Source organism: Brassica napus, chromosome C6, assembly GCF_020379485.1.
Source record: "Brassica napus cultivar Da-Ae chromosome C6, Da-Ae, whole genome shotgun sequence".
Classification (NCBI taxonomy): domain Eukaryota; kingdom Viridiplantae; phylum Streptophyta; class Magnoliopsida; order Brassicales; family Brassicaceae; genus Brassica; species Brassica napus.
The window spans coordinates 3,216,794-3,360,972 of NC_063449.1; the positions used below are offsets into that span (position 1 = coordinate 3,216,794).

The window sequence follows — 144,179 nt, forward strand, 5'->3', positions numbered from 1 at the left end:
TAGTTGCAATCAAAACTGCAAAAACAGCTTCTAACTTCCTCACACCATAATTCTCTAGAAACAAAAATAAAAAACTGTTTGCAAAGAATCCATTAGCCAAGCTTTCAAGAAAGACAAGCCAAAGGAAAAGCAAATGTTCCTAATTTCAGATTAAAGCAAAGTTTTCTACAGATTAATATGTGAGTTTCAAACTCAGTTAGCTCTCAAAAGGGAAAAGCAAACTTAAAGTTTATTGATATCTCTAAACAGATTCTAAGGAAGACTCACCAATCCGACGCCGTAATGACAACACCGGCCCAGAGAGGCAAGACGCCACGGCTAAGAATCTGAATCGCTATCGCACTACCGATAACCTCTTGAATATCAGCTCCGATCAGAGCGAGCTCGGCCATAGACCAAAGCAAATACCTCGCCCAAGTCGGATACTCGTCGCGGCAGAGCTCAGCCAGATGTCGACCGGTGGCGACACCGACTCTAGCGGAGAGCATCTGAATCAGTAACCCCATAGCGGTGGCCCACATTAGGAGCCATAGGAGAGAATAGCCAGCGATGGCACCAGCTTGTAGATCTCCTTCTAGATTCCCTGGATCTAAGAAGGCTATGCTCATCAGGAAACCTGGACCCGTGAACAGCCACAGTTTCCGCCACGAGAAAGGAGGTACTGCCGCGGGATCGCCGGCTGATTCGAAATCGACGATCACGATCTTGTCACGAGATTCGAACGCGGCCTCTGCTTCGGATTCGGATTCGGGTTCTTCCTCGTCGGAATTAGAGGGAAGAGACTGGGGAGGAAGAAGGCGGTCAGCTTCCTCCACTTTCTCCGCGACCTTGACGTCATTTTCCATACCCTAATAATACTAAGCACGAGAAGGGGAATATTCCGTGAGAATATACTCCCGCCGGCGGAGAGAAAGGGGAGCGCAAGTGGAGGTGACGTCGTTTTGTCCGACTTGGATGAATGGGAGGGAGGGAGGGAGGTTGCAGTTCACCACTTGAGCATCTTTACTTTTCCTTATGGTTATGTTTTATGGCACACTTTTAGAAATTAAAAAGCATTTCTTTCTTCTGTTCTCATCTTTTTTTATACCAAATCCCATGTATATTAATAAAAAAACATTTAAAAAATTATAACTTTAGTCTGTATTAATTAAAAAAATATCATTGTAACGTAATTAGAATGCTAATTTTGCTTACGTGGCGGCTTGAGAATCAATTGAAAATTTTGTTAGTCCAAAATTAAATTGTTAGAAAATATTATATTATATATTATGTTCATTATGGACCATTCATTTATCAAATTGAATTATTTCCTTAAATAAAACCTACGAAATTACCTAATGTGATTAAGATATATATGACAATTAATAATTTTAAATAATAAAAATTTGCTAACAATCTGTATACTTTCTATCATTTTTGTTTATTTATTTATTATTAAAATAAATTACATAATTACTAAAACTGTTAAAATTCTCACATAATATATTGCTAAATAGTTAAGAGTTTAAGTATTACAAAATATATTTTAATATTGAAATCATAGTCGAAATTCTGAAATTTGGATCAACATGATAGTATGAATAAAAAAGCAAAGCCGATAAATTTGAACTAAAGTTTAGCTCAAAGATTATGTGGATAAACACTTTTGTAATGCAACCAATCGAAAAGCCCAGTCCGAGCGAAATATCTCCTCTCATGCCCCCAAATGTGAAAGAGCAATCTCTCAATAACTCAGTCTATTTTTAATATTATTTTGATTTATTTCTAATTCGAAAATTAAGTCATTTACACATCTACCCTTTACCCTAATTCTAAAAAGAAACGCCGGCAGTTTATTTTATTCTCAGTCTCTTATTTTTCTTCTTCTCTCTCTTTATTCTCTCTCTCTCTCTCTCTCTCTCTCTCTCTCTCTCTCTCTCTCTCTCTCTCTCTCCCTCCTTGTTCTCTAAGATTTGTTGCAGGCGATTGAAGCTCTGCCGGTGATAGAAATCGTCATCAACAACTCCGCAAGTGATGGAAACGAAGGTGATGAAAACGGCAGCAATGGTGATTTTTCTTCTCGCGATTCAGATCTGTTCAAAACGACAGCGACTCTACCGAATTTGATGAGGAATTCTGGGTGTTTACTTTGATTTAGTTTTTTTAAATATTCTGGATGATTTTCGATTTAAGATTTTGAAGAAAGTTATATAATTTAGGGTTCTTATTGTTCTTATTCTTCTTTTTGGAGTATTTTTAGTGTTTTGATTTATTTCATCTCAAGATCTGGATTCAGTATAACTTGGTGTTACTAACTCACTCGCTCGGTACAACTAACTCAGTAGCACTTAGTATTACGTAGTATAACCAGTAGAACTCAGTATAACTCGGTAGTACTCAGTATTACGCAGTATAACTCAGTATGTATAAATTAATAATACTTATGAATACTCAGTATAACTAGTATAACCAGTATAACCAATATAACCAATATAACTCAGTATAACTAAGTATAACCAGTATAACGAGTAAAACAAAGTATAACTTAACACCATTATTATCCAGTACAACGAAGTATAACTCGGTACAACTAAGTATAAATATACGGTATAATGCAATATTCGAAATTTGAAATTCGAAAATTTGGAATTTTGAAAATTTTGAAAATTTAAAATTTGAATTTTGAATTTTTTTTTATTCAAAATAATAATTTCGAAAATACAAAAAGGTAAAATCAAATATTCATGTTTCATTAAAGTAATAGGCGTATAAGAGATTTGAGAGGCCCATAAGAGATTGGCTCACCACAAATAGGGGTATGGGAGGACCCTTCTCATCAAAAGACCATTATCTTCAAGGACCATTATCTTCAAGTAACAATCTCGCCTATCCCTCTCTCTAATCGCCTATACTCCTTTTTTTTAAATGAAATTTGAATATCCGATTTTACACTTTTGTATTTTTCGAAATTATTATTTTTTTAAATAAATTCAAAAATTCAAAAATTTCAAATTTTTAAAATTTCAAATTTCAAAATTTCAAAACTTTAGTTATCGTTGCACAGCTGGTAAAATTACCTAATACTGAGATAGTTTTACTTAGTTGTATTGAGTTATACTTCGTTATATTGAGTACTATTTAGTTATAGTTAGTTCTACTGGTATTACTGAATTATACTGGAATTACCGAGTTATACACGTATTACTCGTATTACTGAGGATTAATGAATTCTACTAAGTTCTACTAGTATTATTGAACTATATTGGTATTACTGAGCTATACTAGTTATAACAAGTTATACTGAATTATACTAGTACTACCAAGTTATACTGAGTTAACAATTCTTAAATCAACAAACCCAGAAGAAAACCTAAATCATAGTATACCCAAATTTCTCTGTAACAATTCCAAATCAGAAAAATCTAGAACAAAAACGAATCACAAATTGAAGAACAACCCGGTATTCCTCATCAACATCAATAGTTACAGAAGCAGAATCCTAATCCATAAAAACAGATATAAAACAAAACCCTAATCTAAAAATGTAGATCCACAATTCGTCATCTTGTTGACCGTTTTCGCAGGCTGAACCATGGCGGATCCAAGCTATTTCAGTGTTACTTCAGGCTGAACCGCCGCAAATATGTTTGGTCATATCTTTTAAATCTACGAAGAAAGAAGAAGAAAAAAGAAGAGAGATAAAAAAGATTGATAAAAGAAACCGGAGAAGAACATGTTGTAACAATTGTGAGAAGGAACAGATGCGGAAACAGATGAATAAAAGCGATGTAACAACGACACAGAGATTTAACGTGGTTCACCAACTTGGCTACGTCCACGGGCAAAGAGAGATCTTATTATTGGAGGCGATATTGAGTTTACAGAGTGCAAGTTTAGAGTTACTTCGAATACAAGATATATATAGTAACATCTCGCATCTAAAACCCTAGACTAAACGGACTCATGGGCTTAAGCCCACGATCAGATGTAACATCCATAATAACTTGATGCAACGCTCTTGATGCAACCGAGTCGGTATGATGTACATGATGTAACATCCATCGCCTAGATGTAACATCCAGATTCAAGGCATATCAACAATTCTCCACCTTGACTTGAATCCTCTCAATAACAGATGTACCAGATGCACCTTCAAGTGCCAAATGTACCAGATGCGCTTCTCTGCGCTAGATGTACCATCGCTCTCTTTGCCTCAGATGTCCCTTCGGACCAGATGTGCTGCTTAGACGAACCAGACGCCATTTAACGGCCAGATGCTCAACTAGAGCCAGACGTTCGTTATCAGCCAGATGTCCCAATAGACTAGACGTCCTTACGGACCAGATGTCCTTACAGACCAGATGCCCCGACGGGTCAGATGCCCCAACGGGCCAGATGCCCCAACGGGCCAGATGCCCCAACGGGCCAGATGCCCCAACGGGCCAGATGTCCTTGCGGACCAGATGTCCTTGCGGACCAGATGTCCTTGCGGACCAGATGTCCTTGCGGACCAGATGTCCTTGCGGACCAGATGTCCTTGCGGACCAGATGTCCTTGCGGACCAGATGCCCCTTCGGGCCATATGCCCCTTAGGGCCATACTAACAGTTTGAGATGTTTAGCAAGTCTAAGCAATGCTTAAACTTGCTGTGAGGAACCGGCTTTGTGAACATGTCAGCAGGATTATCTGCAGTTCCTACTTTCTTCACTTCAATTCGCTTCTCATCTCTCAAGAAGTGATACCTCACATCAATATGCTTCGTTCTCTCATGATGAACCTGATCCTTGGCTAAGCATATAGCGCTCAAACTGTCACAATACACAGTAGCCTGATCTTGATGCAAACCGAGATCATTAACCAATCCTCTAAGCCATATTCCTTCCTTCGCAGCTTCTGTTAGCGCCATATACTCTGCCTCAGTAGTAGACAATGTCACTGTAGACTGTAAAGTCGCCTTCCAGCTAACCACAGAGCCGCCCAAGGTGAACACATAACCGGTCATAGATCTTCTGCTGTCCACATCTCCAGCATAATCAGAATCAGAAAAGCCTGTTACCAATCGCGGATTGTCGCATCCATAGATGAGACCAACATCAGATGTACCCTTCAGATACCGGAAAATCCGCTTCACAGCTGCCCAATGCTCCTTCCCAGGTTGTCCCATAAACCTGCTAACCACACTGACTGCATGTGCCAGATCTGGTCTTGTGCAGACCATTGCATACATCAAGCTTCCTACAGCGCTAGCATAAGGAACTCGAGACATATACTCTGTCTCTTCTTCAGACTGAACCTCATACATGGTAAGATGAAGATTTGATGCACACGGAGTACTAATAGGTTTACATGAAGACATTTCGAACCTTGTCAACACCTTATTAATGTAGGTCTTCTGTGACAAGAACAACTTCTTCTTCTCCCTATCTCTAAAGATCTCCATCCCTAGAATCTTCTTTGCTGCACCCAAATCCTTCATCTCAAATTCAGAACTCAGAAGCTCCTTCAGCTTCTTGATGTCACACATCTTCTCTGCAGCTATCAGCATGTCATCCACATAGAGCACCAAATAGATGAATGTGTCATCTTTCAATTTTCTCATGTAGACACAACAATCATAAGGACTTTTGATGTAGCCCAACTTGATCATATAGCTGTCGAATCTCTTGTACCATTGTCTGGGAGACTGCTTAAGTCCATAAAGGGACTTCCGAAGCTTACACACATAGTCTTCTTTTCCAGGAACTCGGAAACCATCCGGCTGAGTCATGTATATCTCCTCCTCAAGCTCTCCATGAAGAAACGCAGTCTTCACATCGAGTTGCTCAAGCTCCAAGTCCTGATGTGCTACCAGCGCTAGCAACACTCTGATGGAAGTATGTCTGACCACTGGTGAAAATATCTCATTGTAGTCTACTCCCTCTCTCTGACTAAAACCTCTTGCAACAACCCGAGATTTATACTTAACTCCTTCTGTCGGCGATGCTCCATCCTTAATCTTGTAGATCCACTTGCATGTAACAACTCTTCTCCCTGGTGGTAATGTGACCAAATCCCATGTATGATTCGTCTCATGAGACTCCATTTCGTCTCCCATTGCTGCATGCCATTTCTCATACTCGGGACAAGAAACAGCTTCCATGTAAGTGGATGGTTCATACGTATCCACTTCCTCTGCAACCTGAAGTGCATAACCCACCATATCATCAAAACGATATCTTTCTGGTGGCCTGACATCAACCCTTCTTGGTCGATCCTTCGCGATGCTACGCTTCGTAGCATCAGGCGGTTGAGTCTCCGTAGACTCCAACTGAACTTCTTCTACACGCTCCTCTTGATTTTCTGTGTGTTCATGCACATTGATCACGTCATGATCATCTCGCAGCTCCACCTGTTTATCAGTGCTACCTTTCTCTGCTTCAGAACTGGACCATGAGCTTCTAACCATAGATGCTTCATCGAAAACAACATTCCTGCTTAGAATCACTCGGTTTTCTGATGGAGACCAGACCCTGTATCCCTTGACTCCATCGCCGTAGCCCATAAAAACTCCCTTCCTTGCTCTCGGCTCTAGTTTACCTTCACTTACATGATAGTAAACAGTGCAACCGAACACTCTTAGAAGTGAATAATCAGCAGATCTACCTGACCACACTTCAGAAGGTATCCTGCACTCGATGCCTGTGTGGGGACCGAGATTTATCAAGTAACAAGCCGTGTTGACTGCTTCAGCCCAAAACCGCTTCTCCAGACCAGCATTCGAGAGCATGCACCTTGCTCCCTCTAGCAATGTCTGGTTCATTCGTTCTGCTACACCATTTTGTTGTGGTGTTTCTCTGACTGTAAGATGCCTTGCAATCCCCGCATCCTTACAAAACTGATTGAACTCTGCTGAGCAGAATTCCAGACCGTTATCAGTACGAAGTCGCTTCACCTTCTTCTCTGTTTGATTCTCCACCAATATTTTCCACTCCTTGAAGCTACTGAAAGCTTCACTTTTGTGCTTCATAAAAATTATCCAAGTCTTCCTCGAATAATCATCAATCATAGACACAAAATATCTGTGACCTTTCAGTGACTCTACTCTGGATGGACCCACACAGTCTGAATGGATGTAATCAAGTGTGCCTTTTGTTCTATGAATTGCCTTGCGAAAGCTCTTTCGATGCAGCTTCCCAAATACGCAGTGCTCACAGAACTCTAGACTCTTGGTCTTGTGACCACAGAGAAGACCTTGCTTCGACAGAAGTTGCATCCCACGTTCACCCATATGTCCAAGCCTCATATGCCACAACTTAGTCATATCTTCCTCTGAGATCTCTGGTGATGCAACATATGCTGAACCTGTAACGGTAGTACCCTTCAGCAAATATAGAGTACCTTTCATGAAACCCTTCAGAACCACATCAGAACCCTTGCAGACATTCAGAACTCCATCACCACCCAAATATTTGAACCCTCTACTGTCCAGAAGACTCATGGATATCAAATTCTTCGTCATTGATGGAACATGCCTAACCTCGTTCAATGTGCAGAATCTACCATCATGTGTCCTGAGCTTGATTGAGCCGATCCCAGCAATCTTGCACACAAAATCATTTGCCATCTTAATCTTGCCGTCAAGTACCTCTGTGTACTTCGAAAACCACTCTCTCCTTGGTGTCATATGGTAGGATGCTCCTGTATCCAGAACCCACACATCAGAAGAGTGTGTGTGTCCGTGCACAACAAGAGCGATGTCACTATCAGACTTGGCTTCATCCTCAGCTACTGCAGAAGATCCAGACTGTTGCTCCTTCTTCTTCTTGGGACAGTCTGACTTCCAATGTCCCTTCTCTTTGCAATAGTTGCAAGTATCAGTTGGCTTAGGACCTCTTGGAAACGATTTTCTGTCTTTCGACTTCCTTTTGTTCCCATGTCCCTTCACACCACCGACAAACAATCCCGAAGCTTGATTGTCTGTCCCTGAGCTGGATGCCCTATGGCGTAATTCCCGACTGTGAAGCGCCGACCTAACTTCTTCCAGTCTCACTGTATCTTTGCCAACAATGAACGATTGCACGAAGTTCTCGAAAGAGTTCGGCAAAGATACCAACAGGATTAGAGCAGCGTCTTCATCCTCCACCTTAACATCGATGTTACGCAGCTCCAGTAATATCGAATTTAACTTGTCAAGATGGTCGCGAAGCTCAATACCTTCTTGCATACGCAAGGCAAAGAGGCGTTGCTTCAGAAGTAGCTTGTTCGTTAGAGATTTTGTCATGTACAAGCTCTCCAACTTCTGCCACAAACTAGCAGCAGTTTTCTCATCCGACACTTCGATGATGATCTCGTCTGCTAGACACAACAAAATTGTTGAGAACGCCTTCTCTTCTAGAGTCTCCAAATCAGCTGCTTCAGATTTCTTCTCTGACAATGGTCCCCAAATGCCTTGTTGCTTCAACAACGCCTGCATCTTAATCTGCCAAAGACTGAAGCTATTTCTCCCATCAAACTTGTCGATCTTCGCTCTTATTCCAGACATCTTCTCACTAGATCACAACCCGAAGCTCTGATACCAGTTTGTTGTAACAATTGTGAGAAGGAACAGATGCGGAAACAGATGAATAAAAGCGATGTAACAACGACACAGAGATTTAACGTGGTTCACCAACTTGGCTACGTCCACGGGCAAAGAGAGATCTTATTATTGGAGGCGATATTGAGTTTACAGAGTGCAAGTTTAGAGTTACTTCGAATACAAGATATATATAGTAACATCTCGCATCTAAAACCCTAGACTAAACGGACTCATGGGCTTAAGCCCACGATCAGATGTAACATCCATAATAACTTGATGCAACACTCTTGATGCAACCGAGTCGGTATGATGTACATGATGTAACATCCATCGCCTAGATGTAACATCCAGATTCAAGGCATATCAACAGAACAGATCGCAGAGAAAGATAGGAGAGAAGAAGAAAGAGAAGAAGAAAATGAAAAGGAAGAATAATGATCGACGGCTGCTTTGACACATAATATTAGGATTGTTAAAGTAAATGGTAAATACGTAATTTGATTAATTAATAAATTAAAAATAATTCATTTTGAAATTTATAAGGAAGACAATGTTCCGATCTTCAAAGTCGATGACCATATCGGTGTAACCATCGCTGGTCTCACCGCCGATGGACGTGTATTCTCTCGTTACATGAGATCTGAATCCGTCAATCACTCTTTCACCTATGAGCCTCCTCTTCCCGTTGGCCGTCTCGTCGTCAAGGTCCATTTAGTGTTTTCTCATGTTTTCTTCAGAGTGGCAAAGGTGAGGATCACCCAACGCTTCCACATTTACTGTTTACTAGGTTAGCTCACGTTAGTCTGGTCAAGGTCTTGCATGTTCCGAGTTGAGCTATATTGACTCAATCAGGTGTCTATTTGCTTATATATGTTATCGATGTACACGTATATGCGAGTCTTTTTCTTATTGGTAGCTATTGCGAGCATAGGTAGTTACGATATTGTTTGACTGAACATAGTAACCATATGCTTAATAATGAATAGGACTAAACATGTATTGTTTGAGAATTGCGGAAGATTAATAATTTCATGTAAATGAATGAGATGACATTTATATATAGTAATATTTGTGGTGAGGCAGACTCAGCAGGGCAGAGGTGAGTTCCTGCACGTTGGAGTCTTGCCTATGGCTTAGCGAGGCAGAGGTGAGTTCCTGCACGTTAGAGTTTTGGTGGGGGTATGGCGGCTGAGTCGATCCATGTCGTATCCCAGCGATCGACAAGCATCTACGGGCGGTGACTATAGGCACTTACCTTATAGAACTAGGCTCAACGAGGCAGAGGTGAGTTCCTGCACGTTTGAGTCTGACCTATGGTGCAGCGGGGCAGAGGTGAGTTCCTGCACATTGTGCCTGGCCAGAGCTTGGCGGGTACATAGCTGGTCTATTGTATTCTGAGTCATTTCTTGTTTCTTAGAGATGTCGTGTTTATGGCTTGTCTAGGCCTAGATTTACGAGGCTGGGTCAGTATTCAGTCGAGTTGAGGTTTTGGTCTGGTCTTCGCTGAGCGGCTTGTTTGAAAAGTCGTTCACTCCTCTTTTCTTTTTCTTTTCCTTTGATTTTTGTTAAGCAGGTTCCAGCTCCGAAGCAGTTGGTTTGAGTTAAAGTTGGCGGTTTTTTCTAAAGACGGTTTGTCCATATCAGGTTTAGCTAAACCTGGAGCCCTCTGGAACCGGGTGTCACAAAAACTATATATAAATAAAATATTGTTAATGACAGTATAAATAAATAATATATTGCTAAATAGTTAAGAGATTAAGTATTACAAAATATATTTTAACATTGAAATCATAGTCGAAATTCTGAAATTTGGATCAACATGATGTTATGAATAAAAAAGCAAATCCGATAAATTTGAACTAAAGTTCATCTCAAAGATTATGCGGATCAACACTTTTGTAATGCAACCAATTACAAAATGAAACATAGACATGTAGTTCTTACCATGTCCTGATTTTCCTTCTTCTCATAGTTTGTAATATATAGGCTATGACAAAAAATGATACAATGAAACTAGTTTGTAATATATTCTCTTTATTAAATTCTGTTATATTTTAAATCAATCAAAATTTTGATAAATTTATCATAATTATTTAATATTTACTGTTTTACACATTTAACACTTTCCATGACAGATTCTACTTTTCCGCGTAACTCAAGTTTAGATTTATATAAGCCGATTTAGTTCTGCTAATTGCGCATTTACATCTTCAAAGAGAAACCAAACCAATCCGTAGCTTGAACCAAACGAAAAGTCCAGTCCGGGCTCTCTTCTCATCAAAGGAAGATCTTGAAAGTCGATAACCATATCGGTGTAGCCATCGCTGGTCTCACCGCCGATGGACGTGTATTCTCTCGTTACATGAGATCTGAATCAATCAATCACTCTTTTCTATTGTTTCAATCTCAATGTATGAACTCAAGATCAATAAGAATAACTCAACTCTTATTATTAGCTTAAGAAAACTCTTTCAAAAACTTAAGCTCTCACAAAGATCTCTCCAAAACTCGTAAGTGGTATCACAACCCAATATCTCCTTATATAGATCTAAAACTTCCTAAACTCTTTTAACTTAACATATTTCATATTTCTTTTTCTCCTAATCCTAACTCTCATAGAATTAGTATTTCTTGGTCTCCAAGTTAACATCAAGTTTACTTCCAACATTCTCTCTTTTAAACTTGAAGTTAACTTCACTAAAATCTTGAACTCCAACAAGCTCTCTCATTTCTTTTGAATTTGATTTTTCCAAGTGCCTTGGTTAGAATATCAGCTCGCTGTTTGTTTCCTGGAATATGTTGAACATCTACTTGCTCGTTTTCAACGCATTCTCGAATGAAGTGGTAGCGTTTATGTATATGCTTACTCCGTCCATGATGCACATGATTTTTTTTGTGAGTGCTATTGCAGATTTATTGTCTATATGAATCACAACTCGTTGACAAGGCTTCTCGGTTACTTCTGCAACCAGATTGCTTGTTTAGCAGCTTCAGTAGCGGCCATAAACTCGGCTTCACATGAGGATAGAGACACGATCTCCTGTTTCATTGAGCACCAAGATATAGGGCACTCATTTAAGTAGAAAACGTGATCAGTAGTACTCCTACCATCATCTTCATCGATATTATGACTTGAGTCGCTATATCCGACCAGCTCCATTGTATTTACACGCTTGAACCTGAGCCCGAGAGATGTTGTACCTTTGAGATATCGTAACACATGTTTTAATGCAGCTGCGTGCGACGTCCTTGGCTTATGCATATATCTGCTAAGCAGTGATCTCACTCAAATTACCCTAAGGATTGAATTACTCTCTCAAATAAGAGGTTCAGTTGTAGTATTTAAGGATCAAATTCACAGGGAGCTAGAGAACCAAATAAATCTAATAAATCTAATCAGAGTGATTAAGCTAGGTTGATTATGATTAAATGTAAATAACAGGTTTGTGAGCAAGGCAGTTGCTCGATTGATTTGATTGGGGTTTTGGTACTTAGATGAAATAGGTAGACTTAGGGTTTCTATTAAGGTATTCAGGATTATAATCCTACATATGCCTAAGAAGTTGTATGCATGATATTATAGAGCTCAACACTTATAAACAAACCGATCGGCTCTCGCTTTCTAGGTTTGTCCATTGACCAGATATAAGTGTTGATCGATGATTCTATAGGAATATCGATCGATACACTTGTTGAACCGTCGATCGATTATTCAATTGGAATATCGATCGACGTGTTTAGTCAAGATTTACGCGCGGGTTGAATTGTGCTCACTAGGCTTCCTAGATCAGCTCTCGCCTTACTCTAGCAATCCTAGCTCAATTAGGATGGATTCAGGGCGAGATGCAAGTGATGACTTGAGTCTACAACTCCTAGATCAAGTTCTAGCTAGCTAAACTAAAAAAAAAAGATTTAATGACAATCCTAATGATGAATATCACAACTTATCAATCTATAGTTGGGGCTAATCCCTCATAACCTATTTAAACCCTAAAACTAACAAGAGAACTATTCAGACATGGCTAAGCAATTCATAACAGCAATTAGGTATAAAAACTGCATAGATAAATAGATAGATATCAATGGAGTTCCAATCACAAATTTCTTTGGATCTTCTCTCCAATCTACTAAAATTCCTAGAAAACCTTTGCTGTGAAAATAAGAAAACAAGAAAGCACACTTTGCCTCTAACATGTTGGCAAGCTATATATAATTAGGTTAAAACTCGTCAGGGGTAATCTTGTAAATTGGTGAAGTCTTGGGCTCTAAGTCGGCTGGAACCAAACGGGCTTCTACGCGCTTCGCCGTCGATCGATATCACAGGGTGTGCATGCATCGATCAATTATTGTCTCTGAATGTCGACCAATGGTTTTGCTCGATGGTCAGCTCGGATGCTTTCTCCAAATATCTCCAAAATGCTCTAAAATCATCACTTTCTTCCAAATCACTCATGATCCTATAAATATACTAAATATACTCTTGAATATGATAATTAGTTGTTAAAACACTTACAAACCATGGCTAAAAGTGGGTAAAATTCATGGCCTGTCAAGCAGTCCCACACTAAACGAAAGATCCGGCAGTGTGTGCAATAGATACCTCAGGCACCCAATATTGCGCCTTTACTCGCTCTCATCAACGCTATGTTCCTCTTGCGCCTTTGATAACTTCAGACCAAACTCCAAGGGAGTGTGTGTTGCATTACATCCTTCCATGTCCGTGTCACTTAGAATTTTCTTTGCATATATGTCTTGCTTTAGTGTGATTCTATCCTCTCGTTGATCGACTTCAATGCCCAAGTAATATGTTAATAAACCAAGATCACTCATATCAAAGTTGGCTGATTTCTCTATCTTGAAATCACTCATCTTTTGACAGGACCCGGCCACTAGGAGATCGTCGACGTATACAAAGATAAACTGATTGCTTGTTTTCTTGAGATACAAGGATGGCTCCTTTGAGCATTTAGTGAACACTTTATTTAGTTTTTCATTCCAAGCTCTGGGCGCTTGCCTCAGTCCGTACAACGCCTTCTTTAATTTATACAACTTGGCTTCTTTGCCTTCGATTTTGAACCCTTTTGGTTGACTAACATAAACATCTTCCTTTAGGTCTCCGTTGAGGAACGCAGTTTTCACATCAGGATGATGAATCTGCCATCCATTATAAATCTGTCAGTCTCGATTCTAGCAACAGGGGCAAAAACTTCTTCAAAATCGATGCCATGGCGTGGTATGTTATCCTTTAGCTACCAATCTCGACTTGTATTTATTTGTAATTCCATCTGCGTTTCTCTTGATCTTGAATATCCATTTAAGACCTATAGCCTTAGCACCATGCGGTAAGTCGACAAGATCCCATGTATTATTCTTCACAATCGATTCTATCTCATCTTGACACGCATCTTTCCAAACTTGCTCTTCCTTAGCCTCATTGTAACTCCATGGTTCTTCATTTAGAAGTAATAGCAGACACTCTGCTTCAACTTCTGCAAGCAATATGTAGTCGTCTAAATAAGAAGGCTTCTTAGTCGTTCTTGATGATCTCCTAGGTTGCACTTTGTCCTTGGTGTTGTCGTCTATCACGTTATCAGCCAATTCTTCTTCATGAATCTCGTTCTCTTCTTCATCCATGGCATCGACAAGATCTTCTCCAGCCTCCTCTGTTCTTATCCCTTGGTTTCCAAACTTACCAAGAGTAAGTTCTAACCTTCATGGTTCCTCGTCAATCTTGTCGTTGCTCCACTTCCAACTTTTATTTTCATAAAAAATAACATCTCTGCTCACTACTATCTTTCTGCTTGTTGGATCAAACATTCTATAAGCCTTGGATCCTGGCTCGGTTCCAAGGTGACACAAAGTTCTTGATCGTACGTTTCCAAACTTACCTGCAAGAGTAAGTTCGAACCTTCCTGGTTCCTCGTCAATCTTGTCGTTGCTCCACTTCCAGCTTTTATTTTCACCAAAAATAACATCTCTGCTCACTACTATCTTTCTGCTTGTTGGATCAAACATTCTATAAGCCTTGGATCCTGGCTCGGTTCCAAGGTGACACAAAGTTCTTGATCATGCTGCGCATCGGTCTTCAAATATCCAATGCACCAAACACTTTTAAGTGTTTGACACTCGGCTTCCTTCCTTTAAATACTTCATCTGGTGTCTGAAAGATCAACGATCGGGTTGCGACTCTGTTAGTGAGATAACAGGCGTGTCTCACAGCTTCTCCCCACAAATAATTTGGTATGTTCATATGCTTCAGGACACTCTGAGTCATCTCCATTAAGGTCCTATTATGCCTCTCCACCAGTCCGTTTTTGCTGCGGCGTATAAAGAGCGGTTAGATGTCTTTCAATTCCTGAAGTTTCACAGAACCTACTGAACTCCGTCGATGTGAATTCTTCTTTACTGTCTCTCCTAACCGTCTTTATAGATGTTTTTGTTTCATGTTCGACAATACTTTTGAAAGATTTAAACTTCTCAAAAGCTTCACCTTTTTCTTTCAGTAGTATTGTCCACATGTAACAAGAGTGGTCGTCTATAAGGACAAATATATATCTGTTCTTTGCTGCAGTAGGTGGTGTGATCGGTTCACAGAGGTCTCCATGTATGAGTTCGAGTCTCTCAGTTGCTCTATACGTGGTTGCTTGTGGAAAAGGTTGCTTTGCTTTTTTCCAAGCATACATGCTTCGCAAGTCTCCTTCTTGATATCGAGTTTTGGTATCCGTAATACCAATTCCTTCTGCATCATTAGTTTCATCGAGTCGATTCCGATGTGGCCAAGTCGCGCATGCCACCGTGCCCCATCGGTTTTAACTTTCGTCTGCATCAACCATATCCATAGAAACCTTTTATAACCGATTTGGTGATCTTCTTGCACTCGTGATGAGATTTCCATCTCTATCAAGTAGGGTTAGGACATCTTCTTTCATTTTTGCTTCACACCCGGATTTGGTAGCTTGGCCAAGGCTGATGATGTTACTCTTCAGCTCTGGTATAATTTACACGTCGACAAGAATTTTCTTCTCACCGTCTTGGCTCACAAACAAGATAGAACCCTTTCCCTTGATGTCTATCTTAGAATCATCGCCAAATCTTACCTTCCCCGTAATGGTCTTGTCAATGTTTCTAAAGTAGTTCTTATTCCCAGTCATATGGTTGCTAGCCCCATTGTCTAGGTACCATATTCTGTCTCCATCCATGCTAGTCTCGAACTCTTTAGGTTTTATACTTTTCTCGTTTAAGTATACTTCCTCATGCATTAACAGAGAATCCGCTTTGTGTGTCTCATCTTCTTTAGTTTCATACACCTCCTGTAGTTTGAGTAGTCTATCAGGGCACGCAGCCGCAAAGTCCCCATTCTTGTCGCATCGAAAACAAGTTATTTTTGACATATCAAACTCTCGGTACGATCTTCCTTGTCCTCGTCCTCTACCATAAAATATTCCTCCACGACCCCTACTTCGATAGGCCCCATTGTATTCATGCTGTGAATGGCCTTGTGGTTGATCCATATTGGCATACATCAGCTTACTTTGACTCTCTTGGGCTTCTTCTTCTTCATCCGCAACTCTTTCTTCATAGGCTTTTAGGCGTCCAATGATGTCTTCGAAGCTTGTGGTTTTAAGATCTAAGACTTGTTCTAATGAGGCCACCACCATATGAATGTATTTTTTTTTCGAGGGAGAAAACATGAGAAATTTCTTGACGAGCTTTGGTTCTTCTATGATTTCTCCTAACGCCGTAAACTTTGATGATAGTTCGGATAGCTTGCCCACAAAGCTATCAATTGTGTCATTATCCTTCATATTAAGTCTCTCGAATTCTGACATTAGGGTTTGCAACCTAGCTTCTTTTACTCTATCCGCTCCCATGTGTCTTGATTTAATAGCCTCCCATACTTTCTTTGCATTGTCTAGGTCTCCAACTTGAAGGACAAGTGCTTCGGGTATGGACTGAAAAATAAGTGGGATTGCTATGTCATTCTTCTCTGCTTCGTTTGACTCTGTTTCTATCACCTCCCACGCCTTGTGTACCTTAAGAAGAAGCTTCATCCGAATGGCCCATACTGTGTAGTTAAATGATGTAAGTATCGGACAACGATCCTCCGCCATTTTTCAATCTTGCACCAGCAGCCGAAGTTGTCATAATATCACCCATGTATTTGCTCTAATACTAAATATTGTTTCAATCTCAATGTATGAACTCAAGATCAATAAAAATAACTCAACGCTTATTATTAGCTTAAGAAAACTCTCTCAAAAATTTAAACTCTGACAGAGATCTCTCCAAAACTCATAAGTGATATCACAACCCAATATCTCCTTATATAGATCTAAAACTTCCTAAACTCTCTTAATTTAACATATTACATATTTCATTTTTTTCTAATCCTAACTCTCATAGAATTAGTATTTTTTTGTCTCCAAATTAACATCAAGTTTACTTCCAACACTTTCACCTATGAGTCTCCTCTTCTTGTTGGCCGTCTCGTTGTTCGTCTTGCTGGTAAGGTTCAGGTTTACTCTTGAACTGAGCTCCAAGCTTTCTGAAATTGGAGTGAAGTTTATAGTTTTTTTTTTTGGCCAAGGAGTGTGGTTAATGTGTCTGTGCTATGCAAGTAGTGATATAAAAAATCCGAGCCTTATGAAATTGGAGTAAAGTTTATGTTTTTGCTAAGCAATGTGGTCCAATATTATCTGTAAGTCATAATGATTTTGAATGAGTGCTTCTTGAATTGTTTTGTTTTGCTATTCTTGAATTATAAGAATATAAAAATTTAGCCTTTAGGAAGAGGATGACTTCAATGTTATCAACTTGGGCCATAGAACTGTATAGGAGCAGTGATGGTTTTTTTTTTTTTTTTTTTTTTTTGCAGCAAACGGCTATTTTATTACTCAAGCTTGAGGTTGTCTGGGAAGACAGACCGGGATAGAACAACCAATAAAACGTAAGGGTCTATGAAAAGAGCGTGCATCCCTAGCTAACGAATCTGCAAATTCATTTTGCGTCCTTGGAAAGTAGCTGATCTTGAAGTCTGAAAAACACAACCGAAGAGTTTGAATTGTTTCCAGTTCAGTTGAGAAGTTGGGCCTAGCTTGTGGTTGTTCTATCGTTGCAATCAGATCCTTGCAGTCCGTCTCAAACCTCTGACAGATCGAGTGTTGTAGCATACTCTCCATTGCCCACTGTAGCGCTTCCAGTTCCGAATGTAAAGCTGTTTGCCTCCTCCTCAGGTTTCTTGACCCCATAAGTTGAATCTTACCCATGGTATCCTTCCAAACCCATCCCATCCCACTAAACTGAGCTGTAGAGGTCCATGAACCATCCACCATACAAATATTACACAAGCTTAAGGCTTGTGTTTCTTCAGTAGTTTGTACATGTGTCGGAATCGGCACAGAGTCTCGCGCATTGTACCAAGCTTGACACTCACTCTCTGCATACCTGACTAGTTCCAAAGGGTCCTTGTCTATGCCTCTAAACAACTTATCATTCCTAGCTTTCCAGATGTACCAAATTATCCAAGGATAGGGCATGATGGCTTTAAGAGCATGATTATTGGGAGGTTCTTAGGGTGAGGTTCTTAGCGGAATATAAGAATCCGTCTCATAACTTTTAACTAAAAAAACTAAGAACCGTCTCTTAGAACTCTTATTTAAGAGTCGGTTCTTAGTTTTTTTAGTTAAAAGTTAAGATACAGTTTCTTATATTCCGCTAAGAACTCCACCTTAAGAACCCTCCAATAATTATGCTCTAAGGGTGTGCCATTTTAACTATTTTTTTTGAAAACTTGTAAAATAGGTCCAAATTTTCACAAAAAATAGTTTAAACACCATACTTTGTTTCAATCTTATTTTTCATTGCACAAGGCCCAAACAAAGTTGGTGCCACCACGGGAAAGAGAAAATGGCCGCCATTGTAGGAGATGGATTACATCCCTCCACAAGGCCCATCAAATAACAGGCCCTAATCCAGCAAGTTGGATTAGTTTAGTCGGCTCGGCGGCTAAAGACGTCAGCTCGACTTTAGAGTACTTTTAGCCGGTCGACTAAGCCGACCCGATGTACCCGACTTGGAGAGAACTTTGCCCAGGCCCGTATACTCGTCCTCTCACATCAAGGCCCAAAGAGGTACGAAATAAGAGCATCAAGGACAGGAGACCTATAAAAGGGGAAGAGGAAGCAACAAGAAAGAGGACTTTTGGATTTTACACAGTGAGCGGCTAGATCTAGGGATTTAGTCATCTCTTTGATCTTGTGGCTTTGAGCTTTCTGGGTTGTCTTTCTCACTTTCATGTCACTCTTGTAACCCTTTGGTTCGAATCTAATAAAACGTCTTTAGTCATCCCATTTCCGAGTTCTTTCAACCTAGTCGACTGAATTACGTTCAAACAATTGGCGCACACCGTGAGACTGACTAAAGTAACGTTCTAGATCTACATGGCTCAAGACGACGCCACCTTCGGTGCTCCGGGCGGAGAACCAACCCCTATGCCTGAAGCCGCGCCACCCATCACCACAGATTTCATGAGCTCTATCATGGCTCGACTCGCTCATCAAGACGAAGTCCAAAAAACGACCAACGACCAACTAGCTGCTTTGGTCGCGGCACTCACAGCTCCTGATAGCCAAACGAGCCGTCCCCAGCAGATACGCCGTCGCTTCTTCAACACAAACCCAACGGCAACCGGAGGCGACCACGTCTCAAACGACTCGGAGCCTAACGAAACCCTTCTCGCCGATACCCCCCCCCCCCACCAGTAGGCTCAGATCTCGCAACCACACGCGAGATCGCCGAGCTCAAACACAGCTTCCAACAAATGAGCGAGAAGATCCATCAGGCAACCAGCGCGGCCCTGTAAATCGAGAGCATAATCGCCGCAACCTCGCGCACCCCTTTCACTAACGCGTTGACTAGTGTGCAACTCGGAAAGATAGAGAAGCTGCGCCTACCCGAGTACAAACCCGGCGGAGACCCGGTGGAACATATGACAGCTTTCAACATCGCGATGGCGCGGGCTCGACTCTCCGACGAAGAAAGGGACGCAGGCTACTGCCAACTGTTCGTCGAGACTCTCCACGAGCAAGCCCTAACCTGGTTCTCCCAATTAGAGGAAAACTCAATCGGAAGCTTCTGTGACTTGTCAGCAGCTTTTCTCAAGACATACATTATGTTCACAAAGCGCAGCGTTACCGCCTCTAGCTTGTGGAACCTGAACCAAACCAAAGACCAGAGCCTCCGAGACTACATGGAGAAGTTCAAAGCCGTAGTCTCGAGGATTGAAATCCCAGACAGTATCGCCATCGACGCCCTACAGAACACGTTGTGGGTTCGCTCTAAGTTCCGAGAAGACTTATACCAAAACCCAACTACGTCACTCCAAGACGCTATCGCGCGCTCTGATAACTTCATCCGAATGGAAGAAGATACTTATGCAATTCTCAGCAAGATGAACGCACCCAAAGCTTCAGCGGCTAAAAACGCCAACACGCGACAAGAACCGCGCCAGCATGCCCCAAGCGACAAAAATGGCCGCAAAGACGGATACATGTATGTCGTCAACGAGAACAACATGCCGGTTTCAACTCTCGTAGTCCGCGGAGAAGGTTGGAACAAGTGGGTAAGGGAGCTCGATTCGTCCGACAAACCAGTCGACGCTGTTTGCGCGACCCAACCTACAATTACAACAGGTTCAGCGGCAGGCCCTTCCAGAACAGTCGATCTCACCAAGCACACAAATATCACAACGTCAAAGGGCACGATACGACAGAGTGCAAGTCACTCTATGCGCACTACCTCTCATCTCTCGCAAGTAGCGACTTTAAGTTCGAATCCCTAAAAGCTAAGCCGAAGAACGGCAAGAGCTGGAGCAAGAATAAAGAAAGGAGGGCCCAACGCAAAGCTACAGGCAAATGTCGACAAAGCGAAACTCAACAACGAGACGATGAGGAGGCCACTCCGAGGGGTAACAGCAAGGGAGACTCCTCAGCCGACGAAGAGAAACCAGCTAATCGCAAGCGCATTGTGGTTATACTCTCTCAGCAAACCTTATCGTCGGACGACGAGAATGACGACACGCTTGTACTCGAAGATTTGAGAGACGTTCTGAAACGAAAGTTCGATTCCGAAGATAGCAACAACTCCAAGCACAATGATCACCGAAAAACGCTGGATGCACGGAAGTCCCGGCGTATCTCGACAGGTGACCTTCGAGAGAAACTCAACGCTGGCGCATGCGATCTTCGCATCCGTCTCATTCGTTCGAAATCCACGAACCTCCGAAGACGTTTGGAGCAAACTAAGACGTCAAGCAACGACACTCCGTCGTCGAAAAACGACAATAATGTATCAACCGATTTACGCGCCTTCTTAGACTCCAATCGAGTAAAAACGAGACAGCAGCTAAACGTCATTATGGGCGGTTCTCCTCCTTGCGGAAATTCTGTTCGCTCCGTCAAGGATTACCGTCGACAGGTCGCGACTTTGCAGAGGTGGCCGACTAGGCCGCCAAGTCACCTCTCCCCACCATCGAACTTTTAGTCGAGTCCACAGCTGGAAACGAGATGCTCACCTTCATGGACGCTTTCTCCGGGTACAACCAAATCAAGGTGCACCCCGACGATCGCGAGAAGACGGCCTTTATCACAGATAGAGGAACCTACTGCTATAAGGTCATGCCATTCGGCTTGAAGAACGCAAGAGCAACCTACCAACGGCTTGTGAACAAAATGTTCGCAGATAAGCTGGGAGTCACCATGGAAGTATAAATCTATGACGTGCTTGTCAAGTCGCTACACGCCGCTGATCACCTCCGTCATTTGCAATATTGCTTCGAAACTCTCAACAAATACAGCATGAAACTGAACCCGACAAAGTGCACGTTCGGGGTTTCTTCAGGCGAGTTCCTTGGTTACATAGTCACACAGCGGGGAATCAAAGCCAACCTGAAGCAGATCTCCGCGGTCCTAAACCTCCCAAGCCCAAAAAACAGTAGAGAAGTACAACGGCTTACGGGTAGGATAGCTGCACTCAATCGGTTCATCTCCAGATCCACCGACAAATGCTTGCGTTCTACGATCTCCTACGAGGTAACAAGAGGTTTATCTGGGATGAGAAATGCGAGGAGGCATTTACTCAACTCAAGTATTATTTGACAACACCACCCGTAATCGCCAAGCCAGATGTCGGCGACGTTCTATCTCTTTATGTCGCAGTGTCGCAAGCAGCAGTCAGCAGCGTTCTGATAAAAGAGGACCGTGGTGAGCAAAAGCCAATCTTCTACACAAGCAGGCGTATGACCGGACCAGAAACGCGATACCCAACTCTGGAGAAGTTGGCGCTAGCAGTCGTCGAAGCGGCGAGAAAGCTTCGCCCGTACTTTCAGTCACATTCAGTGGAAGTATTAACCGACCAGCCCCTCCGAACGATACTCCAAGATACCAACAGGTCCGGAAGACTAACGAAGTGGGCTATCGAACTCGGTGAGCTTGATATCACGTACAAGAACTGAACCGCGGAAAAATCTCAGGTTCTTGCGGATTTCTTAGTCGAATTGGCCCCGGAATTGGAGCAAGACCTCACACTCCCAAACCCAAACTGGACACTGCATGTCGACGGATCTTCGACTAACAAGGGCGCAGGTGCCGGAGTCCAACTACAGTCCCTGACCGGAGAACTGATCAGATAGTCTTTTAGCTTTGGCTTTCCAGCTTCAAACAACGAAGCAGAATACGAATCTTTGATCGCTGGACTCCGCTTAGCAAATGCTGTCAAGGCTAAACGCCTAAGCGCCAACTGCCACTCGCAGTTAGTCGCCAGTCAGTTTAGCGGTGACTACGATGCCCACAAAGATTGGATGGATGCCTACCTCAAGATAGTACAAGGCTTAGTCGCAGAGTTCGAGTTTTTTGAACTCGTCAAAGTTCCCAGAGGAGAAAACGTCTGTGCCGACGCCCTCGTAGCCCTTGGAAGCAAGCTCCGGGATCAAGTTAAACGAACCATCCCAATACACCGCATTGAGAAGCCGAGCATCGATATCTCGACCGACCAAACCGTCATCATAGCCCCAGTCACCGAAACCGACACGCCCGATACTGATGGATTCGGCCCTGACTGGAGAACTGAGTTCATTGACTATCTCTCAAAGGGAGAACTTCCAACCGAGAAATGGGCAGCCCGCCGACTAAAAACACGCAGTGCCCATTATGTCTTCCTAGACGACGAACTCCTTCGATGGACTGCGAGTAAAGTACTCCTCAAATGTATCCATGGTGATGAGACAGTAAGGGTTATGGCCGAAACGCATGAAGGCGCTGGAGGAAACCATTCGGGCGGATGAGCATTAGCGATCAAAGTGAGAAGCCTAGGCTTCTTCTGGCCGACGATGAACGCAGATTGCGAGTCCTACGCTAGAAGCTGCGACAAATGCCAACGGCACGCACCAAGCATCCATTGTCCAACTGAAATGTTATGAACGACGACCGCGCCGTACCCGTTTATGCGATGGGCAATGGATATCATAGGACCCCTTCCCTGCTCCCGCTAGCGATGTTTCATTCTCGTCCTCACTGTTTACTTCACCAAATGGATTGAAGCTGAAGCCTACGCTCAAGTCACAAACAAAGAAGTCCGTGGTTTCGTCTGGAAAAACATTATCTGCCGCCACGGTCTACCTTATGAAATCGTTACTGATAATGGATCACAGTTCATGTCAGGCAACTTCAAGGAGTTCTACAGCAAGTGGAACATTTGATTAAGGCCTTCCACCCCTCGTTACCCGCAAGGAAACGGCCAAGCGGAATCTTCCAACAAGCTCATCATCGACGGCATTAAGAAACGTTTAGACCTGAAAAAAGGTCATTGGGCCGACGAATTCGACGGAGTCCTATGGAGCCACCGCACAACACCAAGAGGATCGACTAAATTGACACCTTTCTCTCTTGCATACGGTACCGAGGCTATGGCTCCCGCAGAAGTTAACGTTTCAAGCCTCCGACGTTCAAAAATGCCCCAGTACGTCGAACTCAACAAGGAGATGCTGCTTGATGCCCTCGACGAGATTGAACAATGACGGGACCAAGCTCATTGAACAATGACGGGACCAAGCTCTGCTACGAATCCAAAACTATCAACATCAGATAGAGAGTTACTACAACAAAAAGGTCCGGGACCGACCCCTTGAACTCGGTGACCTTGTCATGCGCAAAGTGTTCGAGAACACTAAGGAGCTGAACGCCGGTAAACTCGACGCTAGGTGGGAAGGACCTTACAAAATCATCAAACTTGTCAAACCAGGCGTCTACCGACTTCAAACGTCACGCGGAGAAGAAGTGCCTCGAGCATGGAACTCAATGCATCTACGACGTTTCTACTCGTAGGGACATCATCATCTTCAAGAGAAAAAAAAACCGAGTAGATGCACCTCCGCGGTCACTTCTACTCGATCGAGTAAATGCGCTTCTAACGGCCACTTTTACTCGGGAAAAACGAACTACGAATGGCTTGATCCTCTACCGAGGTACGCAGGCAGCCTTAACCGGTCCAGCTGTAACAAAACCATAGTCAAAATCTTGTCATTTGTTTCGACCTCAATCGAGAAAATACCGAGTATCAAACCCAACGGCTCCCGTATCTCCAGCAGGAGGTATGCGGATACTCACGTTCCATTGCCTAGCTATGTCCTGATCAGACACTTAGCCTAAGGACCCAACGGTCACGAGTTACCTATGCCCAAAGAGCATTGACCGACCAAACAGAGTGAATCTTTACCTTTTCTCGACTAGCGCGTAACGGATTAGCTACCCAATTACTCGATTGTCATTGAGAAAACGGACGAAAGAACCTTCCACTCTTAGATTCAGTTTCTTGTTTTCGAAATAGAATGACGCGCCTAGACGTTATCTCAATCGAAATACGACAAGAGCTGAACAAAGTCCCTTAGCGGGTTGTTTCGTTATCTATTTGCAAAAGCTAAAGGTCAGGAATCTATTGTTTCTAAGCGAGTATATCGCGAGACTCTAAAGATAACTGAAATTTACTTAGAAAAATCGCAAGTACAGATAAGGACTACAACAACACACAAATTTAAAGTCCTCTTAAAAGAGCGACTTACCGACAAAATGAAAGTATGTCTAGTCGTACAACAGCAGGGTCTATCAAGACCACAAACACAAAAAGCACAAAGAAAAGGAGAAAAAGCAAAGCGTCAAGGCACAGAATCTTGATCGTCCTCCTCCGGCGTTCCAAGAGTAGCAGGACCGACTGGGTCTTCAGTAGCGGCAGCAGCCGGGTCTTCCACTCGAGTAGGAACAGGGACAAGGGAGTCCACAGTTGGAGGAGGGGGGTTTGGAACGTCTCTATCCCTGACTTCGTTGGTCGTCTCTTCCTCGACAGGCTGCGGCGGCGACGTCTCCTCGGCTCTATCATCTTCCTCCTCTTCCTGTTCTCGTCCTTCGGAGGAAGAATCCGAGACGAGGACAGGATCCTCGATGCCCACGTTCTCGGTCTCTTCCTCTCGAACCGGAGTGTCGCCTATCTCGAGGTTGTCCTTTTCAGGGACCTCCTCCAGGTTCTCATTCTCTGGACGTTCCTCAAGACTACCTCCCTCTGGGACCTCGACGTGCTCAGCGGGGAACGACGTGACATCAACCAATGGCTCTTCTGATGGCTCCTCGGTAATCTTGAGCGAGGTAATGAGCTGAGAAGCCGTCTCCGGTCTGATCAAATTTACGTTCGATCCATAAGGATCAAACGATGCTCTAAACCTGTCCTCGACAAAGCGAGAAGGAAGAACCAGCAGAGAAAGAGTGAGGTCGCTATCAGATAGCGGACCTACACAAAGTTTCGTAGCCTCCGCCTCATGGATTTTCTCCTGCTCAGCAAATACGTCGATCATTTCTTGTGGGATCTCCGTCCCTTTGGCCTTTATCATCTCAAGGCACTTCTTCGTCTCCGAAGCTTGACCGTACAGGTTCTTCGCTTTCCCAAAGGCATCCAAGCGAGTAAAATGGTCGCATACGCGACCAAAACAACGATTTTCCTTCTCGAGCATAGCAACTTCAACCCTTTCCCTCTCACGAGTAACCTCCAACCACCGGGAGTCCTTCAAGCATTGCCTCTCTCTGATCAATTTCTCCACTGCAGCGTCCCTTTCTTCGAGTAGCTCAGCCTTCTCCTTCTCAAGGGTCGCAGCAGCTTGCTCCAAACGAGTGTTCTATCGAGCAAGCTCTTTCTTCGCCACTCTGTCGGATTTGAGCTTACCCTCCAGATCTTCGAATTTCACTCGAAGAATTTCCTTCTCCTTCTCAGCCTTCTCTTTAGCCTTCTTATACTCTGCCCTTACTCTCTCGATGGCCTTCAACCTCACCTGAGCAAGCTTCTCTGAAGATCCCAACTGGATCATCGTCTGCTTCAGAGCACTGTCGTACTTCTCGACAAGGAAGTTCATGCTCCCGTCACTCTGCAGAACGATAAACACGGACTACGTGAGATGGATGAACCCAATAAATCAACAACGAGATAAAAGATGAAAGGTAGCGTAGTTACCCGCGCTCTCGAAGAAGCAGCGTCAGTGTATTCATTCCTGAAGTAAAGACCTCCAGTTGCGGCATCTCCTTCGTCCCACCACGAATTTGGCGCGTCAGTTCCGCGCATCTAAGGGGATTAAGGATTAGGGGAGTTGTCTCATCATAAGAAAACTCGACGCGATCAGGGAATTCGATCCTCCTTCTCTTTGCTAGAGAACCTTCAGATCGAGAAATTTTTCTCGCAGAAGAGTCGGGAGCAGACCTCTCGTTTGCAACGGGCTCATCACCAAAACCCCCTTCTCGCGAGCTGGTTTTCCTCCTCTCCTCCGACAGGTTTTCAGGAGTGTCGCTGTCCTCCCCAACAACGTCGACTAAGGTCACATCAGCCGCATTCGTGTCGGAAGTAGAAGGACGGGGCTATGCCTCGACAGACCTCTTAGCTCTCTTCTTTGGGCGACCATCTGGCGCCGCTCCGACTAAAGCACCCTCTCGCCCTTCTGCTAGGCCCTCATCTCTATCAACAAAGGAAGCTGCCCCGCAACGAGACCTTTTTTCCCGTCCTTCTTCTTTTTTGCCTTCGAACCCTCGGAAGTCGCATCGAGGGAAGCAGACTCTTCGGGATAAACCTCGTCGGTCGCTCCCCCTTTAGTCTTTTTGTTCTTTTTCTTCTTCTTGGGACCTGAAGCAGAAGCCTCCGCTCCGACCCCTTCATCGACTACAATAGGGGCCCCCTCTCTGGAGGCTCCTTCTTTGGAGGCCCCTTCTCTGGAGGTTCCACCACCTTCAGAAGCACCGTCGCCTCCGAAGTTAGACGGTCGCTGAGGATCGACTGTAGTCGATTTCTTCGAGAGCAATTGCAACTTCCCTTTCAACAGGGCGCTTAGATCCGGGACTCCATCCATTTCTCTAGCTTTGTCGAGAAGTCTCTGTTGTTTGCGAGTAAACAAAGGAAGGCGCGATTTACAGGGACCGAGAACACAAGGAAGCCTCGACTCCCAATCAACTACAGAAGCAGAGAATCGACGTGAAAATCTCAAAAAAACAAACCTCGAATAGTCCATAAAAGCAACCAGGAGGCTTACCTCTAGCGATCCTAGCTTGCTGGCGACGTATCCACTCTCGACTGAGATCCGGCCAACGAAGATGACTGTGCGCCGCGATCGCTTGAGCACTCTCAATGAACTTCTCAGGGTAGGCGATCGTATTCGGGTGACGAACTGCAAATACAGGGATAAGAAGGGCTAGAGCTAACGACTAAAAAAAAACTCCAATTGACGAGCCTCTACCGAGTTGCTGGTTCCACAAAACGCGGTAGTCGTCCCCCGGCGGCTCTTCGAAAGCATGTTCATCAGATTTCACGAAAAAGTACGCGCGTTGCCAATCCTGCGTCTTATTTGGATGACCGGTCAAGACGTTGTAGTTCGAACGCATTTTCACCGAGAAAATCCCGTTTGGCTCCGCCTTCGTGAAAGTCAGCTCCTCGAAGACCCTCACGCTCATCGAGATGTCCATCTCAGCTGCCATTACCATCAACATGACGGCTATTCGCAGCGACCCGTTCAAAAGTTGAGAGATGGCAATGTCTCGGCGGAATTCGTAAGACGTCACCAACCGAGGGATCGGAAACCATAGCTTCGTATGCTCCCCGAAGTAGGACTCATACACGCACTGGTAACCAACCGGAGGCGACCAAGGACGCTGCTCAGGAGAAGTGATGATGTAGGTAACGCCAGCACCGCCGTTCGCCATTAACAGATCCTTTACAGTATGGTGAGAAGCACAGGATCCAAACACATTCCCCCACGACTGAGCCCGCGGGTCGCGCAGTAGCCCAACGCGCAGCAGTCCAGGCGGCAGCGGAAGAAGCTCCTCGAAGATCCCACCAGGATGATAAATAGTTGGACGACAGTCTATCTGGTCGAAACGAACTCTCTTGCGAACCCGCCTCGAAGGCGTCGGGGACCGACCAGACGCATCAGCGTCGCCACGTTCGGAACCAGCTGCAGTATCGCTTTGGCCTCCCCCTCTGTTCTCACTTCCGCTCAAGTCGCTGCTCCCGACTTCAACGCGATCCGCGCCTTCATCACGAATCAGCCTATGGGCATCAGCGACCAAAAGACGCTGAGATAGAGTCATGTTTTCTCAGTCCCGGAGAGCATCGCGATGAATCAAGTCGAAATCCTCCAGTGGGCTGCCGGTCGCTGACGCATCTCTGGTCGGACTCGGAGAATCTGCGATGTCCTTCTCTTTTTCCTCTCGCGACAATCGACTTCTCGGAGGCATTTTCCTTAATTCAGGAGACGACTAAAACCGCCAAACGATACCAACGAGTCTATACGAAGAAAAACTTATCTAGAGAGAGAAAGTAAAAGTAGAGATAAGGGAGAGAAAACAGAATACCTAAATCTGCAGAGAAGAATGACGAAAGCAAAGGAGAGAAACTTATTTATAGCAAAAACGAAGGCACGTTTTTCGAGCGCAATCATTAGGTCTACGAAGGCCTAAATGGGCCTCAAAGGCTGCCTAAATGCCCAGAAACTTACTCGCGACAGTTCAGTTTCTCGCTTGAACCGGTTTCCAATCAAGTAGTCAGACCGGAATCAATTCCTGGTCTCGATTTAAACCGGTCCCCGGCTAACCAACAAAACCGATCCCCGTCGTTTTATCTGAAATAATCTATCACCCGAGTAAACTGTATCTCATCATAAAGACAGAGAGGCAAGTAGGCGAGTCATGACAAGCGCTACTCGGAGCGACCAGCGACACCTACAGAACATCATGCGACTAAAAGCACATACCGATGACTTTACGGGAAGGATTATCCCTTGCATTAGAGCTTGCTATCCGAATAAACCTGACCCACAAATTCACTGAGACCGCCACGTCTCTCACAAGTGAACTGGGGGGGGGGGACTTATTGTAGGAGATGGATTACATCCCTCCACAGGGCCCATCGAATAACATGCCCTAATCCAGCAAGTTGGATTAGTTTAGTCGGCTCGGTGGCTAAAGACGTTAGCTCGACCTTAGAGTACTTTTAGCCGGTCGACTAAGCCGACCCGAAGTACCCGGCTTGGAGAGAACTTTGCCCAGGCCCGTATACTCTTCCTCTCACATCAAGACCCAAAGAGGTACGAAATTAGGGCATCAAAGACAAGAGACCTATAAAAGGGGAAGAGGAAACAACAAGAAAGAGAACTTTTGGATTTTACACACTGAGCGGCTAGATCTAGGGTTTTAGTCATCTCTTTGATCTTGTGGCTTTGAGCTTTCTAGGTTGTCTTTCTCACTTTCCTGTCACTCTTATAACCCTTTGGTTCGAATCTAATAAAACGTCTTTAGTCATCTCATTTCCGAGTTCTTTCAACCTAGTCGACTGAATCCCTTCAAACAGCCATGGAACCACCGCCTAGATCTGCACGACGAACATGCCACCGAGAGAAACGCAGAGGACACCACAAGCCAAGCACTACAAGAGGAAGTTCACTTTAAGGAGCATAATAGCAGAGGTTGGAGAGTGAGAACAGATCGGTCCTAAGACCTTAGCCTGAGAGCAGCCACCACCAGCCCTCCGTTCAAGTACCCCCCTCGTCCTCCAAAACGGGGTCTTACTAGACGAGCCGGCGGGTCTAGTAAACTCCACCCCAAAGAACTCCACCACCACCTCCACACCGGCGCTGAGACCGTAGAGAGAACTGTAGGAGATGGATTACATCCCTCCACAAGGCCCACCGAATAACTGGCCCTAATCCGGCAAGTCGGATCGATTTGGTCGGCTCGGTGGCTAAACCTATTGGCTTGACCTTAGAGTACTTTTAGCCGGTCGAGTAAGTCGGCTAAAAGTGCCCGGCTTAGAGGGAGCCTCGTTCAGCCCGTATACTCGGCCTCTCGCATCAAGGCCCAAAGGGGCACAAAATTAGGGCATCTGGGGCAGGAGTCCTATAAGAAGGGAAAAGGAAGCAACAAGAAGAGCACTTTTGGACCATTGAACACACTGAGCGGCTAGATCTAGGGTTTTAGGTTATCTCTTTGATCTTGCTACTCTTCGATCTTGTTGCTCTTGAATCTTCTTGTCACTCTTGTAACCCTTCAAACCAGATCTAAATAAAACGTCTTTAGCCATCCCTTTTCTGACTTCTTCCATCTTAGTCGACTGAATCCCGTTCAAACAATTGGCGCCCACCGTGGGGCTGACTAAAGTAACGTTCTAGATCTACATGGTTCAAGACGACGCCACCTTCGGCGCTTCGGGCGGTGAACCGACCCCAACGCCCGAAGCCGCGCCACCCATCGCCGTAGATTTCATGAGCTCTATCATGGCTCGACTTGCTCGTCAAGAGGAAGTCCAAAAGACGACCAACGACCATTTAGCTGCTCTGGTTGCGGCCCTCACAGCTCCCGATGGCCAAACAAGCCGTCCCCAGCAGATACGCCGTCGCCTCTTTAACACCAACCCGACGGCGACCGGAGGCGACCATATCTCAGACGACTCCGAGCCTAACGAAACCCTTCTCGCCGACCACCACCCAGTAGGTTCTGATCTCGCGACGATACGCGAGCTCGCCGAGCTCAAACTCAGCTTCCAACAAATGAGCGAGAAGATCCATCAAGTAACCAGCGCAGCCCCGCAAATCGAGAGCGTCCTCGCCGCAACATCACGCACTCCGTTTACTAGCGCTCTGACCAGTGTGCAACTCGGAACACATGACGGCTTTCAACATTGCAATGGCACGGGCTCGACTCCCAGACGAAGAAAGGGATGCAGGCTACTGCCAACTGTTCGTCGAAACTCTCCATGAGCAAGCCCTAACCTGGTTTTCCCAGTTAGAAGAAAACTCCATCGGAAGCTTCCGCGACTTGTCAGCAGCTTTGCTCAAGACTTACATTATGTTCACCAAGCGCAGTGCTACTGCCTCTAGCTTGTGGAACCTCAACCCAACCGAAGACCAGAGCCTCCGCGACTACATGGAGAAGTTCAAAGCTGTAGTCTCGAGGATTGAAATTCCAGACGGTATTGCCATCGACGCCTTGCGGAACACGTTGTGGGTTCGTTCTAAATTTTGAGAGGATTTATACCAAAACCCAACAACGTCGCTCCAGGACGCTATCGCACGATTTGACAATTTCATCCGAATGGAAGAAGATACTAATGCCATTCTCAGCAAGATGAACGCACCCAAAGCTCCAGCGGCTAAAAACGCCAACACGCGATAAGAACCGCGCCAGCATGCTCCAACCGACAAAAACGGCCGCAAAGACGGATACATGTATGTCGTCAACGAGAACAACGTGCCGGTTTCAACTCTCGTAGTCCGTGGAGAGGGATGGAACAAGTGGATAAGGGAGCTCGATTCGTCTGACAAACCAGTCGACGCCGTTTGCTCGACCCAGACTATAACAGCAGCAGGTTCAGCGGCAGGACCTTCCAGAACCGTTGATCTCACCAAACACTGTAAGTATCACGACCTCAAAGGGCACGATACGACAGAGTGCAAGTCACTCTATGCGCACTACCTCTCCTCCTTAGCAAGTGGCGACTTCAAGTTCAAACCACTAAAGGCTAAGCCGAAGAACGGCAAGAGCTGGAGCAAGAATAAAGAAAGGAGAGCCCAGCGCAAAGCTACAGGCAAAAGTCGACATAGCGAAACTCAACAACGTGATGACGAGGAGGACGCCCCGAAGAGTAATGGCGAGGCAGACTCCTCGGCTGACGAAGAGTAACCAGCTAACCGCAGACGCATTGAGGTCATACTTTCCCAACAAAACTTGTCGTCGGACGATGAGAACGATGACACCTGTACTCGAAGATTTGAGAGATGTTTTGAAACGGAAGTTTGAATCCGAAAACAGCAACAGCTCCACGCGCAATGATCTCTGAACAACGCTGAATGCACGAAAGTCGCGGCGTATCTCGGAAGTTGACCCTGATCCCAAAGAACGCCCGAACGGCGACCTTAGGGATAAACTCAACGCAGGAGCATGCGATCTCCGAATCCGCCTCAATCGTTCTAAGCCCACTGACCTCCGGAGGCGTTTTGAGCAAACTAAGATGTCAAGCAACGACACTCCATCATAAAAAAATGACAGCAACGTACCAACTGATTTACGCGCCTTCTTAGACTCCAAGCAGGTCCAAACGCGACGTCAACAAAATGTCATCATGGGCGGTTCTTCTCCTTGCGGCAACTCTGTTCGCTCCGTCAAGGATTACCGTCGGCATGTTGCGACTTCGCAGAGATGGCCGACTAGGCCGCCAAATCACCCTCCGATAACCTTTTCACCGGATGATGCTGAGGGGATTCACGTACCCCACCATGATCCTCTTCTTGTAGTTCTTGGAATTGGGGAGTACGACGACACCAAGGTCCTCATCGATACAGGAAGTTCTGTCGACCTCATTTTCCGAGGAATCCTGCAGAAGATGGGAGTCGATCTTGACGACATCAAACCATCCTCCAGAACATTAACTGGCTTCAACTGATCCTCCGAAACAATACTGGGAACAATCCGCCTTCCGGTACGCGCATGTGGAGTCACTCGGACTGTCAAGTTTGCCGTCGTAAGCATGAAGGCCCCTTACCACGCCATACTCGGAACCCCCTGGATACACTCAATGTAGGCCATTCCATCTACTTATCACCAGTGCGTCAAGTTCCCCGGTACGGACGGCAAAATCAAAACACTGCGAGGAGATCAAAAGGCCGCTAGGGAACTCCTAGTCGCCACAGTTAAACTCGAACGATCGTCTTTATCGGTTAACTCCGTCACTCCTCCAACCTATAAAGTCTGCTCCCAGGAAGGCAAAATTCTCGAGTTACCTATTGACGTACCTGTCTGAAGAAATGCAGCGCTCAGCCGGACCGCAAGGGTTGGTGCGTACCTGTCTGAAGAAATGCAGCGGTCAGTTCTCGACTTTCTCAAGGCAAATGTGTCCACATTCGCGTGGTCCATGTCAGACATGAAAGGAATTGATCCGGCCATAACAACTCACGAACTAAACGTCGATCCGACAGTCAAACCTATCTGACAGAAGCGACGCAAGCTCGGTCCAGATAGGTCAAAGGCTGTAAACGAAGAGGTCGACCAGTTGCTCGGCGCTGGTTCAATTGCTGAGGTGCGCTACCCTGAGTGGTTAGCAAATCTAGTAGTCGTCAAAAAGAAGAACGGGAAGTGGCGCGTCTGCGTCGACTTCACAGACTTGAATAAAGCCTGCCCAAAGGACAGCTATCCTCTTCCCAACATCGACCGTTTAGTCGAGTCCACGGCTGGAAACGAGATGCTCACCTTCATGGACGCTTTCTCTGGGTACAACCAAATTATGATGCACCCCGACGATCGCGAAAAAATGGCATTTATCACGGATAGAGGAACCTACTGCTATAAGGTCATGCCATTCGGTTTGAAGAACGCGGGAGCAACCTACCAATGGCTTGTGAACAAAATGTTCGCAGACAAGCTGGGCGTCACCATGGAAGTATACATCGACGATATGCCTGTCAAGTCGCTACACGCTGCTGATCACCTCTGTCACTTGAGAGATTGCTTCGAAACTCTCAACAAATACGGCATGAAACTGAACCCAGTAAAATGCACGTTTGGGGTTTCCTCAGGCGAGTTCCTTGGATACATAGTCACGCAGCGGGGAATCGAAGCCAACCCGAAGCAGATCTCCGCGGTCTTGAACCTTTCGAGCCCAAAAAACAGTAGAGAAGTGCAACGGCTTACGGGTAGGATAGCTGCACTCAACCGGTTCATCTCCTGATCCACCGACAAATGCTTGCCATTCTACGACCTCCTCCGAGGTAACAAAAGGTTTATCTGGGACGAGAAATGCGAGGAGGCATTTATCCAACTCAAGCATTATCTGACAACTCCACACGTTCTCGCCAAACCAGACGTCGGCGACGTTCTATCTCTTTACGTCGCAGTATCACAAGCGGCAGTCAGTAGCGTTCTAATAAAAGAGGATCGCGGTGAGCAAAAGCCAATCTTCTACACGAGTAGGCGCATGAACGGACCAGAAACGCGATACCCAACTCTGGAGAAGATGGCACTGGCAGTCGTCGAAGCGGCGAGAAAGCTTCGCCCCTACTTTCAGTCACATTCGGTTGAAGTATTAACCGATCAGCCCCTCCGAACGATACTTCAAAATACGAACAGGTCCGGAAGACTAACGGAGGGGCTATCGAACTCGGTGAGCTTGATATCACTTACAAGAACAGAACTGCAGCGAAATCTCAGGTCCTCGCAGACTTCTTAATCGAATTGGCCCCGGAGTTAGAGCAAGATCTCACGCTCCCAAACCCAAACTGGACACTGCGTGTCGACGGATCTTCGACTAACAAGGGCGCAGGTGCTGGAGTTCAACTGCAATCCCCGACCGGCGAACTGATCAGGTAGTCTTTTAGCTTCGGCTTTCCAGCCTCGAACAACGAAGCTGAATACGAATCTTGGATCGCTGGACTCCGCTTAGCAAAAGCTGTCAAGGCCAAACATTTAAGCGCCTACTGTGACTCGCAGTTAGTCGCCAGTCAGTTTAGCGGCGACTATGACGCCCGCAATGATCGGATGGATGCCTACCTCAAGATAGTACATGGATTAGCCGCAGAGTTCGAATTCTTCAAACTCGTCAAAGTTCCCAGAGGAGAAAACGTCTGCGCCGACGCCCTTGCAGCCCATGGAAGCAAGCTTCATGACCATGTTAAACGAACTATTCCAATACACCGCATTGAGAAGCCGAGCATCGATATCTCGACGGACCAAACCGCCATCATAGCTCCAGTCACCGAAACCGACACTCTCGTTACTGATGAGTTCGGCCCCGACTGGCGAACTGAGTTTATCGACTACCTCTCAAAGGGGGAACTACCAACCGAGAAATGGGCAGCCCGCCGACTAAAAATGCACAGTGCCCATTATGTCGTCCTAGACAACGAACTCCATCGATGGACTGCGAGTAAAGTACTACTCAAATGTATCCACGGCGAAGAAACGGTCAGGGTTATGGCCGAAACACACGAAGGCGCTGGAGGTAACCATTCGGGCGGACGCGCATTAGCAATCAAAGTGAGAAGCCTGGGCTTCTTCTGGCCGACGATGAACGCAGATTGCGAGTCCTACGCCAAAAGCTGCGACAAGTGTCAACGGCACGCACCAAGCATCCATTGTCCAACTGAAATGTTATGAACAACAGTCGCACCGTACCCGTTCATGCGATGGGCAATGGATATCATAGGACCTCTTCCATGCTCCCGCCAGCGGCGTTTCATTCTCGTCCTCACTGATTACTTCACCAAATGGATCGAAGCTGAAGCCTACACTCAAGTCACCGACAAAGAAGTCCGCGGGTTTGTATGGAAAAACATCATCTGCGCCACGGTCTACCGTACGAAATCGTTACCGATAATGGATCACAGTTCATGTCGGGCAACTTCAAGGAGTTTTGCACCAGAAGGAACATTCGTTTGAGCCCCTCTACCCCTCGTTACCCACAGGGAAATGGCCAAGCGGAGTCCTCCAACAAGCTCATCATCGACGGCATTAAGAAACGATTAGACCTAAAAAAAGGTCATTGGGCCGACGAACTCGACGGAGTTCTATGGAGCCACCGCACAACACCACGAGGGTCGACCAAATCGACACCTTTCTCTCTCGCATACGGTGTCGAGGCTATGGCTCCCGCAGAAGTTAACGTTTCAAGCCTCCGACGCTCGAAAATACCCCAGTATGTCGAACTCAACAAGGAGATGCTGCTTGATGCCCTCGATGAAATTGAAGAACGACGGGACCAAGCTTTGCTGCGAATCCAAAATTATCAACATCAGATAGAGAGTTACTACAACAAAAAGGTCCGAGCCAGACACCTTGAACTCGGCGACTTCGTCATGCGCAAAGTGTTCGAGAACACTAAGGAGCTGAACGCCGACAAGCTCGGCGCTAGGTGGTAAGGACCTTACAAAATCATCAAAGTGGTGAAACCAGGAGTCTACCGACTTCAAGCGGAGAAAAAGTGCCCAGAGCATGGAACTCAATGCATCTAAGACGCTTCTACCCCTAAAAAAAAAAAAAAAAAAAAACCGAGTAGATGCACCTCCGCGGTCACTTCTACTCGACCGAGTAAATGCGCTTTCAACGGCCACTTTCACTCGGGAAAAACGCACTACGAATGGCTTGATCCTCAACCGAGGTACGTAGGCAGCCTTAACCGGTCCAGCTGTAACAAAACCAAAGTCAAAATCTTGTTCTTTGTCTCAACTTCTACTGAGTAGATACCTGTTATCAAACCCAACGGCTCCCGTGTCTCTAGCAGGAGATACGCGGACACTATCGTTCCATTTCCTAGCTATGTCCTGATCAGACACTTAGCCTGAGGACCCAACAATCGCTAGTCACCTATGCCCAAGGAGCATTGACCGACTAAACGGAGTGAATCTTTAACCTTTCCTCGACTAAACGCGTAACGGACTAGCTACCCGATTACTCGATTGTCAATGAGGAAACGGACGAAAGAACCTTCCACTCTTAGATTCAGTCCCTTTTTTCGAGATAGAACGATGCGCCTAGACGTCGTCTCGATCAAAACATGACAAGAGCTGAATAAAGTCCCCTAGCGGTTCGTTTCCTTATCTATTTGCAGAAGCCAAAGGGCAGGAATCTAATGTTTCTAAGCGAACACATTGCGAGACTCTAAAGATACTGACATTTACTTTAACAAGTTTGCAAGTACAGATAAGAAACACAACAACCCACAAATTTAAAGTCCGCTTAAAACAGCGACTTGCCGATAAAATTAAAGTATGTCTAATCGTACAACAACAGGGTCTATCAAGACCACAAACAAAAAAGAACAGGAGAAAAGGACATAAGTGAAACATCAAGGCACAGAATCTTGATCGTCAGGACCCTTGGTAGCGGCAGCAGTCGGGTCTTCCTCCTCAGCGGAACGCGGCAGCGACGTCTCCTCGATTCCATCGTCTTCCTTCTCTTCATCCTCTTGTCCTTCGGAGGAAGAATCCGAGACAAGCACAAGATCCTCGATGCCCACGTTCTCGGTCTCTTCCTGTCGAACCAGAGTGTCGCCCATCTCGAGGTCGTCCTTTCCAGGGAACCCCTCCAGATTCTCATTCTCTGGGCGCTCGTCAAGACCACTTCCCAACGGGGACTTGACATGTTCAGTGGGGATAGACGTGACGTCAACCAGTGGCTCCTCTGATGGCTCCTCAACAACTTCGAGCGAGGTAACGAGCCGAGAGGCCGTCTCTGGCCCAATCAAATTTACGTTCGACCCATGGGGATCGAATGACGTTCTGAACCGGTCCGCGACGAAACGAGAAGGAAGGACCAGCGGAGAAAGAGTAAGGTCGCTATCAGACAGCGGCTCTACTCGGAGTTTCATAACCTCCACCTCGTAAAGTTTCTCCTGCTCAGCGAAGACATCGATCATTTCTTGGGGAATCTCCGTTCCACTCGCCTTTATAACCTCGAGGCACTTCTTCGTTCCCGAAGCTTGACCATACAGGTTCTTCGCCTTCTCAAAAGCCTCCAGACGAGTAAAATGGTCGCGCACGCGATCAAAACGGCGACTTGCCTTCTCAGCCATAGCAGCCTCGACTCTTTCCCTCTCACGAGTAACCTCCAAACCCCGGGAGTCCCTCAAGCATTGCCTCTCTCTGATTACTTTGTCTACCGCGGCATCTCTCTCTTCGACTAGCTCGGTCTTCTCCTTCTCCAGGTTCGCAGCCGTTTGCTCCAAATGACTTTTCTCTCGGACGAGCTCTTTCCTCGCCGCGCTGGAAGATTTAAGCTTGCCCTCCAGCTCTTCGAACTTCACTCGAAGAATCTCTTTCTCGTCCGCGGCCTTCTCGTTGGCCTTCTTATGCTCCGCCCTTACTCTCTCGATGACCTTCAACCTCGTCTGGGCAAGCTTCTCCGAAGATCCCAACTGGATCATCGTCTGTTTCAGAGTACTGTCGTATTTCTCAACGAGAAAGTTCATACTCCCGTCACTCTGCAGAAATGACAAACACAGACCACGTGAGACGAATGAACCCGACAAATCAAATAACGAGATAAAGTGTGAAGGGTAGCGCAGTTACCCGAGCTCTCAAGGAAGCAGCGTCTATGTATTCAGTCTTGAAGTAAAGGTCGTCCAATTGTGGCATCTCCTTCGTCCCACCACGAATTTGGCGGGTCAGCTCCGCGCACCTAAGAGGATTAAGGATTAGGGGAGTCGTCTCGTTGTAGGAAAACTCGACGCGATCGGGGAACTCGATCTTCCTCCTCCTCACAGTAGAACCTTCTGAACGAGACCCTTTCCTCGCAGACGGATCAGGAACAGATCTCTCGCTCGCAACAGGATCACTGCCCCGCGCTGAGACCTCTCTCTCCTCAGGAGGGGTTTCAAGAGAAATGTCGCCTCCCGCGACAACCTCGACCAGGCCTGTCTCCACATCAGAAGGACGCGGCTCCGCCTCGATGGACCCCTTCTTCTTCTTCTTTCTGGGACGATCTTCAGTCGCCGCTTCGGAACGGTCCGACTCGACGGAACCCCCTATAGCGCCTTCTCGCCCTACTGCCGACGCCTCTCCGTGATCAATGGAGGAAGTAGCCCCTTCGTAAGGTCTCTTCCTTCCTCTCTCTTCCTTCCTTGCTTCCAAACCCTCAGAGGTTTCGTCGAGAGAAGCGATCTCTTCAAGAGGATTCTCTTCGGTCCTTTCCTCCTGGATTTCTTGCTCTTCTTCTTCTTTTTAGGACTCGAGGCAGGAGGCTCCGCCCCAACGTCTTTGTCGACCAAACCAGGAGCTCCTTCCTTGGAAGCTCGGCCTGCGTCAGAACTGGTCGACCCTTGCACATCGGCAGGAATTGACTTCTTTGAGAGCAATTGCAGCTTCCCCTTCAACAACCCACTCAAATCCGGCACTCCGTCCATCTTTCTAGCTTCGTCTAGAAGCTTCTGCTGTTTCCGAGTAAAAAGGGACAGACGCGACTTACGGGGCCCGAGTACAACAGGAAGTCTCGACTCCCAATCAACTGTATAAAAAAGAGAGACTAAGTTGTTGATAGAACTTCTTGGAGAAAGACCGATGAACTCACCTCTAGCAATCCGAGCTTCTTGACGTCTTATCCACTCTCGACTAAGATGGCTGTGAGCTGCGATCGCCTGAGCACTCTCGAAGAATTTCTCCGGGTATGCGATCGTATTCGTGTTGCGAACTGCAAAAATAAGAAACACGCTGTTAGAATACTCGAATAAGGCATGATGACAACAAACACAATCTACCAAGCGTTTTGTTCCATAGAAGGCGGTAGTCGTCCCCAGGTGGCTCCGAGAAGGCATGCTCGTCAGACTTGATATAGAAATATGAGCGCTTCCAGTCCTTCGTCTTGTTCGGATGTCCAGCCAAGACGTTGTAGCTCGAGCGCATCTTCACTGAAAATATTCCATGTGGCTCCGACTTAGTAAAAGTTAACTCTTCGAATACTCTCACACTCATCGAAACGTCTATCTCCGCTGCCATCACCATCAGCATAACCGCGATGCGCAGCGACCCGTTAAGCAACTGACAGATTGCGATGTCCCGATGAAATGCGTACGACGTGATCAGTCGGGGAATTGGAAACCAGAGCTTCGTATGGTCTCCAAAATAGGACTCGTAGACACACTGATAGCCAATCGGAGGCGACCAAGGACGCTGTCCCTTGGAAGGAATGATGTATGTAACGCCGGCACCTCCACTTCGCCTCAATAAATCCCTCACCGTCTTGTGAGAGGAGCAAGAATCGAAGACATTACCCCATGACTGAGCCCGCGGGTCACGAAGCAATTCAGACGGGAGTGGACAGAGTTCTTCGAAGATCCCGCCAGGATGATAGATTGTGGGACGGCAGTCTTTCTGGTCGAAAGGAACCTCCCGACTAGCTCGTCTCAAAGGTCTTGAGGCTTGGCTGGACGCTTCAGAGCCGTTACCGCTCACGTCACTGCTCCTGACTTCAACGCGATCCGCGCATTCATCACGGATCATCTTATGAGCATCAACGACCAAAAGGCGTTGAGATATGGTCATATTATCTGAATCCCGAAGAGCGTCGCGATGAATCGAGTCAAAATCATCCGGTGGACTGTTGGTTACCCGTGCATCTCTGATCGGACTCGGAGAATCTGCGACGCCCTTCCCTTTTTCTTCTCGCGACAATCGACTTCTCAGAGGCATGATCCTGGATCTAGGGGACGACTACAACCGCCAGACGATACCGACGAGCCTATGTAAGGAGAAACCTATCTAGAGAGAGAAAGTAAAAGTAGAGAGAAGGGAGAGAAAACGGATACCTGAATCTGCAGAAAGGAATGACGAAGGCAAGGGATAGAGACCTATTTATAGCAAAGACGAGGGCACGTTTTTCCGAGTGCAATCATTAGGTCTATGAAGGCCTAAATGGGCCTCAAAGGCCGCCTGAATGCCCAAAAACTTACTCGCGACGGTTCGGCTTCTCGCTGAAACCGGTCTTCGACCGGGTCATCAGAACGGCATCAATTCTTGATCTTCGTTCAAACCGGTCTCCGGTTAACCAACAAAACCGACCTCTGCCTTCTCACCAAAAAAACAATGTGCCGCCCGAGTAAACTGCATCTCATCGTAAAAGATTGAGAAGTGAAAGCACGCATCAACGACTCAACATTATTCGAAGCGACTAGAGACGCTCACAGGACGTCATGCGACTAAAAGCACATACTGACGACTAAACGGGAAGGGTTATCCTTTGTATTAGAGCTTGTTATCCGAATAAACCTGACCCACAAATTCACTGAGACCGCCATGTCGCTCACAAGTGAACTGGGGGGGGGGGACTTATTGTAGGAGATGGATTACATCCCTCCACAAGGCCCACCGAATAACAGGCCCTAATCCAGCAAGTCGGATCGATTTGGTCGGCTCGGTGGCTAAACCTATCGGCTTGACCTTAGAGTACTTTTAGCCGGTCGAGTAAGTCGGCTAAAAGTGTCCGGCTTAGAGGGAGCCTCGTTCAGGCCCGTATACTCGGCCTCTCGCATCAAGGTCCAAATGGGCACGAAATTAGGGCATCTGGGACAGGAGTCCTATAAGAAGGGAAAAGGAAGCAACACGAAGAGCACTTTTGGACCATGAACACACTGAGCGGCTAGATCTAGGGTTTTAGGTTATCTCTTTGATCTTGCTACTCTTCGATCTTGTTGCTCTTGAATCTTCTTGTCACTCTTGTAACCCTTCAAACCAGATCTAAATAAAACGTCTTTAGCCATCCCATTTCTGACTTCTTCCATCTTAGTCGACTGAATCCCTTTCAAACAAGAACCGCCTCACTTAACCTGCAACAAATACAACGACAACCACAGAGAGTCGGAGAACAGCCGAGAAAACGGAAAGCCCCCGAGGAAGCGGAAACCCGGACCCGTCCTCATAGATCTGGAACCGCAGAAGAACCCCCGTCTCTGGAAGACGCCAAACTGAAACATGCACGCCGGAAGACGTAAAATCGCCACCAGTTTTGCTCATATCTGAATAGTAACCGCGAGGTGAAAACATGGGGGAAAAATAAAAACGAAAAGTAAACGATGAGGCACCCCTTGCCGTCAACCGACCATAGAAGCCAGCGAAGGGAGGGGTGGAGACTTGATCGAAGAAAGTTGTGCTCTAGAAAAAAGGGGGAGAGAATAGAGAGAATAAAATCAAAACTCATTCCCCGCCCACAAAAAATAGTTTATAGACCTTACTTTGTTTCAATCTTATTTTTCATTGCACAGCGCCCAAACAATTTCTGATCCGGGCCTGTATAGGAGGATACTGCTTTTTTACCTTTTAGTTTGTATTTGTATCGGTTTGGATCGTCTATTCTCTGTAGTTGATAAAGAAAGTTGTTTTATTAAAAAATTAAAATAGATATACAGTCTTCTTGGTTTTGTGTTACTTTGCATTTGTTCAGTTACGTGTTGTGTATCCTCACGCTCTCTTGTTTAGATAGATGTTGTTTTACAGTTGTCATGGAACTTTGTGCTACATGTTCACTAGTTTTGTCGTCTACTGTTATAGTTCTTAGGTAATGTATTCACAACTTCAGAAGGTTTAGTTAGCTGTTGTATCAACCCTCTTACAACAATCATGTTCAAGAACAAGACTCTTTGCTTGTCTCTTATTTACCCTCTTCATAAGGTATGCACCCAGCGGTCATGGAAACGGCCTTATGGTGTGGGTTTGCTGGTAGGTGGACTGGACGAGTCAGGAGCCCACCTCTACTACAACTGCCCCAGTGGAAACTATTTTAAGTATCAAGTTTTTGCTATAGGGTCTCTCTCACAAGCTGCCAAGACTTATCTAGAACGAAGATTTGAGCTTCAAAGAGTCATCAAGAGAAGATCTGATAAAAGATGCTATCTTGGCCATAAGGGAATCTTTGCAAGGAGAAAACACTCAAGAGCTCCCTCTGCACGGTTTCTGTTCTAGGAGTCGATGAACCATTCCATTTATTGGACCAGGAAAGCATACAGAATGTAATTGACACGTTTGAGAAGGTTCCCGAAGAAGAGGAGGATGCTGGTGAGGGTGAGGCCGACCCTGAAGCTGCTGCTGCATATAAACAAAACGTGTTGGGTTATAACCTTTTTCGTGTTTAGCTGTTATAGTGTCAAGATGTTCAAGGTGGTTCAGGTGATCAAGATGTTGCACCAATGGAAACGTGAGCAAGTGAGTATGATTTACATGATACTGGAATATAAACAAAACGTGTTTGGTTAAAATTTTTTCGTGTTTAGCTGTTATAGTGTCAAGTGTCAACTTTCCAAAGTATTCATCTTTGAGTTTAAAAGTCGGTATGTAGTTCAAACGACAGCAAACTAAGTCAGGTTTGGTTTGTTTAGAATTTGTGTAAATAACATACTACTAGATTTACAGACCCGTAAATCCTTGAGAAACCACTCTATGAGTAAGTGTAAACCATGTCACAATTCTATAGCTAGGTCTTAACACGAAACAAAAGCTAAGGTTACAAACTCGTGCCTCCAAGTCTATAGAACCAAAATAGAATGCATGTTTGAGGTATCTACTTCACACAAGACCAGACTTGTGTTACGCAGTGGGTCTTCTAAGTAGATAAATGCACAATTCAAAAGATTCTCATGGACAAGCCATCAAGCACATACTACGGTACGTAAGAGGAACAACAAATTTTAGTCTATTCTTCAAGAGAGATGGGCCAAGGAGTGTCACTAGTTATAGTGACAGCAATCATAATATTGATGTTGATAACGGGAGGAGCAGGTCAGAACATGCATTCTATTTTGGCGCATCATTAATTACTTGAATGTCGCAGAAGCAGCCGTTGGTCGTACAGTCATCACTGTCATAATGCGAAGCAGAGTTCATGGCGGCAACCGAACTAGTGAAGCAAAGTATATGGATCAAGGAATTTATGTGTGAGATACTAAGTGAACAAGGAGAGAAGGTCGTACTTAGAACCGTCAACAAGTCAGCTATTGCTCAAACTAAGAATTTGGTTTTAAATGGAAGAAGTAAACACATACTTTCAACATATCATATCATTTCATTTGTGAGTGTGTGGAGAATGGGTAAATCGAAGTGGAGCATGTGACGGGTGTTGAGCAGAAGGCCGACATTCTTAATAAGCCATTAGCAAAGATTAAGTTCAAGAAAAGAGGAGATGAGTTCAAAAAATTGATCTCCCTTATTCAAGTAGGATTAATTAAGAGGGTGAATGTTGGATAAATCCAATACTTGTAGAGTAAGTTTACTTATTAATAAGTGTTTGATAAGCTAAATACACAAAAAAAAATCTAGAATAAAAAAGGAAATTTACTATTTAGATTAGGTTTTTGTTTTCGTATTCTACGTATAAAAGAAAATTGTCTTTCACTATAAATATAAGTTTCATAGAGAGTTGTTCCATAAGATCAAAGAGAAATGTCGAGAACTTTAGTTTTGAGAAGTTTCTAAAGGTATAAAAAAAGTTGTTTTAAAGTTTTTTTGTTTTTAGAGATTTGAGGATTTGACTGTGGTGGAAGATGTTGCTACTTGTGAGAGTCATGTTAGTTTCTACCTAAATATTTCAGGTATGCAACTATGGTAAAGTTTGTTTAGAATTTTGGGGCGGTGTTAGTGTGGATGGATTAATAGAATCATCATCAAATTTAAGGTTAGCATATGAATGACAAGAATTAATGAAATCTTTGTTTTCTTTTTAGCTTGACGCGTCTTGGTATTTGGATGAATATTTAATGTTTCGAAAGATTTGTACGAAGTCCAAAGAATGAAGACGATGAATATTAGATGTGTCAGTGTCACATGTTGGAACTCAATCTTAATACATATTTTAAAATTGAAGTTTGTTTGAATGAGAAATGTTTGTCCTATGATTATTGTTTCAATAGCACAAAATAGACATTGTGGAGAAGTTTAACAAGGTTGATAACCTTAGACAATTATAGAGAATGCGAATTTATACCAAACCAAGCGTCGGCTTAGATAATGGTTCGGGTACATGGATCATGATCCAACAACCTATATTTTTACATCAAAGTTTTATTTTATGTAATTGATCATTACATAAATAAAAATTTGGTTAGAAAAATAAACAAGTCTTTTAGAGAATAAAACTTGGTAAAAAATCATCAATTCTTGTTAAGAATTTGTCTTGGTTACCAAGGTAAAATGTTTCTTTAATTTTGTGATTAATTTTGTTGTTAATACCAAAAAGTAATGCAATATTTATCTCCACTAAGACCAAAAATGCTTTTGGCTTTTTCCTAAGCTATATAATGCCCCTCTCATTCCACCAAAGAGGATGTGAACAACAACAATCTCTTCCACTTCTTCTCTTTATTTATTTTTCTTTTTTCAACGAGAGTACACATAGAATGAAGGTTTGCTAGACTTCTTATTCAAGTGATGTGAATAGAAGAAATATGCAGTTGTATCCTGAGATTTTAATCGCCATACAACCGTCACACTACGGGACGTTTTTTGAGTTAAGGAAAGTGATTTCTAAGTCTCGACTCTGCAAAAACTCGTTGTCCATTTCGTTTGATTCATGGTATTTCTGTATTTATTAAATGTTCTTTATAATCTATCTTACAATTATTCAGATTGTGCCCCTTTGTAAATTAAGGTCATACATCACAGAAATGACTAGATGTGTCATGTCCTTTTGAGAACTTCTATATTCGATGTTCTCAAATATGTGTGGTGTTAAAAGATCACTGCAAATATTTATTCATTCTTACCACGTTTAGCTTTCACCATGATATATTATAAAGGTAAAAATTATTCTATTAATTCTTAAAACCCTTATTTAATGTTTTTATGATCATACAAAGTAAAAAATACTCTGAAAGACATTTAGTTGTTGAAATTAACGGATTGCCCAAATATTTGGTTCTTTGGTGGTCTGCAGCAACAACCAGTCTTGTCTCTAAAAGATCCACAAAACGATTCTTTATAACCTTTCGACTTGCAAATATGTTCACAAGCGTCAGTGCAGGGTCCAAAACAATCACCAATAATTGTGAATGCGTTCACTTGTTCTGCAAAATACCAAAGATTAGTTAGAAATATATAATGAATAAAACCCTCAAAACAAAACAATCTAGATATAGTTCTAAGCAATGTTAAAGTTAATAAAAAAAATATGAAGGACTCTTCACCATAGACAAATATATGTGAAAAATCATTAAAATGGTAAACTGGAAAAATGTTATAAAATTAAGATTCACATTAATGAAATGACTATGAAAATAAGAAAATATTTACATTTTTTTTTAATTTGTGATAGATTTAAAAAGTATGTTAAAACTATATTCATAACAACGCAAGCAGATATTATTAATCCAAAATAAAATAAAATAAAATATATCATTTATAATGATCATTAAAAACATCATCAACGCTCTCATGCAAATGATTAGGATCATATTTGTATATAAAAATGCGGCAAGATATTATAATAGTTGTACTATAGATTTAAAAAAAACATCTTGATAATATTATTTGAGAAGTCAGTTTCCTATGTGTCACAAAACTCTAACGATGGTTAATTACATAGATCTCTTAATGAATTAAAATATTACATGTAATTACCATTATTAAAATCTATTACATCTTTAATAATTTTTGTTGATTGAATTTTAATTTAATTGAATTTTTATATTTTTAATATAAAATATATTAGAAAAAGAAATATTTATAAATATTAAAAAACTTATAAAAAAGGAAAATATATTTGTATATAATATGATTTCAGAAAAAAGAAAAGTTAAAAAAAATACTTGAAAAAAATAATATGCCATTTAAAACATAATCTTAACTATTAAACAACCTTAAATATATTTTCAAAGTACTAAACCGAGATAACTATACTTGACTAAAAATATTTTGTTGAGATTTTTTATTCATATTTGCTTATTATTTAGTTTAATAAAATATTATATGATAAAAATATCTACAAAAATGTTTTACTTAAAATAATCTTTATTCTACTTAATATTTAATTTCCTTTTTAATTTTATTATTATATTATATTTATACCATCCAATGACATAATAAAAGTACATAATAAAATCTGAATTATTATGTTTAAGATGATTTAAATAATTTTCAGTGTACCTTTTATAAATCTAAGGTGTAAAGTTACTTAGAATTTACAAATATTTTTATTATTTTAAATATTGATATGCATTCAATAGCTTTGAAAATTTTGCCAGTTATTTTTCCATATGCAACTTCCTACTATAATCGCTTTATCTTTTTTTTTTAAATTATTTTTGGAAAATTACATATATCAAATTACATGTAAATACAAAAATATTTACACATCTAAGATGAAAAACTAAACTAATACGATAAATAAAATCAATATGATTTGTCTTAATAAGAATCAAACATAACTATATCCAATTTGATGGAATATATGTAAGTTTAATAAACCCATGAAATGAGTAAGTAGATTAATCCAATTTCTTATATCCAAAATTAAATTGAAAGTCTACTTCAAAAATAAAACAATATTATTTTTATAGTAATAGTTTATTTATTTTTATACATTTACGGAATGCCTCAAAACATATTAATAAATAATATTAAATAATTTTTTAAAAATTAATTCTTTTGTAAAATATGATATGAATATGATTATAAAATATTATTTTATATTTATTTATGTAGTTCATAAAAAAAAAATATCTAAGAGAACACCAACCTAAATGAAAATAACAAAATTAATCAAAAATTAAATCTATTTAGAACAAAAATAGTATTATGATTATATTAGAAGAATTAGATGTAATTTAATATATCCAAGTGATAACTAAACTGACTAAATATTATATATCAAAAATCACATGTCTAATTAAAAAAGTTTTATTAATATAAATTACATGTAATTTAAAACTAAAAATAAAATATTAATTAATTATTATAATATATTTATTTTATAAATATTTATAGCCGTGCGTCAGCACAGAAGAATCACCTGGTATTAAGTATTTACAAAACAAAATATACATGTTAGCCATGCTTTTTCTTAGTAAGAATAGTATTTATAAATTTGAGAATAGTATTTGTTCTAAAAAGAAATTGAGAATAGTAATGAAGTGCTTGATTAACCTGTAGCGACCAATAAGAAAATTATTGCAATGGTACTAACAACAACGGAACATCTGATGCTCTTCATGTTTCAGAAGCAGTTTTTTTTTTGGGGGGGGGGGGGGGGGGGGGGGGGGGGGGGGGGGGACGATGTTTGGTTTTTGATGAGTTGGAGGTTTTATATAGTTGATTGGTGATATAAATTTGGAACAAGAAGTCAATGATTTTATTTAATATTGGATTATACATTCCCTATCTAATAAAGTTAAGGAGCAAAAGGAAGCTAATATCAGAATATAAAGGTATAATATAATTTTTTTTTTTCAAAATCTTGACTAGAAATTTATCATTGACTAGATTTGTATGAAAATTAAATTTAGGATAAGAAAAACTTATTACAATATTGTTGACATATTAATTCTAGTTTTAATGTTAAATTCAATGTAAATCTAATCTATTAAAACAAAGACTTTTTATTAACAGGTATTTGGATTATCAAAAAAAATTATAACAGGCCAACTAAAATTGACCTCATTAATAATATGTTTAAATATATAAGAATAATAACCAATAAAAAAAATCAGTTTTAAACTAATATTAAATTGTTTTGATTCTTATTAAACCATTCTAAATTTTATCAAACCAAATAAGAAAATAATATTTATATATTAAAAACATATTTTTAAAGTATACATATCTAAATTAAGTCTCTATATATAATTATAAGTTTTATAACAAATCAATCAGATTTACTAAACCATATCAAATGAATGTGTAATAACATATATTTAAATATTCTAGATTTCTACATTTCATTAAAATAAGAATATCTTTATACCAAAAAATCATATTTTAGAAATATATATTTAATTTAAATATTTAATTATTTATCATATATATTTATAATTTATGTAAGAAAGAAACAAGATTTTCTTAAACTAGATGAATTATACATGTAACAATTTATATATTATAATCTAAAATAAAAACCAAAATTAATGATTTTTTTTTATGTATTGTTATATAAAATTTTCGAAATTAAATATGTATACTTTTAAGATAAAAAAAATACTATAATATACTTCTATCACAAATTTTGTAAACTATCAAATTAAGTTTTACAAAATTTTCTATATAAATTTATAGCAAAAATGATTATAAATAAAATTTTCAACATTTAAATTTTGTAAAAAAATATAAATTTTAATGTGATCTATAAACTATGATTTTTCTTTTTCAATCCCAACCCATCAATTAAGTTTTAAATGTTCTTAAAACACTAAATTTATTCCAATATCAAAGAAAATGGTGAGAACTTTTCAAATAGTCATTCAAAAAGAATAATATATATCAGAAGTCTAAAAGTATGTCAAAAAATGCAAGTTTAAATATTTCATTCATATGAATAGTATATAACTCTCGGTAAAAATGTTCAAAACTAATAATAGAAAATGAAATGAAAATTTATATTCAACTCAATTCAAATTTAAAGATGGTCTACCAATTTTATAAACTTAAATAATCAATTTTCTTGATATTCTAAAAAAATAATACCCATGTTGAATTAAAATAATTTATTTTCTCAAATTTGTTTAAAAAAACATAACTGCGTTGAATTTAAATTCTAGATAGAAGTGGAAACACTTTGGAAGTGAAATACGAAAATTAGACAGTAGGCGAGAATCTAAAAGACAAATCTAAGTAGTCTTAGGTTTGACAGTAGATGGATCATTTTATTGCGTAAAAATAGGCGAGGAACGGGAGTGAAGTCCTTTCATCAGTGGCGAAGCTAAAATGATAACATTATTTTATAAGACGAAATGAGGAAAAGGTGCTGGATAAAATAGAAAACCAGTTTAACTAAACCATTAATTCACTCACGGGCAGATCCACATGCAACAAGGGGGCAACTGCCCCCAGTAAAATTATTAAATATGTTTATTGAAGAGTTCTTAGGGTGGAGTTCTTAGTGTAATATAAGAACCGTCTCTTAACTTTTAACTAAGAAAAATTAAGAACCGGTTCTTAAATAAGAGTTTTAAGAAACAATTCTTAGTTTTTCTTAGTTAAAATTAAGAAACTGTTCTTATATTACGCTAAAAACTTCATCCTTAGAACCCTGCAATAAACATGGCCCTAGGTTTCTAATTAAGGCCCCCATGCTAATTTTCAGGTTTGCCCCCATTCAACTTTAACTTTATTCGTGCGTGCTTTTCACTCTTCATTTTCTTATAACTAGGTGGTAGCCCGCAATTTTGCGGATACAAATATTTTATAAAAACATAATATATTATATTTTCATGAAACTATATATATTTTTATATTTAAAAATTTAATGTTAATTTTGTTTGAGACTATAATGTTAAGTGTAAACATATGAAATTTTTAATTAACAAAAATTCATTTTTATTCAGATTAACATTGTTTGTATTCTTTATATATGAAAATAATTTATAATCTTATGGTTTTGAATGATTATTATTATTTTTGCTAAACTTTCTAGGACTTTTGCAGTTAGTTTTTATAAATAATTATGTCTGATATTATTTGGATCACTTGGAAAAATATTCTAATTGGTTCTAAAATTACCTCTTTATAATTTAATTAAAATAAATTAAAAATTATCAATCAATCAAAATATGATAAATTTTAAGGTTTAAACTATGAATGATATCTAAACAAAACACGATTAAGTGATTTCCATTTAATTTATATAGCAGAGTTGTTTACATCCAAATATAGTAGCTGGAAAATAAAAATAAGAAAAAGTGTAAAGTATATATAATAATATTTTGATTCATGCATAAAAAAATCAAGTTTTACAACAATTTTCCCAAAATCAGTGTTTTTTATCCATGCATAAAAACAGTGACCATGATCACCCCCCACATACAACAATTTAAGATAAAAGTATTGCAATTTAAAGTAGGCCTGGGTATTTTAACCTGGACCCGAAAACCCGAACCCAAACCGACCAAAAAACTACCAGACCCGGAACCAAACCGAAAATTTACAAGTACCTTTTGGGTCTAAATTTTTTTTACCCGAAAGAACCGGAACCGAAAGGAACCGACCCGAATAGACCCGAACCCAAAATGAACCAACCCGATAAGAACCGATTTGTACCCGATTTAAAAACATGTATATCTAAAACTTTGATTTTTTTTGTTATTATTTTGTAACATTTTTTAAGTAATATGAAGCTTTAAAATATAAAATTTAGAGTTTCAAAATGTTTTATTTTAAGAGATTATCCTGCCTTAGTACATAATAAAATAATAATTTTTTTTTCTTTGGTTATGTTAATTAGAATTTTAATATTTGAAACATTATATCAACTGTATCTACTAGACATATCTACGATATTACATATTATTGGTTCAGTTGTGAATAACCACAGATTATTTCGATACAATTGTTATTTCTTAACAAGTATTTTGGTGCAATCGGAATTAATAGGTATTATTGCGAATAAACTGGACAATATAAATAAATTCAAAATATTTATCTAAAATGATTTTCAACAAAAAGAATGTCGAAAATATTTAGAAATCCTATTTAATACATTGCATTGTCATATATATATATATATATATATATATATATATATTGACATCAAACGATCATTCCATCACTAAAACTTGAGGTGGTTTGGTTACAACAACCAACAACAAAGATATCTATTGATATGTTCAAATTACCCTAGAGCAACACTCTCAAATAAGAGATCGATTGCAGTACTTATGGATCAAATCCACAGAGACTAAACTTTCACACAATAGACTTTGATTTCAGATTAAGCTATGTCAAATAATAAAGAGCAAAAAATAAAACAGTAAATAAAAGAGAGTTTTAAACTATGGAAGACAGGTGCTAGACTTACGGTTTCATTCAGGTTATCAGAACTCAAATCTATAGATGTTAATGCTTTGATCCTAGAACTCGAATGCAATAGTAAGATATCCAGCTCTCACTGCTAATCTAATCAAATGCCTAAATCCTTATTCCAGCTCTCACATGCTAACTATGAAAGAGTGTCGATCGATACTACAAAGTGTCGATCAATACTTTTTTAGACAATCAATAACGCTCAGATCTATAAGTTCACTAGATTAAATAAACCAGCTCTTGCATGCGCTTAGCAACCTAGCTCAGCAGGATTCAGTTTAGGAAACTGACCATCTCTCGCATGCGCCTAACTATCCTATGATCAAGTTTCTAGTTAGTTACTTAGAAACAAGCAATAAGAAAAATCACGTTGAAGGATACAATAAATCACCGCTGCAATTCTATATTTCAGAAGTTCATCAAAACCCTAAGAAATCCCTAAGTATAACAGGTGATCTAATCAGACATGATTAGAGATGACATAATCAAAGAAAGAATACATATCATAAAGAAACCAATAACAAAACCATAGGAGTTTCAGTTAATCTCTGAAGAAAAATTGATCTTCTCTCCAAACCTTAAAGAAAGTCTGAGAATAATAATAAATTATGAGCCTAAACAATGGTTTAGAAAACATATATATATATGTATATGTTTAAAAATCGGCCATGGGTCTTTTGTAAATATGAAAAACTTGGGGAAATTTGAAATTCTTGAGACTTCATTAAAATACGTCGTTTTGCTGATTTTGAGGAGTGTCGATCGCCACCAAGGTGGTGGCGGTCGACGCTAGTTCACATCTTCGACAATATCCTCTCGCAAGTCAGACAGATTACTCTTCAGTAAAATGAGCATAACTTTTAATCTAGGATCCTGATTGACCTCAAACTGGTGTCATTGGAAAGCTAACTCAAAGATCTATCTTGTTTCAAAATATTAGTGTCAAAATATGAGCTCAATTGCACCGTTGGAAGTTTTCTATCTATATCTAAACTTATGACGCCTCTGCACAGTTCTGCGCCTCAAATAACTCGAGAATCTCCAAAGTTCCCCAAAACATACCTAAACCTGAAAATACTCTAAAACAGACTCCAAATGGGAATTATACCATGGTCTAAAAGTGGTAAAAACCATGGTATATCACCTATGAAAATCCATTGAAGTCCTAGCTAAGTAATCAGCAATAACGATTTGTCCTCTGGGAATGTATGAAATCCTAAAGCTCTGGAATATTCGTTGTTGCGCCTCTATCTCCTTTAGCTCCGTTGAAAAGTTTGGCCATGATTTAGGCTCTCTGACCATGGCATTCGAATCCTTGAAGTATGTTCCAAAATTTTACATTGTAGAATTCCGAAGTATGTTTTCATTGCCCAAGCAAGTGCTTCGAGCTCCGAGTGCAAAGATGACTCTCTTCTTATCAGATTTCTTGTGCCAATTAGTTGGATTTGTCCTGAAATATCTTTCCTAACCCATCCACATACGCCATCAACTAAACATATGTCTTGCAAGCATATGGCTTGGGAAGCAATACGTTGTGGATGCTGAGTTTCAGTAGATACTTCATTCACAGCATACCAAGCCGGCACTGTCATGTATTAAAAACATAAAAAATTCATATTGTATAATATTTTTTAGTAATACGTAGATTCACATAGTTGTATTTGAATTTTTTATGATACCATATTTAAATTTAATTTTTATACTTGTGAATATGATATTAGATAATTAAAATACATGTACATTCTTTCATATAATAACATGTTTAAAATACAATTCTCCGATTCTCTTCTTGCAATATTTACGCATGGAATCATCGACTATGCTTGCATTTGCGAGCAACATATGTTGAGATTACTTCTTATGTCTAGACGAGTTTGATGGTTGCTAGAACTTTATTGACCTTGCGGATCAGACAGAAGGTGCAATCAAGTTTTCAGATACGAGTATGGGAAGATCCTAGGATCCCTCCTATCTCTTCTTGACTAGCTCATCCTAGTGCACCAGTAGTTAATCTGTGTATAACAGGGAATGAGTTTATCCATGGTTCACCAAAAGAGTGGAATCTAGAAATGCCAGAAAACTCGGTTGCTCAAGATGGTATACCACTCATTCAGAGTTTGACAGTATGCCAATCCAATAGAGATGAAAATATAGCTGGAGCTATAATAAAAGTGGAACATATACGGTTAAATCAGGATATTCGGTTGTAAGAAATATTCTCAGTCATGAAACTGAAGCAATGGTATCAAAGCCCAGTAGCACAAAGCTCCAAGACTTTGCTTGGAAAATCAGTGCTCCACAAAAATTGCATCATCTAATATGGCAGATGGTATCTGGATACTTAGCAGTCACAAGGAATTTAACATGTCTTCATATGTGATGTGATAATTATTGCCCTAGATGTGGAGAACCTGACCAATAAGTCAACCATACGATTTTTGAATGTCCACGTGCCTTACAAACTCGCTTCGACACGATCCTGTCCAAGCATTTTTCCAATGTTTATTCCAATTTGGATTATTTGCTCTGGAGGTTGAATGAAATATAAGACCCGAAGTTAGATAGAGATCCTTATTCATGGATAATTTGGTATCTCTGAAAAGCTCGTAATGATAAATTGTTTAGAGAAATAACAAGAGATCTGCTGGAGCTAGTAAGGCATGCTCAAACTAAATGTCATGGATGTTTTGATCCGAACTCAAAGCACTCAGAATACTCACATCCACAATACCAGACACTGAATACACAAGCATTATGCTTGCACCTAATTGTTTGGTAGATGAATCGTGGACATCTGATTCCCAGTACAGTGGATTCGGTTAGATGAGTCTGGAGATGAAAATCTCCTAGGTTTGAGAAATAAAGAGAGACGCTTGTCACCTTTGCATTCAGAATTGGATGCACTTATTTGGTCTATGGAGAAAATGCTTTAACACACGATATGTCAACACTTTGGGACGAATTGCAAGGATGTCATTTCAATAATTCAAAATCCGACAGCATGGCCAAGTTTGTCAGCATAATTATTGGAGATAGCATCTCTACAAGGAAGATTCTATGATTTCAAGATCACCCACATACCAAGAGCGCAAAACCGGACAGCAGACTCGTTAGCCAAGACTGCACGAGCTTTTCATAAAAGTTTAGTTTTTGTTGGTTGTTCTATTCCAGTTTAGATTCTCAGACCACCTATAATTTGAGTAATAAAATAGTCTTCTCGGTAAAAAACCATAACAGTGTAAGTTAATATTTATTTATAGGGTAAACGACCTATTTTCACACCAGAAGTATCATATAACAACAATTGCATACAATCCTTCAACCTCGTCCTAATTCCATATATTAGAAGTATTAAAACCTCTTTCTCCCCAATCCGAAAGATCAAAACCCGTATCTCCATAATGTATTAAGTATGAACTAAAACTCACACAATCCGATTTAGATCTGTTCACTGCTCCCGAATTTTGAAACATAACCAATGGCTAACCTAATTGAATCGACACAATCAAATTTTGAATTTACAAAAGTTTGATTTAGAGGTTGGTTATTATGCTCTATTATTTGTTTGGTTTGCCATCATATTATAAAGTTAGTCTATTATATCGGTTTCAAAATCTTATTTTGAATCATATTATTGTAAAGTTTGTTGTTTCTACAAGACCATGGGGTTTATGTTTGCATAAATCATTTAAAAACCATATCCAAATCAATTTATATTGTATGGTTTAAGTTGCATATGTGGGTTCGAAACAAAAATTAGATTGGTGCCATTAATTTGGGATTCCACATGAAAGGTGATATGTATTATGATTTATGGTTTAGGGTTTCTGTTTGCATACATGTATGGTTTATGGTATATGTTTCAAGACAAAAATAACATATAGACTATATATATTATGATATGTGATATATTTTAATAGTATGAAATTGATTGCTTGATAACCATGTAAAATGCGAAATTCAGTTTGATATTTTTTTTTTCCAAAAACTACACTTCTGATATTTTCTGATCAACTACACTTCTGATATTTTCTGATCACCGAAATTCTTTCAATCATACGAGTAAATCTTCTTTATAAAATAGAATATGCCAAATATGGTTCTCTTATTAACTATTTATATTGGATCTATTTAAAGAATGCTACATATAAATGTTTGTTTCATCGTCTCTCATCTCCATCCAAATAATCCATTTATATGATTCATCCAAATGATCCATCCAGACATTAATGGAACTGTTCGTTTACCCATCCAGATGGATCATCTAGATAAATCATCTAGATGAATCATCTAAATAGACTTATGTTCGTCTGTTTATCTCTATTTCTATCTAGATGAGTTTAGTAAACAAATTACTAATATACCATTTTTGGATTTAATCATACTTTTTTTTCACTATATTATTTTCTATTAATTATTTTAACATACGGTTTTGGCGAGAAATATAATTTTGAGGTTTAATGGAAAATACATATTCACAATTAAATTTGAGAAAATTTTATGCCGCGATTTTAACGAGAAAAAGTAATTTTGTGTTTTGACGGGAAAATGCGGTTTTGGCGAAAAATAAGATTTTTGTGGTTTTAGCTTGAAAATATTTTTGCAGTTTTGGCGGGAAAATACGGGTTTTTTGTCCGAAAAATGGTTTATTTCATTTTAGGCGGAAAATTGCACTGAGGTTTTGGCGGGACAATACGTTTTTGCAGTTTTAGCAGGAAAATGCATTTTTTCCGTTTTGGCTGGAAATTGTTTTTTGTGGTTTTGCGGAAAATGTGTTTTCGCGGATTTGACGAGAGATTTGTTTTGTGTTTTTTTTTGTGGAAAAAATTCGTTTTGTGGTTTAGATAGAAAAATGCGTTTTTTGCGGTTTTGGCAGGAAAATGCGTTTTTGTAGTTTTGGTGGAAAATTTTGTTTTTGCGGTTTTGGCGGAAAAATTCCTTTTTGCAGTTTTGTTGGGAAAATGCAATATTACGGGGAAGTAGATTTTTTTCGGTTTTGGCGGGAAATGCATTTTTATGATTTTGGTAGGAAAGAGTGTGCTTATGATTTTGGCGGGAAAATCGTTTTTGTGGTTTTTCTGAGAAAATGCATTTTGGGGTTTTGGAAAGGAAATGCATTTTTACGATTTTGGCGTTAAAATGCTTCTTTTTGCAGTTTTGGTGGGGAAATGCGTATTGGCGGTAAAGTGCGATTTTACGGGAAATTTTTTTTTTTTGTGTTTTCGGCCGGAAAATTTATATTTACGTTTTTGGCCGGAAAGTGTATTTTTGTGGTTTTGGCGGGAAAAGTCATTTTCCGTCTTAGCGGGAAAATGCGTTTTGTAGTTTTGGCGGGAAATTACGTTTTTGCGGTTTTGTCACTTTTTCTTGAGTGACAAAAAATGATATTAGATTTATGTTTATAATTTGTGAATTATATCATGGGTATAATAGACATTATATTATATCAGATGGTTCAATTTGGTTCAACTGATTGATTATAAAAATTAGGCCTAAATTAATAAAGCTCATCCAGATGAGCCACTTTGATGATTTGTATTTGAAGTCTAAACGAACAACAATCTCATCTCATATGGATGCTGCAACAAACATGCCCATAATGAATCAAAATCTCTTCCTAATGACTCAGACCTAAGAGTTTCAAACGTTTGGCTATATATTTTTTGGTTCTTCATTTCCTCAAACTAGTGACACAGAAGGATAAAAAAGCGAGAAAGCAATTTCACATGAAGTTAGCAATCTTGCATATTCAATATTTCTCTTCATTTCTTCAAATTGTTGTGTCCATTTTTTTTAATCGTTTTCGTATTTTGCATCATTAATATTTACCAGTATTGTTATTTTAATGGTATTTATTATATCATTCATATATTTATATGTTTGTTAACTAATGCATATGAATTTTAGCTACATTGAGGACCAAACAAGTCAAAAGGCAACTAAACATGAAGTGAATACTTTTACCATCAAACTAGATGACAAGCAGCGCGCATGGGGGGGGGGGTAAGTTTTTTATACTAATTTTTGTTTATTAAATAGTTTTATTATTTTGCGACACTACAAACTTTATTGATTGTAAAATGACGAATACAAATTTTTGTCTCTTAAATGTATCATCGTTGTTGAAGAGTTAACGTATTACAGCTCATTTTAATTGTTTTTAAGTCTTCATATGCACAAAAGGAAATTAAGTTTATGGCTGCACAAATCACCAAAACAAGATAGGTAACATCAGTTGTAAAATGACGAAAGGGTATTAGATTTTCTGTTCTCGATTTATTTACTATTGACTCTACATAAGTGATTTCATTTTTTACCTTTATAAAATTGTGTTTTCGTTCTCGTTTCTGTTTCACTGATATGAGTTTCGTTTCTTTTTTTTTTAACTTTTCTCTGAGTTCGGTGAATTACATAAGTGTCAATTTAAAAAGATGGACATGTGTAAAAATTAGTTCCACTCTAGATACATATCTAAGAATCAAATTTTGAAAAAAATCACCGGCAAACTCTATTCACAGATTAGTGTTCAAATCTAATATATCAAGCTATTATAGAATATAAGTGCAAACTCGAAATTTAAATGTATGTCTAGTATATATTCACGAGTTCTTACTATTATAATAGCTAGATAGGGTATTATTAGGAAGAAACAAATATTAGACGAATGATCAAATCTCTCATTCTTCAAACAAACTCAAAATGAGGTGATTGGAATATTGTCATCATATTCCATTAAAAACTTTTTAGCAATAAAAATCAAGACTAATTTATTATATTCTTAATGTGATGGTTTAATTTATTTTAATAATATAAAATTAAACAAAAAGAGAGAATACAAAAATTGTTATCAGATGTGTCTTATTCATAATCATTAATTGTCATATATATGTTAATCAAAGTAGGTAATTTCGTAGCTTTTATTTAAGGAAATAATTGAGAATATTCTTTTGTACACGACTAACCAATTTAGTTAGTTAAATAAAAGTATAATATATATTTATATGGACCAACGTTTTTTCTAAAGATTCTAAGAATCATTCTAGTGATGACACGTGACTACAAAAACATGTTGTAATGCTCCAAGATTAATATATTGGAGATATATTTCTCTTGATATCTTTCATATTGTTGTTTCCATTCTTTTATAATTGTCCTAATTTGCAGCTTTATATTTACCAATATTGTTATTTTCTATGGTTTTTATATATCAATGGTATACTCATCAAAATCAATATTAATGATATCGAGGGCCAAGCAAGTGAGAAGGCAATGAAGCATGATGTGAGGATACGAGCAGATGAAACGGAGGAAAAAAAAAAGTTAATTATGTTGAAAGGTATACAATACGCGGAAAAATGATCGGGGTCCATATGTTTTTTAAATAAATGTAGAAACCTATCACCTAATAAGTACCTACTCCATGAGTCAACTGGCGTGTGGCACCTTTGAAATCAATTTTGACTCTTTATCAAACTTGTTTAAGTTTGTGTCTCTATCTTTCTATTGCTTTGCACTTGAGTTTTTAAAAAGGATTGCACATCATATGTTTGATGTTGCCCTTATACATGTAATGATTTAAGATATGAACAAAGAATGTGTTACCAAAAAAAAAATAGATAGATGGTTACTTTTTTTTGTTGTGATGAAGAGGATATAACAGTTATTAAATCAAGTTTTGTAACTTACCTCTTTTCATGACCAAAAAATACGTGGGTTGATTTTTTGTTTTCTTGAAACACAGAAACGTGGATTGATTTTTGTCTGTTTTTTTTCTTTAAAATATATTTTTATTTATTTTTGTTAAATTTTCGCCAAGCGACTTGCGCTTTAGTATATAAAAGATTCGACCTGAACCCCTATTTTACATCTTTGATCTATGAAAAAAAACATCAATACAAACAAGGCAGTAAGGATGACGTTCTGTTCAATCTTTAAAAGCGATATCTAAGAGCCACATGCAGATTGGCGACAGGCCCCAAGGATATCATAACTCGGTGGTTCAAAACGATATCGGTATATGTCATCTAAATATTCTAAGGAAATATATGATTTTAGTATTTTGTTAATTTTGTTTTCATTAGCAAATGTATCACTAGGATTCGGGGATCATGGGGATTTTCTGTGCAATCTTAGAGAAAAGGTTAAAATCCCGAAGGACAGACTGTTAATGCAAAGAAGACACCACAATAGTACTGCAGAAAGTAAACCGAGAGACAAAACACTACAAGCAAACACTTATGTTTTATTAGAATCTTTTTTAAACAATCTATTACAAGATCTGCTAATTCAGCTTTTACACGTCTAGTGTTAACACTCTAACACACGCTATTAAAGATTCCTAAGCTACAACGCTTATGTCTCTCTTCCGTCAAGTACTTCAGCAACGGCTTCAGCACGACCAATACCACACTCAAGAGCTTTTCTCTCTCTATAAAATCATCATCTGTGTCTATGTCTTTTCCGACGACCCTCATAGCTATTTTATCATTAACTCCACGTTTTTCAATGCCTATTCTCCAAGGCATAACAAATATGGACATTTTTCATAACAATAAGTGCAACTTTCCTTTTTTTGGAATTGCACTTATTCCACTTCCTTTAAGTCATAAACTTGCTCCCCAAGTTTATTCCTATTGTCTTTTCTCCAAGATATTCTCTTACTTTCCAAGTCTCCAAGATTCCAGCTCAGCATCTTGACTCCACATGATCTACACCACTCAACATGTCATCTGCGTTAGCAACTACATCAGCGACTACTTCAGGGCAGACATCTTGCATCTTCACAAACGAAGTGGGACGGTAAAAGAAAAAGTGGCGGAAGATATTCGATGATGTGATACCACTCTGGTGTGACCCAGAGGTCTGGAGTGGTCTTATCATTTACTTGCAAGCTCGTGGCACCAAGGTCCAGAGTGCCAATAGTCAGATGGACTCATATGGACTATGTGCAATAGACATGTTGAATCGTTGAAAAAAATAAACAATGACACGGTTGAATGTATTCAACATTTTGAAACCAAAATAAATGGACCCCAAAAAATTATGTTTTTATTTTGTATTGGATGTTTGAGAATTTTTATTTTTGTATTCCACCTTAATTATTTAACATTAATTATTTTAAACAAATTAATTTATTATTTTAAGCTTTTTATATTAAAATTCAAAAATTTTATATTCTATAAATAGAAATTTGTTTCATTTGATTTGGATATACGAAAAACAAATTTCTCAAAATAATTTTCCGATAATTATGCCAATGACCTCTTATTTAAAATTTTACACATTTTAAATTATTATTTAAAATCTTTTCTAAAAAATACTTAATTCTTAGTGATTTTAATTTATTTAATTGTGAGTTAACTCTATTGTACTAATTAAGTTATGTGTTTTATTTATATAATATTAATTTAGTACTATTTCAAATAATTAGTTAATAATATAAATAAAAAATAAAATAAAAGTTATTTATAACTATCTCATTTTACCTATTTGATTTAATTATAATCAAAAAATATTATTACTAATTGTAAATTATAAAAGAAAATATGAATTAAAAATGGTGGGTAGGATGTTGAATTTTATCAAACAAAATTATTGTAAAAGTTAGAAATGAAGTAAGTGTTGAATAATTAGGTTTAAGAAATAGAAGATGATGTGGATTGTCAAGAAGAGAAAAAGAAGGTGTTGAATATGTAAACCATTGTTGATAGTCTTATATGAACATTATTGTTATTGTTTAAAAAAATGTTTCAAAAAAGTGAATTAATGGTTTTTTTGTAGGCTGAAAGAACTAATTCTTTTATTTCTGAATTTTTAGCCGTTCTCGAGGAGACAAACAAAACTCGGATGGATCTTTCGTCGACAGCCCATATCAGCATATCTACAATGATGTTAGTTCCAGGATCGAGTATATTTCTCAGCCTAATGATAATATCAAAATCACGACATCCGGCAGATTCACTCCAACATATAAGAATTTTTTTTTTTTTTTGATCCTTGGCATTCAGCCAAATGTTCTTCTAGTTCCTCCACCGTTTTGATAGTAGCCTTAGATTATGCTTGGCATTCGACTTCCACATGTTTAATAGTTTCTAAAGGTCCCTAATGAATTTCTGAAAAGTTTATCATTTAGCGATTTCCTAATATGCCATATTATCAATAGGTAAGAACTTCTTTCCATTTATGAGTCATCAATGTTGTTCTTATGACAAAAGAGATAATCCATGTTGGTATATACACTTGAAATTGGGAATATCAAAGGGGAAGAAGGTGTTTTTGCTAAGACCCAATTTTGAAGAGGTGGTGGATACTCTAAAAAAACATAGTTTATGGATTTATCCTCACATCCGTATCTAGGAAAATGATTATCACATTTCATATGTCAAAGTGTTAAATAAACCGCTAAGTGTCATGATATGACTTTCCATATACGATGAAGTATCTTCTGGGGAAAGTTAACTTTCAAAGCAAATGCTTGAAGATGTGTTAAACTAGGCTTTAAATACATAACATCAGTTTCCTTATTAAGAATGATTGTGTCCATGCCATTCTTCATATAGCTCCAACAAAAAAATATCTCGAACTCTGGATTGACTTATGGGAAAGATTGAATCAAAGGCATATCTTCTTGCACGTCAGTTTTTCCAAACATCACCACATTACATCTTTTGGATCTCCAACAATAAAATCATTCACTTTCATCATGGGATGGAAACATGTGTAATACCTCCGGCAGCTCTCGCAAAGATTTTTGGGATCCAAGTATCTTCCCAAACTTTAATCTCAAAATCTTAGTGCACCTTTTGAGTATCCTCAAGGGTTTTTTCTGCCATAATACTTGTCCAATCATAAGATGGATTGTCAGACGGGCTTGATCGCGATGGAAAATTCCATCTATAACATTTTCCTCGTTACATCCTAGCTAGCAGATAATTCATGAATTGAACCAATCTCAATAGATGTTTTCCGAATAACGTGAGATTGAGCTTGTGGATCATACAAAATCCAAGGTTTAAATTTTTTTCCCATTAAGTCGTCCAATGTATTTCTATCTTGAATGGGTTTGAACTCCCCCAAAACTATACAATGGCACAAGCTAGCTTTTAAAAAGTTTCCAGCGAAAGAAAAAATGTCGACATAACGTAAGTAGGAGAGCCAATGCGATAGACATTAGTAATACTTCCTTTCCTCCCTTTGACAACCATCTTGGAATCCATCCATTTACTTGATTATGTAATATTTCGTTAAGGAAAGCAAAGAGTTTCCATTTAGAGCCGCTAAAATCCTCTAGAATTTCCGATTAATATCCCATTCCACCTTCATTGTTTATTCATGTAGAATATTTAATCGATTCATTTACACTAGGTCATCCGTTTAAGTGTAAAGATGATTTTACAAAATTAATGCACTGGAATGAGGTTTTCCGTATGTCTGAATAGCTTTCATTACTTCATCACATTCACGGGTTCCACCTTACAAAAGACAAGGATATCATCATGGAAGAAAATGTGTGATACCATGGGGCTAGCGTTTGAAACACACATACATGTTATCTTCCCTTGTGTCTTTGCACGATTGAGAAGGGTAACAATTGCTTCCGTGCATAGAATAAAAATGAAAATCGACAAAAGATCTCCTTGAAGTAATTCCCCTTTTGTGACAATATTACCTCTTGCCTGACCATTTAGAAGGATGTGATATTTCACTGACGTTATTCACCGCATTATCCATTCAACCCATGTATCCGAAAGGCCCATCTTCCCCATGACAGCTCTGATAAAATCCCATTCCATCCAGTCATAAAATTTCATTATGTCTATCTTAATAGCCATTCGCTTGTTCCTTCAGCATGGGTTCATTCACAGCATGAAACATCTTACGTGATATGTTGTCTAGTAATAAAAGCTGGCTACGTTTCAGTTAGCCGATCTAGTAGCACCTTTTTCAATCTATAACATAAGACTTGTAAGATTATTTTATTGCTCACATTACACAGACTGATTCATCTGAATTGAGACATTTTCGTAGGCTTTTCCTTCTTTAGGATGAGATAAATGTTTGTATCATTTAATCCTTGTGCGATAATACCATTAAAAGGAATTAATTGACCAACAAGTTAAATCATCCAATTTACAATATCCCAAAACTTCTGGTAAAAAGGAGTTGTTAGACCATCTGGTCCAAAGGCTTTTTCTGGATGCATTGCAAACAAAGCAATTTTGACGTCCCATTCTGTTAGTGGGCATGTAAGATCCTTGTTTAGTCTAGCAGTGATTGTTGTACTATGATTGCCAAAGCTTCTTTCATGAGTTCTGGATTTGAGGTATCAAAAATGCTTATGAAACAGCTCATAGTAATGACTGCTTGTTCTTCCTCAGTCTCAATGAGATTACTAGATGGGTCCATCAGCCTCGTAATCTCATTTCTGGTTCGTGTTAATTTAGTAATTTCATGGAAGAACTTTAAGTTTGTATCTCCCTCTCGAAGCCAAAATACTCTGCTCTTTTGTTTCCATAACCTCTCTTTTGTTTTGCTGAATTTATCTCATTTTGCCTCTTCCATTGACCCAGAGCCTTCAGACAACTTCGTAGACACGAGAGTGTTATCGATTACCTAAACTAAATCCTACTGACCTAAATACTTATTCCCAATGAGAGTTGGTAAATGGAATTCGTGAACATATCGAGTTGGAGTTTAATGTTTGTTTTATTAAGTGAATCTGTAACGAGAAAAGGTTTTCTAGGATCTTCGCATCTGATAGTTTCTACAGCAAGATCTAGGTAACTTACTATTGAATTTGAGTTCTAGGATTGCTCTGAATAAAAACCCATAGCATCTATTGATTTCAGTTCTGAATTGCATGTTTAATTTATGTGAATCTAGCGCATTTCTAATCTGTTACACAACCGATCTATTTTATGTTTGTTTATTGGCTTTCTTATTTTTTCCCTATTTTGATCTCGAAAAAATAAGTCCATTATGTGAAAACTTGAGTCTTTGTGGATTCGATCCCCAAGTATTACATTGCACCTGTGAAATTGCAGAGTAGCTGAAAGGGTAAATTTGAGCATATCAAATTTTTTCTTTGTTGCCAAGAACTTTGTTCACCATTAGACTAGGTGTAGAATTTCGTCTTAAATTTTCTTTTAAGATTATTCAATTCTCTTTTTTATGTTTCAGGTGCATGCATTGCAGTACCAGGAACAACAAAGACTTGCATCTTTTGGACTCAAACTAGGAGCTTGTCTGAACGTACTATTCATAACTCTAAGAGGTTAGTGTGGAACGACACCCTCCAAGAAGCGATCCATATATACCGTTGAAAACATAGCATTGATCGACATCACCACCGTAACGTATCGACATCCCCTTGGTACCAGAACACGAAGAGACACAAATGAATAATTCTTGGGGAAAAGGTAGTAAGAAGAAGAGGAGAATAAAGCCTAGGAAAATTCTTGCTTGACTCTGATTCCTTATACTTATCCAAATGGTGTCATTGAGTACAAGGTGCACAAAAAAGGCTTTTCCCAGCGATTCGCAAAGGTTAGAGAAGTCTACACTTCAGCGATGATAGATAAAGGAGAGTCTGCAATGAAATTTTGATATACATTTTGATATCCATAATGTATGTATTTCTTGTAAATATTATAATACTCTCTCTTTATATATATATATATATTGATATTCACGGATGGGAGATGTGTGGATTTGTGGACGAGGTCTCGTGGACAAGGACTTGTGGACAAGATTTTCAATTTTACAAGAGGTTTGTAGACGAGGTCTCCTGGACAAGATCTTGTGGATGAGTTTTATGGGTAAGTTTCGGCATACTTTGGATGAGGTTTTGTGGACGAGGTTTTATGAAAACCAAAAATGAATTTGAACAAAAAACTTGACAAGTACTTCATACATATGTCACGTTGTCGTCAAAGATCATCAGGACAATATCCAAAGCACACAACTTTCCAAAGATTTCAAACTTACAGTAATAAACTTCTTGAGCTCATAGTCCACAAAGCGGCGGTGAGCGCAGAGAACGACAGCAGAGGATACGGATTGGACGGTGCTTGTCGGTGGCTTGGAGCTTTGATTGGGGCTGCTTCATAGCGCTGAACAGAGGAATACGGCCTGACTTGCATACACTATGGGAGAGCAGGAGCAGACGGCGACATTGTCGGTGATGGTGATTGTGGTTGTGGATAGTGTTCCAAAATTGTAATCACCACAAACCTATTTTAGAGACAACAACAACAATTTCCCATAAAGACAAAATCCACTCATCTCTTCTGAAATCACCGGCTAAGAAGATAACCCACTCATCTCTTCTAACAACTTCACCTTCTTCTGATGGAGTGAAACAAAACTCCTTCCATAGTTTGTCGCTGGAATCGCGCAGATCTACAAGAGTTTGTTGCTGGAATTACAGATCTACAAACTTTTTTTTGATCCAAATCAGCGTAGACTTTCAGATCGGAAACGAGCACCATGGTGGAATACCAACCCTTCCCTATTGGCTCTTGCCTTAGCCCAATCTATTTGTTTTGCGTATCTGATTCATCAATTGTTGTGAATAGTAGTATCTCAAATAAGGAAGCAAACGAATTTTGGAGAAGCATCACTGGTAGAATAATTTTCCTCTTAAAGCGGAGACGGAGATCAATAATGTGTTTTCAGTTTCTCACTCATGAAGATCTATCAAACAGCACTGGAGAGCAATCGATGTCGGCGGTGAAACCTGATAGCCTTCGGGTCCCTTTAGCTTATATGCAGAAGAAGAAGAAGAGAAGCAGAGGATGTAAGGCTCGTACGTTTGATAACAAAGGAAGTGGCTAAGTCGTTTAGAAAAGGCTGAGTTCATCTAGCTAAGTGGGAGAATAACTCCATATACCATCTACCCCCTAAAAAATCCCCGTTTATCCCTTTATTATAATATAATTTATTTTTCATTTTTTTTTAAATAGAAAAAGTGGCTAAAGACGGATTGTCCCTACCATAAATTAGATATTTACAAGATCCAACCGGAAAGATCCGACCCACACATAACAAACCCTAAAACCCGACCCAGCTAAACCAAAACGATATCGTTTTGAATTACTCAACTCATTCCCTTCTCCAAATGTCGATCCTTTCGTCATCTCTCCCCTCTCGACACTCTCTATTGCGAAATCGTAGATTGAAACCCTAGAGTATCCATCTTCGTTCTTCCTTGTTCATTCTCCATCTAATTCGAAAATCTATCTTCGTTCTTCCTTGTTCGTTTTTGTCTCAACTATCTCTTTGTCTCTCTTGTCCGAAACCGTAAAGTCTAGACCGCTTCATTTCTTCTTCCTTCTTTGTCGAAATCGAGGCTCCATCTTCGTTCCTTGTGGTAAGTGATTAGTTTCCCTTTATTTGGTTGTTATTTGGTCGAATTTGTATGTAGATTTGAAAACAAATTTGGGGAAAACTTTGAATGTGTCTTATGTTTAGATATTGGTTTTGAAATTGGATAAGAACTTGGTAAATCTATTGTTTAGGTATATATTACATCGAATCTGTATGTAGACTGATGCGTTTTTTGTGTGTTTCCGATTTGAGTGATAAATTGTATTTAATTTTTGTTAATAAAATTGTATTGGGGAAACTTAATTGATGTTGTGTTGTTGTTTTGCGGTTTGAATTTAGTTTCATTGAGTGTTGTAATGTCTTGTACAGGGAAGTTATGAAGGGAAATAAAAAGGGAGTCCCCAATGAAAGGCGTCGTCAATCTCTTAGAATCCGAAAACCGGACTCGATTGCAAAAAAGCCGGAACCGAGAGTTCACAAGAGCAGTAAGAAGAGTAAGAAGAGTAAGAAGAGTAAGACGAGTAGGCTAGTGAGAGAGCCAGTGAGAGCACCGAGTGTAGAATCGCTCTCAGCCTCAGATGAGTCCGAAAGGGAGGGGTCCGATAGGGAGGGGTCAGAAAGAGAGGTATATATTTTCTTTCATTGTTATTGTTAGTGAGAAATGCTGAGTAGTAATTAGTAGTACTACTAGTACTTCTTGTATTACTAGCATTACTAACATGTATATATGTATTTTGATTGCAGGAAATGCAACCAATGCAACCCTTTGAGTTCTACTTTAAAAGCAGTGAGTTCCCCAAGAGTTCCAAGATACAAACTAAGTGCTTTGTGACCAAGACAGTAAAGCTCATCAAGGGTAAGCCTGAGGCTGAATGGTTCACAAGCCATCCGCAGTTTCGACATTTCTTCCACATGCTAGACGAAGATAACCTGAAGCTCCAGGGGATGTGGATGTTACTCCTACGCACCATTTGTACTCCAGAAGATGATGTTGCATGGTTTGCGGTTAATGGTGTACCCATCTGCTATTCTATGAGGGAGCATGCCCTCATCTCTGGCTTAGACTGCGGTGATTATCCACCAAACTACGAGAAGTTGGGGGTTATAAGTTTGTGGATTATTACTTCCATGACAGAAAGAAGATCACCATCAGCGATGTGAAGCAGAAGATGTTGTCTATGCCACCGTGTCCAGATAGATTGAAGATGACTGTCTTGTTTTTTCTTGGTCGGGTTATCAGAGGAAAGCCGAAGGATGCTGGACATTTAGACCTCTTCATATTAAGGATGATGGACGATTTAGATGCTTGCAGATCATTTCCCTGGGGTCGTCTAACATTTGAGGATGCAATAAAGGAGATTAAGCATGTGATGAACTATCTGAAGGGTGAAGTGAAAGAGGCATGCGCCTTTCCTGGATTCATAATCCCTTTAGAGGTAAAGCATATAATTTTGTAAATTTTTAGTTGTTATATAATTGTAATCTGACACTGTGACAATGAATGTATTTGGTTCTGGCTTTTGAGTGTATTCCGGATTTGGGGAAAACTTTTAGAATCTATTCAGACGACGCTAGTGAAGACTGTCCAAGGATGTGCAAGAGCCGGTTTACAAAGTCCAGTCTTAAGGGTTATCCTTTGGAAGACATATATGCTGCGGTTGGAGACACAAAGGTACATGTATATAGTTATAGTAGAAGCTAGATGAACATAAAATTTAACTGATCTAACTTATTGTTTTATTTTCAGGTTATCAACAGTGTGTTAGTTCCAACTATTGGTAAGCAAATTATGCTGGCTCGTATCATTGATGAGGAGCGAGAGTATGACTGTCAGGGCAGCCCAAGTGATACTTGGAACTACTGGTTAAATGTGAAGCAGAAGAATATTTGGTGGAAAGAGCTATATGAGTTAGATCAAGCTGCACGAGGAGTGTTGCCAAAAAATAAAGACAAAGAAAAGGTGACGTTTGCAGAAGGATCATCCTCTAATTCTGGTTTAGATTCGAGGTTGCAAGGTCTGGAAGAGAGGATTTTGGAGTTCATGGGAGAAGGATTTGTTGGACTTCACGTAACAGTGGAGACAAAGCTGGAGGCTCTAGGCTCAAAGATGAATCATATTGAAAAGAACCAGCGGCTTTTGAGAAGAAGGGCTAAGAAATGGAAGACAGGCTAACTTCTATTGAGAGTAAGGTGGAGCCGAGTCATGGTGAAGACATGGATTTTCGACAGTGGGACTATGGTACATATGAAGAGAAGGAGAAAGCTAATTCTGAGAAGGACAAAGCTAATGCTGAGCAAGAGGCTGGGAAAGAGAAGGATAACATCGAGAATACTGAGCAAGAGGCTGAGAGAAAATATGATGAAGAAGAAGGGGAAGAGAAAGAGGCTGATGACAATGCTTAGCAAGAGGGTGAGAAAGAGAAGGAAAATAGTGAGGCTGATGAGCAGGACACGGAAGACAGTGAGAGTGAGAGTGAGAGTGAGAGTGAGACTGATGAGTTGAAGCAATTGAAGGAGAGAAGTAGAGCACAAGCTGATAAACTGTGGAAAGAAATTGAAGCGGATGAAGAAGAGGTTGGAGGGAAACAGGATGAAGAAGAAGGTGAAGAGAAAGAGGCTGAAACCAGTGACGGAGAGAAGGAGAACAGTGAGGATGATGAGAAAGTTGAAGAAAAAATGGTGGAATCTGAGGCTGAAGGCGAAGATGATCAAGCAGAGGTTGAAGGGAAAGAGGATCAAGAAGAAGAAGTTGTAGGGAAAGAGTCTGAAACCAGGGAGCAAGAAAAGGAGAAAAGTGAGACTGATGAGGTGGAATCTGAGGCTCGGGAGGCAGAGATAGAAAAAGGAACTCCGACACCACCACGTGGGAATCAGACAGAGGAATCTCCCAAAGATGATCACAATGAGCCTCGGGTTGAGACGAATAGAACCGATGAAACTCCAACACCACCACGTGGGAATCAGACGGAGGAAACTCCCACACCACCACGTGGTAGGACTAAGGCAATGGCTGCGAGGAGACTAGTGACAAGGCCTATGGAGGAAGAACCTGGAAAAGGTGTTGAAGTTGTTGCGGAAGAGGCTGTAGAAACAGAGGGAAAAAGCAGGAAGAAAGTTGCGGAAGAAGAGAACAAAGAGGAAGAGGCTGTGAAAGTTGTTGAAGAACAGGCTGGGGAAATTGTCTAGGAACAGGCTGGGGAAATTGTTGAGGAATATACTGAGGAAGAAAAGCAAAGGTGGATCATTGCCGTTTACAAGGAAGCACCGAGTCCTTGGATCATGCATAGGTGCAAGGAGAATGCCGCTGTTGCTGTTCCTAAGAAGAGTGGCAGACCAAAGAAGAAATCACAGTGGGTGCAGACTCCTTTCACGGAGGGGAAGAAACGTAAAACAAAGACTTATGCTTATGTATTTATTAGGAATCTATGTTTAAAACTTGTTTAAAACTTGGTAGTAGAATGTTAAGTATTTTGGATGTTTAAAACTTGGTAGTAGAATGCTTTTGAATGTTTAAATCTTGGTGTGTTGCAACAGGTTTGGAAAACTAAGTTTACAGGTGTTACCATGCCCAAAAATGAGTAAGATGGATAACTAGATTTACTGGGTTTATTACGCCCAAAAAAACACTATAAAAGATATACCAAAAATTAGTAAACACATGTAAAACACTAAAATATATATATATTATTAAAAAACGAATTAAAAAATGCATTTCACATGTAAAACGTGCAGCCGTCATAAATATTTCAATATTATTTTTAACACTTAGTAATACCTATGGCAATCTTCAAGGTAATAGTAATACCACCATACACATAGTAATACTTTGGCATTTTTTACGTTTTTGTAGTAAATCCATCTCAAAAAAGAAAGTTTGGTAGTAGAACCAATGATTTTACCCTATTATTATCGTCAAAGAAGACATTTACATAAACAATTTACGAGAAATATGTATTTTGTAAAATTCTACTTACTATATTGTTAACCATTCACATACTAACAATGAAAGTTAAGGAAGTTTTTTGGGAAACCGTTAAGATTTTCTTAAACTATTGAAAATAATTAACAAAAATAGTCTAATCTATATATTTATTATATACGTAGCCTACGAATTGAAAATAATCATATAAAGATAGTCTAAATTACACATAACGTAGTGATACATATTGGTTTCGAATTGCACATAATAATACCAGTAAAACCTAGTAATTCAAATTGCACATAATAATATCAGAAAGACCAAGTAATCCAAATTGCACATAATAATACCAGTGAAACCAAGTATTCAAAATTACACATAATAGTACCATAAATCTCTAGTAGTCCAGATTTCACATAATAAGCCCAGTAATCTCCAGTAAAACCTAGGTAGTACCTGAACCACTCCCACATTCAAAATATGATGTCATACCTTCTCCTCTGGCTCTGCCTCTTCCTCTGGCTCCTCTAGCTCCTCTTTTGCCTCTTTTTCCTCTTCCACGGGATTCTCCTACTGATGGAAATCTTGTTTGTTGTAGTTTTCCTTTCTTCTTGTCAAAATCTGGAGGAAGTACTTTTTTTGCTTTAACATCTCCTGGTATAACCCAATCAGACATATGAGGAACAAGATATATGGTCTTGTGATAAGCCAAAGCCCATTGCTCCACCAAATAGTATTTTGAACAATACTCTGATAGATGGAGTTCCCTTCCCGCTGCCTTAGACATGAATGTGGCAGCAGCCACTCCATGCACACAAGGGTATTTGTCTTTATCAAATTGCTCACAACTGCAAGTATTCTTAGCCATATCAACAGTATAAACCTTGCTGTCAGTACCATGCACACTGTACTCAAGATGGAAGCTGTTTAATTCGTCAATTGTAAGAAAACCCGCATCAACACATCTTTTAGCCATTTCAGTTTCCAAAATAGGCACAAGCTTCAGTGTGTATGGTATTTCAGCTGCCTCCTTCCTATGGTTGTTAAACCATTCAGACATTTTCGCAATAATAACATCAAACATTGGTAGTAAGGTATACTTTCTCGCTTCCTTAATAACACCATTAAAAGATTCTACTGAATTGGTGGTGTCCACATTGTACCTATCTGCTCTGAAGTAACATCTAGCCCACTTCTTCTCTTCAACACTTTTGTCAAGATACGCTGCTGCACTAGGATACTTCCGGCGAAAAGCATGATAAAGGTACTTGAACTCAGCCTCCGTATAAGCGTGTGCGCATTCTCTAAACTTGAACACACAAGTATCTTTGTTGTTATGGACGTGGGTTTTAACATTCTGAGACAAATGCCATATACAATACCCATGTTCGGCCTCAGGGAACACTAGACGTACTGACTTGATCAATCTTTTGTTTCTATCTGAAAGAAATACCAATCCCGGGACATCGGACATCACTAATTTCAACTGTTCCATAAACCATATCCAGCTTTCATCATTCTCACCATCTGTTACACCAAACGCAATTGGGTAGTGGTGATGATCAGGATCCTGAGCAGTCGCAACGAGGAGAACTCCACCATAAACATTCTTGAGGTGTGTTCCATCCACAATGAGGACTTTTCTCATCGCACTGAATCCTTCTATGCTAGCTCCCAGGGCAAAAAACAGATACTTAAATTTGTTGGCCTCATCCACTACCACACGAGTTCTTGTGCCAATATTCGTCTGCTCCAGCATGTGCATATAACAGTATAATAAAGTAAAACTCTCTTATGGACTTCCTCACACTTCATTAGCAGCTTCTCTTTTTCCTCTCCATGCTGAGGTGTATGATACTTGCACACCAACCCTTCGATGAACCAAATCAATCAGAACTTTGGGAACTGGTGTGTCAAATGTACCAGGATAATCTTGAGCCAAAACAGATGCAACGATTTGTGATGTGCCTTTCGTTCTATCAGGCAGTGTTCTTGTAGTAACAACAGAACATGTATGCTGCTTGATGTAACTTCTAACCGTCCAAAGATCTGTATTCTTTAGCTTTACAACTCGCACAAACCACTTGCAGCCGTCTTTGGCTCCTCGGCATTTAACCACAAATCTCGGAGTATCCGACTTAGTTATATCAAACTCAAAACATTTCTGATGCGAAGCCGTCTGAATATGGACTTTTTCTTCCTCCTTGGTTCTAAATTCTTGACCTACAACCAAACCTGTACCATCATCCCGTGGCTGATAGACAACTTGTGGTCTTACTTCTGTATCTCCAAACACATGCTCATCTCTTTCCGTGAAATTCTCATTCATCTCAATGTCTCCGTGAAAAGTGAGCACACCACCAGTACCTTCATCACCAGTTGCATCATTCTCAGTACCATCTTCATCACCAGCCTCTCTATCAGACAATGTTCTTGTAACGACATAACATGTATGTTGCTTGATGAAACTTCTTACTGTCCAAATATCTGAATTCTTTAACATTGCTACTCGCACAAACCACTCGCATCCATCTTTGGCTCCTAGACATTTAACCACAAATCTCTTAGTATCCGACTTAATTATATCAAATTCAAAAGATTTTTGATATGACGCCGTTTGAATAAGAACTTTTGCTGCCTCCTTGGTGATAAATTCTTGACCTATAACCAAATCCATACCATCATCCCGTATCTGATTAACACCATCATGCATCTCAATGTCTTCGTGAAAAGTGAGCACACCACCATTACCATCTTCATCACCAGCCTCTGTAGCCTCTTTATCAGATATACCGACATAGACATCAGTTTCATCATTCTCAGAACCATCCTCATCACCAGCCTCTATAGCCTCTCTATCAGATAGACCGACATTGCCGTCAGTTTTATCATCCTCTTCTGAAAGTTGCACTTCTTCATTGATGAACTCCACATGTAGAACACTTCTACACTTCTCATGATTTACTTGCAGTAGATAACCAAAAACGTCTTCATCATTCCAGATGTATGATGGCTTGTACGAATACAATACCATTAGAAAGTAACTAATCTTCACTTGCACCTTAGATTTCATCTACCCTTATCTTTCGGCAAATACGCTCAACCAAACCATAGTAAGTGATCTCCTCCATTGATTTCCTCAACACAATTGTGTAGATTTCATCTTCTCCTTTACCATCTCCCGAGATCCATTTTATTTCAGCCCCATCTTTCATATAATATCCCACATAATCAAAACAAATGATTGTGCAATACGGATTTTGCATTTTCCTGAAGTAAAATAGAATATCATTAGAATTAACATTATTAAGATGCTTAGAATTAATTCTCTTACTAATACTAATTTAATTCAGTACTATACATAGTAATACTAGAAATACTAGTAAGAAATATCAATATAGTAATCCTAGTATTTCCAGTAAAACTTTTTTACTTTAGTAATAGTTATACCAGTAATACCCAGAACTTATCATTGTACTAACTAATCCGCTTTTAGGACGATATTGTTAGGATTTTACATTACCCATGATGTATAATTCATCTTAAATGAAATTACACACAGAAAATCATCAAAACACACATAAATATACCCAAAATCTATAAACACAGTTTTCAAAATCTTTTTAAATCTCTCATAATTTTCATTGGATCTTCTTTTTTTTACACTAGCCGAGATATACACTTGTTTTAATAACATTTCAGCAAAAAATTCATCAAAAACGGACGTTGAAAGTACCCAATTGCCCTAAACACAGTTTTTGAAATCGTTTTTAATCTCTCAAATGTTCATCATATCTTACTTTTTTAACGTTACCCATCATATACACGATATTTAAATGTAATATCATAAAAAAAATCATCGAAAACAAACCTGAATTGCCTATTTTTTGAGCTTCAACTATCGCTTATGGAGGATGAGAGGAAGAGAGGTTGTACGATGAAGAATGAGACATGTGGGTGAGGAGAAATCTGATTGGTTAAGGTTGTTTTGTGGGCCATGTAGGTGGTTGAATTTTGGTTGGTTTTATTTAATTAGAGTAATAAATGAAAGGGTAGTTTGGGGAGTGCAAGGATAAAAGGGTACGAAAAATAGAGAGGGGGCAGTAAGAATTCATTTAAGGGGGTATGAGGTATATGGAGTTAATTTCCAGCTGAGTGAGATGGTTTCAATAATAATGCTTAGTGTGATGTTATGTCATTTTGATATTGTCGTTGGTGGCAATTAGTATTAAACAACTTTGGATTCTTTTTTGGAAAGTTATCAAATCAAATAACAACTTATTATCTTATCTATATCTTCTTTCTCTTCTCCTCTCGTTCTCTCTTCTGAATCTCTTGTCTTTTCTTCTGATTTCATTATCCTTTCTGTTAGAGATCTTGTAAGCCACCTTTGAGCTTATCATTTTGGTATCAGAGTCCAGTGATGGCTCCTAAACAAGATCCGACCACCCTTGCAGTCACAACCATAGGCACCCAAATGGAAGATGTTGAACAGAGATTTCGTGAGTGTTTGTGCGCAAAGGCGGAGAACGAGCAGCAGATCTCTAAGCCTCAGGGTGAGGTTCAATCGGGGCGTCATGATATGAAGATGATGAAAGGCAACATCCTATCGGAGGTTCGGATGAGGTTTCAAGAGTTTTCGAAACCTATACCACAGATCTACTCATCTGGAGGTAAAGGTGAGGCTAGTGGGGGTTAACTCGAAATCAGTGACACCGGTGTTTAAACCGGAGCAGGTGGAGACACAACCAGAAGTCATCACTACTCCACAATCCCCGAAATGTGTTGACGGCTTGCTTCCTTTTCTGTCCTTGTCGGTGACACGTCAGTCGTTTGAGGGGTTACATGCGTTGGAGAAGGGTGATTAGAAGCGGGGATTGCCTTCACAAAAGAGAGATTCGCCAGGGAAGAAGTTAGATCTACCTGTTTATGAAGGATAAAACCCTGATGATTGAATTTTTCACATTGAGAAGTATTTTGCGGTGAATCATACACCTGAAGAGGAGCAGCTCGAGTTAGCTCTTGCTAGCGTGGCGGGATGTGCAGTGACTTGGCTCTGCATAATCCAGGATCGAGAAGACTTATGTAGCTGGTTGGATTTCAAAGATAAGCTGTGGAAACGTTTCAGACCTACGTGTGGTGGGTCGATTATCGGTCAGTTTCTACGACTCCGACAGCGTGGTTCGGCTGTGGAATATCGCGAGGAATTATCGGCCGATGTTCCTCATGTTACAAATGATGTTTTGGAGGAAATGTTTCTCCAAGGGTTTGAAGAAGTATTTAAGGGAACATGTAGTTCGTTACAGACCTGAAGGTATGGATGCTATTGTCGACATTGCTAAAATGATTGAAGAACAAGAGGCAGCTAAGGCTAGTTTTCACTCGAGGTCGTTCCAACGCACGAGTTCTGCTCCGGCTTTACAGCTGACACAAAATAGCTCCTACGTTTTCTTTGTCAATAACTCATGAATAGATTGTTCCTGCTCGGCGATCTTTTAAGGGCTCCCGAGACAATCGTACGCAGTCCAACCTGAAGGATCAGCGTAGGCCATCTTACAATCCATGTCGATTCAATGGGGAACATTACTTTGCTGTCCATAAGTGTAAGAATCATCAACGGTTCAAATGTCTAGAAGTTGAGGAGGGTGACGAATCCGACATTGATGAAAATGAGGCAGAGGAAGAGATTACACCGAGTGTGGGGCGCAAAGGCGACAATGATGCTGCTTTTTTTACACTCTCTCTCTGTTATATAGTGGGAATTACTTCTGAGCGTTCCATGCGTATGAGAGGTTACATAGGGGATACATAAGTCATTGTTCTTGTTGATTCATGAGCTACTAGCAATTTCATTTCTACTATGATGGTTTGTCATTTGGGCATACTGGTTACTGAAACTGCAGGATTTGGGGTTTTTGTTGGAAATGGTCAAGTCATTACAAGCAGCGGAAAATGCACAGATGTTACCTTGAATGTGAAAAGAACTGAGATAGTCGAAGAATTCTTGTTGTTCGATTTAGGCACGACTAACGTGGTATTGGGCTATTCTTGGCTAATCACATTGGGTGAGACGAGGGTTAATTAGGACTCATCGACTTCGCTTCAAGGTCCAAGACCAATGGATCACTCTTTTGAGTGATCCCGCACTAGTTAGAGCTCAAATTTCCTTTTGCTGAAATTAGAAAGGAATAGTGATACAACTTACCGTTGTGAATTGTCTGACCTCTTCAACACCAAGGCGACAGTTTCAGATAATCTACCCCGAGACCATAAATTGCAACAATTGCTACAGGAGTATGAACGAGTATTCAACATGCCTAATTCTTTACTTATTGTTAGGTCGCGTGAGCATGCGATCACTCTTCAACCAGGTACTGCCCCTATCAATAGCGACCGTATAAACATACTTTTCTTCAAAAGAAATGAGATTGAGAAGCTTGTTGAAGAAATGCTAGAGGCATGTATTATCAAGCCCAGTGTTAGCCCTTATTCCAGCCCACTTATTTTGGTGAAAAAGAAATATGGGAGATGGCGTTTTTGTGTCGACTATAGAGCGTTGAACAAAGTGACTATTCCTGATAGATATCTGATTCCAGTGATTGAGGAGCTACTGGATGAGCTACATGGTGCAACCGATTTTCAAGCTAGATCTTAAATTGGGTTATCATCAGATATGGGTTAAGAAGTCAGATGTTGAGAAGACCGCGTTTAAGACTCACAAAGGGCACTATGAATTTCTGGTTATGCCATTCTGCTTAACCAACGCGCTTGCTACATTTCAGTCGGTTATGAATCAGTTATTTCAACTGTTTCTGAGGAAGTTCATCTTGGTGTTCTTTGATGACATATTAATCTATAGTCCTACTATGGAGGAATATGTTCATCACCTGAAGTTGGTACTACATATCTTGGAACAGAATCACTTTTATGCCAAAAAGAAAAAGTGTTCCTTTGGTCAGAAAGAAGTGGCTTACTTGGATCATATCATTTCTTCTCAAGGCGTCTCGGCGGATCCTCTCAATATTGAAGCGATGGTTAAGTGGCCTGAGACTAAGACAATCATTGAACTACGAGGGTTCTTAGGCCTCACGGGCTACTATCGCCGATTTGTGCAGGATTACGGGAGGATAGCTCGACCGTTGACAGAATTGCTTAAGATGGATGAATTCTTCTGGAATTTAGAAGGAGCTCAAGCTTTCAATCTTCTCAAACGAGCAATGACAAAATTATCGGTCCTAGTGCTCCCTAATTTCTGTCTACCGTTTGTGCTCGAGACTGATGCTTCTTGTGCTTGTATAGGAGCTGTAATATCTCAACAGAATCATCCTATTGCATTCATCAGTCAGGGAGTTTCGGCTAAAGGTCGGGCCAAATCTGTTTATGAAAGGGAACTCCTCGCGATAGTTTTTGCTGTTACTAAATGGCATCACCCCCTAACGGGTGGTAGGTTCACCATCAGAACAGATCAGAAAAGCCTCGAACACCTGCTGGATCAGAAAGCAGTGACAGCAGAACAACAAAAGTGGGCTTCAAAGTTTATTGGGGTTAGACTACACGATTGAATACAAACCATGCAAAGATAATAGAGTTGCTGACACACACTCTCGTCGACCACCTTCGACGGATATCCTACTGCTGAAATTGACAGTCCCTCTTTCCTTGGATACAGAATTGTTTAAGACTCAGATTAGTGTTGATAAGGATCTTCAGGACATCATTGATGCTTGTTTGAAGAATAATGTGTGCTATGTGAACCATAAGTTTAAGGATGGCTTGCTATATAAAGATGACAGGCTGGTGATTCCCAAGGGTTCCTCGATCATTCCTTCTCTATTGGAACAATTCCACTCGAGTATGATTGGCGGTCACGAAGGCGTTTTTAAAACTTACAAGCAGATACGCAGAGAATTGTTTTGGCCGGGTATGAAGTCTGTGATTACGGAATTTGTTAGGCAATGTACAATCTGCCAACAAAACAAGTACTCCACTTTATCTCATGTAGGTCTACTAGTGCCGCTAGCCATTCTTACAAAAATTTGGGTTGATATAAGTCTAGACTTCATTGATGGTCTACCTTTATCTAGGGGGTTCAGTGTCATTCTCGTAGTGGCAGACAGACTCAGCAAAAGTGTTAATTTCATTCCCTTGAAATATCCTTATACTGCTAAGTCTGTTGGCGATGTGTGTTGTGAGAGAGATCGTGAAGCTCCATGGATTCCCAGATTCGGTGGTATCGGACATGGATCGTGTTTTCGTGAGTCAATTTTGGAAATCTTTATTCTCTTCACAGGGAACTTTGTTGTACAAGAGCACTGCATATTATCCTCAGTCGGATGGACATACATAGGTGATCAACCGTTGTTTGGAGACTTATCTCCGCTGTTTCGCAAGCCGTAAACCAGCCTCATGGGTGTAGTGGCTCCACTGGGAGGAATACTGCTACAACACTTCCTATCACTCTGCTCTGAAGGCAACGCCGTTCAAAACTTTGTATGGTCGAGACCCTCCTAAACTGCTCTGTTATGGTGATGTTCCTACTGCAAATACAGACATGAAAATTTTACTCCAAGAACGGGGCACATTATTGCACGGCCTCAGAGAGAATTTGGACAAGGCGCAGAAACATATGCAAGCTTCAGCTAACAAGCACAGGCGTGACGTTCACTTCCCGCCTGGACAGTGGGTGTATCTCAAACTATGTCCTTACCATCAGTCGTCGTTTGCTCGGTGTCGTAATGAAAAGATAGCTCCACGCTATTTTGGACCTTATGAGATTGAAGCAAAGATTGGCAGTGTTGCTTACAAATTGAAATTACCAAAGGAGAGTGTCATCCATACAGTCTTCCATGTTTCACAACTCAAGATAGCAGCATCGGAACCTGCGAAAGTGCAGCCTATTCCATTGTTTTTATCTCCTTTGCTAGAATGGTTGGTTGAACCTGAATTGGTGCAAGATATTAGGAAAGCAGCAGATGGCAGATACTGAAGTTCTCATCAAATGGACTGGTCTTCTAGATTTTGAATCCACATGGGAACCGGTCTCTCGTCTCTTGGTGCAGTTTCCTCACTTTCACCTTGAGGACAAGGTGGTGTCTCTACGGGATAATGATAGGCTTTGGGTCCCTTACGGTTATATGCAGCAGAAGAAGAGAAGCAAAGGACGTAAGGGTCATACGTTTGATAACGAAGGAAGTGGCTAAATCGTTTAGAAAAGACTGAGTTCCTCTAGATGAGTGAGAAGGTTTCAATAATAATGCGTCGTTTTGATATTGTCGTTGGTGGCAATTAGTATTAAACAACTTTGGATTCCTTTTGTTATCAAATCAAATAATAATTGATTATCTTATCTCTACCTTCTCTCTCTTCTCCTCTCCTTCTCTCTTTTGAATCTCTTGTAATTTCTTCTGATTTCCTTATCCTTTTTGTTATAGATCCCGGTAAGCCACCTTTGAGCTTATCAAAACTCCGAGAAAAACTCAGTTCGCCGACGGTGGTGACAAGAATCGGCGACGACATGGTTAGGGTGGCAGATCTGCATCGACGAGAAAGAATGTGTCTTTAGGCTTGTTGCAGATCTTCATCAATGACAGAGCAGTAAGACTAGAATTTGCTATTTCTGAAGATCGGGAAATTTTTGTTTTATGATTTAGTTATGAAGAAAATATCTAGGAGTAAATAAAGAAAGAGAAAGTAACGATATGGTAACAAAAGAGAAAGTCTTGTTTGAGGGTACAATGGACAATCAACTCATTAAATATGTGTTTGAATGTGTCATGTGATATTAAAAAATGAGAATGTGCTTGTTGGAGTAATTGTCTCATCGTTTTTTTAGTTCATTTCCCAAGTTTAAGGATCATTTTGTTGAGTACAATTCACAAAGTTATAAATCAAATTGATCAAAAAGTCACGATCTATTTACTTTTCTAAACCCATTTTCCAATAAAAACTTAAAATAGTACATTCTTCTAATTGCAACTAAAAAGTGTCCATTTTTCAAGTTGAGCTTTTAAAACTACTACCCCCTAAAGTTAAAGCATTTAGAAATTCTAGTCGGTTAGTTTCAATATTATTAAAACATGATCATTGCTAATTTTTACCCTTATAACTACTTGGCATATTACTTATTTTGCCATTGGTTTTTTCAGAGTTAAAATTGTTATTAAGGGCATAATCATAATTTGCTTAGTGGACTAACATATTAATCTAACCACAAAAAATTGAAACCGTAACTCGCTACTTTAATAACCCTTTGATGCGTATATGTTTAATGTATCCTCCTTTTTTTTTTGTCGTCAATGTTTTATTTTAAAAACGGCCGAAGCTCATTTTCTTACACAAACCCCAACGGGCTGAACAAACATACATCTGGGCCTAAAGCCCAATACATAGTGCCGACACTGTCCAAGTCTATCAACACGTGTCTACGCACTACCTTCATCTTGTCTCACCGGTTCCGCCGGAGAAGGATCGGCGGTAACGCCGGATATTCTAACCACGGAGAGATACATCGGATAAACCGAGATCTCATCCGACTCCTTGCTAACCACCACTGGATATTTCATCCCGATACTCTAACCGCTTCTTTTCTCTCTTGACCGTCGCACCATCATCGGAGGACAACAACCATCTCCGATAACACGCCCTCACAACCACACACCAGACATGATGACGACAAACACCAAAACATAAAAAACAGAAACATAAACTAGTAAACATAACCCGCAAGATACGGGGATCCAAAACCGACAGAGCAAACCAAAGAAGGCTTCTACCCTTCGGAAACTGAAGCCGACGAAGACGGAGCTAAACGAGCCTCCGCTTCCCGGGAACTTGAGCCGGCGTCGACAGATCTGAGAAAGCCTCTGCCTCCCGGAAGAAAGCCGGCGACGAAGAAGCTAGGGTAGCCTCCATCTCCTGGAACCATAAGCTTGAACATGCAACCCGAATAAACGCACCGTGGTGAAAAAAAGAGGGATCCGGCGACGGCACGGTCGCTCACGCGCCGCCCGACCGCCGGATCAAACTTTCTCTTTCTTTGTCTCCTCAATGTATCCTCCTTTATGAACTCATTTATAACCGTTTGCTATCAATTTATTTTCTTATCAAAGAGTTTTTTTTTTTCTTGACAAAGAGTTTCTTGACAGGTTTTACACGATTCTAATAATAATAGCATTAATAATTAATATTAAAACTTATAAAGTGGGTGTATATCCTATATTACACTACTCAAATGGTATATTACATAGTATATGGTTTAAATATGTTTACGTTATTTTTTCAAAAAAAAATATATTTACATTACATGCAACAATCGTTCCAAATTAAGCTTTGTATATCTTATATTATTCTATTCTAATAGTATACTACATAGTAAATGATTTAAATATGTTTACATTACATGCAACAATCGTTACAACTTAAGCTTTGTAATCATATTTTTCATGTTTTTTTTTTTTGCAATAATATAATTGACATCCTTTTTTCTTCCCCTAAACAACCTATCTTCGGTTTCATTCCTCACTTCTAAACTTCTTTTTATAAATAAAGCGAACAAACTTCAGCTTAAGGTCGATTCCAAACTTTTGGATGTTCATTCGAGAATGCGGATCGTGTTTGGTATCAATTTTTAGATATAGCAATTTAAAATCCGTTCAAGTATATAAGTCGGATCTAATCAGGTACGGGACCTAGAATTTCGGGTAGATTCCGAATCGTTTTTTTGATCTAGATATTATTAACTAATTACGTTAATAACTTAAAATGTTAATAAATACAAGAAAATATACCATGATTTTATTCAAACCTTATTACATAATTTAAAACATATCGCCTATATATACATATTATTTCCATAGAACATTAAACATATAATAATTTGCACAAATATAATATTTCTGGTAAAACATTTAAATATAGAAACAAAATTAAAATATAAATTTATATCAAATAAAGATGGTTTGTTTCAGAAATAAACACGCGCTTTGAAAGCACGGATCAAAATATAGTATAACTTAAAAAAAAAAAAAAAATGCCAGTAAGCAAAATAGTAATCAAAAATGGAAGAGAGATAAATGCTAACTAGAGTAAATAACTAATAAATTCAATAGAAAGGAGTCGTAATGGGCCGCGCGTAGTGTTCCTTAACTTTCCATCTCCTCTTTCCTCGTCCAATTGCAGTTATCATCATCGTCCCCCTCCACACCTCGTCCGAATCGAAGCTAACGACATCGGAGGAGCGTGGTGGTGGTGGTGGTGGTGGTGGCTCTATCTACACATTCGAGGAGATTTTTTCAATTTTTTAATTCATAGGAATTCACCCAATTCTCATTCCCGATCCATCGTGCTTCCCCATGGATTTGTCGCTTCTGTTGGTACATTCATCCTCTCTCTCTCTTGTTTCTCAATATGCTTTCAATTTTTTTATTAATTAATAAATCTTTCTCGGGGCTCTCTACACGGTAATGGCGGGGAAGCCGGATCCATGCCCCTTTTCATCATTTTCATATTTGAAACTGAGACATCTTTTTTTTTATAATCTTTGTTGTTTGAAGCTCCTTCCGTAACAACATTTCTTGGGGATTTAGGGTTTTGATTTTGTGTGGCTCACCCAAAATCAAACCAAAGCAAAGCAAAGCAATGCCTTTCAAGAAGATGGTTCGTGAGCTTAGGGGTCGTAACAAAGCCGTCGGAAGGTCTCACATTGCTCCTGAAGGGTCTTCTTCTTCGTCGTCTTCTCCATCGACTGAACAGAGCATTTGGGTTGATTTGCCTCCTGAGTTGCTTCTTGACATCATCCATCGGATTGAGTCTGGACAGTCTTTGTGGCCTGGGAGGAGAGACGTCGTTGCTTGCGCCTCTGTTTGTAGGTCGTGGAGGGAGATGACTAAAGATGAAGTTGTTAAAGCTCCTCAGCTCTCTGGTCTCCTCACTTTTCCTGTTTCGCTAACACAGGTGGTTTATTAATAACTCCTAGTTTTGTGATGATCGTTGTATGACGTTATTGGGTTCTACTTGTTTCTCAGCCTGGTCCTAGAGATGCTCCGATTCAGTGCTTTATCAAACGAGAAAGAGCCACTGGGATATACCGTCTCTACCTCGGTTTAAGCCCTGGTAGTAGTTTACTCCTTTTCTTTGGATTTGGAGTCTTTGTAGAGTGTATTTATGTGAGTTTTGTTTTTGTAATTTGCAGCTCTTTCTGGCGACAAGAGTAAGCTCTTACTGTCGGCTAAGAAAGTCAGGATGGCGACCGGTATGGAGTTTGTTGTATCCTTGTCGGGAAATGACTTCTCAAGAAGTAGCACTAGTTACATAGGGAAACTTAGGTTTGTATGTGCTAAAGCTAAAGACTCAGTTTCTTCTCGCCTTGATTGTTCTTATCGTCATGCCGTTAGTAAGTTTTGTTGTTTTTGTGGATAGATCTAATTTCCTTGGAACTAAGTTCACGGTCTACGAAATCCAACCACCTCCGGTTTATTCCGAAAGATCGTCTAACCGGAAACTACCACCATCCATGCGTGTGTCTCCATGGGTATCATCTTCAACTCAGAGTTACAACATGGCGTCGATCTTGTATGAGCTGAATGTCCTCAGAACCAGAGGTCCAAGAAGAATGCAATGTATCATGAACAGCATCCCTGTTTCTTCGATTCAAGAAGGCGGACAAGTTCATTCTCCGACCGAGTTCACAAACCTAGGAAATAAGAAGAACAAGAAGAAGTCGGTGATGGATTTCTGCACAGGGAACATGGGAGGAGAATCCGTTGTAAAGGAACCATTAGTCCTGAAAAACAAGTCACCGAGATGGCACGAGCAGCTCCAGTGCTGGTGCCTAAACTTCAAAGGACGAGTCACGGTCGCCTCCGTGAAAAACTTCCAGCTAATTGCAGCTGCTGCAGAAGCGGGGAAGAACATGAACATACCAGAGGAGGAGCAAGAGAGAGTGATATTACAGTTTGGGAAGATAGGGAAAGATATTTTCACCATGGATTATCGTTACCCGATCTCCGCATTCCAAGCGTTTGCCATTTGTTTAAGCAGCTTCGACACGAAGCCTGTCTGCCAATGAAATCATTTTCTCTGTTTGCAGTTTGTTGTGTGTTTGATGAATGTTGTACATACTTTTCCTTCTTGGAACAAAAAAAAAAGTCATATCTGTTTTTTTCCAACTTCATCTACTTGAAATTATTTAACTAATGAGGAATTAACGTTTGGTTTAGGCAAGGTATGTTCTTAGTCTTTATTTGGAAGCAAAAGATTTACTACAAATCTCGAAAAAGCTTTCCTTTATTACATAACTCAACTCCTTGTTTCTCTCATTGCAAAAGATTAAAGATGAAAGCTTTTGTGAGAGGTCTAATAGCAAGAGCTAATCTTGAGATGCCAAAGATTCAGAGGAAATGGGCATGGAAGGAATCGGCCGGTTTTGGTGGCGTTACTCCGCCTCCTCCGCCGCCGGAGAAAGGGTTGGAGAATTTGACGGTGGCGGATGTCTTGTTGACAAAAGACACTGACGGCGGCGGCGGCGGCAAAGTTGACACGTTGATCTCCTGCCGTACCAACGACACCGTTTTTGACGCAGTTAAGAATGTTCGTTCACTAACTCCTTTTGTTTCCGTTACTATTAGTAGCTCAAGCCCATGCATCCACCACGTTACATACGCATTAAGTGTTAGTGCGTGTACAAGTTGGGGTGTTCTCCAACAAACAGGGGTTTCTTTCCAACTTATTTTTAATTTTAAAAAATATCTCTCTTTATGTTCTCTTTCTACCCAAACCTAAACTAAACTTGAATTAAGTTATAGAAGTTGGTCACAAATCTCAAACTAAAAGCATATGACTCCATTATTACTTAACATATATATTATTTTTACCAAAGGGTTTGCAAACTAAACTTTGTTTATTAGTGTTCGGTTTCGTTGCCTACTCCACGTTGTTCTGTGTGAATGCGTCCCACCAAATAAGACGTGGTTAAATTCTACATTCAGTGGAATATATAATACAAAGACTTTGAGTACATTACATATTTTCTTATGTCATGCATACACTTATAGGATTTTGTTTCTTTGTTTTTGAGAACAATATTTGATATATATGTTTGAATTTGGATTGCACGTAAAACAAATCACTGGAATATATTTATTTTGGTTACATTATATTTGATCGGAACAATGTTCGTATATGCATATAAGTAATGCACTCGTGCTTGTGTTTCATGTAAAAGAATAGATCGTAATATATTTTCTTATAAGCAGTAACTGTTTTTTGTTATATTAAACTAAAATCAGATGGCAAAGCATAATATTGGATCGTTGGTCGTGCTAAGACCTGGAGACCAGCAATACATTGCAGGAATTGTCACAGAGAGAGGTGAAGGCTTTCTTTTTTTTTTTAATCTTTTTTTTTTGTGCACCGGGTGAAGGCTTTCTTTAATTATGTTATTTCCGACAAAAAGAGCACTTCATATCTTGAAATTTTGCAGTTACCGGTATACAAAAAAAAATCACATTACCCCAACCCCCAGAGAATGTACTCATGTGATATGAACACATCTTATTCACTAGCATTCCATAATTTGTGATGATAAATGTGATTAATCGTATCTTCTTGATTCACGGGAAAATAGTTGTTGTATTAAGTAAAAATAGAATGGTGAATACCTATCAAATCACAGTCGGAATTTAAGTTATCTGCGTCTGACAAATTTTCCTATTTTATAATCGAAATGGACTGGTGGATTGTGAAACAGACTATATGAAAAAGATCATTGGGGCGGGAAGATCATCAAAGGTTACAAAAGTTGGAGAAGTTATGACAGATGAGGTCAAAATAAACATAACATACTATATATTTTAAGTTAATATCTCGGATTTACTTGATTTATCGAGTTAAAGTTATTAAAAAGTTTGGGAATTACTTTGGCCAGAGCAAGTTGGTCAGTGTTTCGTCGGGGACAAACATAATCAAAGCAATGCAGCTTATGTCAGGTAATTTAATTTTTTTTAAATATATATATATATATGTTGAATGTATATGTAATCCAAGATGTAAATTATGTTTTGTAAATGGTGTAGAGAATCATATAAGACATGTACCGGTGATTGACGGTAAGATAGTGGGGATGATCTCTATGGTTGATGTCGTTAGAGCAATTGTAGACCATCAAAATGGCGAGCTCAAGCGCTTGAATCAGTTCATCAAAGGAGACTATTACTAGTTCAAACTCAACAGAAGAAATCAAGTGCGCAGATTCTACAATAATATCGATATTTATGTAAATACTATCAATAATCTTTAAAACACTTACCACCCCCATGATGCAGTCCTTAATTTTCTTTTTACAAAGAAAAAAACTAACAAAACCCTATCCGATTGAAGAGCCAGCCGGCGTCATCTAAGGAGGACAAGTCGCTGACCACCGGAGCTTTACCGATTTATTCTAAATAGAAAATTGATCTGATAGTTTAACCGATATACCACCAACTATTCAAACTATTGGTTAACATGACGACATACATAAACTAACATGTGTTATGTAGTCAAGATCATAATATATTGGATTTCGGAATCCAACAACCCAATCTTCAAAATCCCATCTAAATCAAAAACTGATTAAAACCAATTTTATTGATTCTAACCAGTTAAGATTTATACGTTAAATTGAAATTTTTTTAGATGTGTGGTCCTTTATTATCATTTAATTTATTAATATTGATTTGAAACTATTACATCATAGAAGAAAATTGACATATGAAGTACAAAGAGAAATGTAATGATATTTTTTCACACTGTAAATAGCGGAAATAAATTTTGATGAGATACTAACAATACTATGACGAGTTTGTTAAAATCTAAGATAAATATCTAGACGTTCAGTACATACACTAGCAGTCATACTTATAAGACCTTTTAAGATATAACACTTTTCATAATTTAAAGAGATTTTTCTATTTGATTGATTTTGTCAATTTTGTTCATTATTAGCTTTGAGAAGCCGTGATGAATATATTGAAGCAAAACGCATGCGAAAGCCCTAAACGGATTAGTAGATAGAAACTTCAACACCAAAAACCAAGAAAAACTCGACCTAAAATTTAAGAAATAAGAACCTGGTGACTAAAAGTGAAAACCTTATGCCCAGAAACAATTGTTGCAGATTTGCATCAGATCCACCGATACCTATGAGAAGACCGAGTTCTCGCGTTCAAACACCATATCTTCTAATGAAGAAGACTCCTAGTAGATCTAGTATGAAAAACACCGAAAGGTATTGGATGCATCTGGAAACCATCAACAAATACTCACTTCTATATCTATCAAAATCAGAGTCAAATCAAGAAAAAAAGCTATACCATGACATATCGTAAATTTTTACACTTTCATATAAAATCGAAATTTCAAAATAAACTAAATACAAACAAAAGGCACAATGTGATAGCTTAAAAACTACCGAACATCGGCCGTAAGAGATTAAAAATAAAAATAAGTTTTTGAGAAAAGGCGGCTGTTTAGGATTTTCGATGTGTGATTTGTGAATCTGTGATGTATAGTTAGTGTTAATATTCAAAACATAAATAAGTGCAAACAAATGGACACTAGATGTCATGTCGTACAAAAAAAAACGAGTAAACGACACAACGGCCAATTCATATTTCAACAGAGTCTAGCGGTCCTGATCAATACATATACCGACGTTCTGTGAAAAAATATACATAAAAATACTTGACACATTGTTCACTGAAAGAGAAAGGATTGGGTAACTTTGTTTTTGCTATGAACATGTCTTCTGAGTCAAGGTAGAGAGGTCCATGAGTATTAATGATGTTTTGTACATAGGTAGCTTAACATGAGAAGTTAATAACATTAATAAGTTTGTTTTGGGTCGTAAATAAAGTTTTCAAACTTCATTGGTAGACTATTATTTGGTTTGCTCAACATGAATTGTCTCTTTTAGTGACGTGTTAGCATTACTGGAAAATGTTCTTAGACAATAAGATAGTACAAGATAATGCAACTATATTGTTGTGAGTTCAATGTACAGTTTTTTATAAACACTTAAGCGTAATGTCTACTTGAGACTTCATTGAGTTTCACTCTGACTTGAGTGTGTTTTCCAAACTTACACAAGTATTCCTTATAAAAACATAAGATAGAAAAAGGGTTAATGATAGTATAAAAGATAATCGACAAATGGTATTGATTGAGCATCTGTTGTGATTTGTGAACCCTGTTCCATTACGTTGTCTACTGGCGTCATGTAACTCGATGACCATCTCTTTTCTCCCTTTCTTTGAAAGAATCAAGCGTTAAAAGAAATGGTAATGAATTGTGCATAAGATTGACCAACGTTCTTGGTACGGCCCTATATAGGCTGTTTCTCACTGGATCGCTTGAAGAGGACGTGGATGAATAATAGAAGATGATGAAGGACTTTACCGACTGCTCAGAGGTTGTTTAGCTATTCCTGAGACACAGGTGTGCCTTGCTTGGTGTCTGTTGAAAAAACGGATCGGATAGAGCAGAGTTGCAGCTAATAATTTGAGAAATAGTGCAAGAAACAGAACACCGGATTTAACGTGGAAAACCCCAAAAGGTAAAAACCACGGACAAAGTAGAAGAATTTATTAGGAGGAAAATAATAGGAGTTACAACCTCTCAATTATAACAGAGAAACTGATTAATAATTCTCTTGTTATAACAGGAGCAAACGCTCAAACTCTCTAAATAATTTTCTCTCTTTCTCTCACTTATCTCTTTCTCACTTCTCTTGGTGATTTTTGATTTTTTTTTTGGGAATAATGAAATGGTTCACCATAGCTCTCCTTTTATAAGCATGAAGAAGGTGTTTGGTGAGCTTACAATCTTTGACAAAACCAACGTCAACAATTTCAGCCGCCTAACATCACCGCCCATGCCGACCATCATCACAACGTGATTTAACAATCTCCTACTTGAAGATTTGATTGAGGAGCAATCGGATCTTCGCACCATTCTTTCTACCTTGTCATTTCCATGTTGCTTACGTCTCCAGCAGGCCACAAGAGGATTGACACCAAATAAACTTGTTCGTATCAACTGGTTTCGTCATAAAATCTGCTATGTTTTCTTTTGTATGAATCTTCTGCATATCCACCGTGCCCTCTTCCACTTTCTCTCGAACAAAGTGATACTGGACTCGAATATGCTTGGTCTTTGAATGAAAGGCTGAATTTCTTGCAAGATGCACAGCACTTTGACTGTCATAAAAAAGAGAAATTTTCTCTTGTTTGTGTCCAAGTTCCTCCATCACCATCTTCAACCACATTGCTTCTTTACTAGCTTGTGTAGCTGCTACATACTCTGCTTCTGTTGTTGATGTAGCCACAATTGATTGCAGTTTTGAAACCCAGCTTACAACTCCGCTAGCAAAAAAACACATATCCCGTTGTGGATTTGCTTTTATCCAGATCGCCTGTATAATCTGAATCAACATAGCCTCTAACAACAAAATCTGAACCTCCATAACATAATGCAACATCTGAGGTTCCCTTAATGTATCGTAGGATCCTCTTTACGGCATTCCAGTGCTCTTTACTAGGATTCGCCATGTACCGACTTACTACTCCCACTGCTTGTGCAATGTCTGGTTGTGTACAAATCATTGCAAACATTAAGCTTCCCACTGCTGATGCATACGGTACTCGAGACATCTCCATCCTTCCTTCTTCACTGCTAGGACTCATATTGGAGGATAACTTGAAATTAATAGGAAGTGGGGTAGAGATTGCCTTACAATCTTGCATGTTGAACCTCCGCAAGATTTTCTTTAAATAACTTTTCTGTGACAGCCAAATCTTCCTATTATTTCTGTCTCGGTGAATTTGCATCCCTATAATCTTGTTTGCTGGTACCAAGTCCTTCATCTCGAACTCCCTAGCCAACTGTGCCTTCAATTCTTTGATACGATCATTGTTGGGGCCTGCTATCAACATGTCGTCTACATACAACAACAGAGTAATGAACTCTCCTTCATCAAACCTCTTGAAATATGCACAAGGGTCAGCATGAAGTCTGATGTATCCAAGGCTCATAATAAAGGAATCAAATCTCTTGTACCAGCATCTTGGCGCCTACTTTAGACCGTACAGAGATTTGTTCAACCTGCAAACCAAGTTCTCTTGTTCTTTTTCTTCAAAACCTTCTGGTTGGAGCATATAAATTTCTTCCTCAAGATCTCCATGAAGAAAGGCTGTTTTTACATCTAACTGCTCTAGATGTAAGTCAAACGTAGCGCACATTTCCAGTAGTATTCGAATGGTTGTAAATCGAACTACTGGTGAAAAAATTTCATTGAAGTCAATGACTTCCTTTTGAGCATAGCCTTTTACCACCAATCTAGCACGATACCGCTCCACTTGATCATCACCATTTCGCTTGATCTTATAGAACCATTTGTTTCCAATGGCTTTTCTTCCTTGCGGTAATGGTACGAGCTCCCAAGTTTTATTTTTATGTAGAGCTTCAATTTCTTCTTGCATTGCTTCCATCCACTGAGATACATCTGAACGGCTCATTGCTTCTTGGAGACTTGATGGCTCTCCTTCCTCAGTTAAAAGACAGTATGCAACATTGCAGCTTATATCATAATCTTTGTGCCAAGCTGGTGTAGTTCTTACACGTTTTCCTTTACTAAGTTCTTCTTCCAACTCGGCAGGTTCTGCTTCCTCGTGTTCTGGTGTTGCTTCAGAAGAATTCTCCTTTTCCACTTGTACTGCTACAGTCTCTGGCATTTCTTTTGAACTGCTATTTTCTTCTTCGATCTTTTTATCTTCAGTGAAGATAACATCCCTGCTGATTATAACCTTGTGGGCAGTGGGATCCCATAGGCGATACCCCTTTACTCCATCAGTATATCCCAAGAACAAGCACTTTCTAGACTTTGGATCTAGTTTTGTAGTTTCTTGGGTATTGTACATTACGTATACTGGACTTCCAAATATATGAAGATCTGAATAGTCTACTGGCTTTTCCGTCCACATCTTCATCGGTGTTTTCAACTCAATTGCAGTCGATGGCGAGTGATTTATCACATAATAGGCGGTGTTGACTGCTTCTGCCCAAAACTTCTTTTCTAAGCTTGCAGCTCCCAACATTGCTCTTGTTCTTTCTAACAGAGTTTTGTTCATCCGCTCTGCCACTCCGTTTTGTTGTGGAGTGTATGATGTACTGAACTGCCTTTTGATGCCCTCTTCTTTACAGAATTTGCTAAATGCATCACCAGTGTATTCACCTCCATTATCTGACCTCAAACACTTGATCTTCTTCTCAGATTCAAGCTCCACCCGTGCTTTGAAAACTTTGAAAACTGAAAACACATCTGCCTTACTCTTGATAGGATAGACCCAACATCTCCTGGAGTAGTCATCGATGAAGGACACAAAGTACTTCGCTCCTCCTAGTGATATGATGGGTGCTTGCCACACATCAGAGTGAACCAATTCTAGGACAGCTTTACTTCTAGAATTTGATGTGCTAAACTTCAACCGATGTTGCTTGCTTGTTAAACAATGTTCACAAAAGGATAGTGATACATTTGTGAGACCCGGAAATAACTTCTTCTCTGCAAGAATTTTCATGCCTTGCTCAGACATATGCCCAAGTTTTTTATGCCACACTGTTGTACTTTTCTCGCTGGAACTGCCTGAAGCAACTGATGCTTCTGATTCTGACAGAGTTTCTCCTTTCAACATGTATAACTTCACAGCTATCTTCTCTCCTTTCATAAGCACAAGTGCTCCTCTAATTACTTTTAGAGTTCCATTTTCAACTTCGACTTTGAAACCAATGTCATCAAGTTGCCCCACAGATAATAAATTCTTTTTCAGGCCTTCCACATGTCGCACGTCATGAATAGTACGAAATGTACCATCATACATCTTCATCTGAAAGGATCCAGTGCCAATGATCTTAAGTTCATGATCATTGCAACTGTACACAGATCCTCATATTTATGAAACCATTCTCTTCTAGAGGTTATGTGATATGTAGCTCCTGAGTCGAACAACCATATATCAGCAAACCTTCACCTATTTTCGCTTGAAAATGTTGCTTCACAACACAGAGCTATTCCATTGTCTGAAGTGTTTGCTACATTTCCTTGAGGGTTGGAATTCTTTAATTCCTAACAATCCTTCTTCAAGTGACCCTTCTTGCCACAATGGTAGCATTTTAAAGTCTTCTTACTTCTTGACTTTGATCTACCATGTTTGTGACTCCCCCTTGAGCTGTGTTCCATTGATCTCCCTCTCATCACTGTTAATGCCTCTACTTGTGAATTTTCTCGTCTGTCTTCCTTACTTTTGCGCCGACTTTCTTCTTCTAGAACTGCAGCTGCAACATCATCAAAGACTAGACTGTCGGTGGAGACATTATTTTTTAAGTTGATGATGAGTTGATCATATGAATCTGGTAGACTTTGAAGTAGAAGCTCAACACGCTCTTGTGATTCTACTTTATAACTCAATGAAGTGAGTTGAGAAAATAAAGTATTCAAGGTGTTGATGTGCTCCGTCACTGAAGTAGATTCTCCCATTCGAAGAGTATAAAGCTTCCTCTTGAGGAAAATTTTATTGTGCAGCGATTTGGCCTCGTACAATTTTGCAAGGTGATCCCATATCTCCTTTGCAGTCTTCTTCTCCTCTATGCTTGACAGTACTCCATCTGCAAGAGCCAGATGAAGATTTGCAATAGCATTCCCGTCCATTTCGTTCCACTTATCATCATCTGTGTATGTAGTCGGTCTTGCACTAATGGCCGCTAAACAACCATCTTTTCTCAAGATAGCTTTCATCATCAACTTCCACAGCGCAAAATTACTGCCGTTGAATTTCTCAATCTCAAATTTTGCCGCCATTGCTTCTTCCAGAACCTGGCTCTGATACCACTTGTTGAAAAAACGGATCGGATAGAGCAGGGTTGCAGCTAATAATTTGAGAAATAGTGCAAGAAACAGAACACCGGATTTAACGTGGAAAACCCCAAAGGGTAAAAACCACAGACAAGGTAGAAGAATTTATTAGGAGGAAAATAATAGGAGTTACAACCTCTCAATTATAACAGAGAAACTGATTAATAATTCTCTTGTTATAACATGAGCAAACACTCAAACTCTCTAAATAATTTTCTCTCTTTCTCTCACTTATCTCTTTCTCACTTCTCTTGGTGATTTTTGATTTTTTTTTGGGGATGAATGAAATGGTTCACCATAGCTCTCCTTTTATAAGCATGAAGAAGGTGTTTGGGTGAGCTCACAATCTTTGACAAAACCAACGTCAACAATTTCAGCCGCCTAACATCACCGTCCATGCCGACCATCATCACAACGTGATTTAACAATGTCTAGGATGAATCACCGAAGATCACTCTTCTTAGTACGATATAGAACACGTCCACCTAAGTGAAAAATACAAAGTCTCAAGAACAATCTCGATTTGCACCAAAAATCAGTTTTATTAAAAATGACGATTTCTGTACAGTCTCTTCTCTCTTCTCCGTTGGTGCCTTCCTATAACAACTTGGTTCATCATCTCCTGATGCTTGGACTGACCTCGGTTACAGAGGAAAAGAGAGGCAAAATATTATTCTTATTAGAGATAATGATTATTTATCTCCAAGGACACATGTCTTATTTATAATAATTATATCATCCTTGTCATCTCATACTTGTCGATATGTGCTTTAAAAGGGAAATATATATGTCTTAGGTTTGTAGTATAAATATATGTGAGCACAAGTGAATAAAATTAATTGAATCTTTCACTCTCATATTATGCCCTATCTTCTACTTTCTCTTTCTCTCTTTTGTTACAGACACACAGAATAATATAATATAATATATTTCCTCATCCGATATTCAACGCCTTATCAGCATGAATGCTATTATGCCAACAAGTTGAGGTTTAATTTATGTTTTCCTATATATTTCAATTATTTGAATTTTATTATTGTTCCGGGGTGATAGATTATGCCTTCTCCTTTTTTTGGGTACAAACACATTACCTTCCCCAACTGATCATTATGGTAAGCTATGTAATATACTATTAGGATAGGCTCTTGAACTGGATTTGATGGAACATGGATAATCCTTGCGAAAAGAGAATCATGAGATTCAATCTCTTCCAAGGCTTTTAGATTGATGTGGGACACAAGAGGTATGAATGAGCTCTTGATACTACAAAGCTTCTGATCCAGATATTACATACTAAATTAGAGAACCCAAAGCTGGATATTGCACACCAGAAAGCTTCTAAATCTGGACAGATGCAGGAAAAAAGAACAAGTTTTTTTTTTGATGGAAATGATTGATAGATTAGAAATAAGGTTCTGGGTACAATATATGGCAATGAGCTTTTACATGCACAAGTCCTTGAAAACATAAAAAACACAACCCCCTTGTCCCACACGCCTAAAGAAAACCCAAGACAAGTTTTTAAAGGAAAACATAACATAAAAATACTTAGAAATATCATAGAACTTAAATAAATAAATTGGACCAACAATAGCATATGGTAAGGACAGCTGTGGCCTCGTTAAAAAAATAACTTGGAAAACCGAGTGGGACAAAACCAAGTTAGGGAAAAAGAGCACACACAACAGTCTTTGTTAAATATTGATCAGCTGGTTGAATAGAACTTCACTAAGGTGAAGGCTTCTTGACTTCTTGATTGGAAATTTGGTCCAGGCATTCTTATTTCTTTTCAATAGACTTAAGCATTCCAGTAAGAGCTTCCTTGAGCTTCTTGGCTCTTGCACGATTCAATGGACCTTCTGGCATGACTAAGACATCGTCATTAGCAATCTCCTCTTGAACTGGTTCAGGTTGCATTCCCATGATCACATCACTATGCCTTCATGATCAGAAAATCGCGTGGTTGGCTTTGAATCCGTGAAAAAAATGGTCAGAATTGTAGACTATGTCTCCTCGGACCATATGGAAGGCTTTTCCTCCTTGAATAAAAAACATGGTCAAAATGGTAGACTTTGTCTCCTCGGACCATACATAAGGCTTTTCCTCCTTGAATAAAAAAAATCAAAATGGGAGTCTATGTCTCGTTGGATCATGTGGTAGGCTATGCCTCCGATTTTATTTATGTTCTTTAAATTTCTGCATTTAAATTATGCCTTTAATTTCTGCCTTTAAGTTATCCATTTAAATATGGATTTATTATATTCTTATACACTATTCTATGAATATGATTATCATGTCGAATTTTACAAAGCTCGAAATAACTTCCCTGGATATTACTGTGAATAATTATATGATCTGGGCAATAGGTGCAAAGATGCACCTAAGTGAAAATGAGCTTTTGGAAGTCATCGATAAGTTGAAAATTGTATCGTATGAGAAAAAAATAAAACTATAATATTTTACACCACTTCAATGATGGTTTATAAGATGAGATGTATCATGAGAAAAGATCATGAAGAACTTTGATTTATTAAATCTTTGAAGAATTTACCAGATAGATGGAGTTGATGTAAATCCTCTGTGTAAATTAAAAAAAAAATCATGACAATAAACTATCATGTCCGTCCCACTGATTCTGCTCCATTCTTTGAAGTGAATGTTGCATCATCCAGTTATAATTATTGGAAAGAATGAGGACATGGATGTGGTAGAAATCACTATCGTGGTCGTGGAAGAGGACGAGGATGAGGAAAAAGATTTCTTCCCTATGATAAAAGAAATAATAGGAAATCACACAAAAATGAAAGTGGTCGGGATGATAAAAAGCAAACATAAAAGGTTTGCTACATATACGGTATGAAGGAGCATTGAGTACGTATTTGTCTTACGTTATATATTTAACTGATCTGTATCGAGAATCAAAAAGAAAAAGAGAAATGAAGTGAAATAAACTTTATCTCTTATGAACCCGGACCATCTTTTCATGGCTTCAATAATTATACTCATCTTGATGTTTCAGATTTTCTGGTTGATCCAAAAAATAAAAATGAAAATATCGATCCGACATAAGATTTATTATCATGAAGAAGATAAAGTTTATTATTTTATATTTTAAATAATGCTTTTTATTGTGAAATAAATATTATATTCAATGTTCATATCATTGCCTATTTTGTGAGTTAAATTGGAAAGATGCAAGATTTTGAGATTCAAGATGAAGATATATATTTGGCAGATAATGCTTCACTGTGCATGGTTATTAGCGGTAGTAAATATTTCTCTTATCTCAAAATAAATATTAGTTTGGAAATCATAAGTATAATATATCTAGTAATGCAAAAATTATTATAAGCTCTAGAACAACTTATGATGGAAAGACATGCAAAATAAAAAGATCACAAAAGTATATATGGTATAAACCTGAAATTTACTAATATATAGTTATATCCAATAATGTTATCGGCACTATTGTAAAATATTGAAAGACCCGAAGTTTTTCACATATAGCATGTCTTAAAGAAAATAGAGAAAGCTATCATGAGAGATAAATTATTAAACAAGTTCACTGGATGTAATTTCTTTAAGCAGACCCCAAATCAAAATTTCACACTAAAGAATTTGAAACATAATTTATGCCAAATAATGGTTAACTGGATAAGTTATTGGTTCTAGAGTGGGATTCAGTACAAGATGGATGGTCATGAAGTGTCATCATCTTGAGGAGGATAATTAAAGAATCCATGTGTGTGGAACATCTAGAAGATTATGTTCACACTTGAAAATGAACTTGATAAAGTAAATTCAAGTAAGATGAAATAACATCTCCATGATCGGGTATAAACATGCAATTGTGCATGAGACATATACAATCAAAAAGTATAAAGTATATGGAATAATTTGAGATATGCTCGCAAAGTTTCTAGAAGCATATAAGTAGTTGATGTATAAGATATGTGAAATGGATTATCATGAAAAGTTATGGATCATAATATAAATGAATATGAAGTTGAAGTTGAATGAAGTACAACAACGATAAAATCACTCTTCCTTCTCACGTTTCATCACCTTCACTCGATATAAAGAGGGATCATGAATCTACCATTGTGTATGAGTGTAGAAAGAAATGATTAGTCAGAAGTGAAATGAGGAAATCAAGTAGATGTATAGCTCGTAAGAAAAACGAGAAATTTTGAACCAGAAGTCCAAACATCTAAAAGATGTATATTTCTCTAGAGAATGAAATAAAAAATGACCTTGCGGTACGAACACTACAAGAAAATGAGTGTATTGTAACAATTTTTTTTTAGTCACAATGAAAGATATTCCGTCACAATATCGACATTGTGTCGTATTTGTAACCGTTTGTATACAGTTTCAATGCAATCGTAACAAAAAAATTTGGTATCAAAAACATAACAGGGTAGCAACGTATTGAGACAGTAACTATTTCGATACAAGTCGTGACGATATATAAAAGTAACAAAATAGCAAAAATGACCAACTAATAATCAAGTCACAAAATCGTCAATTTATGTGACCATTACACCGTTTTCAGTTTCGTCACTCGGTGTGATAGAACATTGGTCTCCAATTGTCACAATCGAGGACTAATACGTCGCCACTAAACAGTCTAAATTTGCTACAAATTGGCAGTCTCAAATATGTTGTGTACTATCACTGAAAATTCGTCACAATTCGGTCGTACGAGCTACTGATTTCTTATCTCAAAATTTTCATAAATTTTGTCACAAATCAGTCTTAGTTAGATACTTATATTTTGTCTCGTATTTTCACTATTCTTCATTAAACAACCATCACAAATCCGTCTTAATTAAATAGTAATTTAGATGTAAAACTTGTAGTGATTATTTTTATAAACATTCTTCCATTATTAGACATATTACAATGTGCTTTTGATACAATTTATCAAAAAATTATGAGAAAGAAAAAAATTATTGAAAATAACAATTCCATAACATGAAAGATTCATAAATACAGTTTAAACTTGAACATCAATTAAAAATGAAAAAAAAAATCCTAGTATAAGTATAATAAAGAAAAAAAACTAAAAACCCAATAAAATAACACCAAAAACCAAAACCAGAAATAGTACCATAAACCAAACTAGTTTGTGTTGAATCAGAAAGCCTCCACCAGCTTCAACTCGTTTCTTGAGGAGTCCGCTGTCGAGTCATCTAAAATAGGAAAACAAATATAAAATTAGTTTCATCTATTGAAGGTTTTCACTTATCATTTTTCTCAGTATACATATATTCATTCCTAGCTAAATGACAAGAATACAAAACAATTCAATCCAGTGAGAGGAATAGTTTCCAGAGATTGGGTTCTTGCGATAGAGTATTTAGGGTTATAATTTTGACGGTGAGTTGTGGAGTTATATATTGAGGAAAACTGTAGGGTTTTTGACTGTTTAGTGGATATATTTAATCAATAAAAATCTTATTGTTGTACGAGGCTTTTAGCAAATTTTATGAGGGTGTATTTTAAAATTTGTTAATGTCACCTCTAATGATCGAAGGTTCCAAAACAAACTTTTATATGTAGATTTTTTTTTGTAAAAACTTTTGTATGTTGTTTTGTAAAATAAGTAACCTACTATATTCAAAAATAAACAAAAAATTAACATAAAAAATAAATAAATTAATCAAATTGTTCATCACTTATTTTTTCATCACTTAGTTCGATATCATGAATTCCATCTTCAGGCTCTGAACCAAGTTCTTATTCCTCTTCCATATAATCAGTATCTTCGGCTTGAACATGAACATGTGTTAGTATCTCAACGTGCACTGGATTTACATAAACAATTGGATTAACGTTTTCATATTGCGTTGCACTAAAATGAAAATTTCCTTTGACCAATTTTTTTCACCTTGGTTGTATCACAATTGTTGTTTTCCAGTATTAATCTTTTTTTCTGTTTCATCAGTGGATATGGAACATAACATACTTAATCTGCTTGTGTAGCCAAAATAAAATGATCATATTTACCATGTTGTTTGCCAACATTAACATCTATAATCCCTAACTTATTTATTCGTATGCCTCTTTCAGTAATTGAATCATACCAATCACATTTGAAAAGTACAACTTTAAGATGTACTCGTAGTGGGTAATGAAGCTCAAAATTTTATTTTTGTACTCCATAGAAATCAGGCTCTTCACTTAAGCCACAAGATGTTATGCCTTTAACACAAATTCCATAATTTTCATTAGTTCTATCTTTTCTATGGTCATATGTGTGAAATATATATCCCCGACAAAAATATATTGGCAAACAAGTAAGCAAAAATATGAACTAAAAGTCAAAGAAACCTATACGATAACGTCTAACATGTTAACGTAAACAAAATTAAAGGATTGAAAATCATCTAACAAACTAAAATTAAACAGAACATTATGAATTCAAATCAAACATAGTTTATCAGCATATATAAGAACTGCTGCTCATAAAAATTTAAAACAGAGTATACTACGTTGTTGAAAGTCTAACCAAGAAAAAGCAACACTTTCACTAGAAATACTTACGGAACTTTATTTTAGATTAAAATCAGGCCAAGAGCAAAATTTAATAAATGAGGCAAAATTATCTCACTATATAGTAAAACTAGAGCACCAACATAAACTGAAAGTGTAACAAAAATCTAAGCTAACTAAAGTTTATAAATTCATACTTCGTAACATACATCCTAATAGACACAATTCTAGTACATCAAAACTTGATGAGGCAAAAGCACCTCACTAAAAATATAAACATAGCACTACAAATCATGTAATGGTTGTAACGAATCATGTAATGGTTAAGTCACAAATCGCGAAAAAGATAACTGAAAACAACAATAAAATATCTTTATTTGGTGTTAATTAACGACTAAATTTGAGTCACGGTTACGTAACAAAATAGACTCATATTTCCGTCACAGTTTTGTATGTCACAATACCGTCACGGTCGTTACGTTTATTACTATAGTAACATTTACGTCTTTAATTGTGACAAAATATAGCAACGGCTTACATCGTCATAATATTCTGATGAAAAAACTACGAAATTAGGACGAAAAAACATAGTCATAACAACGTATTAAAAACATCATTAAATTGTGACGGAAACAGTTCGTCTCAAGATGCAGTCACATGCAATAACATTTTTTTTTTGTAGTGGAAAATTTTTTTTGTTACAAGGTCAATGGATAAAATTTATATAGATGTAGTATATGATATGTTTGGCAGCACATAAAGACTTGAGTTGCATCTCATTATTTTATAATCTACGAAGGATTAATGCTACTGAAATTATGTTCCTCGAAAACGTTATAAAACTCTGAAAGAATTATAAGGAAACAATTTTGGGATGAAAGATTAAAGTATTAAGATATCTCATAAATTTGGACATCTGTTCAAAGAGATGTTGTTTTACAAGATCATGGTAAAATCTAATATAAATAAATACTTTGGAGATACTAATGGTAATGAAGCATATCTGAGCATATATATATATCTTGCAAGTCTTATTTGATTAAATAGATTTTTAGATACTAATTTATTTGCAAGATACAACTCATCTCACTATCATAGACATTAGAACGAAATTGAGGATATATCCGTTCTCTCCAAGGTACGATCATTTAGGACTGATTTATCTTGGAAAATCCGAGTTTAGTATGGTTGATTTTACAGATGCATGATACTTATCATATCTTCATAAAGCTCAACCCAAACCGGCTACGTCTTTAGAACTGGTGGAACCGCGATTTCTTGGTGTTTCCATAAACAAACCTTGGTTGTGACTTTTTCGAATATGCATAACCTATTGCGTTTCACGAAGCATATCAAGAATGTGTGTGACTTAGGTCAATGAGTCATCACATACAAAAAAAAACAAGTGAAATAATTATTAAGAAGGAGCCAACAATTTGCTTTTGAAGATAACTAGGCTTGTGTTACTCAACTCAAAGAACGCTATATCAAAAGTGACATAACAAAACATATTCCCTCAAGATTTTTCCGGCGGGAGTTCGAGAAAATGAAGAACTGGACATTGTGTATGTATGGTCATGCGATAATCCGGCTGACTTGTTCACAAATGTTCTTCCCACTAAAAAATTCCAAAAACACGTCTATGGTATCGGAATGCGGCATTTACATGACTTATGAAAAAAAAACTATGTTTATTATTCTTAAGGGGTAATTACGTCGCTGTACTCTTTTCCCTCGTCATCGATTTTTTTTTCATGACTAGATTTTTAAGAAGGCAGTGCCTAATACAAGATGAATAATGAAAGATAAATATTAGAGATAATGGTTATTCATCTCCAAGAACACATGTCCTAGTCATAATAATTATATCATCTTCGTGAGCTCACACTTGTTGATATGTGCTTTACAAAAAATATATATATGTATATATGTCCTATCCCTCACTCTCTCTCTTTTGTTATAACACACACAAAATAATATAATATAATATATTTTTCATTTGATATTCAACAACTCTATATATAAAAAGGAAAATTTTATTTTTACCACTTTCATGGTACCACTTTTCTTCTTTACCACCACTTAAAAGACATTTTCAAAAATACTTTCCCCATTAAGTGGCAAAAGACTTTTATACCTTGTTATCTATATATATATAATAAATCATTATTTAAATTTCTTTTTGAAAATCGAAAATTATGTTTGACACTATTTTTTTTTTAAAATTTAAATCTTTTTAAGTATTTATTTATATATTTATTAGAATCCTAAATTTCACATTCCAAAAACCTTACCTCGCCCTTCAATTCTAAATCGTAAGTCTAGATTAGTTAATCCTAGAAGTATAAGTGTCTTTTACCCTTCATTAAAAGTAATGATAAAAGTGATTAGTGTAAACATGAAAAAAGGTACTATGAACGTGATATTTGCAGCAATTTCCTTATATAAAATATACATGCTAAGAAAAAGGTAAGATCTTTGGACTCCGAACTTCCCTTAAAGCCCAATAAATAATTTCAACATTTATAATTTAACTTGATTGATGTGAATCCATGACTGAAATCATCAAAAATCATCTACACATTCAAAATCTCATACTCTAGAAAGGGTTTTCTGCAAAAAAAACCTCAAAGTAGTTTTTTTTTTGCAATTTTATCCTCAATCACAAAAATCCATGGGTCAAACCATCAAGTGGCAGTCAATCCGCAATATAACCCTCCATTGTGTATACGTGTATTTGACTGTGTATAATTTTAATGGAACTCAATACTACATCGTTTTGATATTAATTTTTAATAAGAAAACTTGCAAAATAAAGAATCGAACCCTGCACCTCTTGAAAAACAATCCAACACCTTACCAACTTTGCTACACGATTTCTTCTCAAATTTAGGAGCACGCATATTTATAACCGCACATAAAATGAGGGATTATATGATTTCAATTTCCTGATAATTTTACTGGAATCAGCAAAAGCTTCGAGAGATTGGAGATAAATTGTGTAGCAAAGTTGGTAAGGTGTTGGATTGTTTTCCAAGAGGTGAAGGGTTCGATACGCTGTTTTTGCAAGTTTCTTATTAAAAACTAATATCAAAACGACGTTAACGTATTTGCAAGTTTTCTTATTAAAAACTAATATCAAAACGACGTAGTATTGAGTTTCATTAAAATTATACACAGTCAAATACACATATACACGATGGAAATTTATATTGTGGGTTGACTGTCACTTGATGGTTTGACCGGTGGGTTTTTGAGATTACGGATAAATTTGCAAAAAAAAAAACTATTTTGAGGGTTTTTTCGCATAAAACCCCTCTAGAAAGTATCTCTAAGAAAATTCTCATTCTTTAGAAAGTATCTCTTAGAAAATCCTTTTAATTAATTAGTGATAAGTTTTTTTTTGTCAATTAATTAATGATAATTATTAAAATTAAAACAATATCTAGTTGGAAAATACAGTAATTATTCGTTTTTAAAAGTTTCTGGAAAAATGTAAGAGGAGAGAGAGAGAACAACCTCCGATCTACAAGTTTCTCTTTGTTTTCTCCGAACCTTCTCTCCGCTCTGTCTATAGTCGATCACGGCTTCTCTAGCCGTTGACTTCTACCTGCACCGCCGCCGTCGTCAGTTTCCGCCTCACTGTGAACTGTAAGTTTTAATCAATTGTGAGTTGGACTCGACTCTTGTGCTATGCTCTATCGGACTGTTGTTATCTATATAGTGCGGCGGAGAAGACAATGGTGATGGAAGTTACGGAGACGGAGCACAGGTGCGTCGTTACCGGCGGCAGAGGATTCGCCGCAAGGCATCTGGTGGAGATGCTCGTACGCCACGAGATGTTCCACGTCCGCATCGCTGATTTAGCTCCGGCGATACAGCTGGAGGCTCACGAGGAGACGGGACTTCTCGGCGAAGCAATGAGATCCGGTCGAGTTCACTACGTCTCCGCCGATCTCAGAGATAAAGCTCAAGTTATCAAATGTAAGCTTGTTCTTCACAGTGAATCTTGAGGTTATTATATATATATATATGTATCATCTGATGTTATTAGAGTACTTGAGCAGCTTTTCAAGGAGCGGAGGTGGTGTTTCACATGGCAGCTCCAGATTCATCAATCAACAATTACAAGCTTCACTATTCAGTCAATGTTCAAGGTTTTCAAGAAACTTAAAATTTTTATTATGTGAAAAACTTATTATAATGGACTTTGATGTGTAGGGACAACAAATGTGATTGATGCTTGTGTTGAGGTTGGAGTGAAGAGGCTCATTTACACAAGCTCTCCCAGTGTCGTCTTTGATGGCGTCAACAGTATTCTCAATGCCAATGAAACAATGCCATACCCATCCAATGTATTGCTCTTGTTTCAGAACTTCACCTGGATGTCTCGTCTCATGCGTGTGTGTAGCTGTTTTTAAGCTTGAATCTTTTGATTATTTCAGCACAATGACTCTTATTCAGCAACTAAAGCTAAAGGGGAAGCTTTGGTCATTGAAGCGAATGGAAGAAATGGACTACTCACTTGTTGCATACGTCCTAGCAGCATATTTGGTCCTGGTGATAGATTATTGGTTCCATCGCTTGTTGCTGCTGCCAGGGCTGGGAAGTCCAAGGTTTGGGATCTATTTCCTCTGTTTATCTATCATCCTTGTTACCCTTTTTGCTTTTAAGTTATAATCATTCTTGCTATCTATGCCTACATATTGAAAGAAATGGCGTGCATTTATCCATCTAACGAGTTGGCCTTCTTCTGGCATTGTTTTATTATTACAAGAATTAAGGGCCTAAAAAAATGAAATGCTAAAAGATGAATTGTTTGTATGGTTTTCTTACGCATTCAATAATCTACTTCACATTTACGATCTTTCTCGGAATTATTATTATTTTTTTTTTATGTTCAGTTCATTATAGGTGATGGGAGTAACTTCTATGATTTCACTTATGTTGAAAACGTTGTGCATGCCCATATCTGTGCTGAGCGAGCTCTAGCATCAGGTGGAGAAGTATGTGCAAAAGCTGCAGGCCAGGTATTTGGTTTCAATTGATTTCTTTTATATTCTACTTCTACTTGTATAATATGATAGTGGACTATCTTTTGACGCTGTTCTTATCTTATTGCATACATATTTTTTTGTCTGATCTGTCATAATCTTCTATAGTCTAAGATGAATGAAACCATTACGCTACCTTATGTCTGCTTCCTATGGATATCCAGAGAGTCAGGAAGTTGTATGACATCCTGAAAACAGATATACGGCTTTGGCTCCAGTCTATTAGTATTTGGACATTGAAGTTCTCTTTTACTTCTTTTTTTTTAGGTTAGGTTATAAGGTGACTTAGTTTTTTCTCGGGTTATAATAAGGTGACATAATACATGGAAACTGACTACACTTTTCTAGAACTATGCCTTTTTTTTTCTGATAGATGTTAATCTTCTCGTACTCTACCTAGGGAATATATGATGTAGCTTAATCTGAGATGAAATGGCTGTGCAGGCATACTTCATCACCAACATGGAGCCAATTAAATTTTGGGAGTTTATGTCGCTGCTTCTTGAAGGGCTTGGCTATGATAGGTATATTATCTTTAACACAGGCTACAAAACAGTTACTCCCCTTTTGGTGGTTCTCTTATGTATAGTGTATGAAATATTTCGTTTGTTTTCTTAACTTTGTCCTACACAATGCCAGTAAAGAAAAGAAATTATTTAGTTCATTATATTTCATGACAGATTAACGCTACTTGATTGTAATCTTTTCAGGCCAAGTATAAAGATACCTGCAATTATCATGATGCCAATAGCACATCTAGTGGAACTGGTATATAAATTACTGGGACCATATGGGATGAAAGTACCACAGCTAACTCCTTCTAGAGTTAGGCTGCTCTCTTGCAGCAGAACTTTCGATTCCTCAAAAGCTAAGGAACTTTTAGGCTACGCTCCTGTTGTCCCACTTCAGGTTTATACAATCTCTTTTATTTTAGAGACATAGATCGATACATACACTTTCTGCTTTGGTATCTCGCTTACCCTTTTCACTAATGTGTAACTTTAGGAAGGTATAAAGAGGACAATAGACTCATTCACACACTTGACGCTTCAAAACCAACCCAAAAAGGAGGGTACGTATGGTTAACATCTCTGAATTATATATGCTTTGAGAGTAATCATTGATAGTCTAAGTTGCATACAGAGAAAGTGATTTTGATGGCATGATTAATCGATATTTGCAGTTAATGATAGGATTCAATGGAAAAAGCAGATAGTGATTGCAATAGTCATTCTGATTACTCTCTATCTTAACTTTGTTGCAACGACTGGATACTCTGCCGTACTAATTCCAGTTTTGGTAGCATCAATGATTTTCTTCTTCCGTGGGATTTTTCCAGAGAAAATGAAATTGTTGGGGAGCAAGAAGGATAACTAAAGAAGAACTCCATGTTTCAGTAATCTCAACGTTGCGTGATTTGGAGCTTTTTTTTTTTTTGTACGGTTTAAACTTGACTTCTATGTATACATCCTTTTGGTTATATGGATGTTGATTGGTTTGAATTGCTTGTATTTCTTTTTCCCTTTGTATGTTTGAACTCTGTGACTCTCAATTTCAGTTTTTCTTTTCCTTAAAAAAACTCTAGTACCAAAATTTATTAATAGGTTTGGGTCATTTTTGCTGTTGTCAGCTTAATTAACAATTTTGTGTTTTGGATAAAACATCATGCCATTATATACACTAGAGTCATTCTCCGCGCGGATACGTGTATGATGATCAACAATTGCTAAAATTGTAAAGTACAGGAGATAAGTCGTAAAGAAGCAAAATTGTTATCGTTATCAAGAATAGATATTAAGGTCTTAAAACAGAAAAATGAAACTCATAGATAAATTGGTGGATTTTTTGACCAAGAGGGCATGTAGATGTGATGGGATTTTCTTAAGTTGGAGTGCCTGAAGTTGTTTTAGAAAAATTAATGAACATAACTTAGTAATATAAATCAATTTATTTAATTCATAGTATAGGTAGAGTACTTGAAAGTGGTGAGATATCCATCATCACGGAATGAGTTTTAGATCTGATTTTTTTGTAGACTATGTTTTTCACTTTTTGTATCGGTTTTTATGAAATATATAATTTTGTGTAAATTTTCTTCTATGTTCAAGTTGTAAGTGTGATTATGTTAAGAGAATGAAATTGAGTTTTCAAATACCAAAATTCTTTTTTATGTTAGGGTATTTAATAAAGTGGAGAATAAGATCTTAATTTTGAGGAAAATCTTAGTCGAATATATTTTGTAGTTGTTTAGAACAATGTCAGTAATTGTTATTACTAACACTTGTTGTTTTTTTTTATATATTTATGTTATATTTGAGGTTGTTATAAAAAAAAGTGTTATATCTGATGATTTATTTTTGCTTTATGTTATGGTGCAATTATAGTGGATTATTATGGTTACTGATATTGAACAAAGAAAACAGAGAGTTTTTGACTGAATAATACTCTTTCCTTAACCTTTACAAAGATTATTACATAATAGTTTTATAGTGACAAATAAAAAATCTAGGCTAGGCAATTTGGACTATTAGAACCAGCTATTTAGGACAGCTAAAAGCTTCATTGTCCTTCACATACAGATAAGAAAGCATCAAAATGGTTGTGGCAATATACAGTCGAGGTCGTACTATTCCTCTTTTCCGAATCTCTTTCGTGTTGATATGATGACCATTGGAGACTTGAAGGATTGGGCTTGAGCTCTCTATCATTGATGTCTTGGGCTGACATGGATTTCGTGTGGGCCACTTCAGTATCTTCACTTACAACTGAATGTATTGAAACATAAGTATTGACGTTGAATTGTTGGCTAAAGAGTAATGAATTTCTGTGCCTTTCTTTGTTTCTTTTGTTTGATTTTTTGGTTATATTTGCTTATATATTCTGAATTAGTTGTACTGATATGTTTAATAATAAGGTCAAAAGGTAACAAATAACAAATCTAAATGTTAGAAAAAGGGTAACAAATGTATTATTTTAAATGGAGAAACTGAGCTTAACATTTATCTGAATTAATAAATCTTCATTTCAGTTGAGAAATATTAATTCATTTGTATTTAGGATACAAGAGTTGTTTTCTTTCTTGGTTCTAACATATATTTTCAATTTAGAATAAGCATATGTTGGTACGAATATAACACATGTTAATTTTATTAGTTATTTAATATCTATGTCTCTGCTTTCATGTTTTATAGTGTTTGCATCTTATATATTAAAACAAAAGTCTCAACTTTGATTCATGTGTGATTTTTTTTAAAAATGGATCTAATGGACCTATTTTTATAAAGTCATGTTACATTTAATCTATAATCTTATCATTTAAATTTTGGGCCTACGAAAATTTTTTATTGGACTATCAATAATTGGATTTAAACAATAGATGATCCATTATATTTATAGATAATGTAAATGAAATAAATATAGTTTAATGTTGTAATACTATACCTCCATACGTTAATTATTTAAATATTTGTCGATTTTAAAATTTAAAATTATAAAGACTTTTTTTTAAATAACAAAAATTATATTATCTAACAATGATTAATCTTTACTACCTTAAACCAATGAAAACAAATTTTAAACTATATAGTTTATTCTAAAAATTAAACAAAAACTAAATGTTTAATTATTTACTCGATAATATAAATCTATGAAGGAAAAAATTTAACTTTTTAAAAACTTTATAAATTTGTGAAATGTTACAATATCTTTGAATATGACAATAAAACAATATTTTACTAATCTTTATATATATAGTTACGATTTTAATAAGGAAATAATAATCTGAAATATATATGTAGAAGACGATACAAATACATAAGAAAGTTTAAAACAATCTATTCAATGAAAAAAATATACCGTAAATTTATTATGTTTTAAAAATTGATAGACACATATATATTATAATATATATCAATTTAGAATTGAAAACAAAATGTTTATATAAAAATAAATTAAAAAAAAAACCCATGCGGTTGCGCGGGTCGAGATCTAGTATTTTATTAAAGTATAATTTTGTTGTATAAATGTGAGAACTAATTTTCTTTTTATATATTGCAAATTTATTTAAAGTATGACGTTGATGGTTAAATGTTTCTTTAATGACACATCCCTTTATCTATTTTAGGACTGACCCTTTTGTATCAAGATGTGGCAAAAAATATAGCTACCATACGTTAATAGTAGTACTATGGGATTATTAATATTATTAATTTGATTTTTGTAAATACCATGGGATTATTATATTTACCTGTATGCATTTTTATTTTGATTGATAATTACAGGAATCTTGTGAGTTATGACTCTTGTCTATTTGCTCTTTGTTTCCAAATTAATGCAACAAAAAGTAACAAAAGATGAAAAATGTGTTAGAAATCTTGCGACTTATGAGGGGCTCAGCTTGGAAAACGAATCTCTCGGACTCGTGCTGGAGAATCAAGTGACCACGGCGACTTTCCTCAGCTTTAACTTGGCACAGTTAGAGTCTTCTAAACGATTTTTTGTCTCCACTTGATTATTACTGGCTGCCAGGGCAGAGGAAGGAACCACAAGTGTACTTGACGGACTTGACACTCATAGAGAGCTAACCGGCCAGGTTAAGGAGAGGCGGGATAGAGAGGAGGAGCTTGGTGGTGCCACAAGTCTTTATGATGACTTTGTAGGGGTAGACAAAGAAGCTGGACTCAGAGAGGATGCAAGAGTCGAAATGATCGTTGGAGAGAGAAGAAACAATCTCGCAAGCAGCAGGAGTGTGTATTTTGTCAAGCTGGGACCTGGTCAGAGTACGGAGACCCAGTCCCTTGGAGTCTTGAAAGATGCTAGGCTCAAAGAAAGAGACCTCGGGCGGCTTCTCGTAACTTCGAAACCGATTGCAGATAAGGCCATGTCACCTTGTTGTCTGAACTTGTAGTAGGAGGAGAGAACGATGAAATTGGGAAACCAAGCAGAAACAGAGCTTAACAGAAAGTAAATTATAAACTGGAAATTAAAGAAAGCAGCTATAACTATAGTGAAGACTCGGTGCGCTACAACTCAGGATGGCCTAGTAGCGCACTGCAAATAAAGAAAGAAACATTGTTAAGACATTGTTAAGAAACATGATGTAATGGAGAGAGAGAGTAATGTAATGAAGGGAAGAAGAAGCTTTACGTTGGAGTAGACAGAGATTTGAATTTCTTGATTCCACCGTTGGGGCGAACGTCTTCAATGCTGTAACCGAGGGGAGCTTCGTAAAATAAGGAACTACTACTACTGCTGGACTTCTTTTTACCATATTTTGACTCCATCACAATCTCATTCACGCTTTCTGCAATTTCAAGACCAAACCATATGTATTAGATGCAGGAAAGAAAAACAACGCTTAATAGAGACTTATCAATGTTCAAAGTTTTCACATTTCAATAACAGATCTCGAATAAACGTTCAATTTTTCAGATGAGACATGATCAGAATTGTTTCATTAGATCTACAACTATGAGACTTAAAACGAATATAGGTATCTATATATGTAAACACAACATCAATCAAAACATAAATCGTCTGATACAAAATATAATAATTGCTCAGAATGATGAATCTCTTGTACAAAAAACCGAATAAAATGTAAATCAATCGTAATCGTAGGTAAAGACGTTAGATATACTTACTATATATATAAAAATTTAGATCAAGACCAGAATTATGAATCCCTTCTATCCAGATATGAACGAAACCTCCAGAAACTGAAAGTCAAAACAATCGAGGTTAGGATGATTTAGAGTGTAGGGATGCTAACCTTTTTACCTTTTTATAATCGAACCTCGACCGTCCTCGAAGAGAAAAGGTGGCATTGAAGATAGATCGATGGATTTAAGAAGAAATTTAATAGGAATGACCGATAGATTTCTGGATCAGCAGGAAGAAAATGAAAAGTTGGTTTGAAACCTAGAGGCGGAGAAGAGAAAGGGAGATGAAACTATATCATAACAAAAGCACAAAATACAGACCCAAAACCACATAAGCCCAAACCCAAGTAATCATTTAATGACGTGGAGGAATGCTGCAATTCTACTGGATGAATTTCCAGTCCGGCGTGGACCCCCTGAGAGGGATTTATATTTGGCTTTTAGTATAGTTTTGATTTTGATTTTGATATCCTGAAGTCTCAGAAAGTTGACATCCACTTGCAGTTGTCTATAAGAGGAAAACAAGAAAACTAAAGATGAGCTGTTTAAGGACAGTTGTAAGAAGCCAACAGCTATGGTTGAGGTATCAGAGAAGGAAGGTATGACTCCTCATGACTTTTCACTTACTATAGACTATCTTTGGAACCTACTGTTCAATATTGAAACATGGGATGCACAATTCGGCAAGACTTAACCAACGTGGGTTGGACTAGTGGTACTTGAGGGATAAAATAACCCAATACGATTCCGGTTTCAACTCCCGTTGGCCACTTTGCCGCCTAAATTGTGTGTGCCCGGATGAAAGGCCACCCATGAGTTAGGTCTAGTTCATGAATTGACCTAGGTTTAACCTTTTTTTTTCAAAAAAAAAAAAAATTCGGCAAGAGCGAGAACAGTGGCGAGGAGAGCAGCAAAGGGAAAACGACTCTCACAGCTGCTCCAGCTAAGAAGCGACATACAGGCTGTTCCTTCTGCATTTTGGATACCGACAACTCTCCTATACCTGATTTTTCTCAGAATGAAGATGTTATAGGACTTATCACCATGTAAGAACTACTTCAGGTTAACCAAAAAGCCTCTAGAAGAAACCGATGAGTATGTGAATATCCACAACAGGATAAGAGTAAACTGTAAACATGCATGCATGCTTCTCAGGAATATCTACCAAGCGTGATAACCTCGATTACAAAATTATCATTTGGTTCCACTAGCAAAAGCATCATCAAACTCAAATCTGACAAGAAAATCTTTATTTCCGTGTCCTCCAAAACACGACGAGTCCTCCAAACTTTATGATATCTGGGTGAGAATATAGATAGTACTGTACTATCGGAAATTTACGTTTTTCCGCCAAATCCGAAAAATTATATTTTCCTCCCAAAACCAAAATATGTTTTCCGCCAAAATCAAAATATTATATTTTCTGGAAAACCAGAAATTTACGTTTTCCCGCAAAAATCGTGAAATTGCGGTTTCCCGCCAAAATCGAGAAATTGGGTTTTTCGCCAAAACCAGAAATTTATGTTTTCCCGCCAAGTGAAATTACGTTTCATGCTAAAACCGTGAAATTGTGGTTTCCCGCCAAAATCGAAAATTGTGTGTTTTCTGCCAAAACCGTGAAATTATGTTTTCTCGCTAAAATTGTAGAATTCCATGAAAACTGTGATATTATGTTTTCCCACCAAAATTAGAAATTATAAATTTTCTTGTCAAAACTATGAAATTACGTTTTTCTGTCAAAATTTTGAAATTATGTTTTCCATCAAAATCGTTAAATCTTGATTTCCTGATAAAACTATATATATTTTTTTTGTTAAAATCATGAAAATATGTCTTTAAGAAGTTTATGGACACCCATCGTCAATTTGATCTTTAACCCATTTGGACCATGTACCAACCGGTCTTTTGTCCAATTTGACCATTTATTAATTGGGCACTTCCATATTCCGTCCAAAATGAATTGGATTGGGTTAGCCTATGTTGACACTGCCAATAGTACATTCTAATTAAACCAAACACGAATTGAATACATATCACAGTTATCTCATCATACACTATTTTGTTTAAGCCAACATCAATATATAAACTCTACACTGGCTGTTTTGTATTCATTTACGCCACAGAAGATGTTACTGATTTAGAAACTGAAGAGATATGGGATTTTAAAAAGAAAACTTGATTTATTAGTTAAATAGTTAAATAAACAAGGTTCATAAAAAAGCATAAACGCATAGATAAAAAGCACACAATGACATGCCCATTAATTGCTTTCAGCTAACTCCAATGATCATCTCTATCTTTTCTTCCTCTTCATCTTCATCATCTTCATTATTATCCTCATGCCCTTTTTCAAGTTCATGTTCATCTTCTTTTTCTTCTTCCTTTTACCAGAAAAACAAGGAGAACCATACTCATCATAGTCTTTGTCGTCTTCTTCTGATTCTTCTCTATACACATATGGAACAGAGATACTTGACTTGAGTAGCTTTGAATCGTGAACATTAAGATCATCTACATGGTCTGCAAAGACATAGACACTTCTAGGTTTATCGGAGGATTCATGGTATTCTCCAAAACCTTGGATTTCAACTCGTTGGAGAGTGTTCGTTTCGGGATTAAAGTAGTAAACATAAAACGGTTGATTAGATGTGTACTTTGCCATCGACAAAACAATTTCGCCCGTAGAATTCACTCCGACAACGAAAACGTCACGCAGGAAGAATCTATCATCCCTCAAAGTGTAGGCATACTTAGACCATTCTTGTTTCTCCACATCCTCTAGAACCCACACACGCAACTCAATGGCATCATCATCAACTTGATCATCATAATAAACCACACCTAATTTACCTTTATAGTTTATCAATTTGCAAGAGCTTTCTTGATAAATGAAACTGAATTTTTCAGACCTAACGTCAAAGCACACGATCACAAAACCGTCTATCTGCTCATAATTGTTCACACAGGCAGACGAGTCACCTAAGTAATACAAAACCCCATTAATGCATATCCCTGCACTCACACACTCATGTAGTAAGGAACATTTGATCTTTCTCCACCTCATTCCCATAGTTCCTAATGTCATAATTCTATGATCACCAGGACCAAATGGATAACGCATGAACAATACCTTGAATTGCTTGTAAATCGGATCAAACCCAAAAAAGCTATAAGTCTTTCTGTACCTCGAGATAAAAGGTAATGCCTCATACCGCCCCGTTTTAGGGTTACATATCATAGGCCTTCTACCAAAGTATGACCATTGCTCCTTATCAACATAGAAATATACCAAACCAGAGGCATATGCCCATGGACATCCGTGAGCACAACTATATATCGTCATATCTTCTGGCGGGAACTTCATATGAAATTCTGGGGTTACTACAAGAGATGATGAAAGCTTCTCATATGGACTCAGACGCTGAGGTAACGAGAAGATGCTCCACTTGCCGTTTTCTTTGATGCCGAATAAGAGACGCGGCTGAGCCGAGGACTTCGTCAGGAACAAATCTTTGAAGTCTTGACCACCAAGTACTGATGCCCATAGTTTGGACACGCAACGAAACCTCGCGATTGACTTTTCTGGCAGTCTCGATAATATATCGAGTGTGAGTTCAATAGGTACAGAATCTGATATCATGATCGGTTTAGTTGCGGATCCAAGAGAGAGAGAGAGATGTTAAAATTTATATGAAGAAGGCCTAGGGAAACCTAGCTATATATGAGGAGACCTAGCACCATATATGGAAAGCTGCCGACTTGTACGCAAAGGATTTTATTTTTCCCAAAAAGCTTATACAAATTTACATTTTATTTTAAGTATTTGAATTTTCATTATCAAAACAGGAAACGTTTGTAGACAAAAAGAAAAGCTAAAAAAGGTAAGGAATTAAAACAGGGAACACTAGATTCACTAGTAGAAATATGTGATATAGACACAATAAGACCGTGGCATTTTTTACTTAGTCACGGAACGGTCACAATTAATCACGAAATACGTAAACTGTGGTCAACCAGGCTGGCCGAGGTGGATATGGCCATACCAAACTGTATGACTTAAAAAGTCATAGCTATGTATTTTGTTTCTGCATTTTAATAGAAAGACTTTTTCAAAAAAAAAAAAGTGTTTATTCATTCTGATAACACAGAGGGATTTAAAGAAACACTATTTTGTAACTATTATAGATATTACATCCACATCTCGTTGGGTTACACTGTTAAGGCTCGCTCTCGATTCGATATCTCACGCTTGTCTCTCGTTTGTGTTTGTTAAGCAAAATGAAAGTAAAGACACACAGAACTGTTTACCTTGTGTTCACCACCGGCAATCACTAAAGAGCTCTAATCTGAGCTTTCTTGTGTACAACAATGGTGCTCTCTCTCCCTCTCTCTCTCTCTCTCTCTCTCTTGTTACACGCAACATATAAGAGAGGAAGAGATTAACGAATACAATTAAGTAAACAACAAGCTTAGCTCACCACACGCGCCGCTTCTCTTCAACCCACCAATGAGAACTGAACACCTGTAAACGACTTTAGTAATCCACACCTAACCTTCTTGCTCAACCCGAGTCTTTAGGTGCCTTGGTCATTCTTACACACTTAAACCGGTGACCTTGTGACTATAATCCACAAATCTCCACCTTAGGTAAAGATCACTTCTTCACTTGTCTTCTAAACCGAAATACTCCACATGTGCTCATTAACCTGAACATACTTACCCCTTTACCGGGATGAACCTGAGCTTCTTCCGTTCTTCGAGATCCGAAGCATCTTTAATGCTTCCATTACTTAATATACATGGTCTCCTACCCGAGATGATCAGAATTGCTCAATCACCTTCACGAAGGAGGAAGCCGGCAGGATCGATCAATCTCACTGCGATCCGCTCGTCATAGATCTCGTCATACGAGATCTGGAAGTCGGAAGAGTACTCATTGACACGGGAAGCACGGTCAATGTAATCTTCCGCGACACTCTCAATCGGATGAGCATCGAACTCAGAGAAGTAACTCCAACGCCGAAACCGCTCACAGGTTTTTCAGGCGAAGTATCAATGACCCTCGGGTCAATCCAGCTGCCAGTCATGGCCAAGGAGATCACGAAAATCGTCGAATTCGCGGTGGTCGATCATCATGCCATCTACAACGTGATCATGGAACCCCATGGCTCAACGCCATACAAGCCGTTCCGTCAACGTACCACCTGGGTGTTAAATTCCCGACCCCAAACGGAGTGGCAGCTATCTGGGGATGTCAGAAACAGTTGCGACTATGCTTCCTCGCGGAGCACAAGTTAAGGCAAATGACGACCTCTGCAACGAAAAATAACAAACGCACGAAGATAGATAAATCTTCGACCAAAAACGTTTCAAGAAAAGACAATTTAACATCGTCTGCTGACGCAAACGCTTCGGGTGTCGAAACTCAGCACGAGTCCGAAGCCGACACTACGACTCAACCGGAACATCCGGAAGAGAACGCTGACCCGGCCACGGTCATCACGATCAAGGCGGTCAGCACGGCGACAATCGCCGAGTAAAAACGCTCGCGGCATAAAATAGAACTACGAGATGGCTTGAGCCTCGAAAGAGGTACGTAGGCAGCTCGTCAAAAGACGAGGCAGTTATCCCCCTCTCTAAAAAGGGGGGGGGGGAGTGGGTGCGTATACTCGTATACTCCCACATAGGAAAAGATGCGTTATTGTAATCGAGTTTTTTAGAGATTTCAAAAAAATTTACTACAATATGCGTCGCTCCTTTTTAAGACACTTGCGCTTTAATTAACGCAAAAGTCTCAGAACACGCTTAGAAAATCTACAAACGTTAATACTCTTGTCAGCAGCCTCGTACGGCCCAAAATCGCAAAACAATCTCTCTTCAGCACAGAAAATGTACGTATAGTCTTCGAAATAACTGCGAGGCGTCGCCAAGTTAAAAATCGAGACGATACGAACAAATTGTCCGAATGCGACCACAAAAACCTTACACTCCGTTCGTCGATTGGCCCCGACGAACACATCAGCCGTCTTAAACAAACGCAACTTGATCACTCTTTTGATCTTCGAACGTCCAACACAAGGACGAAAGCGCGTTACAAAAAAATTCGAAATTTTAATCTAGCACTTCCAGTTGGCTTAAAAATTGTCTCTGGAAAGATGTTCGATTCATGCCATACAAGTCATATAAGCCGAGAACCTATCGCGGACTTTAAATCGGTACGAATCAGGTAGAAATCGCAACAGGAAAATCGATAGCTGGCTAGTCACCGCACAAACCTTAAAACCGAGAGTAAACCTAGGTCTTGCCCTAAGCCCATCGCATTGGTCTCAGACATCTCAAGACATGATATCTAAACGATACGAGATCCAGAAGGCTAGAGAAAAGATTATTCGTCGGGGTATGTGGAATATAGCCGGAGTTCCAATGATTGTTTCAAAGTGGATTCCGAGGTCTGAGGAGGAGAAACAAGAAGAGGAATCAATTCCGATGTGGGTGCACGTGGAGAAGGTTCCACTCCATATGTATTCATGGGAAGGGATCAGTTTTGTTACTAGTACAGTGAGATTCCCAGTGAAGTTGCACCCGGAAACTGTGGCTTGTACAAATTTTGAAGTTGTAAAAGTTTTTGTGAATGTTGATGTCTCCAAGGCTCTACCTAAACATATCACATTCACAAAGAAGGGTAAGAAGTTCACAGTGGACTACTACTACCCTTGGCTACCGGCAAGATGCAAGTTTTGTGAAAAATGGGGCCATGGCGAAGCTGTTTGTGGTACTAAAGGGAAAGGGAAGAAGCGTAAGTAAGCTACTGAATCACCTAAGGGAACTAAAGTAAGTGATGTGAGGGTTACTAGTCCTCAGGCTGTAAGAAGATCGTCGGTAAATGTAGAAGAAGGGTCTGAGAGCAGAGTACAGATGGTGGATAAGGGTGAGGATTCTATTAAGGAGGGGACAAAGACAAAGGAGGCTACAGCTGGTAATCAAGAAGTTAATGTGTGGACTCTGGTTTCTCCAGCAAAAACAGGTCGATTATTTTCCTCTACACAGAAAGAAGATGAGATACAGATATATGCGTCTAAGTTCTCAGTTCTGAGTGTAGAAGAAGAGGAGGAAGGTGAAATAGTTTTTGAAGTTCGTAATGGTCTCGAGGTTGCAGTAAGTGAGGTAAATGAGGAGATTGAGATATTTGAGGGTGAAATGCTTCTAGATGATAACTTGGAACAGCAAGAGAGGAAATCAAGGCAGGGAAGAGAAGAGGTCGGAAGGCAAAGGCTCCAGATGAAAATCCGAGTAAGAGCACAAGACCTACCCGATGAAAACATTAATAATGGCGAGCTTCTTCTGGAATGTGCGCGGATTTAACAAACATTTGAAGCATTCCGTGGTACAAGAGTGGGTTAGAGGTAATAATATGAATTTTGGATGTATTTTGGAGACAAGGGTAAATGAGAGTAAAGCGGAAGGTATTCTAAATAAGGTGTTTAGTCAGTGGTCTCATATGACTAACTACGAGCATAGTCAACGTGAGAGAATATGGTTGGTCTGGCGTGATGGGGTTTGTATGACACCGGTGTATACAACTGATCAGCTAATAACATGTTCCGTTGGGTTGTTGGACAAGGAAGAATTTTTCTTCACATGTGTCTATGCAAATAAAATGGATGAAGGTAGGAAGGGGTTGTGGGAAGATCTCTGTCACCACTAATACTTTGCGTTGTTTCGTAATAAGGCTTGGTTTATAGTTGGCGATTTTAATGAGATTTTGGATGCGGAGGAGAGTTCGGGGTTTGAAAGCTTAGGAAGACTACCAAGTGGTATGAGGGATTTTCAAAGAATGGTGCTCCACTGTAAACTCACAGATATGGGTTATCAAGGGCCATTGTTCACTTGGTGTAATAAAATAGATGGAGGGGTAATTTGTAAGAAGTTGGATCGAGTACTTATGAATGAAGAAGTGTTGCTAAGATTCACGAGTGCTTATTCAGTCTTTGAAGCGGAAGGTTGCTCGGATCATATGAGATGCAAGATTCAGATTTTCCATGCTACTGAGAAAATAAGAAGAACATTTAAGTATGTTAATGCGATTGGGAAATTGGAATCTTTTCTTCCAAGGGTCAAGGAGTTTTGGGATACTACGCAAAGGCTTTATCATTCCACGTCTGCTATGTTTAGATTCTCAAAGAAGTTAAAAGTGCTTACAGCCTCTTATCAGGGAGATTGGTAAAGAGAAACTTGGAAACTTAACGAAAAGAGCTGAGGAAGCTAATGGGGACCTGTGTGAGAAGCAACTACAAACTCTGGAAAATCCAAGTTCTAGCAATATACAGGAGGAGTCTCAGGCTTATGAGAAGTGGTTTCATGTAGCGGGGTTAGAGGAGGATTTTCTTAAACAGAGAGAAAAGCTCCATTAGCTTGATGTAGGGGATCAGAACAATAAAACTTTCCATAACGCTATCAGGTCTCGTCAAGCGCAAAATATCATTCGAGAAATTAGATGCCTGGATGGGAATATGGTTACCACACAGTCGGATATTAAGGAGGAAGCGGTGAGGTTCTTTTCTGGATTTCTTAATCAATCTCCTGATAGCTATGTTGGAACTACTATGGAAGAGTTGCAGAGTCTTCTTGAGTTCAGATGCTCGGAAGATGACTTCAGTATGCTGATAGAGGAGGTCACTGAAGAAGAGATTCGCAAAGTTTTGTTTGCTATGCCCTCAAATAAATCCCCGGGCCCTGATGGATATCCAATCGAGTTCTTTAAGACTACATGGGCTATCATTGGTAACGACTTCACAGTGGTTGTTCAATCAGTTTTCCGGTATGGTTTTCTTCCCAAAGGGGTAAATCTACAATCTTGGCCTTGGTTCCTAAGAAAACAGACTCTTTGGAGATAAAAGACTTCAGACCTATAGCTTGCTGCAATGTCCTTTACAAGGTGGTCTCAAAAATTCTTGCAAATAGACTAAAGTTGCTTCTTCCTCGTATGATCGCAGAGAACCAGTCAGCGTTTGTAAGAGGTCGGCTTCTGATGAAAAATGTCTTACTTGCATCGGAGTTGGTTAAGGAATATCATAAAGACTCTGTTTCTCCTTGGTGTGTGATGCAGATTGACATTTCGAAGGGTTTTGATTCAGTGCAATGGTCTTTTGTGCTGCAGTGTCTAGAGGCAGTTGGAGTACCGGCTAGGTTCATTCACTGGATCAAACTTTGTATTTCTACTCCTTCATTCTCGGTACAAGTAAATGGGGAGTTTGCTGGGTATTTTCAGAGTACAAGGGGATTAAGACAGGGCTGCTCCCTCTCTCCTTACCTCTTTGTCTTGTGTATGAATGTGCTCTCACACAAGATAGACAACGCCGTTAGAGAGAAGAAGTTCAAGTTCCATCCTCGGTGTCAATCACTCTCCCTCACTCATCTATGCTTTGCAGACGACCGTATGGTGTTTGTAGAAGGAACCAAAGAATCTATTGAAGGAGCCCTTTCGGTATTTGAAGACTTTGCCAAGGTCTGGTTTGAACATAAGTACTGAGAAATCGACTTTGTATGTGGCTGGTGTGTCTGAGATAGAAAGAAGTAGAGTTCCTCTGATGACAAAAGTATTGAACAAGCAGGACTACCTACCTTTAGTGGAAAGGATTCGCAGCAAGAAACTCATGGACGTGTAGATTTCTGTCTTATGCGGGGAGGCTGCAGTTGATCAAGTCTGTGCTGATGAGTATTGTTAACTTTTGGGCAGCTGTATTTAGGCTACCAAGTAAGTGTATGAAGGAGGTTGAACAACTGTGTGCTTCTTTCCTCTGGTCAGGACCGGCTATAAAGTCAACAGGAGCAAAGGTTGCTTGGAGAGACATATGTAAACTCAAAAGTGAAGGAAGATTAGGGATTCGGTGTTAAAGGAGGTTAATATGGTCTATGGATTAAAATTCATATGGAAGATGTTATTGGGTATATCGTTATGGGGTAAATGGATCAAGATTTATCGTCTTAAAAAGAAGAGTTTCTGGGAAGTTAAGGCTACAACACAAGCAAGGTCTTGGATGTGGAGAAAATTATTGAAACTAAGGGAGGTTGCGAAAAATTTCTGTAAGAAAGAGGTGGGTAATGGTCGCCATATTTCGTTTTGGTTTGATAATTGGTCTAATAAATGGGTGCTCTTTGATATATTGGGAGAAAGAGGTATTATTGACATGGGTTTTAGGAAAGAGGCTACATTGGAGGAAGCTGTAATGAATAACAGGAAGAGAAGAAAACATAGATCTGTGGTTCTTAATGAAATTGAAGCTGAGCTGATAGCTGTTAAGGAGAAGATTAGTCACAATGTGATGGATGTGAATTTATGGAAGAGGAAGTTGGGGTTCAAAGCTGAATTTTCGTCTCATGAGACTTGGCTGCTGTTGCGGGAATCCTATGCCCAATGTCCTTGGGAAAGAGGTGTTTGGTTCTCGATGGCCACACCAAAGTTCGCATTCATTACTTGGCTGGCAATGTTGGACAGGTTATCAACTATGGATAGAATCTCCAGTTGGAGCCAGGGAGTGGACACTACTTGTGCGTTGTGTAAGAATGCCACAGAGACTAGAAACCACCTATTCCTTTCAGTTGTGGGAGCACTTAACGCTTGGTATTCTGCGAAGCAATCACACTAAAGCTTGGTCCTCCATTGTGACTCTGTTATCAGAAAACATTATGAGTAAAATGAGCTCCTTTTGCGTACGTTAGTCTTTCCAAGCTGCAGTGTACGCGATATGGAGAGAAAGGAACAAGGTAAAACATAGGGAGCAGGCTTTGCCGATTCCCATTTTGATGAAACTCACTGAAAAAGGTGTAAGGAATAAGCTCAGTTTAATGAGAAACAAGAAGGGAGTGGTATGGAATGTGGACTCCAGTTTTGGTTTGGAACTAGAGTATAATTTGCATTTGAGTAGTTTTGAATAATTTGGGAGTTGTAGCAGCAAAGGTGAATTAGAAGTTGTAGTATTAGTTACTGTCTACACTTAGATGTAAAAAAGTTTTTTGATGAATAAAATTTAACATTCGCTCAAAAAAAAAAAAACAATATCTCGAGGTTCAGTTCAATAGCCAATAGGGATAGAATCTAATATCATGATCGCTTTAGTTTCTGACCGAAGAGGAGAGAGATGTTAAAATTTATATGAAGAAGACCTAGCGAAACCTAGCTACTATATATGGAAAGCGGTGGAGAACATAGAAGTAAATTATATTATGTAGAACTCAAAGTAAATTATATCATACTTTAATTCTCCTCAACTTCAATTATATTATCCACCACTAAAGTTCCACATGACTTTCAGTATTAGCGACAGGTCCTCTGCCGAAGATATCAATTATAGTATCATACTAGTAGGATTTTAACCTATACTCTCACGGAAAACTTGTGGCCGCGACCAAAATTCCGTGGCCATATGATCCCATAACTTCCTTACCATTGAATAGGCTGTAGGAGTTATCACAATGGATGATGTTCTCGAACATAGAGAATCAAAGAATCAAGCATCTGCTTTAGTAGTTTATAACTCCTACAACTCTTCAATGGTCACACTGGTCACAGTCATCGTACTCTATAGTATAACATCTCAATAATGGTATCATGGGAGAGTTTCTGTAGAAGCATTGAAGAGCATCTTGTTTTGTGGTCTGGAAACGATGTAAAGTGAACTTGTTTTGCAGCTTGACCGTATCCAATATTGCAGGTTTCATGGAGTTTCAAACTTAATATTTTTACTGTAAATGCATGTATTAACATCTCCATACCTGAAAGCCTTTTTTTTTTTAAGTTCTTAATGTACTATAACCAATGTTGTAACATCGATTCCTTTGAAATGTTTCATAACCATACGAACTTGCAAATAAGATAAATACTTAAGTATGCAGCAAATTCACATGCAAGTTTATTGTGGATTCTATAGATCAAGTAGTCAGTAATTGATTTACTATCTTGGCCACTTAACCCTACTCCTGGAGTTCGAAATGTAAACTTTATGGGTTCCTAAAACAAGTTCACATGTTTGGATACATGACGCAGAATTTTCAGACGACATAAGAAGAATAGTTTATGTATACCAATGGACACGAAAAGCAGTCTATGAGTGAAAACATCGGTGTAATTAGTAACATGAAAAAATTGATGCTTCGCTCAAGAACTTGGTCAATGGTTTTATACATGAAATAGTTTGCACACAGGCTTGCATATCTTCTTTACCTACCTTCTCTCAGCTGTTAGTACCCACTTTTAAACATAAAAGCATCACGAATGAAAGAAAAAAGAGTGAAGTGAGAGAGGCATATCAAAGAAAATAAATAAATAAACTGCTTGGGAGTTTTCCGAAGAATGGTGGTTGGTTGATCACGGAACTCATAATATGTCTGGGTGAATATTCCAACCAGATGATCCTCGAACCGCTTTATATACTCACAGTACTGTTTTTGTTAGTTGCTTGACCAAATAAATTGCATGTTCAGTAATTGCTGTTGGCTAGTCGCTCTCACTACTATGTCTATCTGCAAGATAATAGGTTAGTCCTATTAGCTTCCCCCAACAAATCTACACACACAATGTCAGGAGGAGATGTAAAGTAAGTACCTCCTGATGATCGTTTCCCTTCCATAGCGTCTTTCTTCTCTTGGCAACTTGCGCAAAGGAATGGACCATCCCAAGGACGAAGCTTTGGGCAATTAGCCGTTCCAGCATGTATCGAAACACCTTCTCCAGGTTTCACTTCTACTTGACACACAGCACACATGAACAACTTAAACATATTGCAGAGCGGGTACTTTGTGTCTAATCTGCAATTATGAGTAAGATTATCAAAATGAAGCATATATTTTATATAGGAAACTATATTCAGAGAACCAGACCTCTCTGAAAGCATAGCAGAGCCTTCTTCAAACAGTTCTTCAACTTCATCAGGTTCAAGATACTCTTTCTCAGTATTAGAAGATGAGCCCGAAGATTTTCTTTTGAACATGGACTTTATTATTCCTTTTCCTTGCTTTTTCGGAGGCGGTAGGGAAGCAGCTGGTTTTTCTGATGGTAGTATATCAACGACAATACATGTTGTATCATCTCGAATACCTTTCTTCCCCACAGCTGCCTGTGTGAAGAAGCAATACAAAAAACAATCAAGGCACTGCAAATAAAAGAATACATAAAGAATAAACCGAAAAATATAAGCAACTCAGACACTATAATACTTTAACAATTTGCTCAGCCGAAGCTTCAGGTGGCAAGCCCCGGCAACAATCAAGAGCCTCTTCTGCGCTAATTGCATCCCACACACCATCACTTGAGATGATAAGTCGACCACCAGCTGAAGACAACTACATAACCAAAATCAAATAGATACATCTTTCAGAATAAATTCAAAAGTTCAGAGGCATAAGCAGGAACTTAAAGAGGTTTTAACCTTGACTTGCTTCACATAAGGAACTGGAACAATGTATTCGCCAACATCCAGATCTCCAATGGATCTTGAGAGACAGAGACCACCCGGCCAACATCTCAGAGGGCCAATCTAAAACAAATTAGATTTAGTTATTAGAATCCTTTGATTTTGACAGCACAAAGAAGTATCATGTGTTACATTCAACAAAGCTAGCATAATTTGACGGCCTATGATCACAAGAGACGGGAGAAAGTGCCAAGCATTATGTAAAGAAGTACCTCAGTACCACCACCAGTATTTAACCGACCAACTTCACCACCACTTGCAGTGACGCGATCTCGCCTATTCAAAAAGCAAAAAGAAAGATCTAATGAAGCCATTTTATACAATAAGACTATCATTAGATGGGTCCACAACAGAAGGAAAAAAGGTGACTTACTCTTCTTCGTTTATTTCGAGCCGATGATCAGCAGATAAATGATAGACACCACCTTCAGCAGGCTCAAGTATGCAACGAGAGTCACCTACAGATGCAACACTCACCACCCAACCTTCTACAATGACAAAAGTTACGGTTGTTCCAGAGGTTCTAGCTGACAAGAGAGGAAACAACAAAAACGTCAAACACTTGCTTCACCAAAAGTCATATATTTGTTAATACCTCTTTCCTGGAAATCTTTATCAGTTTTGACAAATCCTGCAACCAAAGCCCTAGGAAGTGCCGCAACCCACTCATCTCTGTTGAGATCAGAGGGTATTGCAGCTAATACATTGTTAAGAAGGTTCTCCTTGGTGTATATAGCTGCTGCAGAACCATTGTGCCCATCAAAAAGCTGCAACATTTTAATCAGAGATATCAATACCAATCCAAAACAACAAGAAGAGCAAGCACAATGGATACCCCGAAAACAGAGAAGGTAGTAACGCCATCATCTCCCGTGACCCTCTGGCACTCAGTTTTAACAAAAGTAAAGTCCTCTCCTTTCTTGCTCTGGTTAAACTGGCCGTGTACAAGCTCAGGATTGTCTATCTTTTCATTAGCTGATTCACGCTTGAGCAAAACGGAAAGTGGAACTGTATGATGTTCTCCTTTAGTTGACATTGTGTTTCCCTAAAATGACTAAACCCTTCCTTCCTCTAGTTCTCTACCATCATACAAATAAAAAAAAAAACACAAAACCTGATACAAAATGGAAAAAAATAAATTAAATCAATTCAGCCTCTTTATTTCTAATACTTGGTCTCCAAGTTTGTCAAATTCAAAGTAAAGGTCTAACATATACTCCTTAAACCACAGTAACATCCCGATCCCAGCATTGCTAGATCAAACTCACAAGGAAGAAATAAACAATACATAGCCGATCAAAGCATCAAATTAGATCTTCAAAGAAGATTAAAAGCCGAAGAAGATCAAATTTTTGAATCGTAATGCATCCTTAAACGATCCTTCAACGGATGAATCCAGTAAATAAAATGAATACGAATCCGAAAAGATCAAAACGAACAGATTCTCATTAGGCAGCGATATAACGAATCGAAACGATCACATAATTACACAATGGAGGGGAAGAGAAATATATATAGAGAGAGCGTTACGATCTGGATTGAACGGATATGCAATAATCGACGACGGAGATTTTCCTTTTTCTTTTTCTGAAGATTACGCGGTGGGAGGAGGCGATGATGCTTCTTCTTCTTCCTCGAATCTCACGGCGCTATGTAGACATTCCATGGACACAGAGAGAGAGAGATTACAGAAAACGCGAACGAAGGTGTCTCTCTGTCTTGCTCCGTTGTTTTCTTTTTCTTCTTTTTTTTTTTAATTGTTTTCTAAATATTATTATTATTTTTAATTGAAAATCATCATCCGCCGTTCTCTTATTAGCCACGAGCACCGTTATGTTTTTCATTCGGTGGAAATCAAAACACAGTCGTTTCCTTCCCACATGGTCGACCTGGCTTAACCCTCATTTCTCGGATATTTGGAACGCTAAAATTCAACACACATTACGTAGACATTTTGTATTAAGAAACATCAATCACACCTGATTCTTCTTATATGAGAAATATTATAGTTAGAAAAGTTGTAAATGTAGACAATTTATAAAATAAGTCACGAGAGCGACATGTTGGGTTTCAACTTTCATATTATATTTCAAACTTGACAATATCTGTATTTAGCACCATCAAATAATCAAATAATCTAAATACAGATAAAAAAATTAGATTATTAATTTGAAACCCAACATGTCGCTCTCGTGACCTATTTGACAATAATCTAAATACAGATAAAAAAATAGATTATTTGATTATTTTTTTTTATTTTTCGGTCATTAAGGTCCCGAAAAAAAAAATTGAAATATCTCATTTGGCCATCCTCCCTTTCATTAAAGACAACTTGATCCACGCTACACTATGATAAAGGATTGGATTAATATCCATAAACCACTTTTCGGAGCTTTTTTGGAAACACATATCTTAGAGAATAATAAGGATCGAGTTTTGCGGGCAATACCTCAAGGGTGGAAGTTTTTTGGGAACTATCAGTCTGATGCTTCAGGGAAGATTATTTTAGTTCGGGACCCTCGGGTTTTGGTTTTGATTTACCATGAATCGGCGCAGTCAATCACTTGTGGGGTGGTGATTCATGCAGATAATATAAGTATTACTGTTTCTTTTGTTTATGCATTCAATGAGTTGGATGATCGTTCTGCTCTTTGGGACAGTTTGGTGGACATTCGGGCAACGACTCCAGTCTTTAGATTTCCCTGGGCCGTTGTTGGTAATTTTAATCAGATATTGAGAGTTAGCCATCATTCAAATCATGGTTCGGGTCGGGTTGACACTTCTGGTATTGAGGAAATAAATCTTTCTCTTCAGGATGTTGAACTCTTCGAGGTTCAGGCTAAGGGTCTGCCTTTCACATGGACGAACAATCAGGATGACAATCCCATCTCTACTAGGATTGATCATGCTTTCATTAATCAGTCTTGGTCCTCTACTTTTCTGGATTCTTATGCGGAGTTCTTAGAGCCTAGTCAGTCTGATCATGCTCCTTGTCTTTTTCACCTTCCATCAATTAGACAGTGGGGTTTGCAAGCCTTTCAAGTTCTTTCCTCATGTTATTGATCACCCAAAGTACTCTCAGCTTGTTAGTGAGGCTTGGAACTGCAGACAGATTACTGGAACTGATCAGTTCAAGCTTGTTTGTTCTCTGAAGTTGCTTAAGGTTGTTCTCCGTAGATTAAATAAACAAAAATTTAGTGGTATTTCCCAGCGTGTTAAAGATCAGAAACTTATTGTGGATGGGCTACAGCGTTCTTTGCTTACTTCACCTGACTCGGCTACTGCAAGGGAGGAACATACGCAGCGAGGAAAACTTAATATGTTATTAACAGGAGGAGAAGTATCATAGACAGAGATCTCGTGTCAGGTGGGCGGATGTGCGGGATAGAAACACTGTCTTCTATTACAGGACGGTCACCCAACATGTTACTCGGAACCATATACATTTTCTGAAAGATGAAAATGATAGGGTAATCTCCACTACAAATGAGCTAAAAACGCACTCTGCTCAGTATTTTCATAGTATCTTGGGTGTTACTGATCTTCCTAATTCTTTGGCTCCTATGGACGAGCTTCATGACCTCCTACCTTTTCGATGCTCAGAAATCCAACAGGCTTACCTCGCTAGGACAGTTCTTGAGCCAGAAATTAAAGGCACCATTTTCTCCATGCCTATCAACGAGAGTCCTGGCCCTGATGGCTACTTAATAGAGTTTATTAGGGCTTCTTGGGACACTGTAGGACCGGATATTATCAATGCAGTTAGTGAGTTTTTCAGGAATGGAAGACTGCTTAAGGATCTAAATACAAAAGCTATTGCATTGATTCCAAAGAAGCCGGAAGCTTGCTCTTTGGGAGATTATCGTCCGATCAGTTGCTGTAACATTATCTATAAGGTAATCTCCAAGATAATTGCTAACCGGCTCAAGCCTATTCTCCGTGAGTGTGTCAGTCCCAACCAAGCAGCATTTTTGAAAGGTCGGAGCTTGGGTGAAAATGTTCTTCTCGCTTCTGAGCTAATCCAGGATTACAGCAAAGCTTCTTGCCTCAGGAGTACTATGCTTAAGGTGAATATTCATAAGGCTTTCGATACGGTGTGCTGGGATTTTGTTATTAAAATCTTCAAAGCTCAAGGATTCCCAGCCCTATTTGTTTCTTGGATTCACGAATGCATTACTTCTCCTAGATTCTCAGTGGCTTTGAATGGGGAGTTGGCTCGGTTCTTTGAGGGGAAAAAAGGATTGAGACAGGGTGATTCTATTTCTCCTTATCTCTTCATCATGATCATGGAAGTTCTCTCAAGGCTCTTGAATAAGGATCAGATTGAGAACAGATTCCGTCGTCACCCGCTCTGTAATTCTCCTAGGATCACCCATCTTCTCTTTGCAGATGACTTACTGGTTTTTTCTGATGGCTCGCGAGCTTCTGTAGCTGGTATTAAGGAGGTTATGTCTGTGTTTAAGGACTGGTCTGGCCTGGACATGAATGAGGCTAAGTCCGAGATTTTCTATGGAGGTTACAATGATATCCAAGCCCCAGTGATGGCTGATTTATCGGGGTTTAAACGGGGCTCGTTCCCTACATGGTATTTGGGTCTTCCTTTGGATCCAAAGAAAATTACCTTTGCCACACTACAACCTTTCTTGGAGAGAATCACATCCAAATTACATTCTTGGACTGTGAAAACCCTCACGTTCGCAGGCAAGGTGAAGCTGATTTATTCAGTTATTTACGGGATTATCAATTTTTGGAGTTCTGATTTTGTTCTGCCAAAGAGATTCTATCAAAAAGTGGACTCTATTTGCTCAGCCTTTCTGTGGAAGAACTCAACCACATCTGCCTCTGGTGCTCGTGTCTCCTGGTCTTCTAATTTTACTCCCAAAGAGGAAGGAGGGCTTGGGTTGCGGACTTTTGAGGAGTTCGAGTTGGTCTTTCGGTTAAAGAGGCTATGGAATTTCTTTTCCAATTCGGGTTCTCACTGGGTTGCTTGGTTGAAGACAAACAGATTCAATGGAAGAAACTTTTGGCTGGTCAGGGACTCCCAGCGATTCTCGGTAACGGTTAGGAGTATGTTACAGCTTAAACATCTCTTACCTACTTTTCTCCGATGTTCTATTGGCAACGGTACTACCGCTTCTTTCTGGTATGATTTCTGGATAGAACTGGGCCCTCTACACTTACTATTCGGGTCTACTGTGTTGGGGTCAAAAACGGTTGCGACGAAGTTAACGTCCAAATCCCCAAAGAAGAAAAGCATAGAAAACTTCTTCGACAAATAATTTTTCGAAATAGATTCTTCTTTACGAAAAACTTTGCGGAAGAAACGCGAATCATAGGACAAGAGCTCGAGAAGGATCGTTACGCAGCGACCAAACACGTGCTCCGCTTGGTTGCTACGTAGCGATCGAGTTCGAGCCAAAGCTCAGTCGCTACGTAGCGACCAAACGTCCATTCCGCTCAGTCACTACGTAGCGACCGAGCTCGAACCGGAGCTTGGTCGCTACGTAGCGACCGAGCTCGAACCAAAGTTCGGTCTCTACGTAGCGACCGAGCTCTTCCGAAACGTCGATACGACATCAGTCCACGCATTCTCGTCTACCCTTCGATACTATCTCCCGAATACCGTAGTGAACCCATCTCACGTACCCCGCCATTTCTAAGATTATCAATCAAAATTTACCGTAAAAACCGTGGAAAGTTCATTCTTTATCGAAAGAAGCTGTAATAAACGCTTTGAGTCGAAAGACGGCCCAAAGGGACCTAAGACATGACTCGATGCCCAACTTACGATTTCTTAACCAACAGCCCGTAAACCGCTTGTTGGTTTACGCTTGGTTCACAAGGAAAGATAAATGTCAAGTTTCCGCGGATAAATACGAAATTTTGAAGATAATTACGAAGATCGGAAAAATATTTGTATGCTATGGCGGCTTAAGGGCAGAAGAGGAAAGGCGTAAACCGACCTTGGAGCCAGTATATAAGGGGTCCTAGGCGAGAGGCATGGGGAGAGACTTTTTGAGAGAAAACTTAGCACTTAGAGCAATTAGGCAACTTTCCGTTTTTGTTATTTCGAGCTGCGACTCAATTAGGTTTAGCCGTCTTAGGGTTGCTAGAACTAGGAATCTCGCCGACAGCTCTCGAGCCCAGGCTTATACCTTGTTGTAAACGCTCATACGCAAATTCGGAATAAGACTTCTCTTTGCTCTCTTCTTACGATTTTTATACTTCTTCGTTGTCATTATTGTGTTCTGATTTGTTTGGCATGTGGTATTAGCAGATATCCGGGACCTCTGGGAAATTAGGGGTTTCCTAGTTTCTTTATTTAAACGGAAATCGACAGTGCGAATTTCGGTTCCCACAGTTTGGCGCTAGAAGGAGGGGGGGGGGGGTACGGATCAATCTAACTCTCAACCACATCACGCCCAACCAGACATGTCAACTGACGGCACGGATAACGTGTAGACCCCTCTTAACGGAGGCAGCGGCACTGATCTCCTTACTCCCGCAGCGGACGTATCAGCGGCCAACACACCAGCCAACGCTGCGGCGCTCGAGGAGTTTAAAAAGATGTTCGCCACCTACGAAAAAAATCGGAAGAACAGGATAAGCTCGTGAGCACCTTGACCAAACAAGTTGAAACTTTAACGGCAAGGACTCGAGCAATCCGCCCCCGTGGAACCACTAAAGTCCGCGGGAAAAGACTCGACTTTACGAACCCACTCAACAGGCCTGGAGCCGCCCATGAACGACCTTCGGGTCAAAACCCTAGCGAGAAGTCTCCCGTCGAAAGGGGAAACTCCGAAAGCCCTCCGCCTCCCGCGAAGGCTTTGGAGGACAACGGAGTCGAGCAAGTCGACCTGGATCCTAACGATGTCTCCGACAATACTGATGAGGACGCCGACAGACATCCAAGAAGGACCAGAAGCCGATTCACTCGGAAAAGCTCTCCGTTCGACAAACCAATGACAGAAGAGGAGGAAATCCTCTACTGGAACGAACAGGAAGAGCTGGCTGAAAAACAAACCGAGCACACTCGCAGTAAACACCGTCAAGCGCGGAAACCTGCTGACGAGACGTCGGATATACGCGATCTTTGCGGCTATATCACCAAGACTGCGGTAGAAGTAAGAGCTGTAAAATCTCAAATCCATCACGCTACGAGCGCGGTCCCCGAGATCGACAGACTGCTGGAAGGGGCTCGGAAGACCCCTTTCACCGCTCGCATCTCAGATACAAGGGTATCCGATCCAGGAAAAATCAAAGTACCAAAGTATGATGGTACGACCGATCCGAGAGCGCACCTTCAGGCTTTCCACATCACGATGGGAAGAGCGAGGCTGAAGGACGGCGAGAGAGACGCCGGCTACTGCCGCCTGTTCGTCGAGAATCTAGTAGGAGCAGCCCTCGAATGGTTCGCTCGCCTTAAACGAAACTCTATCGGGAGTTTCCGACAGCTCGCATCGGAATTTCTCAAGCAATACTCTATGTTCATAGATAGAGAAACTTCCGATGTCAATCTCTGGAGTCTGTCCTAGAGGGAAGAGGAACCCCTCCGCGAGTTCATCAGCCGGTTCAAGTTGGTAATGTCCAGGGTCAGCGGGATAAGCGACAAGGTGGCCATCGATGCGCTCAGAAAGGCGCTCTGGTACAAGTCAAAATTCAGAAAATGGATATCCCTCGAAAAACCGCGGACGATCCAAGACGCCCTCCACAAGGCGACGGACTACATCATGATCGAGGAAGAAACGAAAATCTTATCGCAGAAGCATAAGTCGGCGAGATTGTCCTCGAAAGATGTAGACCCGAAAACAAGGAAGAAGAACCCTCGTAACGACAAGTATGTCCATCACGAGGGGGAAGAACTCCAAGGAGCGCATAATTACGCGATCGGCTCAAACCAGGCCCGAACCACGGGTAATACGTGGACTCGCAACCAAGGATATGATGAAAACACCTTCTGCGAGTTCCACCAATCCCGAGGACACTCCACAACTAACTGCAAGGTCTTGGGAGCGAGGCTGGCCGCGAAGCTACTAGCCGGAGAACTCTCGGAAGTGACCAGCGTGAAAGATCTCATCCTTGAGACCGATCGCCCCCCAAAGCCGGACAAAAATCTTCCCGTGGAGAGATCTCCCCAAAGAAACCAATCTGGAGATAAACGCGGCAGGAGGCCAGACGACAAAGGGAACGATAACAATCGTCGTAGAGTCAACATGATCATCGGAGGATCGCAATTCTGCAACGATACGGTTTCGGCCATCAAGGCTTACCAGCGGAAGGCGGAGTCAAGCGCGAACTGGCCTACATGGTCTCCTACCCGAGACGATCAGAATTGCTCAATCACCTTCACAAAGGAGGAAGCCGGCGGGATCGATCAGCCTCACTGCGATCCACTCGTCATAAACCTCGTCATACGAGATCTGGAAGTCGGAGAATCGGATGAGCATTGAACTCGGAGAAGTAACTCCAACTCCGAAACCGCTCACAGGCTTTTCTGGCGAAGTATCAATGACCCTCGGATCGATTCAGCTACCTGTCATGGCCAAGGAGGTCACAAAAGTCGTAGAATTTGCGGTAGTCGATCATCCTGCCATCTACAACGTGATCATGGGAACCCCGTGGCTCAACACTATGCAAGCCGTTCCATCTACGTACCACCTGGGCGTCAAATTCCCGACCCCAAACGGAGTCGCAGCTCTCTTGGGATGTCAGAAACAGTCGCGACTGTGCTTCCTCGCAGAACACAAGTTAAGACAGATGACAACCTCTGCAACGGCAAATCGCAAACGCACGAAGATCGATAAATCTTTAACCAACAACGTTTCGAGAAAAGACGATTTCACATCGTCTGACGACGCAGACGCTTCGGGTATCGAAACTCAACATGAGTCCGAAGCCGACACTACAACTCAACCGGAACATCCGGAAGAAAACACTGACCCTGCCACGATCATCTCGATCAAGGCGGTCAGCATGGCGACAACCCCCGAGTCAAAACGCTCGCGGAGCCAAACAGAACTACGAGATGGCTTGATCCTCGAAAGGGGTACGTAGGTAGCTCGTCGAAGGACGAGTTCAGCTATCCCCCTCTCCAAAAAGGGGGGGGTGGGAGTGGGTGCGTATACTCGTATACTCCCACATAGGAAAAGATGCGTTATTGTAATCAAATTCTAAAGAGATTCCGATAATTTTTACGAAATATGCGTTGCTCTTTTTAAAAGACAAAATTGCAAAACAATCTCACTTCAGCACCAAAAATATACGTATAGTCTTCAAAATAACTGCGAGACGTCGCCAAGTTAAAAATCGAGATGATGCGAACAAATTGTCTGAACGCGACCACTACAAATCTTACACTCCGTTCGTCGATTGGCCCCGACGAACACATCAGCCGTCTTAAACAAACGCAACCTGATCAATCTTTTGATCTTCAAACGTCCAACACAAGGACGAAAGCGCGCTACAAAAAAAATCCGAAATTTTGGTCTAGCACTTCCAGTTGTCTTAAAAATTGTCTCTGGAAAGATGCTCGATTCGTACCATACAAGTCGTATAAGCCGAGAACCTATCGCGGACTTTAAATCGGTACGAATCAGGTAGAAATCGCAACAGGAAAACCGATAGCCGGCTAGTCACCGCACAAAACTTAAAATTGAGAGTAAACCTAGGTCTTGCCCTAAACCCATCGCACTGGTCTCAAACATCTCAAAGACATGATATCTAAACGATACGAGATTCCTAAAACATGTCTCTTCGTTCATATCTCAACGTTCCCGAAAAATTGTAAATAATTTTTACGAAAACTCACGTCTCGAACGAACTAACAGATTGAACGCCTCAACGAAGATAAATATGAGACGACAACTCATGTTCACTTCAAACCCACTCTAAACAAAGTAACTCAAACAAACATCCATTGCATAAACCGCATAGCGGTAGCGGTTCAAAGCCACCAACGGCCAATCCCGACGAAAACGGCCAAAATAGGCTCGTACAAAGTTCGAAAGCCATACTCGGCCAGACATACATGAACAAAGGCCACACTTGGCCACTAAATACTAGATAAAGAGAAAAACTCCTTCCCGTCAAAACGCTCACAGGTCAAAATTAAAACTCCCGGACAAGGAAACTCCGAATGCATCCGCGGGAAAGTTCACTTCCTCATCGTCACCCGCAAAATCAGTCGTAGTCTCTACGGTATCAGGGAAAACCGGGATGGGATCCCAGAATCCCTGGATCTTCCCGTCGATCGGAGGAATGGTCGCCTCAGCGTGAGCATGATCCTTCATGCCACCCTTCATTAATTCCATCTCCCTCTCGAAAACGTAGTCATCTTCCTGCGTCTTCCAAAGGCTCCCGACGGAGCCGCGACACTCACGGAAGTCGCCCAGCGAGTTGAAAGCACCCTTAAGATTCTTGTACTCAACCTGGAATTGAGAAGCGCGAGTCTTCATCACCTCGACAATTTCCCTCTTGCCCTTCTGTTCCGCCCTGCGAACAGCCCTGGCATGATCACGAGCGAGTTGAACGTCTCGCGCCAACATCTCGTCTCGCATGCGAGCAAGATCCTTTTCCGCATTCTCCGCTTTAAAGCGATAGATCATGGCTTCTCTATGGCTCGCCTCAATGGTCGATCCAAGCAAGTTCAAACCCTGTAAAACCGATTGACACGTTATAAGCAAAAAATAATAATAACGATCGTCAGAATTCTTAAAATTTATACCCCGTTAATGATGCGAGATCCTTCCGTAACAACTTTTGGCCTCCCTGATTCGCTCGTGGCTTGATGAGTGTCAAAGCCCGACGGAACACCAGCGAAGAAATCATCGAAGTCCGGGATAGGGACCTCGCTCGAACCACTTCCATCGCCAAAAGCAAGGTTCGGATCCCATCCTGGAAGCATGCAATCGTCCACCGAAAACTCCAGGTCACCGAGATCAATATCTTTCCCATTCGAAGAATTCGGCCCGCCAAAATAGTGGGAGCGGCGTTGGGACCAGCGTTGGGACCTTGGTCTTCAGGCTCGGATTCACTCCTTGTTTCTCCGCCCAAAGCAGTACCAGGATGCACAAACCTCAACGCCTTACGAACTCTCTTCGGCATAAAAGAAGTCCAGAAAAAAAGGACCATTCCTGAGCAGATCCCTCATCGCAATAATGTCCTCAGGAAACAGAGCAAGAGGTTGATAAAGGGACGATCGTTCGGCAACCTCCAAAACAGTGGGATACAACTCTCCTCAACGGACGCTGCGTCTACACGAACGAAGAAGAAACACTTCCTCCACGAGTTGAAGTTAGAAGTGAACCCCTTTACCACTTACATGAAGTTCCGAGGAACTACCCTGTACGTGTCCGGGTCCCGGATGATCTGTAATCGAAGAAGCGCTTCGAAATGATCAACGGTGAGAGAGAGACCATGCTCGTAGCTCAGCACCAGGATCCCAATGAGGTGCTGGATGCTAAGAGGATTCAGTTGGCTTATTGCCACCCCGAAACGACCCAACACACGGACGATGATCTCGGGGATCGGGAACCACAAACAGCAACGCACTCCGAATGCCTCGTAACAAGTAAAGAAGCCCTCTGGGGGACTACTAGCGCATTCTCCTTGACGAGGAACCCTGGATTCCACCGCGTCCGAAATATGGTAGAACGACCGCATGACTAGTACTCCTACTCGGCGCACCTTCCTCCACCGGGCGATGGTTCATGACCGGGAACGATTTTTATTTGGGAGGCGTGATCGAACCGTAACACGCCACCCACCATGCCTCGTTCTCGGCTGGGTCAACCGAATGAGGAACGAATTCCATCTTCGGCACTCGAAGCTCTTCAGAAACATTCGCGGGCAAGGATCCTTTCTTCGAACTCCTCTTCTTACTCGACATCTCGTGTTTTTCTTTTAAAATCAGGAAGGAAATGATAAAGAGAAAGAGAAAGAAATTTTCAAGAAAAACCTCTCTATGAGAATGAGTAAGTGTGAAGATTATGAAGAAGTTACCTCCCTTCTTATAGGCATGAGAAATTACTATTTACTTGCGGATTTTTGGACACGAACTTCGCCCAAATACACCAATCTCGTCCAAACTCGCCATACCACGCATTGGGACCTCGCTAGAAATCCACGATCCCAACGAGCTGGGGGGCTAACTGTTGGGGTCAAAAATGGTTATGATGAAGTTAACGTCCAAATCCCCGAAGAAGAAAAGCGTAGAAAACTTCTTCGACAAATACGTTTTCGAAATAGATTCTTCTTTACGAAAAGCTTTGCGGAAGAAACGCGAATCATCGGACAAGAGCTCGAGAAGGATCGTTACGCAGCGACCAAACACGTGTTCCGCTCGGTCGCTACTAAGCAATCGAGTTCGAGCCAAAGCTCAGTCGCTACGTAGCGACCAAACGTCGATTCCACTCGGTCGCTACGTAGCGACCGAGCTCGAACCAAAGTTCGGTCGCTACGTAGCGACTGAGCGCTTGGTCGCTACGTAGCGACCGAGCTCTTCCAAAACGTCGATACAACATCAGTCCATGCATTCTCGTCTACCCTTCGATACTATCTCCCGAATACCGTAGCGAACCCATCTCACGTACCCTGCCATTTCTAAGATTATCAATCAAACTTTACCATAAAAACCGCGGAAAGTTCATTCTTTATCGAAAGAAGCTGTAATAAACGCTTCGAGTCGAAAGACGGCCCAAAGGGACCTAAGACATGACTCGAGGTCCAACTTACGATTTCTTAACCAACAGCCCGTAAACCGCTTGATGGTTTACGCTTGGTTCACAAGGGAAGATAAATATCAAGTTTCCGCGGATAAATACGAAATTTTGAAGATAATTACGAAGATCGGAAAAAATGGAATATCTCCATTTTTATGCTATTGCGGCTTAAGGGCAGAAGAGGAAAGACGTACCGACCTTGGAGCCAGTATATAAGGGGTCCTAGGCGAGAGGCATGGGGAGAGACTTTTTGAGAGAAAACTTAGCAATTAGACAACTTTCCGTTTTTGTTATTTCGAGCTGCGACTCAATTAGGGTTGCTAGAACTAGGAATATCGCCGACAGCTCTCGAGCCCAGGCTTATACCTTGTTGTAAACGCTCATACCCAAATTCGGAATAAGACTTCTCTTTGCTCTCTTCTTACGATTTTTATACTTCTTCGTATCATTATTGTGTTCTGATTTGCTTGACGTGTGGTATTAGAAGATATCCGGGACCTCTGGGAAATTAGGGTTTTCCTAGTTTCCTTATTTAAACGGAAATCGACAGTGCGAATTTTGGTTCCCACATACTGCTTCCAGGACGTTAACGCTTTCAAATTCTGCGTCTGTAGCTGATGCAACCAGAGACGGTCACTGGAACCTCCCTCCAGCTAGAAGTCAGAATGCAGAAACTCTACAGATTGTTCTCTCCACCATTCCGGTTCCCTCTCCTACCAGCGCTAGTGATCCCTACTTGTGGAGGTCACACACAGGTGGTTTTGGGTCCATCTTCTCTTCTTCAGTCACTTGGAACTTATTACGTCAACGTTCTCCTATCGTTGAGTGGCATGAAGTTGTCTGGTTCAGGGAAGAAATTCCCCGCTGCTCTTTTATTACTTGGTTGTCAGTGTTGAAGAGATTGCCAACAAGAGACATTAATTTCATGGGGCTTAAATGTCCCTGATGCTTGTGTGATGTGTTCTGATCATCCTGAATCCCACTAGCACCTTTTCTTTGAATGTTCTTTTGCTGTTTCGATTTGGTCCAGGTTCTGCAGCAGATTTATCTCTTCCCCTTCGTCGGACCTCTCATCTGCTGTCTCGATGTGCTTGAGCTATAATGGTATCTATGCTTCGCAGGTCAAGACTATTATGAAGCTTCTGTTGCAGGTCTTGGTTTACTCCCTTTGGCGTGAGCGTAATGGCCGAATTTTCAGAGATCTCAGTCACCCGCCATCATGCTTCTTCAGGAGGGTGGATAGGCAAATGCGTGACAGGCTGCTGTCACTTACTCCAGCTCCAAATGATGCTCACTCTCTTCTAGAGCTTTATTTTTGGTTCATTGTACCTCTTAGCTAATGTTGTTTTCGGTTCAGTCTCGTTTCTTTTCTTTCTTTCTCTTGTAATAATTTGCTAATGCAACATGTAAAACTCAGAAAATGGTTATAAATTTTAACATTTAGACCAAAAAAAAAAAAAACTCTTTAAATCTAGACTCAGATTTGTCGGCTCCGGTGGCTCAATTAGCACATGAACTGAGTTTATGTTTCTTTGCTAACCTACTCTCTGAAATTCTAGATGGACCTCCCGGGATCAAGGGATGCACTCTTGGCGCTTGTAGAGGACAAGGAACATCCGAATCGCTAGTTGACATCACAACAAGTTTTTAAGGTAGAGAGAGAAAATAAAGGATATTCTCCTTAGAGAGATTCTTGAAAAATGGACAAGTGAGGATGAAAGAACACTCCCATTTTATAAGGAGGTAAAAAGGTGATCCACTCACTTTATTTTCGGAAAAGTTCATGAGCGGACAAAGCAACATGTAGCCATTGATTCAACTCACACACACGCTTACTTTCACCTCATTAGAGTCACATGCAACTCTAACGAGATGAGGGCCAATTGTTGGAGTCAAAATCAATCCTAGCAAAATCAACGCCTGAACTCTTCCGAAAATTGTATCACGAACAAGAATAAGCCGGAAATGTTGAGATAGAAATACCACATATTCTGTGCACATTTGAACAATGATACGTAGAACAAACTTCACATGTTTCTTCTCGGAAAAGAACAAAGAGATGTCTGTCCAAACAGAAATAACCAGAAAATCATTTTTCGGAGGATTTTTACTGAAAAAGTACAAAGTTTACGAAACAGTATTCCATAAAACAAATGCCGTAGAGTTGTCTGGAAAAACTTCCGTATAACAATTACACAAACTTTGACTGTTAATCTTCCGAAAAAGTAAAGTCCACAAAGATTTTACGGAAAATATTTAAACAAAAGACAATTTCAAAAATATACAAGAACATCAACGGAAAACGGAGAAAACGAGCCAAGACGTGAGAATGACCTTATCGCCCACCCTCATCGCCGGACCACATTGCCTGTGATCCTCTCTCCTTTCTCATCGCCACATATCTTTGCCCAGACCACCTCTCCTGCCTCACCTCACCGCCTTGAATCATTTTAATTTAGATTATTTGGTTTTCTTATTCTTAGCTCACTCTACATTTTTTATGATTTCTTATTACTATTTGAAATCATATTATAAGGTTTGATGTATAATCTAAACATATATAATTCAATGTTTACTGTGTTAGGGTATAAGTTACATATAATGTTTTGAATTAACAATCATACGAAATTCTTTATGCTATGATTCACTATCATATACCTATATAGAGGTTAGTATTTATGGTTTAAGCTTAAGGATCTATAAAGTTTAGTTTTTAGGATACATGATTTAGGTTTGAAAACCAAAGTATGATACACGATATATTTTGTTGTATGATTAAGATATTTTTTAATATTATGATATTTGATTGGTTGGTAATCAGAGTTTCAGTTTGATATTATTTTCACAAACTACACTTCCTATATTTTCAGATCACCATTCTCTCACACATACTAAACATCGTCTTTGTAAAAGATAACATGCCAACACTTTCAGTCCGAAAGAATACGATGGCGAATTCAGGACGAGTACATTTCCATACAAATTATATATCCTAAGAACAACTAGGACAAAAGCTTTGATGGATTCACATGATTTTGTACAAGAAAATATTTTTCTCTTAAAATGCAATATAATAGCCACGATTTATTTTGAGGCTAAAGGTTAGCCACGCAAATTTCGTAATAAAAACTGGCTTTTTATATAGGCTACAAAACCATTTCTACCAAAAAGCTATAGCTACGGAATTTGGTTCATAGGCACAAAAAAGTTTTGGCTATAGCCTTTTTTTTTTACAAGTGATGGTATATAAATGATCAAACAAGTTCAAAGATGACAATTATTATCATATAACGTAACATACGCAAAAGACTGTTAATGAACTTTAGTTGAAATTCTGATGACCTATCTTCCTTGGGATCAGTCATCCTGAATTAGTTGGGAATTTTCTAAAAAAGCACGTTCCTTATATATAAACCAATGAACACCATGGCTGTGGTCTCCAAACCATCAGCTCTTACATAAATAAATATGCAGAAACAAAGTAGCTAAAATGAGTTTCAAAAAAAAAAAGCTAATGATTAAATACATGAAATTAAAAGAATATATTGAATTTTTATCTTTAAAGCAGACTGGGTTTACATATATTTTTTTGACTAAAAGCTTTCAGATTAAAAATATAAACTATTAAAGGATAAAACAAAATGTCTTATAGATTGATAAAATTTGCGTGAACAAGCTTTATGATAATTGAATTTCAACCTACGAAACAACAGAGGTAGATACTAAAATAACCAACAATACAATGATGAACACTAGTTAGTGATAAGAACCATGGCCGCAATGACCAATAGTTAAGTATATTGAAAGGTAGCTTTTGCTGAAGATCTCCTAAGTTTTTGTACCCCCACTCTAGTTAATATTTTGGTGGAAATACCTCTTATTATATTTTCTTACGACGAACAACTATTATATTACTCAAGATTGAGGTGGTCTAGGTAACCAAACCAGAACTAAATAACCAATGAAACAAAGCTCTCTAAATACTTTGCAGTCCAGCTAAAAAATCAGAAATTCCATTTAGCGTGCTTAGAAGGTGAGAGATCTGGAAGTCCGGAAAGCATATCTAAAGAGTCTTTATCGCCTCTAATTATGTTGCAAAACTTGGCCATCCATGAGGATCCTTTAACATTGCAATAAGATCCTTACAATCCGTTACAAAGCTTTGGCATGTCAAATGTTGAAGCATACTCTCCATAGCTCATCGCAGTGCTTCCACTTCTGTATGTAAAGCAGCCTTCCGTCTTCTTAAGTTCTGCGTCCCCAAAAGTTGAATCTTCACCAAACTGTCCATCCAAGCCCATCCGCAGCCACTAAACTGAGCTGTAGAGGTCCATGAACCGTCTATCATGCAAATATTACCCAAGCCGAAGACTTGTGGTTTTTCTATAAGATGTTATTGTCGAGATGGAGGTATTGTCTCATTTTCTTTAAACCAATTTTGTCATACACTTTTTTCCATATCGGACTAATGGTCTATCTCCCTAAAGAGTTTATCATCTCGAACCTCTTACGTATACCAGATTGTGTTTCAAAAAAAAAATATATACCAGATTATTCAGAGATAATGATTTCTATCTAATTATGGTTTTTTAATGATGTTTTTTTAATAACAGCAATACCTCTTATTATATATATGACTTAACCATTAAAAATGATTTACTGTTTTTTTTATTTATGAAAACTGTTTTTTTTTTAAAATGACTTAGCCATTCTTACTTGCTAAATATATTCCAATGTATTAAGAGATAACAATGACCTACTCAGACGTCAGATTAAAAGAAAAAAATGGCCATATGAATTTTTGGTAAACAAGATAGCACACATTACCTTTGAATCAATTCAATTGCTCTTAAGTTACAAAAAAAAAAAAAAAAAAAATTCAATTGCTCTAATTTGAAGTATTTTTCGCTTCTAGTGTCCAATTGTACGTAGTCGCACTCCCGTTTTCTTAAAGTGTTATATAAGCAGGATTATGGCTAATCATACCTAATATTATATGGTGTTATTTTCTAACGTGTGCCGTCCATCATCCTAATCTTAAGTGAGTTAAGATTTGAGAGAGGCGTATTAAAGAACGAGGGTCTAAAGCAGTAAAACCCCAAGAAAGGGACTGCAAACATTTATCAGATGGTGAAAATACTATTTCAGTAAAGACAACGTTGTATTTTAATGTCTATGTAACACAAAGAAAGACCTTTATACCATTATGTTGCCACTACAAATAATATTCTCGTGAGATACCAAAACTAACCCTTTTCTTGCTTTCCTGATTTCTTTGTTCTCATTTATTTGTTCAAAACTTGCTTTCTGATTTTAAAAGAATATTACATATATTAAAAACAAAGAAATACGAACCATTATGTGTCACGGACGTGTCATTACAAATCCCATGTGTCAAAAAGTTATAACGGCGATTCCTAATCTATATTGTGCCACTCCACAATGCTTACCAGCATGTCACACTCCTTGCTGAGGTCAGTGGAAGACGGAAACGAGTCCAGACTCTCAATCAACTTTTGGTTTCACCTATAAAGAGTCCAACCGTTTCCCGTTAACTCATCAAATTCACATCAACCATTTTCTCTTCGACGCAAAATTTTGCATTTTCCTTGTCCTTTATCAAAAGAAAGAACTATGTTTTCTGTCTCTGAATTTCATTTTTGCACATATGATAACGTCAAAGGAGGCGACATTACTAACAATGATGAAGCAGTTCAGTATGCTCAAGCTGTGTTTTCAGAAAACGATGGCGACGACGATGACGTTATCTATGACTATGCTCCAGCAGCATGAGTGGATCATTTCTTTTGTTAGGCCAAAGTGTAGATTATCTGGTTCTATACTTACCAAGATTTTGTACTCCTTTATGAATAATTTTATGCCCTAGAGCTTATTTATTATAGTCGCTTTCTCAATAAATCTTTGAACGTTTGATTCCCTCGACTGCTCTTAATCTCAGGAATATAACTGAACAAAATGTTTCGTTGCAGTTTTCAAAAATATGCGGCAGTTTAGCTTTGTTTATTATGGACGATTTTAAAATAAATGTCAAATTTCAGAAAACACAAAGAATTATAAAAATAATTTTTTTATTGTTTTGGAAATTTCTTATAACTAAAACTTTTATTATTTCTCTTAGATCTTATGGAACAATCTCCGTTAGATTTCTATTTATATGAAAAACAAATTTTTTTCTATGTGGAATTCACTACAAGAAAACATACCACAATTTGACAACATTTCTGACCAAAAAAATGATCAAGAATAATTATAACCTTATTCTGACTACTTTGTGATGACTAAGAAAAATGGTTAGAATTTTTTAACCAAAACATATAGTCAAGAAATAGTCAGAAAACATATAACATTTTGACCATATTTCTGACCAACATAAATAGTCAAAAATATTTATGACCTTATTTTAACCACATCATGATGAATAAGAAAATTGGTCAAAAAATAGTTAGAACTTTTTAACCAAAAATATAGTCAAAAAGTGATCAGCAAATTTTGACCACATTGTTACAATTTTCTGACCATATCCTTCATTTAACCTAGATCTCATATTATCTTTTCTCATTTTCATGAATCAAGTTTCGTCCTCAAACGGCCACACTTGTATGAGCCTTGCTCCAGTCATAGTTCCTCTACTCATTGCACGGTTTGATTTCCATGTTTTCTGTTTCAATATTTAGTGTCACAAAGAGATCCCAATTTGATTACCAAAATCTGGATTACAGTTGTTTAGTTTTTATTTTTTGTTTTCTAGTTTTCTTTCTAACTTCACGTTACTTGTTTTGGATTTTAACTTAAAGAAGCTCGAGCATGAAGATTAGGAATGGATCTGTTGAGACAATGAAGAAGAAGAAGAAGAAGAAGAAGAAGAAGAAGGGAACTAGGAAATGGCGGAGGCCCTTTATTTCATTTTTAGTTATGTATCAATGTTTTCTTATGATGCTAAACATCAATTGTTTTATTTCAAATAACGTTTAATTATAATATATTACATTTTCATTTAA

At 39.2% G+C, this 144,179-nt stretch overlaps 9 protein-coding genes, 2 long non-coding RNA genes and 1 pseudogene across 16 annotated transcripts in view; 7 read left to right on the forward strand and 5 right to left on the reverse strand.

Moving 5' to 3' along the window:
* LOC106402143 (metal transporter Nramp2) overlaps positions 1-1,032 on the reverse strand; it is a 2,985-nt gene extending 1,953 nt beyond the window's left edge. For all 3 annotated transcript variants that reach the window (XR_002657702.2, XR_002657703.2, XM_022700763.2), the window contains exons 1-2: positions 268-1,032; positions 1-74 (exon numbers count right to left, since the gene is read on the reverse strand). The exon at positions 1-74 is cut by the window's left edge and continues 63 nt beyond it. Coding sequence is in view for 1 of the 3 variants with exons in the window: in XM_022700763.2 (XP_022556484.1) it covers positions 1-74; positions 268-845 (652 nt within the window). In the remaining 2 variants the exon portion in view is untranslated. The remainder of the gene's footprint in view (positions 75-267) is intronic.
* Positions 1,033-9,736: 8,704 nt separating this feature from the next.
* On the forward strand, positions 9,737-44,914 carry LOC106398622 (annotated as a pseudogene).
* Positions 44,915-45,284: 370 nt separating this feature from the next.
* On the reverse strand, positions 45,285-47,796 carry LOC111207225. Its single transcript, XR_007325141.1, has 2 exons — positions 47,706-47,796; positions 45,285-45,628 (listed from the first exon to the last, which is right to left on the reverse strand). It is a non-coding gene; the product is annotated as an uncharacterized LOC111207225 (long non-coding RNA).
* A 21,317-nt stretch (positions 47,797-69,113) lies between these two features.
* LOC111207224 (cilia- and flagella-associated protein 251-like) lies at positions 69,114-70,085 on the forward strand. The gene is made up of 2 exons (XM_048759552.1): positions 69,114-69,284; positions 69,348-70,085. The coding sequence occupies exons 1-2, from the start codon at positions 69,114-69,116 to the stop codon at positions 70,083-70,085; spliced, it is 909 nt and encodes a 302-aa protein (XP_048615509.1).
* Positions 70,086-71,263: 1,178 nt separating this feature from the next.
* Positions 71,264-72,577, reverse strand: LOC125588279 (protein FAR1-RELATED SEQUENCE 5-like). Its single transcript, XM_048759553.1, has one exon. The coding sequence runs from the start codon at positions 72,575-72,577 to the stop codon at positions 71,264-71,266; it is 1,314 nt and encodes a 437-aa protein (XP_048615510.1).
* A 10,342-nt stretch (positions 72,578-82,919) lies between these two features.
* On the forward strand, positions 82,920-84,983 carry LOC106402261 (tubby-like F-box protein 6). The gene is made up of 5 exons (XM_013842957.3): positions 82,920-83,189; positions 83,370-83,769; positions 83,841-83,928; positions 84,008-84,140; positions 84,235-84,983. Exons 2-5 carry the CDS (start codon positions 83,455-83,457, stop codon positions 84,881-84,883), a joined length of 1,185 nt encoding a protein of 394 aa, XP_013698411.3. The 5' UTR covers positions 82,920-83,189; positions 83,370-83,454; the 3' UTR covers positions 84,884-84,983.
* Positions 84,984-85,000: 17 nt separating this feature from the next.
* LOC106399950 (CBS domain-containing protein CBSX3, mitochondrial-like) lies at positions 85,001-87,127 on the forward strand. Of its 2 annotated transcripts, none has more exons than XM_013840387.3 (5): positions 85,001-85,404; positions 86,103-86,184; positions 86,564-86,637; positions 86,741-86,801; positions 86,889-87,127. In XM_013840387.3, the coding sequence occupies exons 1-5, from the start codon at positions 85,042-85,044 to the stop codon at positions 87,029-87,031; spliced, it is 723 nt and encodes a 240-aa protein (XP_013695841.2). In that variant the 5' UTR covers positions 85,001-85,041; the 3' UTR covers positions 87,032-87,127. The 2 variants fall into 2 exon arrangements, with proteins under 2 accessions (XP_013695841.2, XP_048616906.1); XM_048760949.1 differs by having other exon boundaries at positions 85,042-85,395.
* Positions 87,128-103,710: 16,583 nt separating this feature from the next.
* LOC106402151 (3beta-hydroxysteroid-dehydrogenase/decarboxylase) lies at positions 103,711-106,928 on the forward strand. Of its 2 annotated transcripts, none has more exons than XM_013842826.3 (10): positions 103,711-103,909; positions 103,983-104,242; positions 104,326-104,415; positions 104,480-104,613; positions 104,704-104,874; positions 105,163-105,288; positions 105,757-105,836; positions 106,023-106,221; positions 106,318-106,384; positions 106,496-106,928. In XM_013842826.3, exons 2-10 carry the CDS (start codon positions 103,999-104,001, stop codon positions 106,687-106,689), a joined length of 1,305 nt encoding a protein of 434 aa, XP_013698280.2. In that variant the 5' UTR covers positions 103,711-103,909; positions 103,983-103,998; the 3' UTR covers positions 106,690-106,928. The 2 variants fall into 2 exon arrangements, with proteins under 2 accessions (XP_013698280.2, XP_013698281.1); XM_013842827.3 differs by having other exon boundaries at positions 103,712-103,909; positions 106,652-106,928.
* A 3,556-nt stretch (positions 106,929-110,484) lies between these two features.
* Positions 110,485-116,414, reverse strand: LOC106398625 (F-box protein At1g47340). Its single transcript, XM_048760950.1, has one exon. The coding sequence runs from the start codon at positions 114,610-114,612 to the stop codon at positions 113,266-113,268; it is 1,347 nt and encodes a 448-aa protein (XP_048616907.1). The 5' UTR covers positions 114,613-116,414; the 3' UTR covers positions 110,485-113,265.
* Positions 116,415-120,907: 4,493 nt separating this feature from the next.
* LOC106398626 lies at positions 120,908-121,618 on the forward strand. Its single transcript, XM_013839150.2, has one exon. The coding sequence runs from the start codon at positions 120,908-120,910 to the stop codon at positions 121,616-121,618; it is 711 nt and encodes a 236-aa protein (XP_013694604.1).
* Positions 121,619-123,094: 1,476 nt separating this feature from the next.
* Positions 123,095-126,204, reverse strand: LOC106401907 (probable protein phosphatase 2C 12). Of its 2 annotated transcripts, none has more exons than XM_013842520.3 (10): positions 125,972-126,204; positions 125,277-125,520; positions 125,037-125,208; positions 124,815-124,968; positions 124,654-124,717; positions 124,397-124,504; positions 124,185-124,310; positions 123,849-124,084; positions 123,574-123,776; positions 123,095-123,491 (listed from the first exon to the last, which is right to left on the reverse strand). In XM_013842520.3, the coding sequence occupies exons 2-10, from the start codon at positions 125,475-125,477 to the stop codon at positions 123,466-123,468; spliced, it is 1,290 nt and encodes a 429-aa protein (XP_013697974.1). In that variant the 5' UTR covers positions 125,478-125,520; positions 125,972-126,204; the 3' UTR covers positions 123,095-123,465. The 2 variants fall into 2 exon arrangements, with proteins under 2 accessions (XP_013697974.1, XP_013697973.1); XM_013842519.3 differs by having other exon boundaries at positions 125,277-125,555; positions 125,972-126,181.
* Positions 126,205-142,040: 15,836 nt separating this feature from the next.
* The window catches only part of LOC111207142, a 2,141-nt gene continuing 2 nt past the window's right edge, over positions 142,041-144,179 (forward strand). Inside the window, exons 1-2 of the long non-coding RNA XR_002659395.2 lie at positions 142,041-143,821; positions 143,976-144,179. The exon at positions 143,976-144,179 is cut by the window's right edge and continues 2 nt beyond it. This is a non-coding gene — a long non-coding RNA (uncharacterized LOC111207142). The remainder of the gene's footprint in view (positions 143,822-143,975) is intronic.

Coding starts and splice junctions, on each gene's coding strand:
- LOC111207224 (XM_048759552.1), top strand. CDS start 69,114: ATGGATTTTCGACAGTGGGACTATGGTACATATGAAGAGAAGGAGAAA. Junction 69,285..69,347: donor AAGAAGGGGAAGAGAAAGAG/GCTGATGACAAT, acceptor GCTGATGAGCAG/GACACGGAAGACAGTGAGAG.
- LOC125588279 (XM_048759553.1), bottom strand. CDS start 72,577: ATGCTGGAGCAGACGAATATTGGCACAAGAACTCGTGTGGTAGTGGAT.
- LOC106402261 (XM_013842957.3), top strand. CDS start 83,455: ATGCCTTTCAAGAAGATGGTTCGTGAGCTTAGGGGTCGTAACAAAGCC. Junction 83,770..83,840: donor TTCCTGTTTCGCTAACACAG/GTGGTTTATTAA, acceptor CTTGTTTCTCAG/CCTGGTCCTAGAGATGCTCC. Junction 84,141..84,234: donor AGTTACATAGGGAAACTTAG/GTTTGTATGTGC, acceptor TTTTGTGGATAG/ATCTAATTTCCTTGGAACTA.
- LOC106399950 (XM_013840387.3), top strand. CDS start 85,042: ATGTTCTTAGTCTTTATTTGGAAGCAAAAGATTTACTACAAATCTCGA. Junction 85,405..86,102: donor TTTTTGACGCAGTTAAGAAT/GTTCGTTCACTA, acceptor AACTAAAATCAG/ATGGCAAAGCATAATATTGG. Junction 86,185..86,563: donor AGGAATTGTCACAGAGAGAG/GTGAAGGCTTTC, acceptor ATTGTGAAACAG/ACTATATGAAAAAGATCATT.
- LOC106402151 (XM_013842826.3), top strand. CDS start 103,999: ATGGTGATGGAAGTTACGGAGACGGAGCACAGGTGCGTCGTTACCGGC. Junction 104,243..104,325: donor TAAAGCTCAAGTTATCAAAT/GTAAGCTTGTTC, acceptor GTACTTGAGCAG/CTTTTCAAGGAGCGGAGGTG. Junction 105,837..106,022: donor GAAGGGCTTGGCTATGATAG/GTATATTATCTT, acceptor TAATCTTTTCAG/GCCAAGTATAAAGATACCTG.
- LOC106398625 (XM_048760950.1), bottom strand. CDS start 114,612: ATGATATCAGATTCTGTACCTATTGAACTCACACTCGATATATTATCG.
- LOC106398626 (XM_013839150.2), top strand. CDS start 120,908: ATGTTATTGGGTATATCGTTATGGGGTAAATGGATCAAGATTTATCGT.
- LOC106401907 (XM_013842520.3), bottom strand. CDS start 125,477: ATGTCAACTAAAGGAGAACATCATACAGTTCCACTTTCCGTTTTGCTC. Junction 124,505..124,653: donor ATACTGGTGGTGGTACTGAG/GTACTTCTTTAC, acceptor AATTTGTTTTAG/ATTGGCCCTCTGAGATGTTG. Junction 123,492..123,573: donor AGGGAAACGATCATCAGGAG/GTACTTACTTTA, acceptor ATTATCTTGCAG/ATAGACATAGTAGTGAGAGC.